At 42.2% G+C, this 127,874-nt stretch overlaps 1 protein-coding gene across 1 annotated transcript; it reads right to left on the bottom strand.

The window, feature by feature from the left end:
• Window positions 1-6,987: 6,987 nt before the first annotated feature.
• On the bottom strand, window positions 6,988-104,189 carry LOC136867122 (nose resistant to fluoxetine protein 6). Its single transcript, XM_068226814.1, has 12 exons — window positions 104,048-104,189; window positions 94,558-94,784; window positions 86,374-86,567; window positions 77,345-77,412; window positions 73,520-73,713; window positions 70,597-70,757; window positions 64,765-64,933; window positions 62,168-62,361; window positions 56,578-56,716; window positions 46,996-47,185; window positions 45,153-45,295; window positions 6,988-7,624 (listed from the first exon to the last, which is right to left on the bottom strand). Exons 1-12 carry the CDS (start codon window positions 104,187-104,189, stop codon window positions 7,508-7,510), a joined length of 1,938 nt encoding a protein of 645 aa, XP_068082915.1. The 3' UTR covers window positions 6,988-7,507.
• Between the last annotated feature and the right edge of the window lie 23,685 nt (window positions 104,190-127,874).

A 127,874-nucleotide genomic window follows, 5' to 3' on the forward strand; every position in this document is an offset into this window, starting at 1 on the left:
CATGCAGGAGTACATTATTCTCCTAGGTAATCTATCCTCGATTCCCATGACCCACTACCGATGCTGATTTATAAACACAGCTTTTTTCACCGAATTCGTTCCTAACTTGGCGTCTATCTTGTCATTCCGAGTACCCTCCTGCCATTATTTCCACCTGTTTGTACCACAATCAATCTCGCTACTTTTCTATCTACGACTTCCAACTTATAAATATCCTGAGTCCACCTAGCCTTCACTCCCGTACATCAAAGTCGATTTTCAGACTACCTAACAAAAAAGAAAATATCGGCTGGAAACTCTCAGAGTACAAGCACGACAGAAAGGAAGGAGTATATTATCGGTAGTAACATACACGAGAGCTCCAGACTTTATCTAGAGAGAATCTGGAGCTCGAGTTGTATTTATTTTGACTACTTAGCGAATAACAACAACAACAACAACATTTTTTACAGATCTTATGACGGCGATGGGATAGGGAAGGAGTGGGAAGGAAGCGGCCGTAGCCTTAATTAAGGTACAGCCCCAGCATTCGCCTGGTGTGGAAATGGAAAACTACGGAAAACCATCTTCAGGGCTGCCGACAGTGGGGTTCGAACTCACTATCTCCCGAATACTGTATACTGGCCGCACTCATGCGACTGCAGCTATCGAGCTCGGTAACAACAAAATTAAAGAAGTGATGATAACAAAAGTGCATAAATATAAGACATATCACATTCATAATATTCAAAATTTATACAGAGAACAAAGCTGTTAGCACAGAAATACAGTGTTTTATTTTCACATTTAAACATTTTGGGCTCCATTCTCTCAATAATGTAGGCCGTGAGCCTTATCAAAATAACACATCCTGTTAACTGTGCCTTCTGTGGTCAGAAGATGTTTCCGAGTGCGGTATTGTGATGTACGCTGTAGGTGCGATAATACGACAACGATAATACTTTGGCAATAGAAGGCTATTGATTGGTTGAAGTTACTGATATTTTTACACCGGGTTGGCCATTGGAGCCATGAGCTAAATTTATATTTGTATGGCGTATGGCCTCCGGAGAGGCCTGGTGCAGGTCTTTTTCTGGTAGACGGCCTATTAGGCGACCTGCATGTCTGTGAAGATGAGGGCCCTACCTAGGATGATTTCTAATGTTGGATACGCCACACACACACAGCCCCCCCCCCGAGCCACTGAAATTAACCAATTGAGGTTAAAATCCCCGGCCCGGCCGGGAATCGAATCCGGGACCCTCTGACCCGAAGGTCAATGCGCTGACCATTCAGCCAACGAGTAGTACATGAGCTAAATAATCATAATAAAGTATCAAAGCCATTATGTTCACAACAACAGCATTTCTTAGACTTCGCTAGTGAACAACGCTTGAGTTTATCAAATCACAGTCTCAAAATGTATGACTTTTCATTCCAGGGATTCAGTGCTTTCTAAAGTATAACATTTCTTTTAAAAATAATTAAAACCTAACCTATATATAGGCGGTTATAAATTCTTTTGTTTCTGGAAGTGGAGTTTGCAGATATTAGCAATGCACAAGGCCCTGTATAATATTATATTTTGCAGATCAAGATGCTATATAAAACTAAAACACGTTGAAGAAACAATAGTTGTGGCGAAAGTGCTTTAATAATTGACATGCTACTGCAGTACGTGTTGATAAATATAATAATCCTTTCTTTACATTTGCGGTGTTAATAATAATGATAATAACAACGAAATAAATAGTCAAAGGGATTTCTTGGCTTATCAATATACCGAGGTTTACCTACACTTTGTCAATAGAGAGTGCCCCTACGCCTTTACAATGAGTTTAAATGACAATTTAGCTCATGTACTGCAGTAAGTACATCGATCGTACCTCCGCGAGACTTGTATCATAACCCGTTAAGATGTATATAGACTATAACTGTTATTCAGCATTAGTTATTTCATAAGTTAGAAAAAAAATTTCCAGTAGTATGAACAAAGTATGTCGGGAACAATGGGTGCTGAATCAGTATTTTCCTACTCTGAATCAGCATTTCTTTTCCAAGTAGTAGGACAATACCCGTTCGTTACCAATGGGTCTAGTAGTAATAAAAATGTGGGTTCTCAATGGGTTCAGTTACCTTTAGGTGAGGTTAAGAGTTAAATAACGTCATAACCTTACGTACGAGAGCAATCCTAACATCACAGACTCCCTTGGAGGAGCCCAATCGGTCACGACAATAGGTGCAATGACCTGGTTTTTTACACCCCTTAGTAAAGTTAAGACGTCATAACCTTACGTACGTGAGCAATCCTAACGTCACGGGCTCCTCTTGGAGGAGACGAACCGGTCAGGTGACCTGTAGGTGAAGTTAAGACGAATGAGTGGTGTATTATGAGGCCTTCAGCCGCATCCCCACTCCTCACGTTGAGGAACAGGCCTGCTCCTTAGGGAGCTGTGACGCCACAGTGCGGGTGATTTGAAATGCGGAGTGCTTTGTTCGTATGGGACCAGGGAGGTGTTGTAAGGGCTAATGCGTATGCATGACTTATATAGGAATAACTTTGGAGAGTGGTCTCAGGACCTCGAAGATGAGTTTGGAATTCTGAACCAAATGGCAACTGCGCATTGTTCTTATGGGACTAGGGAGGTAATGTAAGGCTTAATTATATGCATCGCTTATATAGTAATAGTTTCCGAGGGCTACCTCGGGGTCTAGGATCGGAGCGACCGTGGAGTGAAATACGCTAGCGTCTGAGCTGATGCGTAAAGCTCTGCTTTTTGAGTCTGGAACACGCAGTTTTTGATTTTAACTTTAGAGCTTATCTATTTGAGATTTATAGTAGCCTACAATATTGTTTACATAACTCAGAGACCAAACCCTTGCGTTCAGAACACACTCGAAACTTTAATTTACTAGGACAGTTATGTCTAACGTGTGGGACAAATTAGTGGGGTCGAGCATGTGTCATCCCAAGGTCATGCTGTTTTGACATGGAGTGATCACGTGGACATGGTTATGCATGTTTAGACTTGTCCGCTATTAAGCTCGCTCTCTCTCGTTAACTCACGTCTTTATATATGGTATGGGTATGATATTTTAGGTCGGTAGATGCAGAGTGGGTCCCGGCCCTCAAGTGGTCACGGCTGGTCCGTGGTCCAACAGCTCTGCACTCTGACCGGTCAACCGAGCAGAGGAGAGGAGGCCACGGCTCTACCGTGGCTCTACGCCTCTGCATTCGGGAGACGGGATGGGGCTGGACCTCACGGCTGGCCCCAACCGTCGGCTGTCCTGAGAATGGTTTCCCATTCTCCTGCACTATGGCGAATGCCGGGGCAGTTCCTAGTATAGGCCACGACTGCCAACCCCCTCACCTTCTCCGAGCAGCTCTTTCATTGTCACCAATCTCCCGGCCTGAGAGACGGCGTCACCATCTAAGAGACCCCCTTGTGAAGAGGGATGAAAACATTTTTGTACTAGTAGACTATTTTACTTAGTCGATAAGATACTGTGATGGAGATGACAAGAACACTGATAGTTGATGTTGAAGGCTTTAAAGTGAATGGGAACAAACTTTTGTTCAAATAGGTAGCTGTATTGGATTGCACTGTGTTGTGGGCATCAAAATTCGTCAGTGTTGGGGCAATAAAGGGCTAGATGTAGGTTATTACAATCATACTCATTCAGAACAAATATTTCAGGTTCCCTATGGGAATCAATATCTTTATCATCTGATGGCCAGGCAGGCATCAATTTTTGAAAAATGAAACAGTCCCTCATAGTGCTCTGGCACTGCCGGTGGCTCAAGTAGCCTACGCAGTGGCCTCCACGGTATGCACTAGCCATGCGTCTTGGTAGGTGTGCTAGGTACCAACTGATGAGCCCAAATTAGCACACTGGGGCGATACGCTGGTAACCAGGAATGAATTAGCTGAAAAATTTATAATGTTCGGTATTACAGGCAGTCAAATAGATTTCTGTTCACAATCATGCCGCAGCGAGAATTGATAGTAGAATGAGTTCTTGGTTCAAAGTAAGTTTACATGGATCATTTACTAAAAGGTATAAAATGGCAATTGGGTTGAAATGTAACAAGCAATTTGACCTCTGACTATGACTTAATGGTTGGCTGTGTTGAAAACTTGCAATCTAATATCTTGGAGCTTGAAAACAGGTGCAGAGAGTTTGAAAATTAGTACAGTATTTTAAAGACCAAAGTGATGTCAGTAGAGAAGAATGTCAGGTCGGGAATTCAAGATTGGAACAGGCTATTTATTTCAGGTATTTAGATATAATTATTTTCCCCGAGAAGGTAATATACTAAATTAAAATGAATCGAAGTGTAGCAAAGGTAATGCTGTGAGCTAGCAATTGCGATCAACTGTATTTTATAAGAAAGAAGTGTGTTCGTGGACGAAACTCTCTTTACAGTACACCGGTCTGTTTCCAGATCGACTTTGCTGTAACGTAGTAAAAGTCTTGGGATGTGTTATTCATAAATTCGAGGTGACATGAAAGTAGTGCGCATGATCGCTGGTGTGAATAGTGATACTCGGAATACAGGGTTAGTTGGGAATACATTCGATGGATGAAGCTGTACACATATAGCAGCTTCGGTGGTGGGTTATGTGAGGCGAGTGAGGGAGGAAAGGTTAGCTAAGAGAATAATCGACTCGAATATGGAGGGTAAGATAGTAAAGGGAGACCAAGGCGACGATGTTTAGGCTCAGTTTTAATGATTTAATTATATGTAAAATGTGTGGAGCTAAACCAGCCACAGAGCTACAGTGGTTGCAAATACGCGATTGTAGAGATGCTTAGGTAATTCATGAAGGACCGGGCGAATTGGCCGTGCGGTTGGGGGCGCGCAGCTGTGGGCTTGCATCCGGGAGTTCGTGGGTTCGAACCCCACTGTTGGCAGCCCTGAAGATGGTTTTCCGTGGTTTCCCCCTCTTCACACGAGGTAAATGCTGGGTTTGTACCTTAATTAAGGCCACGGGCGCTTCCTTCCCACTGCTAGGCATTTCCTATCCCATCGTCACAATAAGACCAATCTGTGTCGGTGTGACGTCAAGCAAATTCTAAAAAAAAAAAAAAAAAAAAAAAAAAAAAAAAAAAAAAAAAAGTATCACGGAGGCTTTCAGACTGAGCGCTAAAAGGCATAACAGTCTGTAATAAAGATGTATGAAGAATATCCCGAACGACTTGGCTACGTGGTACATGTCACTTAGCTGTAAGCATGCATTCGGAAGATGCGGGTTCGAACTCCCACCATTAGTAGCCCTGAACATTGCCAGAACGTTTTAATTGTATCCATCAGGAGGCTTAAAGTGCCGGGGTGAGTGGCTTAGACGGTTGAGGTGCTGGCCTTCTGACCCCAACTTGGCTGGTTCGGTCCTGGCTCAGTCCGGTGGTATTTAAAGGTGCTCAAATACGTCAGCTTCGTGTCCGTAGATTTAATGGAACGTGAAAGAACTCCTGCGGGACTAACTTCCGGCACCTCGGCGCATCCGAGTAGTTGGTGGGGCGTAAAAACACTTATATTATTATTAGTCTTAACGTACTATTGGCGCAGAGTAGTCGCATTTAAACACCCGATAATATCATCAACATCAGTCAGAATCGAACATGGTATTTTGGAAGGATGTAAGACAATTACCTGTGTCAGGAAATAGTTCAGACACTCATTTTTAAAATCTTACTCTGAATATCATCGAATAAAATACAATCCTTCAGCGGGACTGAATAACAATCCTACATCTTATCAGGAAATTACTTCAGTGTATAAATATAGAGCCGGCCGCGTGGTGTAGGGGTAGCGTGCGTGCCTCTTACTCGGAGGCCCCGGGTTCGATTGCCGGGCAGGTCAGGGATTTTTACCTGCACCTGAGGGCTGGTTCGAGGTCCACTCAGTCTACGTGATTAGAATTGAGGAGCTATCTGACGGTGAGATAGCGCCCCTGGTCTCGAAAGCCAAGTTTAACGGCTGATTTTTTTTTGCTAGGGACTTTACGTCGCACCGACACAGATAGGTCTTATGGCGACGATGGGATAGGAAAGGCCTAGGAGTTGGAAGGAAGCGGCCGTGGCCTTAATTAAGGTACAGCCCCAGCATTTGCCTGGTGTGAAAATGGGAAACCACGGAAAACCATCTTCAGGGCTGCCGATAGTGGGATTCGAACCTACTATCTCCCGGATGCAAGCTCACAGCCGCGCGCCTCTACGCGCACGGCCAACTCGCCCGGTTTTAACGGCTGAGAGGACTCGTCGCGCTGACCACACGACACCTCGTAATCTGCAGGCCTTCGGGGTGAGCAGCGGTCGCTTGGTAGGCCAAGGCCCTTCAAGGGCTGTAGTGCCATGGGGTTTGGTTTAGTTTGGTATACATATAGACCGAATGCTACAAAGGAAGTGTTTAGGAATTCGGATATACTTTGATACGTTTAGCTGAGAACGTCAGCATTGTAACAAGATCTTTCAAGCAATTTGAAAACTGAAAAGGAAAAAGAATAAAAAAGAACGTATTATTAAACATCAAAGTTTGGTGGACCTTACGTCATTGGGGGTTACCTGTGTCTTACTAAAATAACAGAGGTGAATGTTTGAATGAAGCAGCGCTGCACTAATACGGTTACCAAAAGCACGGCAGATTCCACATAAAGCAGAAGTGCTTAGCCCTCTGAGGCTAGTCAAGTGCAGTCGGGCTGGCCTGACGTAAATCCGGGCAGCTTACGTAGCAAGCATACGTCACAATGAAGCGAGAGAGCGAACACACTTCGCACAAAAGTGGAGCGGCGACGTTCGATTGTGACTACGAAGCTCTCCCCCACTACTCAGCGATATGATGATTGGTGTACAATATTTTTTGTAAAGACACTCTAATCACAAGGAAAAGGATCTTTTCAAGATGTCACTGGTTGATTTATACTGCGCTCGATAAAAACAATCAGTTTTATTTTCTTATATTTATACATTCAAAAAATACTGATACGTTACAATGTTTGTGTTACAGTTTACAAAGATACGGAGTTCAAGCGTACAAGCTACGGTTTACAATTCCTTGGGTGGGAGTGACAGTATTTCCATTAAGAAAAGTACAATTCATGTTATTCATTCAGCATAACGTAATATGTTAACAAGTTTCAACGATTTTACTGCTTGAATTTGAACAATGTTGTAGTGTTATATGATTTTCCCGTTCACTGAAGAGTCTGCCTACAGGTGCCTCCTCCACTTGTGGAATCGATGACACGACGAGTTTCTGCACTTGGCCGAACTAGAGGAGGGCCTACACGATACTAGACTTTTGGCGTGTCAGTGTTCAGTAACTTAATGCATAGGCCTTGTTATGCTTCATTTTACAAAGCACACAGTTTCTCATAACTACCATAGAATTCACTATGTTGCAAGGAAGAACACATCTTATTTTAAATCAGTAACTGGCATTCCGTTCTGCTGCACAATTCTGTCTTTCATTCACTGGACAACTTCGCCATAGGACATATTCCCTCATTTGAAAAAGGAAATCTATTCATTTGCGGCGCCGACAAAGCACCTTTTCAATTATAATAAAGGGAGATTCGAAGGCTAGTGTCAAAACAAATCCAACGATTGTAGCGATGACGAAATCCCCAAAGAACTCAGATACCTGAAAAATAAAGAAAAGTGAATTTCAAATACCCACGTACATTTTCATTTGTAATTGTACGTTGTTTATGAAGGCGGATAAGAAGTGAAGAAGGGAACAGGAACAGAAACAGAAACAGTACTGTGGACTGTATGTATATCGAACTTGTAAAAGTTATTTCAAATACATTCGACAATCTAAAGAACATTTCCCAAGAAATCTTGACAGCTACTACAATGACAGTTAACCATATTTTCAGTGGAGAAAACTGCCACTGGAAATATATTTTTCCTGGAATGAATGTGAAATATTTGTTCCGCACGTTCCCCAATAAATGCAGCTAAAATATAATTTTTATATAATTACATCTTATAAAAAATAATACTATTACAATGAAACATTTTTACAACAATTTATAAGTCATTACTGACTATTAATGCTATCTTTGTACATGATGAGCAATTGCCTACATTACTACATCTAACTTGGAACAGGCATGAAAATGTGTGCTATAAAATCCCGGAAAAGTACCTTTCCAAGTGACCGCGTGTTAACCGCGTATTAAGTTAAAGACAACGAACTGTGTGTACAGTATTGTAGATACATAAAAGTAATTTAATATAATGGAATCCACCTTTTCATTCACACACAGATTTCTCCTTAGATTCTCGGTTCAATAGGGAACGGCCATGAAGTTTATAACTTTAAGAGTATTGCAGATATACAAAATGTTTAGTTCCGGCCCTCATGAAGCCATCTCATTAAATCCTTTCCGAATCCTTGTGTTTCCCTCATTGTTACTTTACACTGCTCACATCCTCCCCAAGTTGCATTTGCAATGATTGCATCACGGTTCTTTATTATAGTTCTCAATGTTGACGATGGGATGTTTAATTAACCAGGGAGCCGTTTCAGATTAAGAACACAGTTTTCATCAAGCTTCTTTAAGATTTCCAATTTATCCGACTAAGGGATTTTCGTTTAACTCCCATTTTAATCACAGTGACAGTTGAAAACACCAAATGGAAACATGGAACTGTTAATTAAACATATTTGTTCAGAACTATGGAAGGTGAGAGAAGGGTAAAAAAACCTACAAAAATGGGGGGTACAAGGGCGTAAGTATAGAATAGAATACTCCCATCCTCTAGTTTCGGATCGCCTGGAACTGAGGAGAGAGTAATAATTTATTGCAATTCATATTATTTTGTTACATGAATGATTTTCTTGTTACATTTAAATTTATCTACTGCTACCTTCAAAATTACACTTACTGTGCATCTAATTACACATAGGTCTAATCTCTAAATTTCAGTTTTTAAAAATGTATATTTTTTCCTGCACATTAACAGTGTTTTATAGTCTAGGACAACATGTATCTTACCCTTATCAATTAGTGCAAGTATTTGTTTGGTTACGAGTCGATAGAGATTTCTCCTTAGATTACAATAGATATTGTGAATTAACTTAGTAACTGTACGAATGGATGGATTAGTGCATGTCTGGATGAGTTGCTGTGCATGCATGAATGAATAAACACTCCTCTCTCCCAGTCACGGACAGCCACCAACCGGGGAGGGAGCACTTAGAATTAAATGAGTGTTTGGATGGTTGGATTAATTAAATGCTCTCAGCCTACGTCTTGTAACGGTTCAAATCCCGTTACAAGGTGATATTTGTATTATTATTATTATTATTATTATTATTATTATTATTATTATTATTATTATTATTATTTCATCTGTGATATTATTATTATTATTATTAATTATTATTATTATTTTATCATTATTATTATGTCCGTATTATTATTTTATTTATGAGATTACTATTATTGTATTATAATTATCATTCAATTCCATTCTGCAATGCTTGTCGCTTGCGTGATTATAGTTAAATGTATGCATATATACGTGTGTGTGTATTAACACTAGAAACATGTACAGTGAGAGTTGCTATATGTCAGATGTGGATATGGCATTGCTACATTGTGCAATACTGTTGGCGTTACTGGCAAGTCATCGCTATGTCATGGCTACGTCATCGTGCTTATTTAGCGATGCACTCACGGTCTTGGAGTTACCTAGGGAGCCCCGGGCGATTTCGCGAGGTAATATTTGTCGCGAGGTGGGAGTAGATCATAGTTATTTCTGGAGATTACGCAGGTGCGTCAACCAACGTCTATAAAAGGTGGCTGCATATTGTAGCGTCAGTCATTATTCAATTGGAAGCAGAGACCACAGTTGGTCGGAGTGTGAACGAGCTGGAGAAAACTCAGTGAGCCATTAGTCATTGGTCATTGAGAGAGAGAGGCTACAGTTGGTCTGTCACTTAGTTGAAGATACGGACGTGAAGGCTTACCATGAAGTCATAGAAGGATAGACTTGCAATGAAGTCATACAGTGCAGACTTACCAACAAGTCATATAATATGGAGAAGAAGCAGTCACAAGGATGCATCACCAAGTTAGGCGTGACACATCTACAGTAAACATCAGATCAAAAGGAATACGTCGTAATTACACTCAAAGTGTTGAAGATACAGTCAAGTGAACCAGTGAGGGATATATTTCGCATAAAATTGTTAAATGTCCGGTCAAGAAGAATTCAATTTCATGCCTAGTTTCTTTCAGTTGCAATGTCATAATTTCATATTCACATCTGTTTTATCGCAACAAGACTTACTATTTTTATATACAATTTCAAGAATATGTTTTGTTCTATCAAATTAATCTTTCGTTTCATTTAAACAGTAAAATTTCTTAACCTCTAATTAAATGGGGAAACCGAACGCCAATCTCCTTTCCCCAGAAATTATATGGTACGTTGTCAAAAGTAAGCTTACTACCCCACACCCTTTTAGTATTAAATAAACATATTACAGTCTGCAGAGCCCCAGCAGATAAGGTGAGAATACTCCAATGTGGATGGATGAATGATGAATGAGAGCATGAGTGAATAAATGACTGAGCTGTATTTAAAAGTCTCTCTCCCCGTCACAGATAACCACCAACTGAGGAGAGAGTCCTTATTACTGGATGAATGACTGGGTAAATGGCTGCACCAATTAATGAAAGAATGAATGCCCTAAGCCTACATCTACGGAACTCCAGGAGATAAGGTGAGTTCATTCCAATGTGAATGAGTAAGTGTATGTATGAATGAACTGAATTCATGCATGCATGATGAAACAAAAAATAAGTCCCTCTCCCAGTCACGGATAACCACCAACTGGGGAGAGAACCACAAGGTCATAAGTAACGGGACCAATAGTTAGGAAATTCAGCAAGTACCTAAAGGGTAGAATAGTTTAAACATTGATGATCCTAGCTGCAACAAGAAGCAAACATTTAACTTTCTTCGTAAGTATCGATGAAAAATGAGTTGTAACATATTCCACGAATGAAGCATAAAGGCGGAATTCGACTGCAATATACGGAGTAAACTTCAAAGGCTTTATACAGGGCGAATCACGCAAGACTTACCGTCCTTCCTGTATGTCACGTGTCGGTAAATGAGAGCTCGGTCACCGTCACACCGTTCCCGTACGCCCTTAGAACTCCTATCAACTTCGATGAATGGATAATAGACTGCAAAAACATTAAAAATTATCCCATTACAGTACGTTGTGGAAATGTTCTCCCTGAGCTCGTAGACAGCCGTTGTAGCGTGTGATGATATTCCGGTTCACTCTCTGCAATTCAGCCTTCATGAATCCTCAACATTTCGGTGCGAAGTGCACTTGAAAATCTACAGCACACGAAAATATGCTATTCAACACAAGCACTAAACCGATCAATTACTGCTGTATAGGAAGCAATCAAGTTGTACGCTGTAAAGAAGTTCAGCGCAGATTAGCTTAGGCCAGGGGTGCTCAACTTAATTTATGGGTGGGCTGAATGGCAGATTCCTAAACGAACAGCGTGCCACATTATTCTCTAACACCCCCGCCCCAGCCCGTCCTTTACTAACACACAAATACATCCACGCACCCAGGTGCCCCCAACCAACCAACCAACCAACCAACCAACCGACCGACCGACCGACCGACCGACCGACCGACCGACCGACCGACCGACCGACCGACCGACCGACCGACCGACCGACCGACCGACCGACCGACCGACCGACCGACCGACCGACCGACCGACCGACCGACCGACCGACCGACCGACCGACCGACCGACCGACCGACCGACCGACCAACCAACCAACCAACCAACCAGCCAGCCAGCCAGCCTACCTACCTACCTACCTACCTACCTATCTACCTACCTACCTACCTACCTACCTACCTCTCATATGGCTATTCAACAATACAAACAATAACCCGACATGCAATACAAAATATATTGAGAAAAGTAAACAATACTCTGTAACTTGGAATAGAATTACCGATTAATGAGAGGTCTGCGTCTCACGGCACGGCACACTGTCCACCTTTTCTACGTTTGAAAAGGAACATTTTCGTTCACAAATAAATGATTAAAACGACTTCAAATATCAGTAGTTCGTAAGAAAGTTCTTACGAAAGTAGTAAGCCACAATGAACCTCGCAAAGCACTGTCCGGCTGTAAACTGGAAATTTCCTGTGGATGCCCCAAGATACAGTAACTGTACCTATACAATCCCCCGTGGAATGCAGCAGGTCTTTCACTCTCTGGGGAGGTCTGCAGCTGTAATTCCAAGAAACGACTGGATAAAGCTAATCCTTACCTAATTTTAAGGTGTGAATAATTATTCACCTGAGCACTTTCGTACAGCCCAGTGAAGAAAACATCACGTCAGGAAGAAAACTGCGAATAATTCAGAGATTTTTCTTATGCTTTACCTCTTTTCTCCGTAAATTACAAAATAGTTCTTACTATTGTTTACGGTATCGACGAGAAACATAAACTGAAACTTAAGCACATGATAAAAACTCGGCCAGGGAGCGACATAAAATGCCTTCGTGGGCAGAATCCAGCCCGCAGGCCGTATCTTGGGCCCCGCTGGCTTAGACCATAACATCACTGGACTAGCCTATACAGGTCAGGTGGCTATTGCATCATCCACTACTACTACTACTACTACTAAACGTTTTCATTCCTCCCCTGAAGGGGGAGGCGGGCCTCTTAGACGGTCACGCCGTCTCTCAGACTGGGAGATTTGTTACGGTGAAGGAGATGTGCGGAGAAGGTGAGGGGGTAGGCGGCCGTGGCCTATACTACGAACTGTCCCGGCATTCGCCTTAGTGCAGGAGAATGGAAAACCACGGAAAACCATTCTCAGGACAGCCAACGAGTGGGACCAGGCGTGAAGTCCGGCACTGTGCCCCAGGCCCGTCTCCAGAATGCAGGGGCGTAGAGCCACGGTAGAGCCGTCCATCCACCCTCTCACACACGGCACAGGTAATAACCGGTAACTCAACTGAGGCTCGTTCTGTGTAAAGATTGTTGAGGATATTAGACCCCCAGCAAAACACCCAAATAATACCCAGTGAGCCCTGGTCGAACTCTTCCCCTCAATCAGATGTCAATTTAAAAGCAAAAGCTTTTGTATTATAACGTATCTCATTTATGTTTCAGAAGCAGTGTATAGCATCCAAACTAGCAAATGACCCATAAGAAAAATCTGTTTCCAGCAAAATTTCGATGTTCAACCTTTACAACCATGTAAATATTCTACAACCGACTGTAAATAATGTAAATAATTTTGTAACCAACTGTAAACAATGTAAATAATTTTGTAACCAACTGTAAACACTGTAAATATTGTAAATATCTTCGTAACCAACTGTAAACACTGAAAATATTGCAAACAACATGTAACTAACTGCATTGTAAATATCCTAATAACCCCCCAATAAAGCTAAAAAACGGGGGTATATTTTAAAACACAAACTGTAAAAATCTTATATTGTAACAAGTAATATCACATGTATGAGATCACCCAGCAAGAATATGAAGAACGTGAAACAGTTATTGTAACACTGCAAAATCACATTATAAAGCACAAAATAGGTAAATTGTAACAAACTGTACAAACTGAAAAGATCAATAAAACACTTAGCCAAGCGGTCGAGACCCCCTCCCCACTCCTTCATTGTATCAAAGCCCTATCCCCCCTCACAAAAAACCCCAACAATCCTCCAAACCCGCCGAATCTCCTGGCCAGAGAGAAGGCGTTACCTTCTAGGTGGCCCGCCCCTCCCCTTCGGGGAGGGGAATGAAAACCTTCCCTAGGTCCCAGATATTAGTCTGTGCGGGCAGAGTTGGGAAGTAATTGAGTAAAAGTAATCGAATTCTTAGCAGACAAAGTACGGGTCCCCATACTGCGAAAAACGCGCAATTAGGCATTTTCCTCGATTGTGCCGAAAGCTGAACGGCTAAGGAGCACAGAAAGTTTTCAAATTGTGAGTCTTAGATAGCTCTATCACATAATAATAATAATAATAATAATAATAATAATAATAATAATAATAATAATAATAATAATAATAAATCGAAAATCACTTCTGGCCTAAATGCCGTTCCAGAAAAAAGCCTAAATCGTTTTCTTTACTAGCTTTTTTTATTCAAATCCTAGCCAAATTAACTTATTTACATAATTACACAGTTCAAAAAAATTAGGGGAATATGTTTTGTAACGTCTGGTATGTGAACGTTAATTTGGTAGGTGGGGTTCCAATGGTCGTACAGCATACCTTGAGACCTTAGCTACTCAGGGTATGTCAAATCGAAGTTATACTCCATCTGTAGGCGAAGCCATGCATTAAACTGTCAGGTGACCCCTCAAAACAAAGTGAATAGCGGTGCGTCCGTGTGTCGTGAGGTACACAGACTACTGCGGTCATTTGAGCACGTCGTACGTAAACCAGCACATCCCATGAGACATCTTAACGAGGTTTAAGTCGCAAGGGCCGTCACGTTGATCCAGGAAGGATGAACTTTTGGTCGTGTTGCTGTGGATCTCAATGTCTCTCCGTCAGTTATTCAGTGGAATCGCTACAATGAGACAGGCCAGTTCTCAAGGAGGGTTGGACAAGGTCGTGAACGCATGACAACCCCACAGGATGACCGATATCTGGCCATCTGTGCTTTGGGGGCATCGTTCAGCAACTGCCAAAGAACGGCAACAAGACCTCAGAAGGGTCACTGAAGTCACGGTGTCTGACCAGACAGTAAGGAACAGGTTGAGAGAAGTGTCCTTACGATCCATACGTCCTGTTTGAGTGCCCCGTTTAACGCCGCAGCATCGTGTAGCTCGTCTTCTGTTTGCCCGTATCCACGTCAAATGACAACTTCGCCAATGGAAACCTGTGTTGTTCACAGACGAGTCCAGATTTCCCCTGACACAGCGTGATGGACGTCAACGTGTATAGAGACGCCGTGGTGAGCGGTAGATGCCAAATGTTGTCCGATTCGGACAAGGTTCTGTGATGGTGTGGGGTGGCATCAATATTGATGGCCGTACGGATCTTGCCGTCGTCCGTGGTAATCTTACCGCTGCTGGGTACATCGAGCAGATACTGCTACAGCATGTGTTAGTTGCTGCATACGGTGTTGGCCCTGAATTCGTACTCATGCACGACAATGCCAGGGCTCATTATCAGAGTTGTCTTGCGAGAACTGGTCATTCAAGAGATGGAATGGCCAGCAGTGAGTCCCGACCTTAGTCCCATTGAACATGTGTGGGATAGGCTAGGCATAAGTATTCATGAGCGTCCTGTTCCACCACAGACTCTCCAATACCTCGATCAGGCTCTCATTGAAGAATGGGAACTGATACCGCAACGTGACCTCCGTCGACTTATACGGAGCATGCCACGTAGGTGCCAAGCTGAGATAAATGCTCGTGAAGGACATACACCATGCTGAAGCTCTCTAACTGTGATAAAAATCCACCCTGGAGGACTGTTATAAATTTGTATTACCCCTATTTGGACATTTCCGTTTGTGTTCTGAAAATAAACGCGAATCCATCGATGTTCTTTTGTATACTTCAACGGTAAAGAATAAATGGTTAGTTGGTAATATACCTGGGTGTGAGGTATTGTTTTGTGGAGGATGGCATAAGTTCAAAATCATGTTCCCCTATTTTTTTTGAAGTGTGTATTTCTGTAATGTATTTCCTGGTTCTATACCCGCAAGCGTTTATTGATTTTTGAAAAATGTCTACACCGAGTGTAGTTATAGGGGCTTAAGTGAAACTCTGCATTGACGCACATTAACGCTCGTAGTGGTAGAAGAAGGCAGAATTGTATTGTTTAAGAATAAATAATATATTCTCATAATTTATTATATTTTATATGTCTAAAATTCGTTGCTCATATCCCTAGGATGTTTTCAACATTCATTTGCTTGCCTGAACTGCGGATTTTTACTTTTTACAACATGTAATTTTTACTTGTAATTGTGATCGTTACATTATAGTAATTGGCGTGCATGGCGCGGGAGCAGAAACTGTAGTTTTACCAGTTCTGAATGAGGTACTTTCTTATTTCTCCAGTACTTTCAAAGACATTCCAAAGATGTTCTTAAAATTATACTGAGGTATTCCTTCAAGTGCTTCTGTAGGACGTCTTTTCTGTTCTTTAAAGGGACCTAATATCTAAGTCATCGGCGGACGTCTTTTCAGTAAATGCAAAAATGTACTTTCTCCCTTAATAGACCAAGATTAGCGATGAGAATTTTAAGAAACAATTTATTTATTTGCAAATTAAGTGGAGAAAGATTTCAAACGATAAACGTCATGATGTAAAGTAAAAACTATGGGATATGATAATTTCGAAAATTCTAAGGCATCATGCTTAGTCTCGCCTAGTGATGACAGCCACGTAATGCCTCAATGCTAAAAGAAACACATACAAAATGAAGTAATATATTCCTTTTTGTTGTGTGTCCTTCGCGCTCCTAGCTCTGCGCCTGCCAGCACCGCGCACGCCGCAGCTTGGATTATGCGAAACTCTACGAGACGACTCCAGTGCGCTTGCTTGTGACGTCAGTCTGCACTATAAAAGGAGCACCTTGCAGCCACTTAGTAGGACTCCCCAGTGTCCAGCACCAGATTACACTGAACGTCGAACACGGAGGTTATCCCCCTTAAACATGTGTCTCGGCCAGGTGGACTGAATTCTGGTTGTATGAGGTTTCACCTCGGGCCACTGCCTCAGTTCCCGTTCCTGCAGCCACGTCGAGCCCCGATGCCTGTATTCTACACATCCTCAGTCCTCACTCAGGCTCCGACACCTACATTACATTCTCTAATTGTGAATATTCATGTCATTTCATGACAAGCCAATGGAAATAACTGCATTATGTTAGTAAGAACTTTCAGGGCAAGTTACGCTTATAAAACAGATAGTTTTCGACTATCATGAACTCTACCTTTTTTACAAACTATCTCATCAAGATAGCTTCGACTGTACATAAAGTTAATGTGTATAAAGTGTACATTTCTACAGACACTCAGTCTACTATCAAGATTAATTACTTGCGGATTCACTCAGCTTCAAGAAAAGTTTAAGTTAAATTCATGTATGTATTATATAAAGTCATATTGAAGCAATAAATTTATGTCGTGTTCCAGTATACCTTATCTTGTATACAACACAACAAATTGGCTACGAGGTAAAGTTCTTCGTGTGTCGCCAACAAATTGGCGAAGAGGTAAAAACACAGTGCTCCGTGCAACCGCCAAAATTTCAACAAATTTGGCCACGAAGAAAATTCAACGGGTCTACCGCCACATTTCAACACCATGTGGCAACACGGCACAATACTCCGTACCTATAACCACTACACATTGGAACCAGTACAAACTCTGCCAGCAGTTCGCCTTTTCTACAGCGCAACTATCCGCCTCATTCGAACTACGGACAGTCAGCTGACATTTCAAAGGCCATCTCTCTCTCTCGCAGCACCTGTTCTGCACGCGCCAGCTCGCTTGCTCTCTCTCACTATCAGTCTCTCGAGTGAAGGTCTAGTTAACAGCCGGCTCCATACACGCTGCTTCGCAAGTTATTTTCTCTCTCACACATCCCAACATGGCAACGACTGAACAATTAGCTGCCGTCTTACAAGCTTTACAACAGCAACAACAGCAATTCATGCAGCAACAGCAAGCAACATTGCTTACAGCTATTCAAGCTCTTTCTGCTTCTGCACAGCCCACAGCCGTTCCTCCATTTTCTGCCTTTGACCCGGCCAAAGAAGAATGGTCTGTCTATTTCGCCCGCCTCCAGCAACACTTCATATGCCATTCAATCACTGATGAAAAGCGCCAACGTGCTCTCTTTCTCAGTTCGGTTGGAAATTCTACGTGCGAATTACTGCAAAAATTAAGCCCGAAGGAGCACATCTCTGAAGTGCCTTTCGCGCAGCTCTTAGCTCGTATCAATGAACACTATGCTAAAGACCCACATATAGTAGCCGCTCGCTACAATTTTTTTCAAAGCAGGAAGCAACCGCACCAGACTCATGCCGAGTGGATAGCAGAATTACGGGGTCTAGCCAAGCCCTGCCAGTTTATATGTTCCAAAGACGGTTGTAGCACGCCTTATACAGATTCGCTCATTCGAGATATGGTCATTCTTCATACTCCCCAGGTCAAAGTTCGTTTCGACGCTGTCAAGAAGAGTAACCCTTCTTTGGAAGACGTCCAGCGTATTGCCACAGTATACGAACTAACTACCAAGACTGCTGCGGAAATAACTACTAAACATGAGGTCGCTCAAGTCTCTGAACCAGCCCGCCAGTCGTCTGCTCCTTTGAAGCGCGCAACCAAGTCGCTCTCTGCCAAGCGTTCTCGCTAGGTTCCCTCTCGTTCTTCTACAAGAAAGCCCACTTCTCAGAACACGTCTCAACTCCTGCCTTCCTGCAGAGGATGTTTCAAACATCACGAACGCCGTGACTGCCGTTTCTTCAAAGCCACTTGTGATCGCTGTCATAAAGTTGGGCACATCAAGACAGTATATAAGAGTTCGCTTCGCCCCGCCAAGACTCCTTCGGCACACCCGCATCGTACACAGACCCGACAGGACATGGAAATAGATCAGATCAATCTTATTCTTCCTACCATGAATTCTAGCAAGATAATCGTTCCACTTTCTTTCTCTTATCGCTCTATTGATTTTCAGTTAGATACTGGATCACCTGTCTCTATCATTAACCTTGCTACGTATCACGACTTAGGTTCACCTTCGTACTCTCCGGCTGACATGCAGCTTGTTACATTTAACAAGAGGAAGATTGACATTAAGGGCCAAATCACTCTTCCAGCCAGTTATAAAGGTATTCAGAAGGTCATTCCCTTACTCGTATCAACAACTACACCGCATCTAATATTCTTGGCATGGATCTCTTCAATTTATTCGGCTTCTAAATTCATGACAACGTCAATGTAGTCTCTACTTTGCAACCTACCTCGGATGTTACGGATCTCCTAGAGCAATTTCCAGAAGTCTTCGACTCTACGCTAGGCACCGCCACAGACTACACAGCTCACATACAGCTGAAATCAGGAGCTAAGCCTCGCTTTTTCAAAGCCCGTCCAGTACCACTTGCACTTCAAGACCAAGTTACAAAGGAGGTAGAAAGATGGGTGGAAGCTGGTATAGTAGTGCCTGTCACTTCCGGTCAATGGGGTACTCCACTCGTCGTAATTAAGAAACCTGATGGCAATATACGACTTTGTGGTGATTTTCGATCTACGATCAACTCACAGATTGAAACCGACGTCTTTCCAATTCCCCGTCCTGAGGACTTATTTCGCCGTTTAGCCGGTGGTCAATTCTTCTCTAAAGTGGATCTTAAAGAAGCCTATCTACAGCTACTTTTAAATGAAGAATCCAAGCAATTTCTCACGCTCAATACTCCTATTGGACTGCTCCAGCTCCAGCGTCTCCCTTTCGGCGTCTCTTCCTCCGCTGCTATTTTCCAGCGCTATTTAGCACAGCTCACCGCCTCCATTCCCGGTTGTGCTAACTACCTTGATGACATTCTTGTGACTGGCAAAGATCATCAAGAACATCTACATAATCGGCGCCTCCTTCTCACTAAGTTGAAAGAAAACGGCCTCCGAGCGAACCTCGCAAAATGCACCTTCTTTCAACCTCAAGTTCACTACGTAGGACATATCCTCGATAAAAACGGCGTTCGACCTAGTGAACGGAATGTCTCGGCGATTGTCAACATGCCTGCACCGCAGAACATCAAGCAGCTCCAATCCTTCATAGGCAAAGCGAACTACTATAACAAGTTAATTCCACGCTTCGCTTCAGTTGCAGCTCCACTGAACGCCTTACACAAGAAAGGTGTTAAATTTCATTGGTCACAGCAATGCCAACATGCCTGGCAAACGATCAACAAGGCCCTTGTTCAAGCTGTCAAACTCACTCATTTTCAGCCCGGCAAGCTCCTCACGCTCGCTACAGGCGCCTCCGATTACGGAATCGGCGCCGTTCTCTCCCAGAAGGATCGTTACGGACAGGAACGTCCTATAGCTTTCGCTTCAAAGACACTCAATGAGCATCAACGTCGTTACTCCCAGATAGAAAAAGAAGCTTTAGCTATCATCTTCGGTATTCGCCGTTTCAATGAATATCTCTATGGCAACCATTTCCTGATCATTACTGATCACAAGCCTCTAGTGCACTTATTCCATCCTGGTAATAAGATCCCTGAGCATTCTCTCAGAAAACTTCAAAGATGGTCCATGTTCCTTTCTGATTATTCCTATCAGATCGCCTATCGTGCCACATCCCAGCATGGTAATGTTGATGCCCTCTCTCGCTTACCAGTAGGTCCTGATACTGCCTTCGATTCTCAAGAATCAGAATGTTTTCAGTTGGACATCGACCTCGAAGACACCGTATACAGCTTTCTCATTGACGCTACCTGCATCGCTAAGGCAACGGATAAGGACAGTACACTTGCTACAGTACGTACTTACATCCGCAACGGTTGGCCTCTTCAAAACAAACTTCCTGCCAACCTTGCGCCTTATCATCGTCTTCAGCATCGTCTCACGACTCGTGCCGAAGTTATACTCTTGGAAACCGGCACCCTCTTCCGAGTGGTTATCCCACTTAGTCTACGACAACAAGTTCTCGCCTTGTTACATCAAAGTCATTGGGGAATATCACGCACCAAGAAACTCGCCCGTCAACACTGCTTTTGGCCCGGTATTGATGCCGCCATCGAGAAGCTCATCCGCCATTGTGAACAATGTCAAATTCATCAGAACGCCCCGTCCTCTGACCTCGCTTCATCACCCCCTGTGGGTGGGGGCAGTAGAATAACACCCACGGTATCCCCTGCCTGTCGTAAGAGGCGACTGAAAGGGGCCTCAGGGGCTCTAAACTTTGGAGCATGGGTTGGCGACCACGGGGCTCTCAGCTGAGTCTTGGCATTGCTTCCACTTACTTGTGCCGGGCTCCTCACTTTCAGCTATCCTATCCGACCTCCCTTGGTCAACTCTTGTTCTTTTCCGACCCCGACGCTATTAGGTTTGCGAGGGCTAGGGAGTCTTTCATTTTCACGCCCTTCGTGGCCCTTGTCTTTCTTTGGCCGATGCCTTCATTTTTCGAAGTGTCGGACCCCTTCCATTTTTTCTCTCTGATTAGTGTTATATAGAGGATGGTTGCCTAGTTGTACTTCCTCTTAAAACAATAATCACCACCACCACCACCTCGCTTCATGGCCTCCTGCTACTTCTCCATGGTAACGAGTACACATCGATTTCGCCGGACCTTTTCTCAACTCCATGTGGCTCATAGTAATAGATTCTCTATCTAACTTCCCTATGTAGTGGACATGCATTCTACTACTACTACTACAGAAGCTACCATTCGTGTACTTCAGAAAATATTCACAACTGAAGGATTACCTCAAGTGCTAACTTCTATACATATAATGGCATTCGGCATATCCTAGCACCGCCTTTTCACCCTCAATCTAATGGTGAAGCTGAACGTTTTGTGCTAACTTTTAAGAAAAGTATGAAGAAAGCCGTATCTTAGGAAATTATAGAACTCTGCCCGGCGCTGACAATGTCACTCCCGCTCAAAAGCTCCATGGACGCCCTCACTGAACTTTACTTTCTTTGTTGCAGCCTCTTCCGGCCCAGCCGAAGCGCTCGCAAACGAAGTTCAGCGTCAACGACAAGGTCTACATAAGAACATTCAAATCCAATCCGCTCTGGTTACCTGGTGTCATCTGCCGCTCCTTGGGCCATCGTCTCTACGAGATTCAGACTGCTGAGAAACGCATCTGCCGCCACCAGGACCAGATACGCCTGCGCTACCGTCCATACCCTTCTATTGATTCTCTTGTCAAACCTGATAAGTCTATTGCTGAACGAGCTCTAGATCACTTAATTAACATGGGTTCCTTTCAGGACGATTCAGCGCCCCTCCGCCCAGTCCCGGCTCCGGACGACACAACAGAGACAGCCGACTCTCCTGCCCAACATCGCTGCCGCCGCCGCTTCGCGCCGTATCGGCGTAATTAGGAGGGGAGGGTGTTGTGAGTCCTTCGCGCTCCTAGCTCTGCGCCTGCCAGCACCGCGCACGCCGCAGCTTGGATTATGCGAAACTCTACGAGACGACTCCAGTGCGCTTGCTTGTGACGTCAGTCTGCACTATAAAAGGAGCACCTTGCAGCCACTTAGTAGGACTCCCCAGTGTCCAGCACCAGATTACACTGAACGTCGAACACGGAGGTTATCCCTCTTAAACATGTGTCTCGGCCAGGAGGACTGAATTCTGGTTGTATGAGGTTTCACCTCGGGCCACTGCCTCAGTTCCCGTTCCTGCAGCCACATCGAGCCCCGGTGCCTGTATTCTACACATCCTCAGTCCTCACTCAGGCTTCGACACCTACTTTAGATTCTCTAATTGTGAATATTCATGTCATTTCATGACAAGCCAATAGAAATAACTGCATTATGTTAGTAGGAACTTTCAGGGCAAGTTACGCTTATAAAACCGATAGTTTTCGACTATCATGAACTTTACCTTTTTTTACAAACTATCTCATCAAGATAGCTTCGAGTGTACATAAAGTTAATGTGTATAAAGTGTACATTTCTACAGACTCTCAGTCTACCATCAAGATTAATTACTTGCGAATTTATCAGCTTCAAGAAAAGTTTAAGTTAAATTCATGTATGTATTGCACCCGTCCGCCTCCCGAGTCCCAGACTAGCATTTATCTCAGGGGTGTCGGTTCATTATTTAAGTCCACGAATATATAAATATAGAGGCATAATAGAACACGGGAATGAACGGAGCAATTTAACATTAGAATGGGGAAAGCTCGATTGTAAACTTGAATTTAAGGACTCCATGATAGGACTAGGAAGTGACTGTTAACTTTAAAAAGGGTCTCATCTAACTACAATAAAAAGATTATGAGAATGGTTTCCTTTGAAATAATTGCCAGAAGGAGCAGTTTATTACGCCACCCGACGTACGAAACTTTGATACATTTGGCAATGATATTTAAATTTCCACACATGTTACATAAACAAATCACTTGCTATACCGCAAGTGGTATCAATATTTTGCTGGGTTGCTTCTGAAAGAAATTACAATTGGAGTATAACTTATGGGTCGATTCCATTTGAATCGAACCGTTGTTCAAGGATATAGCTTCCTTCTATCGGGAGCCCGAGCATAACCCATGTTACGGTCGGCTTCTCGATTTAACTAAGATGATGTACCCCGGCTATATACATTTTTCCGAGACCGGTACTCGGACTGGGTAATGTTTCTCGTGAAATACGAAAAATGGATTACACGGACAGTTCCTATCTTACGATGTCCAGCTGACGCCATACCACTGAATTATCATTTACATTTTATTTACACATGATGTGAGATATTACAAAGTAGCCTCAGTAGACTACTGCCACAGATGAGATAACGAGAAGCGATGGGAAATACCGTGCCGATGACCTCCCCTCGCATCGCGGGCGAAGTAAACAAACACACAAGGTATTACTGTAACTCGTCCTGTGCGGAAACCGTACGATAACGAGGTAACAAACGACTAATATTTATCATTCTTATTATTCAAACATACGAATCGAGGGATGTTGTCACCAATTAATTAATTAATTAATTCACTATCGTCAGAATATTCATTTATCCATGAAATTATCATCCTTGAAATTATTATTATTATTATTATTATTATTATTATGATTATTATTATTATTATTATTATTATTATTATTATTATTATTATTATTATACTCAACGGTTCCTGGCACTGTCACGTTTGATTAATATCGTCATTATTATGCGGGACGCAAACACAGATGGTTATTAATGTTATTATTATTAGTATATCCCTCTTGTGATTATTATTATTATTATTAATGAATAGGTGACCCAAGATATTATTATTATTATTATTAACGTCACTCAAGATGTTATTATTATTATTATTATTATTATCGGTTGCATATTCTCATTTAGATTCCCGTTTAACATCTTTATCAACGCTCATTTAATTAAGGCGGTCCAATCCTTTATCTGCAATATTTATTATTATCATCACGCCACCATGATTGTCATCGCTCGTCATTACAATGATTACAATATCCGATCATTTATGTGGAATCTGAACTCTCATTATCCTTAAATCCGTAGTATCTCGACGAATAGCGGTGCAGTCCATTTATTTCGTACATGCTGTCACGGGCTCGAATTCTACCCGCTACGTAACTCAGTATTTCTCTGTGACACTGCCCGTACATTTTACACTCATTTATATCCTAAGTGTCTCTCGTACGGAATTTATATCCCTTTCTATCTCAATATTCCTTGATTCATTTATTTCTCACAGAATTATCAACTGACTTATTTATTCACTTCTGACATCGTACGACCTTTTATTATCTGACTGCAGATTCTTTACCATGTTGATCATCTCATGTTGATCTACGCCTTAGTTCATTCTCCACAAATAATCGTAACATTTTGAAATTATATTTACCAAAATTTGACAATCATGGTTTCGTAATATCAGTCCTACGTGTTCCGGCTACAGAAGTGCAAATTTAAGACACGACATTTATTCGTAAAGAAAAATATTGGACCGTAATTTAAACTACACGTTCATTAACATGTACGGATTATTAACACCGATCTTAAATTTCAATATTATTAATTTATCAAGTTAAATTACCACACACTTTAATTCCGAATTAAAAACGACATCCCGTCATTAAATGATTTCCGACAAACTCAACACCTGATCACTTAAATTTTATTATTACGCACTGATCACTAAAAATTCCAATATCTCATGAATTATTATTATTATTATCGCTTCTCACAAATTTAACAACTTCACTTTGGTATGACAAGGCTGGACTTCCCTTCAATGTCATTACATAACTCGTCAAAAATGACTAACAGAAAAGCACAGATCGGGTCTATTTGACTCTGATAACAAAATCAAATGTAAAGATAATTATTCTTGAATACAAAGAAAATAAGAATACATGCATGACTTAACGTACTACCCTATATCTACAAAATTTACATCTACAAGAAACTGAATACATAAAAGGACCCGATTATTTACATTGTTATTATTTAATTCTGTCCGTGCTACAAATTTAGGATGGGGTCGTTAAGCGACTCATCTTGTTACAGAAGGTAACCAAATCTAATAAAATTATTCCCATTTTTCCAGTCACGCTAACATTTCCCAAATATTATTTACAGTTTAGTACTCATCTTAGTTATCGGTAATCCATTGCAGCTTGGCAGATGAGAGGCTCCTTTCGGCCCCTATCCGCCGTTCTTACTCCTCCATTCTTGATGGCGTAGTTCCACAAATGATTTCCTGGCACATTACCATTTTACACTAATACCTTAATTATCACAATAATTTACCATTGACAAGGTTAACACTGAACATTTTACTTTTATAAAACAAATTAATACCCTAGACCCAAATTTTTAATATTTTACACTGTTTTAAACTTCGTCCAATTACCGCACAATGGACATGGACACGTACGGCGGTTTGTCAAATTCTACGCCCGTCGCGATTTATGTCGTCCGACGCGATACGCCTGTTTCATACGGCCCTCTTGAGGTGTTCATGTTAGCGGTTCGATATTCCAAAGTACAGGCTATTATTCCCTCAAAGTACTGTTCGTCACACAGTATGTTATTTACGTACTTATTGCGGTGCAATTTATATTACTTACTCTTACAATGCAATTAACTGACTTCACTATGATATTTATAACCGACAAACACTGTCCTAAGTTAACTATTTCCATTTCATGTTGCTTGAGCGCGATCACATTTTATAAGTACTGGCGGATGCTCGCGCCATTAAATGTTGACTTACTATACGCCCGACGGATTTGAAATCGGCTGCGAACGACGGTTCAGCTCCAGAGATTCATTTCAAGTGTGGTGGCGAGTATCCCTTGCGCTCGTATATATGGATGAAGCTTTCCCTCGCGGATTCATTGACGTCATCCCCTTGAGGGAGGGGGTGGATTTTTAATATCGGCACTTGCACTCCGAATTGGACGTTAAAATTTATATCAAATTAATCCACTCCTCTAGCTTATTTGCTGGATTAAATATGAACTCCTGGCGATCACAGATTTAGGAGATACGGGTGGATTTAGCTCCTCACATTTCGCGCCTTTGGAAGCGTCCCTTACAACGTGGTTTTCGTCCAGCCAATGACATTCAAGCTGTCTGGTTTCCAAGAAATCCAGCCTTCAATTTATTTAATTTGCCAATAATTATTGATTATTTTTCCATGCGTGACATCTAGTAAATTCATTACATTGCTCCGTGTACTCACAATAATTTATTACTGATTACTTTTGAAGTTACGAGAATATCTCATCCATCATCTCTTAAGATGGTATCCCTGAGTCTTCCATCAACTTTTAGCGATTGGCCGGCAAGTGGTCACGTGATTTATATTTCCACCTGCCCGAACCTAGGCTAGCGAATGTCCTCGCAACCGCTGTAGTTTTCCATGACGTCACTGAAATCTCCGTCCGCCAAAAATATCCCAGCGCATTACTCACGTTGCGAGCTTCCTTTGTGTCACCTACCCCCTTCTCTTTCTGACCAAGACTTATTTGTGGACTTGAACTAATGAGATCCCCTGCTGTGAAGTAGCTAAATGTTGTTGTGTCGAGCTAAGCCTCACGGCTCCAGTTTGTCGCGTACTCAACCTATTATTTCAACAAAGCTTGTACGGAATAAGTTTTCTGTATTTCAATAAATGTACCATATAATATTTTATCAATCAAATCATGACTGACTATGGACCTATGTCACTCGGGTTCAGTATTATATAAAGTCATATTGAAGCAATAAATGTATGTTGTGTTACAGTATACCTTAACTTGTATACAACAATTTTCCATGCAAACTTTTGTATTATTCCAAGCCCAAGCGAAAAAATCATTGATTTTTTCCATAAGACTAACATTCCGTAAAGTGATTGTAATGTTACTAATTACTTGTTGAAAAAGTAAATAGTAATTTCCACTTAACTTGCAAATAAATGAATTATTTCTTAAAATTCTCATTGCTAATCTTGGTCGTCTTAAGGGAGAAAGTACATGTTTGCATTTACTGAAACGATGGCCTGTAAAATATAAAAGACTGGACTAAAAAGAATTCTCTTAAAGTCAATCCATTCAAATCGCAAGCAAGCATAATAGGATCCAAAAATAATCAACCGAGCTCGATAGCTGCAGTCGCTTAAATGCGGCCAGTATCCAGTAATCGGGAGATAGTGGGTTCGAGCCTCACTGTCGGCAGCCCTGAATATGGTTTTCCGTGGTTTCCCATTTTCACACCAAGCAAATGCCGGGGCTGAACCTTAATTAAGGCTACGGCCGCTTCCTTCCACTTCCTAGGCCTTTCCTATCCCATCGTCGCCATAAGACCTATCTGTGTCGGTGCGACGTAAAGCAAATAGCAAAAAAAAAAAAAAAAAAAAAAATTAAAAAATCATACCAAACTGAAAAGTGTTAAAATTCCTCCAATCTTATTCCACGCAACACCAATACAAATAAACGAAACTATTAAAAACCTTGGCCTCATTTTCGATAAGTACTTAAACTGGACGGAGCACACGACGAAAATTTGCCAACGAGTATTCTTATCTTTGCACTCCCTTAAACGTTTACGGGATCTCCTTCCACTAAATACGAGAAAGTTACTTGTTCAAAGCTTAATTCTACCCATCTTCGATTATGGTTACGTAATATACAACAACCTAAACACCACACTTAACGCTAAACTTCAGCGGGCTTATAATACTTGTGTCCGTTTTGTATTAAATATGCCCAGGTGTTGTCGTATATCACCCTGTCTTGAATAGCTGTCGTGGTTATGTTTGGCGGAGAAAAGAAACCTTCACTCTGTTTCGCTTGTTCACAACATTCTCTGTACAGACACACCAAGTTATCTGAGAATGGATCTTAAATACTTGTCATCCCCAAACAGTATACCTACAAGGTCAGAAACCTCTTCCCTGCTGAGCTTCCCAATTTACCGCACGACCGGTTACGGCAACTCATTCATACCTGCAACCACACACTCCTGGAATTCCCTTCCGGCTGTAATTACTAACTATAGAGCATCCAGCGTTAAGAAAAGACTACAGGCCTTATGGGCTTTTACTTCTGTTGGTGTTACCCACTTTAGTTCTACATGTATATAAACATTATAATGAATTCCTATCAAAATGTATACTTTTTCTTATGAAACAAGGATTGGTTGTGCCCTACAATACTAAATAAGACGTAAAATCATTTTGATATCTTTGAGTTTATCCTTTTAAATATCGTATATGCGGTTCAGTACACGGAACAGCCGGCCATGCTTGTCGCATTGCGCGCCACATTTCAGCGTGTAGTGCGGAAGTGTGTACAGTAGACAACACGTGTAATAACTCAGCTTAACCACTGCGAATCATCATTGGTGAGGTCAGTGCGGCATGTTTCCCTTTTTGTGTGTGTCACTCATTACAATGATTGGGAGATATTCGGCAGAGTGAAGTGATCGTCTTCCTGGGGCGCATAGTGTTTTGTTATAAATACAGTATAATTTATTGTGTTTCATTTTTCGTGTATTGCATTGCTTTTGGTTGTGTGTATCGTGTATAGTTTTTGTCTGTTTAGTTTTTTTTTATATAATCAGTCAGCGAGTAATACATTTAAATTATAGCTGAACATGTGAAAAGGATAAGTAGTGAAGTTGTCAGGAGAAAGGAACGGCAAATGGTGCTTAATTCATTTTCATATTTGAAAACAAAGCATCCAGGACGAAGTGTAAATGGGGTAGTAGATAAAGCCGCAAAGTTTTTAGGAATTTCGAAGGCTTCCGTCTTCAAAATAAGGAAGGAAGCCAGCGAAGGGCACTCCAGAGTCCCAGCAAGAAGCGGGAAAGGAAACAGTTAATTCGCAGTAATTCCAGACTCATTAAATACCATGATTTTGTCAGAAGTGGAATACGGCGCACTGTTCATGAATTCTATTTTAGAGATGAACCGCCAACTCTGAACACAATCCTCACTTCCGAAAAACAGCAACTCCGAACTACCTGATTTTAAGAAATCATACGAATAGGTCATTCAGCATTCCGTATTTTATGTTGCGGAAGAATATTTAAGTTATCGTATTTTGTGATAAACATGAAGCCCTTGCATCTGTTGTCACTTACGAGTAAATTTATCTGAAATGAGCTGAAGGATACATCACCGAGACAGAGATATCTCGCCGTCAGCTTCCTGTGTTGTAATCACACAGTATATGCCTTAATAATGAAATGTTTCTGGGGGCTAATAGACTCAGCACTGCGCTCCCTTAAAGCAACAACGATCATGAAACTTTCTCAGATATAAGAAACAAGACAATCATTTCGGTTTCTGGATATGCATATTATTATTATTATTATTATTGTTATTATTATTATTATTAATATTATTATTATTATTATTATTATTATTATTATTATTATTATTTAGTTCGCATCCCTGCATGTTCAAACTCTTCCTCTATTTCGAATGATACAGTCAGTGGGCTATTATCCTTAGAAACGTTATGGCAAAACGAAATTTCATTAATGACTGGAGATAATCTGGCATTTATATTATTATTAGTCTTGCAACAGCTGTACCAAGCGTTGTATAATTTTATGTCATGACTGTATTTCGCAAGCAGTGTCCGAGCCGCGCTGAGTGAGCGAGTATGGCAACAGTGGAAGGCAGCAGGCCCATAAGGCCTGTAGTCTTTTCTTAACTCTGGATGCTCTATAGAGACATACATACTAGAAGTCCGCCTCTGTGGTGTAGTGGTTAGTGTGATTAGCTGCCACACCCCGGAGGCTGGGGTTCGATTCCCGGCTCTGCCACGAAATTTGAAAAGTGGTACGAGGGCTGGAACAGGATCCACTCAGCCTCGGGAGGTCAGCTGAGTAGAGGTGGGTTCGATTCTCACCTCAGCCATCCTGGAAGTGGTTTTCCGTAACTTAAGGCCACGGCCGCTTCCTTCCCTCTTCCTTGTCTATCCCTTCCAATCATCCCATCCCCCAACAAGGCCCCTGTTCAGCATGGCAGGTGAGGCCGCCTGGGCGAGGTACTGGTCATCCTCCCCAATTGTATACCCCCACCCAATGTCTCATGCTCCAGGACACTGCCCTTGAGGCGGTAGAGGTGGGATCCCTAGCCGAGCCCGAGGGAAAAGCCAACCCTGGAGGGTAAGCAGATCAAGAAAGAAAGGCATAGTAGAAATGTATTGAAAAAATATGTTATAATTGGTACACAGACTTAAGGGATTTACCTTTCGTTTATAACTATCATTTAAGTTTAATTTTATAATTAATTATAAGTAATTAGAAATCTTAATACTCTGTAGTTTGTACAATGTAGCACATATAAGATGGTTTGGCTTCATAGCCTGAGACACGCCATATAAAACAAGTAAATAAATAAATAAATAAATAAATAAATAAATAAATAAATAAATAAATAAATAAATAAATAAATAAATAAATAAATAAATAAATAAATCACTGTATTGTGGACAGTGTACCCTCTATTTCTCCCATATACTGTATTAATTTTGCAATAGAGCTCTTTCGGCGCGCATATTACAATATGGTCTTCTAATTTCCATTAATGTTCAACTTTGTGGCATGTTCTGTGTATATCAAACATGCGCTGTAATCAATGTCTATAAAGTAGTAATTTTCCGCAAACATTTCATCAGGATTTTTTTTGGAACACAACACTTCTTGTGAACCTCCCTTCACACACTAAATAACAATTTGTGCAAAGACAAATCCGAAAAGTATATATACTGCACATGTTTTTACAATTTGCTTTACGTCGCACCGACACTGATAGGCCTTATGGCGATGATGGGACAGGAAAGGCCTAGGAGTGGGAAAGAAATGGCCGTGGCCTTAATTAGTTGGCCAACGGCCGTAGCCGTGTTGAAACACCGGATCCCGTGAGATCTCCGAAGTTAAGCAACATTGGGCGTGGTCAGGATTTGGATGGGTTGCCACGCGCTGTTGGTTGGGGGTAAGAGAATGGAGGAGCGGAAAGGTACTGGCCACCCTACCGCACGTAAACTCCGGCTTAGGAACACCTCTTTGGAGGTTCGGACCTGCCTTCGGGCAGAATAACCCTTACCTTAATTAGTTGCCTAGTGTGAAAATGGGAAACCACGGAAAACAATCTTGAGGGCTGCCGACAGTGGGGTTTGAACCCACTATCTCCCGGATGCAAGTTACAGCTGCGCGTCCCTAACCTCACGGCCAACCCGCCAGGTAAAAAGTAAAATAATAATAATAACCCCATGGCGCAACAGCCCCGAAGGATCTTGGCCTACCAAGCGACCGCTGCGCAGTTCGAAGGCCTGAAGATAACGAGGTGTCGTGTGGTCAGTACGACGAATCCTCACGGCCGTTATTCTTGGCTTTCTAGACCGCTGCCGCTATCTGACCGTCAGATAGTTCCTCAGTTGTAATCACGTAGGCTGAGTGGACCTCGAACCAGCCCTCAGATCCAGGTAAAAATTCCTGGCCTGGTCAGGAATCTAACCCGGGGCTTCCGGTAAGAGGCAGGCACACTACCCCCACACCGCGGGGCCGGCATAATAATAATAATAATAATAATAAATAATAATAATTTTTCTGTGAAGCCGAGTTTTCGGAAACTTTATCTCACAGGAATTCTTTTAGGTCAGCAGTACAATTTGTTGGCACTTTTTGATATTCTATCCCCAAATATTTAGTTACGAGCTATTTAAAATATTTTCTTTCTGTCATTGTTTCCTCCCGTGGGTGGGTGCAGTAAAATACATCCACAGTATCCCCTTCCTATCGTAAGATGCGACTAAAAGGGGCCTCAAGGGCTCTTAATTTTGGAGCTGGGGTTGGCGTCCACGAGGCCCGTAACTGAGTCCTGGTATTGTTCCACTTGTACCAAGCTCCTCGCTTTCGTCTGTCCTAGCCGACTCACCTTTGTCAACTTTTGTTCTTTTCTGGCCCCGACGGTATTTGCGAGGCCTAGGGAGTCTCATTTTAATGCCCCTCCTGGCCCTTGCCTTTATTTTGCCGATACCTTCATTCTTTGAAGTATCGAACTTCTTCCATTTTCCTTTTAGTGTTAATAAAGGACTAGTTGTACTTCCTCTTAAAACAGTAATCACCGGGCGAGTTGGCCGTGAGGTTAGGGGCGCGCAGCTGTGAGCTTGCATCCGGGAGATAGTGGGTTCGAATCCCATTATCGGCAGCCCTAAAGATGGTTTTCCGTAGTTTCCCCCCAAAAAAATAAAAACAAAAATTCAACAAATGGTTTTAGATGGGAGAGTGTTAAGGCCCTTTATTACCAAGCCACATGGCCGACAAATATTGGAGTGGCACGTGGTTTTCGTGACAGAGTTCGGTACTTCTCATATCACGAGTTTCTAAGTTGATCTTATTATGCTGAGCCCCACGTTCCAACCCTCAGTGCACGTTCGCTGTGAGACGTGCAAGCGTAAACATCGAACGCGCTGTTCTGTTGTGTGCTGTGAGGTAGTGTTTCGAGTCGTATAAGTACAAAGTGCAAGAAAATGGCAAGTTTAAATATTAGGAAAAATACAGTAAAATGTGCATTTCCTGATAAACTATAATAATAATTTCGTGTGGCTATTTCTAGCCGAGTGCAGCCCTTGTAAGGCAGACCCTCCGATGAGGGTGGACGGCATCTGCCATGTGTAGGTAACTGCGTGTTATTGTGGTGGAGGATAGTGTTATGTTTGGTGTGTGAGTTGCAGGGATGTTGGGGACAGCACAAACACCCAGCCCCCGGGCCACTGGAATTAACCAATGAAGGTTAAAATCCCCGACCCGGCCGGGAATCGAGAACCCGGAACCCTCTGAACCGAAGGCCAGTACGCTGACCATTCAGCCAACGAGTCGGACTCCTGATAAACTAAACAAATCCGGACCGGCAGAAATTCATGAGTGGATTGAAGCAGTTTTAAAATTAACTATTGATCAATACAATTGGACAATTTGGAAACAGCAGTGTACATAAAATTAACCAGCAAACTTCTGATGGAGCGCATTCTGACTTCAACAGCAGGAAAATCTCAGGTAAAGAAATTCAATGGTTTACTTTCGGAAGTAATTATAACATGTGCTGATGTGGACACGAAACTAGTATGGATAATTAATCTTCCTATTGAAATGGCTAATGAACGCGTGGCAACTTATTTCAGTAAATATGGGAAAGTTAGGGAAATACGCAATGAAAAATGGTCTTCTAAATACACATTTAATGTATTTAGTGGAATTAGAGCTATGCGTATCGAATTCATCATCATCATCATCTGTTTACCCTCCAGGTTCGGCTTTTCCCTCGGACTCAGCGAGGGATCCCACCTCTACCGCCTAGAGGGCAGTGTCCTGGAGCTTCAGACTCTTGGTCGGGGGATACAACTGGGGAGAATGACCAGTACCTCGCCCAGGCGGCCTCACCTGCTATGCTGAACAGGGGCCTTGTGGAGGGATGGGAAGATTGGAAGGGATAGGCAAGGAAGAGGGAAGGAAGCGGCCGTGGCCTTAAGTTAGGTACCATCCCGGCATTCGCCTGGAGGAGAAGTGGGAAACCACGGAAAACCACTTCCAGGATGGCTGAGGTAGGAATCGAACCCACCTCTACTCAGTTGACCTCCCGAGGCTGAGTGGACCCCGTTCCAGCCCTCGTACCACTTTTCAAATTTCGTGGCAGAGCCGGGAATCGAACCCGGGCCTCCGGGGGTGGCAGCTAATCACGCTAACCACTACACCACAGAGGCGGACGCGTATCGAATTACGAAGTGTTATCCCGACAATAGTGACAATTGACGGATATAGAGCTCAGGTACTTTATGAAGGTCAACCAAAAAACATGCTATTATTGTAGTGGTAGTGACTATCTCCGACAAGACTGCCCGGTAAGGCGAGGAACAACTTCGACAGGTGAAACAGGACCTAGGCTTATCAGTCAAGTAGTTGCAGGGAACTCCACTGCCCCATCTCTCGCGAGCGATACAGTTGTGAACACAGGCAGGAGCGACAAGCTGGAATCACAACAGGTTATCGGTCTTGAGTCACAAGAACAGACCACCCGGGGTCATAAACAAGATGCACTACACGAAGTTTAAGTTATCACAACGCAAGCAGAGATACATCCCCTTCCGAATAACCTTGTAACACATGGCCAAGGCAACTCAGTCGATGTGAACGGACCAGAAATAGATCCACAACCAGCTCATGTCGGAACTCTAGGCCTGGAACAATCTACGGTTCACATTCAAGTTGAAGAACACTCACCCCACGATAACACAAATGTCACTGAACTTACGAGAGGAAATAAACTTATTAATTCTGACCTCGCAAATACAGACTTTGACGTAATCAGTTTGTTGGCAGACAAGTTTTTTTTTTTTTTTTTTTTTTTGCTAGGGGCTTTACGTCGCACCGACACAGATAGGTCTTATGGCGACGATAGGATGGGAAAGGCCTAGGAGTTGGAAGGAAGCGGCCGTGGCCTTAATTAAGGTACAGCCCCAGCATTTGCCTGGTGTGAAAATGGGAAACCACGGAAAACCATCTTCAGGGCTGCCGATAGTGGGATTCGAACCTACTATCTCCCGGATGCAAGCTCACAGCCGCGCGCCTCTACGCGCACGGCCAACTCGCCCGGTCCAACAAGTTAAATAGTTCTAGTTACCCCAACACTAGGAAGTCCTCCGAAGGAAGATATGGAACTAGATACTGATGATAGTAACACCACCGAAAATTCGACAGGTCATAGTGAGACTCCTAAACAGCTGTGATCAAATGACCTTGAACCCTCGCCTCATACACTGCTTAACGACATTAGCGAAATTCCCTCAAGTCAGATTGTTCCGTCAGAGAAAAACGTTAGAAAGCTAAAAAAAACTACCCAGTCCACCAAAGATGGCGACCATAAGTCAGCACAACCTTATATCAGCCCAAAGGATCCTCGAAGACACGGAGGGTGGATAGGCGAAAGACGGCAGTTTGGCAATGTCTGTCAGATCCAAGGGCTCGACAGTTCAGTTTGGTATCAAGATGAATGTTACATTCCTCATGCTAGTGACGTACACTATAATGACATTAAACATTAACTGTATCCAGATAGCCAGCAAGTAGCAGCTTCTTAGGAAATTAATTCGTGACCGAGATGTTGATATAGCATTGTTACAGGAGGTTGCTACAGATGATTTAATTCATATCTTTGGGTATTAAAGAATAGTAAATATCAACGAGACCAGACGAGGTACAGCTATATATATAAAAGATACAATTCCCCATACAGCTCCCGTATTTCTTTCCAGTTCCCGTGGTATCAGTTTCAACATAAAAGGACTTCTAATTGCAAATATTTATGCATCTTCTGGTTCTCAGGCGAGAGCCGAACGAAATGACTTCCATACCAGTGATATCATACATCTAATTAAAAATCATAGAGATCGCATGGTTATTGGCGGGGATTTTAATGCAGTTGTCAATGCCAGAGATCAGAGCGGGAGTTTTCAGAACTGTATAGCCTTATCAACTCTAGTGAAAGGGCTCAAACTGATAGACACCTGGGAATTACAAGCATCATCCGACCCAGGCTATACATATTTTTGCGCTACAGGAGCATCGAGATTAGACCGAATATATGTCAGTCAAAGTCTGCAAGAGCATGTTGGGAATGCTGATGTGTGCCCCATCGAATTCTCGGACCATGCAGCATATATATGTAAAATAAAGCAATCAGAGCTGGGAGTAGCTCGGGTAAGGGGTGTATGGAAACTCAATACGAATATTCTCAACAGTGAAGAACTGAAGGAACAGTTTCCTGTGCAGTGGCAACTATGGAGGAAACATACTTCACGTTATACAACGAGACTTGACTGGTGGTTATCTTATTCAAGGCCCAATGTAATCAAATTCATGAAACGGTTTAGTGCTCAGTATACTCGACAGATCAATCAAAAATCCGAATTCTTTTACGAGTGTTTACGTCAGCTGTATAGGAAAGATCCCAGGAACCCATCAACATATCTTCGTATCAAAAAAACAAGAGCACTTCTCCTCAAATTATACAGAGAAATGAATGAAGGACTTAAAATACGAGCACGAGATCATCGACGTAATACCGATGAAATGACATCATTGTACCATCTCATTCGTGAGAGTAAACAGAGCAAACAAAAAAAATTCAAAACTGGCATCGTCAAGTGGGGAGTCTTCCGGGGATGTAAATATCATTAGGAACACAACTGAGTATTTCTTTACACAATTGTATGACCAAACGAATGATGTTCTTTTCTTTCTATTTGCTTTATGGCGACGATGGGATAGGACAGGCCTAGGAAGTCTAAGGAAGCGTCCGTGCCTTAATTAAGGTACAGCCCCGGCATTTGCCTGGTGTGAAAATGGGAAACCACAGAAAACCATATTCAGGGCTGCCGACAGTGGGGCTCGAACCTACTATCTCCCGATTACTGGATACTGGCCGCACTTAAGCGACTGCAGCTATCGAGCTCTTCTTCTTGGCAGCAACAACCCCTTTTTTGATTCTGTTCGAGGAAGACTGACACATGTGCAACAAGACTATCTTATAGAAGAATTGCGGGAGGAAGACATTTATGAAGCCATACAGCGCAGTCTGCCTAACAAATCCCCTGGATTAGATGGCCTTGGACGAGAATTCTACCTGACATTTTGGCCAGTTATCAAGGAAGACCTTACGATAGCCTTAAATGATGTGTTATATTCAAGACCAAATATAAGTCGCCTAAAAGAGGGATTGGTTGTACTGGTACCAAAAAAGCCTAATCCTAAAAGTATAGATGATTACAGACCAATTACTCTGCTGAATTTCGATTACAAGTTACTCACCCGATGTTTTAAACAGCGAATGACCTTCCTTATGTCCGGTGCTTTAGGGGCACACCAATCGTGTGGAGCTCCCGGTAGGAGCATTATTCACTCAGTATATGCAATAAGAGGCATTATCAGTGATTGTAGGGTAAGAAGGCAGTGTAAACAACTCATATCTTTAGATTTCGATCATGCGTTTGACAGAGTGAATCATACCTATTTAATTGCTGTTCTACGTGCAATGGGACTAGACTTCCGCTTTATTAATATCCTACAACATGTTCTTCAGGGATGATCTGCGAAAGTCCAATTTAATTGTTTTTTAATAAGGCAATTAACATAAAAGCAGGAGTACAACAAGGATGTCCGTTATCGATGTTATTATTTGTGCTATCTCTTGAACCACTGTCAACGGCCGTAGCCGTGTTGAAACACCGGATCCCGTGAGATCTCCGAAGTTAAGCAACATTGGGCGCGGTCAAGATTTGGATGGGTTGCCACGCGCTGTTGGTGGGGGGCAAGGGAATGGAGGAGCGGAAAGGAACTGGCCACCCTACCGCACGTAAACTCCGGCTCAGGAACACCTCTGCGGAGGTTCGGACCTGCCTTCGGGCAGAATAACCCTTACCTTACCTTGAACCACTATTGAGTATTTTAGCATGTTTACGCGACAGAGATATGAAGGAAATCCTTGCCTTTGCTGATGATGTCACCATCATTGCGGACTAAAGAACAAACGCACAAGATCTTCAAAAAACTATCAGTGACTACTGCAATATATCTGGTGCACAGCTAAACATTAATAAATCGTGTTTGTTAAAACCAGGAGCAAGCCATACACGTAATAAACCTTTGTTAAACTGTACAACGGTTCAAAAAGAGGTAAAAATCTTAGGACTTAGTTGTTTTAACAGTATTCACCAAATTATCCGGCATAACTGGGGCAAAACAGTGAATGTGATACGCGGAGTCACAGCGAGAAAAACACAGGAATCTATCATTAATGCAAAGAATTCAGTATATCAATACATACATAATCAGTAAACTGGGATACATGGGGCAAATCCTACCTCTGCCTCGGGTGTCCGGTATTAAGATAATGTCTGCTGTAGGATGGTACATATGGCAAGGTTCAATCCTAAGGGTGAATCGGTATACTTTAACTCTGTCAATATCTACTGGTGGATTAGGACTCAAGAATATCCAGAATCATGTGACAGCCTTATTCCTCAATCGACACATAAAATTCCTTGTTGGTGAAGGTCATCCGTATTCTCAAAATGTTCTCCAACAGTGGTGCAGTTTACAGCAGATGCCTAAACCTCCCCCTTTCCATGATGTGGATAAATTCGCCCCTCATGCACGATATTTGAAATATGAAATGAGCTATCTACCACAAACTTTTATGAACAATAACGTGACCTCGAAAAGCATCTGCATGTTTCTGCAGCGTAGCCAATATGTAGCTCCCAGGATTCAGCAGTCTATTCTGGTATGCAACTGGAATCGCATCTGGAGGAATATTACGCATCGGGTTCTTCCTCTTGAACTTCAAGCAAAGCGGTATATAGTTGTTCATGACATTGTGCCGACAAATAGTAAACTGTATAATATTCGTATGGCAGAAAGTTCAGTATGTACCGTGTGTCGCAGGGGGAGAAGACACTCTTCTCCACCGTCTGCATGATTGTGCCCGTGTTACGCAAGCTTGGCGATATGTGACGTACATCATCAAACGGGCTGCTCGATCCCGACATTTTGAAGTACCACCGGAATGGATTGTCCGCCCCACCTTTGGGACAACTTCAGCTCATTTTACATCTGTGCTCGTTAGTGATTGCAGTGCACGTGAATACAGTGTTAAAAACTCATGGAACTTTGAACTCTCGACACCATACTTTGTGTCCAGATATTCAAGATGGTCTTGGTCAAGTTTTATCGTCACCAAAAGCTAAATATGTGGGGGGGGGGGGATATAGTCCGTTATTGCACTCAACAATGGAAGACTTCTATACCGGAAACAACATGAATAATTAATTTTAATGTCTTGTGTAATTCTCCGAAACTTATGCCACTGTTCCAGCTCTGTAAAGCCACAAAGGGTGTGCTGCTATTTTTATTTTATTTTTATTTTTACTATTTGTATTTATTTTCATTATTTTCATCCTAACGCTTACATAGTAATGCTTCCTAACAGATTTCAATAGTGCCAAGTTATCAAGGCGAAAAGAGACCTTTTAATTTTTCAATCTGTATATTGTTTGCTAATAATTGTAATGTCATCTATGTAATTATTGGTGTTGTATTCTGTCTGTGGACCAACGGTACCAACTGTGCCAAAGGACTGTTTTTACCCAAGACCAGGTCGTTAATGGTAATCAATTATTGTCATAGCAATGTAAGATTGTTGAATTGAAGAACTAACAAGAACCACCAAGGTAGTGGAAGTGGAAAGGACTTACTGAAGAACAGGATACATGAACTATGTAAACCTACCAACTGTAAAAATTGTAAGCATGTATTTTTATCAATAAAAAAAGTGCTAACGGAAAAAAAATGCGAATCCTGGGCTTTCGAGAGGAAGGCACGCAACCCCTACACCACGGGGCGGGTAGTAAGTATGTAAAACGTATCCTAATTTTTCACCTCTTCCTGAGTCCGGCTCCATGGCTAAATGGTTAGCGTGCTGGCCTTTGGCCACAGCGGTCCCGTGTTCGATTTACGGCAGGGTCGGGAATTTTAAGCTTAATTGGTTAATTTCGGTGGCACTGGGCTGGGTGTATGTGTCGTCTTCATCATCATTTCATCTTCATCACGACGCACGGGAGTCAAATTAAAAGACCTGCACCTGGCGAGCCGAATTTGTCTCGGACACTCCTGGCACTAAAAGCCATAACTTACGCCATTTCATCACCTCTTCCTGTGCGCAACGAAAATAAACTGTGGTTCCATGGTGTTTTAAATCTCTTAGTGGAAATTCCTTAAGAACAGAAAAGGCTTCTTAAGATGTTATAAACTGTTCTCACGAATGACATCTCATTGACTGCTCACTAACAAGGGACACTGATTTTGACGAGATCTAGCATGACCATGGTCATGTTCAACTCAAGGCCGACAGTGAAATGATTTTAATGTCGAAAACATGTCTTAGCAGATAAAGTAGGGGTCTCCATACCACGAAAAACGTAAAATTAAGCAATTTTCTCAGTTGTGCCGAAAGTTGAAGGGCTAAAGGGCCCAGAAAAGGTTTAAAATTGCGAATCTTGGATAGCTTTATCAAATTAAAAAAAAAAAAAACATTTCGAAAATCACTTCGGGCCTAAATACAGTTCCGAAAAAAAAAACAGCCTGAAATCGCTTGTTTCTTTAGTAGTTTCCTTCTTGATTCAATTCCTAGACAAATTAACTTATTTACATGATTCTTTCCGTAATGAGTTCCTTGGTTCAAAACCCTCAGACTTCTTAATTTTTTGAAAAATACCCCACCGAATGTAGTTATAAGGGCTTAAGCGAAACTCTGCATTGACTCACATTAGCCCTCGTAATGGTACAAAGGGGCAAAGTGCTAATCTAATCGACCGGATAACGATGATTAAGAAAAAATTAAGAATATATTCTCACTTTATTATATTTTATTTACCTAAAATTCGTAGCTCATATCCCTAGGATGTTTTCAACATCGAGTTGCTTGCCTGAAGGGCTAGAACTGTTTGTTGTCGACGTCGTTGTTATGCCTTTTGCAGGGTGTTACGATCAGTCACTGTTCGAATCGCTCGGCCGCTGAATGCAAGACTCCTCGCGCGGAGGGAGTACAGCGGGGAACAGCGTGTTGCGATGTCACTGTTCGAATCGCTCGGCCGCTGAATGCAAGACTCCTCGCGCGGAGGGAGTACAGCAGCGAACAGCGTGTTGCGATGTCACTGTTCGAATCTCTCGGCCGCTGAATGCAAGACTCCTCGCGCGGAGGGAGTACAGCGGGGAACAGCGTGTTGCGATGTCACTGTTCGAATCGCTCGGCCGCTGAATGCAAGACTCCTCGCGCGGAGGGAGTACAGCAGGAAACAGCGTGTTGCAATGTCTGTTCGAATCGCTCGGCCGCTGAATGCAAGACTCCTCGCGCGGAGGGAGTACAGCAGGGAACAGCGTGTTGCGATGTCACTGTTCGAATCTCTCGGCCGCTGAATGCAAGACTCCTCGCGCGGAGGGAGTACAGCGGGGAACAGCGTGTTGCGATGTCACTGTTCGAATCGCTCGGCCGCTGAATGCAAGACTCCTCGCGCGGAGGGAGTACAGCAGGAAACAGCGTGTTGCAATGTCTGTTCGAATCGCTCGGCCGCTGAATGCAAGACTCCTCGCGCGGAGGGAGTACAGCAGGGAACAGCGTGTTGCGATGTCACTGTTCGAATCGCTCGGCCGCTGAATGCAAGACTCCTCGCGCGGAGGGAGTACAGCAGGGAACAGCGTGTTGCGATGTCACTGTTCGAATCGCTCGGCCGCTGAATGCAAGACTCCTCGCGCGGAGGGAGTACAGCGGGGAACAGCGTGTTGCGATGTCACTGTTCGAATCGCTCGGCCGCTGAATGCAAGACTCCTCGCGCGGAGGGAGTACAGCGGGGAACAGCGTGTTGCGATGTCACTGTTCGAATCGCTCGGCCGCTGAATGCAAGACTCCTCGCGCGGAGGGAGTACAGCGGGGAACAGCGTGTTGCGATGTCACTGTTCGAATCGCTCGGCCACTGAATGCAAGACTCCTCGCGCGGAGGGAGTACAGCAGGGAACAGCGTGTGAATGAAGGTTTTGTTTATTCCCTTTTACAGTCTAGTGTGCTATCGGTTACTTTCCTTTAAAGTCATCGTAGAAACTCTCATTTGACTTCACTTAGTTATTAGATTGCATTACATAAAAAATCCATAAACTGAATTTTAATGATTTTATTCTGCAAGCCACTGAAAATTACATTTTAAGAAAGAAGTAATTTTAAGAATAAGGAATATTTTTACTTTTACCTAATATAATTAGTAAAAATATGGCCATAGAATTAATTGTGACATACTTATTTATTAAAGCCTAATGTTAAAATATGCTACTGTATGTTGGTAGAATTCCAACCAATTTATTACATGATACAAACGTGAAGTATGTTAGTATGTTGCTTGACGTAGCCTACCACCGGAGTCGTGATCGTATGTCATAGATTCGCCATCCCTGGAGTAGAAAAGGTGCAGGGGAAGTTTTTTTTAAAAATTGGCTTTACGTCGCACCGACACAGATAGGTCTTTCGGCGACGAAGGGATACGAAAGGCCTAGGATTGGGAAGGAAGCGGCCGTGGCCTTAATTAAGGTACAGCCCCAGCATTTGTCTAGTGTGAAAATGGTAAACCACGGAAAACCATCTTCAGGGCTGCCGACAGTGGGGTTCGAATCCCACTATCTTCCGGATGCAAGTTGACAGCTATGTGACCCAAACCACGCAGCCACTCACTCGGTGACGGATTTCTAGAGAGCTCAAAATGTGTAAAAATGGATATGCTACGGTGCAGCTGGTGTTGCAAGGAAATGTGTTTCCAATACTTGTTTTAAAGATGATCACTACTGTGAACAGTAGCATTTAACATGTAACAACCTCAAATTTATCATGTAGAATACAATTGTAAGTCTCTAATCTTCATTTGCGCTGCAATTGTGCTAGGCCGTAGGTACGCCGAAAATCACCTCCTAAAACAACATAAATACATCTCTGTTTATTTAGAATCTTTCCAAATACATATATTTTTCAGTTACTGCTCTTTTTGTTTTGATTTATTTTCTCTTTTCGTTTATATTCGTTCATGCCTTTTCATTTACCTTTCTTAAACACAATAGTTGAGATCCAGTAGCGGTGATTGAGGGGTGGGGTGAGGGGGGGCAGTCACCCCCTCACTTTGTGGATAAAAAAATAAATTTTTATTCCATTTTAGCCACCTGAAACTGATAATTATTAAACAAAGCAATGTGTACAAACCCTGTTGTCTCTTCAGCTTATTATTTTCTTTCATTTGTTTAATTATCAAGAAAAATACTTAGCGGAAATTCGCACAAAATGTCGTTCGTCGCGGCTAACTGAAATGTGCAGCGCCACAGCAAGTAGTGGAGACCGCGGAACAATGTGTAGCAAGTTCTCTGACGAAGGGTAGCAGGGGTATATTTTTGCCGCGCACACTCGTTCATCTGGCATTCTCACTCAGTCAGCGTCTCTGTTCAGTTCTGCCTAGTGTATGTTACTTTGTTAGTGTGTAGTCAAATAATAAATGACTTATTAATCCTATAATCACGCCGTACTTCTATTTAATTGTAATACATGTATAATTACTAATTATTGTAAAGTACTATTGTTACCGTACTTACAGTAAGTTGGTAGACTGCCAACCCTCTATCAAAATTCGCCCAGAGAGCATAAAAGAATTACCACTTTATTGCAATTCCTACACCCTTTCCCCCGCGATATCCCATGGATCCGGGGGCTTCTTGTTGTCTATACATTTTCGGGCCCCCTTCCCTCCCCCATTCACGGCTACTGTTGAGAATAGTTTCAAATCATGAAAGACCATGACACTTACCATGGCTCAAGTCTCAGCAGTATCCCGGACGCACCGGTTCCGTTGAGGATTTTAGCCTTCCGACCGATATGAAGGTCTGGTCAGAATATGACCTGCGCCACTTTTTGGGGGGCGACTAAGTTTAGGGGACCCTGGATCGAATCCAAGTTTTCAATTGCTCCACAAGTAGTGGGTGGCGATAGTCTTTCAGTGGCTCAAGGTGATAGTGAGCAAGCAGGTGCAGTCGTAGGTCACCCATCCAAATGGTGACCACGTCCGTAGTTGCTTAACTATCGGTGACGCCTTATCAATTACTTCAGTGCTAAGAAGAAGAAAGTTCGGAGAGAAAGTCATCAAGGCGATTTATTGTGGGCGGAGGAGGGGGTGCTGGTTAGGGCTTACGTTGGCAGGGGATAACTGTTTGTTGCTTGGTGGGGTTGATTGGTGGGGTGGGTTAATACATGATAAGTTGTCTGCTTGGCATAGTGGGAAGTATGGGAGAGATTTGTGGGGGGGGGGGGAGAGTATATTTAGAAGTAGATGGAGGAGGGTGGAGGTTTCTTGGCTGGGCTGGTAGAGAGAGGGGATAGTGGTATGGCTGGTGCTCGGGGGAGGGACTTTTAGGTTTAATAGTGGGGGAGGTTTGTATTTACAAATCTACTACTTTATCTAGCCTATGACAGTAAGGAGTTGCTAGCGATCCAATAACATCCCAGCAATAAGGAAGTACCGTACTGAATGTTTGTAAGCTACCCACTTTTCCATTCCCCTTCCACTACACTCCTCTGCGCGAGGAGTTTTGCCCACTGATAGGCGAGAGAGTCAAACACCTACATTTTAACAGCCTGCAAAGGCTGTACACGAACGATACAAAAGAAAATCACAACCGGCCTTCTGCTGAACATAACCACGGCCATACTAAGTCTCGTCAAAATCAGAGTATCACACTTCCGATCCTTCTCTTGTAAGGTGACCACTGTTTGAATTCCAACTAATTCATGTCAGGTTTGTGAACTACGTCTCAACAACTCAGAATTCGCGTATTTAGAGTGTATTTTTTCCGATTCAATCTAGCTAATTCTGTGGCATATTGTGTGGCCTAGTCCCATAAATATACAGTAACATATATCTCTAGTTGAAAAATGAAAATGATGAAAACCTACAACCTGTTTTCCAGTCTTTGACCGGGTCAGGGATGTAATGAATGAGCCACATATAGGCTATTAGTACAATGGGGTCGCCACTCCCAAGGTGATCTTTTAATGACTGATAGATGTTATGAAATGATAATGGAGAGTGTTGCTGGAATGAAAGATGACAGGGAAAACCGGAGTACCCGGAGAAAAACCTGCCCCACATCCGCTTTGTCCAGCACGAATCTCACATAGAGTAACCGGGATTTGAACCACGGTATCCAGCGATGAGAGGCCGACGCGCTGCCGTCTGAGCCACGGAGGCTCTAACATATATCTCTAGTTATTTCTTCAAAAATCGAAAGTATAATCGCAGAAGGTTAGACGTAAATGACTTTGCAGTTGACTTACCAAAACGGATTCGTTGAAATATCTGCTGGTTCTTGCTCCTGAGATTAGTATGAGTTGTATCGGAAAATGAATCAGATAAATGGCGTAGGACACTCGACTCAAAGGTTGAAATACTTTCCAGGATAGCAGAGTATTGACAGGACCTGCACATACAAGTGATATAACAACATTACTAAATATATCAGATTACTCAATAGATCTATTAGTATTGTTAAATTTGCTTTACACTCAGAAGTCTGCTTCAGTCTTATGTTACGCAGCTTTATGTACACGCACTGGAAGTAAGAATGATCATGTTCTGTAAAAATTCCAGGGATCCATTTTGATGAATTCTGGCGCCCAAATTCCGAACATTACCTATTACAACAGTAACAGCTCAAATCCAAGTTGTACTTGTGATGGCATCTGTATCACACCTCCATATTGTATTTATTACAAGTTATTATTGGGCGCCATTGGGAATATTAATAAATATAAGCCAATAAGATCAATTATATAATTAGCTGAAATGTCCGGAAATTGGGCGCCAGAGTTCATCAAAATGTATTCCTCGAATTTTGACAGAGCATGATAATTCTTACTTCCAGTGCGTGTACATAAAGCTGTGTACTGGTACATCTGCTTCCCCTCTGAAAACGATTAAACAGGTAGGAACTGCACCTAGATTATGCAATAACTTCTCCACTCATTCTAAACTATATTCTGACAATATCGGTGCATGAGCACTTGATCAATACACACAAAAAGATCACAAAATATACAGTTCACATTTAAAATATTCACGACTGTTGGAAGACTGCCTATGTACATTCAATAGCTCTAGATCAAAATCAGTGGGAAACGACAGTGAGGACGGCACTACAAAATGTAGTGAGCCCGGTGACCAACAGTGACAGTGCATATATTTATATAGATTACCCTTCACTGCTTTTATGTCATCAACATCATCATCATCATTATCTAAAGGCTTTTCCTTGTCGCTACAACCATTGATCTCTCCTCTCGCGATCCTTTGTATCTCTCCATAACCTTGGCATCCCATCATCTCAACTACCTCTTCAATGATCTTCTTCCGTGGTTTCCCTCTGCCTTTCTTTCCCATCACCTTGCCTTCGAACAAGTTCTTTATGAAGTCATTATGCCGGAGAATGTGACCAAAAACTGACTCTTTTCTCCTTTTTATCGTTGTTTCAGGTTTCAGGGAGATGGTTCGTGGCAATACTCTGCCTGTAACCAACTGTTGCTCGGGTTTCAATTGTTGCCATTCGCCTATTTGCCAAAGCCATTTGCACAATCCGTCGATCGTATTTTGCTGTGGTCTGTCTGGTAGGTCCCGTGCATGTTCTTACTACAGCATTAGCTTGAGTCCATCTCTTCGCCACTTGTTCTGCAGTCATTGAACTACAGACAACTCTCAGGGCTATCAGTCTGTATGATGCTCCTATATCCCTCACGCCAACATCAAAATCAGAGAGAGGTAGCCATAATTTGGTTGTACACGTCGTGCGGGCATCCTATAATCTTTAGTCCATCTGGAATATGACAGTAATTTTCTTACAATCATCGTCAAGTGCAGTAGCATCACTTATTCACAGTATCTTCAGCTTGATGAACGGCTGTAGTGTTACTGTAAATATGCTTGACTAACAGTGAACTTATAATCAGATTACCTACTTGGTATAGGAATTACACACAATGAATTTCGTTACATTGTGTTAAAGTCTTCATGGTGTTACACCTTCATTTTCTACTAGCGTATTACAGAACACGCTGTTCACACCATTTACAAGTAAATCATTAAATCTATGGCTACAGGTTCAATGTTAGAGAATCGTCTACATACCTCCATATCCTGAGGCACAGGCGAACACAATCCAGGCCACTCCGAGAGCCCACACTGGCCGATGCAGACTACAGTAAAAGGCGGCTTCTAGAACACTGTATTTCCAGTTCATCTTCATGAAGGGTGCTGCTAGGAAAAGAGCGAGGAGCATGAAGGCCACTGAGAGACTCCACCCCACCACCAAGTGTATCTGGAAACAAAACAATGCAAAATGTGAAGTCTTGACGCTATCCTTAACTATACAGACACGATAATAATAATAATAATAATAATAATAATAATAATAATAATAATAATTTTTCCACGGGCACAACTTCCCGTCCTGTTTGTTTTGTGCACCTTTTCTACTATGGCCATCTCTGATAACAACTCAGAGTTCAACTATTGTCAAAGTATTTCCGTCGATCGTCAGATGGCACTAACGTATATTTTGGAAAGAACTCTGGAAGGCCAAGCCCAAACTAATTTGCGAGAAAGTTTCAGTGTTGAAGTTGGTAAACCTATCGTTATGCTGATGTTATATTTTGTTTCCAAAGTTGTGTAGCACATCTCTGACGCCTCCTCTAATTCTATAAGCCCATCACAAGCGAGAAAGTTAAAATTTTCGTCAACCATGGACCTGTTTGGTAACTTGTGGCCGCCCAATAATATCCTTGGATTGTAAAGATCTAGATGTTTTTCCATTTCTCCGTTTATAAAGGGAGCAAATTTTGGGCTCCGCGTCTTCTCTAGCTAGTGTGGTATTGTGTGAATCTTGAAGGAGGACTGAGAGCTGCTCCCTTCGGGGTTAAAGAGGCCGGGGTCATCACCTGAAGGAGGTCCAAACTAAAAGGTATGGTAGAATAAATTTAAATATGTGACTGTTCCGGAGTGTGAAATGCGGGGAAAACTTCAGCGGTTTAGTAATGGATGACCTTGTGCACAGTCTTCGGACTTAGAAGAATTGTATTCCCTACTGAGAAATTAATAAAATATAAGGGAGCACGAGTAGTTACCCTCGCGATCCTCTCCTTTCTGTTCGTATCGTATGATTAAAATTTCTTAGCTTATAAATTTTGAAACTCATTCTCGGCCTTAAATGTTTTTTCCCTTTTAGTCACCCTGTAACACGGGATGAGTCTCCGTTTCCTTTGGCCTTAAGCTCGCTTAGCTTTTTCTTTCTGGTATTTGTCGGAGTGCTTGTTTTCCGCCTCTAATAGTTTTTTGAGACCGGCCTTTATTTAACATTTCCTTTCGCGGTCTTCTTGACTGCGTAGCATGGGTCGATGGGTCATTTGCTTCTGCACGTCCTTGTCTGTTAAGTCTGTTGAGGGTAACCTTGACTTTAATAATTTGTGATTATACCCAGGTAAAATTTATATTGCCCATACTTGGTGTTATATGGCACCGGGTAGTGACTGTTCAATTAACAGTACCGAGCGAGTTGGCCGTGCGGTTATGGGTGCGCAGTTGTGAGCTTGCATCCGGGAGATAGTGGGTTCACACCCCAATGTCGGCAGCCCTAAAGAGGGTTTTCCGTGGTTTACCATTTTCACACCAGGCAAATGCTGGAGCTGAACCTTAATTAAGGCCACGGCCGCTTCCTTCCCGCTCCTATCCCTTTCCTATCCCATCGTCGCCAAAAGACCTATCTGTGTCGGTGCGACGTAAAACAAATTGTAAAAAAAAGAAGAAACAGTTAATAATATATCACGACACTGTCATTTTTCCACTAAGAATTTCATTTCGTTGTTGGTTAGCCTACTTTGTAAATATGAATTTGTACTCTGCTGATTGCACCGGTAAAACTCTAATATGCTTGTCTAGTATATAGAGAAGAGGTGGGAATTTCTTCCCTGATTGTTGTACCTATTTGAAGCTGTACGCTCATTACTGTATCTGTTCGTAGGTTACGAGCCCTTTTCCATTTATTCAGAGCCAACGAGCTCCAGTTATATTGTTAACTGTCATCTTGTTGAGCACCTATGCTCGTTATTGACTGTTGTTTATTGTTAATTATTTTAATTAATCAGAAAGGAAGGAAATAACATTTCTCGAATCTTATTAGGGTAACTTGTAACATACTCTAATTTTTTCACTGTCCAGATATTTTCCCCACACGCTTCCTTATGTGTGCTGACCACGAATATCCCCATAATAATAATAATAATAATAATAATAATAATAATAATAATAATAATAATAATAATAATAATATGTATAATGTTCGTTCTACAGTGACTGTTGTTGTTGCTTTGAGTCATCAGTCCATAGACTGATTTGATGCAGCTTTCCATGCCACCCTATCTTATGCTAACCTTTTCATTTCTACCTAACTGCTGCATCCTACATCTACTCTAATCTGTTTGTCATATATTCATACTTTGGTCTACCCCAGCCGTTTTTACCACCTACACTTCCCTCAAACATTAACTGAACAAGACCTGCGTGTCTTGAGATGCGTTCTATCATTCTGTCTCTTCTTCTGGCCAAATTTCGCCAAAGCATTCTCCTCTCACCAATTCGATTCAGAATCTCTTCATTTGTGATTCGATCTACCCACCTCACCTTCAGCATTCTTCTGTAATTGTTTTGATAGGTGCTAAAGTTACAAAAGTAGCTCATTTTAAACACCCTCAAATACCATCGACTTAGTTTGGGATGGCATCTGTTATTTTGAGAATGAAAGGGCACCTGATAATGATTCTTGTTTAAAGGGGTCTAATAACATCTAGGTCATCGGGCCTGAAGGGCGACAAATCCCGAGACTAGTAGAGAACAGGTTGCCTCGTTCCCGTAAGGCCTGTGCTGCAGTGTGACAGTGCCAGACCAGGGCTGTGGCAGTACAAGCAATTACAAGTAATGGGAACCGATTATGTATTTAAGCTACCGCAGTAATTATTGCTATAGCGAGTGGAGTGGCCACTGTCCACTAGGCAAATGCTGGGGCTGTACCTTAATTAAGGCCACGGCCACTTCCTTCCAACTCCTAGCCCTTCCGTGTCTCATCGTCGCCATAAGACCTATCTGTGTCGGTGCAACGTAAAGCAACTAGAAAAAAAAGTTAATGTCGCATTGTAAATTTTGAAATCCTCTCATTTATTCTACATTATTTTCGAACATGTTTCTGAGAAGAAAATACTTTTAATGACTGTATGGGAGGCATAGGATCTGTGCAGCTTACAAAGGGCGGAGGACAGGGGGAGGGGAAGACAGCTGGACACAACAAATTAATATACTATCGTTGGAAACCCCCACCTCAGAGTCAGCATGCTGGTAGAATGTTTCATGAAGGAAGCGGAACACACTAATTGGATGTACGTAAGTTTAGAAATACATCTTGAAGGGAAGAAAAGAAAGAGGAAATACTTGAAACTGGACGACAGGATTGAGAAAACCATAAAAGTATATGAAGAGACAAGAGATATTATGTCCTGCTTAAAAGCAGACATTGAACTAAATTACTGTAAGCCACATATAAATATATACGTATATAAAAATGACGAAGCCTATAAAAGACGCTTTTAAACGACAAATGTATAAAGAAGTGACAAAACCTATGAAGTCTGATTTTAATAATAAATAATAATGTTATTTGCTTTGCGTCCCACTAACTACTTTTACGGTCTTCGGAGATGCCGAGGTGCCGGAATTTCGTCCCGCAGGAGTTCTTTTACGTGCCAGTAAATCTACCGACACAAGGCTGTCGTATTTGAGCACCTTCGGACTGAGCCAGGATCGAACCTGCCAAGTTGGGGTTAGAAGGCCAGCGCCTTAACCGTCTGAGCCACTCAGCCCGGCCGTCTGATTATAAACACGCCAAAATGGTAAGATAATAATTATCACTTTGACAGTCCGAACCCTGTGTAAAATGTGATTGAAATCAGTTTCAGTAAGTTGTACGGATTAAAGATTGTTTTATTTAAAAGGGTCGCTTACATTACATGTCTTGTTTCTATTTTTTAATTCGAAGATAGTGTTCGCAAATTTCCGGCAACGAAATATTTACCAAGACCTGGGAAACCCTAGTCAGGTAGTTATACTAATCCCTAGTGTGCGCGAATTTCCGCTTTAATGATGTATTCGCAAATTTCCGTGTTCGCAGTTTTACGCACACCGTGGCGTGGAGGAAGGTCAACGGACTGGCTAGCCAACTGTACTCATACCAATGACAGAGCAACAATTTTTCAACACCTCGCGTTCTATGCTAGAGTGAAATGAAATGGCGTATGGCGTTTAGTGCCGGGAGTGTCCGAGGACAAGTTCGGCTCGCCAAGTGCAGGCCTTTTGATTTGACACACGTAGGTGACCTGCGCGTCGGGAGGAAGATGAAATGATGATGAAGACGACACATACACCCAGCCCCCGTGCCAGCGAAATTAACCAATTAAGGTTAAAATTCCCGACCCTGCCGGGAATCGAACCCGGGACCTCTGTGACCAAAGGCCAGCACGCTAACCACTTAGCCATGGAGCCGGACTATGCTAGAGTGGAGAGAAAAGATTACTTCATTAACGTAACTTCCAGATTTCAAGTCTTAAGTATTTAAACAGAAACAAACATAAATGTTTATACATTTCTAAAAATTCGTGTGTGATTTGATAAAATTTGATGATGTTCATTCAAGAACGAAACACGCCATTCTGTTTTAACTTGCATCCTGGACAGAGTATTTGTGTGATGAACGTGGATGATATCTTCTTCTAAACTAATGCCTGTTGCTCACGGTCAAATTTTCTGTCAAATTTATTGTACAATAATTTAATTTTATAAAATTTCTGTTGCTCACGGTCAAATTCAAGTTTTATAAAATATTTGATAAAACTTTTCATAAAATAGGACATGTTCTATTCCGTAAAATTAATTTTACGAAACGAACCAAACAGCGAAGCTGACATCATGATGATGTTGGCGCTACATCGTGAGAAGATTGTGAAGCTCGATTGTAAACAGCACATACACATCATAGTTCAGAAGTGATGATATAGATGGCCATCCTGATGCTTCCACGGATTTTATAAAATAATTTTACCGTGAGCAACATAACTTCTTTTCACCAAATTTTTATAAAATTCTTTCTAAAATGGCAAGATCCGGGTGGACTAAGGAAGCTGTTAGCGTTTTACTGGACGAATACCAGAAATGTCCGTGTTTGCACGAAGTTAAAACGCCACTTTACCACAAGAGAAATGCAAGAAGAGAGGCAGAAAACACAATCGCCGAATTCCTATATGAATGCTGGTTTTCTAACCTTAACTAATTTTCGACCAAGGACAACAATCCTCTACCTTCTTCTCTTCTTTTTATCTAATCCCGAGTCTAGCATTTCCTGGCATTTCTTTTCTTCCTTTTTACCACTGTACAATATATAATTTCAGCTAAAGCTGCAAGTTTTGATTTTCTTTTTTTTGTTTTTGTTTTTTGTTGGAGCCATACTCTCAAACACACTGTAAGTTGAACAGCTGATTCTTGGTTTAAAAGTTTATCGATAGATGGCAGCACATACACATCATAGTTCAGAAGTGATGATATAGATGGCCATCCTGATGCTTCCACGGAATTTATAAAATAATTTTACCGTGAGCAACACAACTTGTTTTCACCAAATTTTTATAAAATTAATTGTACAACAAATTTTACGAAGCATTTTACCGTGAACAATAGGCATAAGATTTCACGTGTCACACGGATAGGATTTCGTAAATATGTGTTCTTAGTGTGAACAGAGCGCCTTGATTCTGAAAAAATGGTCGCTAATATACTACTCAGTGCGAGTGAATGCACGTGTGTGCGTATCCATCTATTTCTTAGGTTTTCAATACATTTGTATAGGAATATAGACCTAAAACACAAATGTATAAGTTTTTTGTGCTCAGTTTTCCGTCATCCTGTTCCATTCCCATTAAAGTTGCAGGTTCGTTATGAAATAATTATTTCCAGTCGTAGTTTTTATTAACAACGCGTTACGGAGCTTATACTCTATCGTCAGGTAGTGAAATTGTGACACTTGTTGCACTATTTAATACACAGCTGTTTACTAAGAATATCATACTATTTTATTGAATACTAGGGGCTATGTGCATTATGAATTTGTTACATCTATGTTGAGCCAACTATAGGCTGAGATGACACACGCCTATAGTTGCTGGTAAAGCTTAATTTTTAAATATTCATTTTCAATTTCATCATTGAGTATGTATTCAGGATCTATTAATTGATGTCTATAAATTTCTAGACTTGCAAAATGTTCACTTTTACCTCTTTCGGACGTATCTGTGAAACAGTGAGATAATTTTGTATCTTATTCTTCTTTTTCTACCGCTTTTCCCACACCCGTGGGCTCGCGGGTGTGAATTGTGTCGCACAGGTGGATTTATTCCTGTTTTACAACAGGATGCCCTTCCTGACGCCTAACCTACATGGAGGGATGTAATCAATCATAAGAGATTAAAATCCTCAACCCAGCCGGGAATCGAACCCGGGACACTCTGAACCGAAGACCTCAACGCTGACCTTTCAGCCAATGAGTCGGACTAGTGAGAGTGTATATTTGATGCTAAATGACCTGTGTCATGTAGATGTGCAACACGACCTCACCACCGAAGCCGGTTTATGCGTTCGGCTTTATCTATCGAATCATTTATCAAGTAATTCTGAGAAGTCTCTTGCCATTGCTCCGCCTGTATCGGAAATTATTCTTGCTACTTTAATATCTTTCTTTCTTTCTTAATCTGCTTACCCGCCATGGTTGGTTTTTCCCTCGGACTCAGCGAGGGATCCCACCTCTACCGCCTCAAACGCAGTGTTCTGGAGCGTGAGACAATGGGTTGGGGGATATAACTGTGGAGGAGGACCAGTACCTCATCCATGTGGCCTCACCTGCTATGCTGAACAGGGGCCTTGGTGGGGTATGGGAAGATTGGAAGATTGGAAGGGAGAGACCAGGAAGAAGGGAGGAAGCAGCCGTGGCCCCTAAGTTAAGTACCATCCCGGCATTTGTCTGGAGGAGAAGTGGGAAACCACGGAAAACCACTTACAGGATGGCTGAGATGGGAATCGAACCCATCTCTACTCAGTTGACCTCCCGAGGCCGAGTGGACCCCGTTCCAGGACTCGTACCGCTTTTCAAATTTCGTGGCAGAGCCGAGAATCGAACCCGGGTCTCTGGGGGTGGCAGCTAATCACACTAACCACTACACCACAGAGGCGGACACTTTAATATCTGTTATTTCTAATTTATGAATAAGATACCTTGAGTCCACCGAGCTTTTACCCCCGCACAGCATAGTCGGTGTTAAACCGATGCGAAGACTGTTTCGTCCGATAGCTGACTTTCTTCTTACAAAATACTATTGAGGATAACAGCGATCTCACTGCGTTAGCTCTGTTTTATATTTAGTTTCACGTTCTTTAATATACAGTACTACCGTCCTTGGGGAACACCCAGTTTTGTATTCCCGACCTGGCATTCAGTTCTACTGGCAGCATTTTAATCTAGAAAATGCTAATTTTCATACTGAGGGGAGTACAAAAGGTCTCTTTGAGAGTGGATGGGCGGGTATGGGTAAGGGCACTCTATTGTCCTGGGGACAAGAAATTGTTCCGAAAGGCGGAGGAACCAGTTTGTTCAACGGCATTAGGATCCAGAAGGCAACGGGAAACCACTGCATTAAAGATCCTGAGAGATATTCCAATACATTCACATGGCATGGCTGCAATGCCAAGATCAGAGCTGGCCGTATGGATCGTCTACGTCCGTTTGGAGACGACGTATTAAGAAGAAGAAAAGGTGGTATTGATAAAATATGTGTATTTTTAGTTTTTTACGGAAAATTATTATTTGAAGTTTTATTTTTAATTCGATATATTTTCCACTGAGTTTTGGATGACTAAAAGTATTTATAGCCCGCGCCGTGGTGTAGGAGTACCGTGCCTACCACTTACCAGAAAGCTCCGGGTTCGATTCCCGGCCAGGTCAGGGATTTTTACCTGTTCTGAGGGCTGGTTCGAGGTTCACTCAGCCTACGTAATCAGAATTGAGGAGCTATCTGACGGTGAGATAGCGGCTCCGGTCTAGAAAGCCAAGAATAATGGCCGAAAGGATTCGTCGCACTGACTGCACGACACCTCGTAATCTGTAGGCCTTCAGCCTGAGCAGCGGTCGCTTGGTAGGCCAAGGCCCTTCAGGACTGTAGTGCCTAGGGGGAGAGGGGCGCTAAAAAGTATTTATAAATTTAAAAAATATGTTACTGCACAAGCCATTTCTCCAGATTTCGTGAGCACTTATTCAGTTAAGACAAGATATCTCTGGAACTATTTGCTCTAGAAGCTGCTGCATATGTTGGCTACATTGGTTGCTATGATATTATTAATGTTTGGTATTTATGTGGTAAGAAACATGCTAGCATCCACGTCTTATAAGTGGCATTACACCTTTCAAGTGTGATTTTTGAGAAACTACATTTTGTTTGCGTATGTTTCCCACTTTCTCAGAAACATTTAAAGTAGAGCTCTGAAATGTTCACCTGTTATTAATAGAATTGTTGTTTTTATATGGATATACAATGGTACAGGTACCACACATAGTTTGATGATAAATACTTCTAAAAATAAATACATTTACACATTTAAGAACTTGATTTATCTTGACTTCTAATAACGGTGGAAGTAAGGAATTAGATCAGTAAATGTATTAGATATGACTATATAGCCTATGCCAACTGCCGTAGCCGTGTTGAAACACCGGATCCCGTGAGATCTCCGAAGTTAAGCAACATTGAGCGTGGTCAGAAGTTGGATGGGTTGCCACGCGCTGCTGGTGTGGGATAAGGGAATGGAGGAGCGGAAAGGAACTGGCCACCCTACCGCACGTAAACTCCGGCTCAGGAACACCTCTGCAGAGGTTCGGACCTGCCTTCGGGAAGAATAACCCTTACCTTACCTATATCCTATTAACATTTCGTTTTATCACATTTGACGGTGTCAGTGAAACTGGAATGTAAACCTGTTTAACATGATCAGGATAGGCCTTTGATACTTCCCTTAAACTTGCTACACCCCTTTTTAAATGGATGTACTAATATAAATGATACATATCAGCTCATAAAACAGTACAATGTCTCTCCTCGAGAATCGCAGAGCGTATATCTGTTCGTCCTTTCTTCTCTCAACTTTAAACAGGTTCCCAGATACGTCTATCGTGCTATATACCAGCTGAACAAAATTCGACACTTAGCGAGAACTAACTACATCATCATCATCATCATCATCATCATCATCATCATCATCATCATCATCATCATCATCATCATCATCATCATCATCATCATCATTTCCCTTTATCCATCTGTACAACTAACTACAGTAAAACATAAAATAAAATCGCCTTACGACGCATTCTTTGAAAATTACTAATACTTCAGTGGGAACTCTCAAAGCTGTGAGGGGCGGGGGTTATTGCCTAAAGAGAGATTTTTAGGGGCAATTATAGCCTACTAGAATTATCGTGATCGAATCATGACTTTCCGTAGTAAGATCACTGGAAGAATTATAGTATTTTAGACATAATATTTACTAAAAAAGTTCAAATGTTAAAAAACTTACTTTGGTCAACTTGGGCTTGGTGTCTGTATTCTTGACACTATGAAGTATGAAGCCAAGACCGACGCCTATGAGCCAAGGCATGAAACGGCCATGTGTCGGGATATAATACCCTTCGGTAGCCCGTAACATAACGGCAGAGCTGTGAACCAATCATAATAATAATAATAATAATAATAATAATAATAATAATAATAATAATAATAATAATAATAATAATATCACCACCAGTAATGATAAACCAGATTACATTCTTTTTGATAAGAATAGGAAGAGTATTGCATACTTGCAAATACAGTACTTGCAGTCTATAGACAATTCAATGTCAACAAAAATCAACACAGAACTGGGAATAGGAAAAGAACACTTCTAATAAGTTAGATTTTTTTCATGAGCAAATGTCATTAGCCACATTCAATCAACATGCATGCAGAGCTCAAAAGCTGTTCTCTTGAATAGGCTTACCTGCCACACTGTGAGGAAGTTCCTATACACAAGTTCTCCCCTATTTTTACAATTTGCTTTGCATTGCACCGACACAGATACGTGTTATGGTGGCGATGGGATAGGAATAGGCTAGAAGAGGGAAGGAAGCGACCGTGGCCTTAATCAAGATACAGCCCCAGCATTTGCCTGGTGTGAAAACGGGAAAGCACGGAAAACCATTTTCAGGGCTGCCGACAGTGGGGTTTGAACACACTATCTCCCGAATGCAAGTTGACAGCTACTCAAACCGCGGAGCCACTTTCTTGTTACGAGTTCTTCTCTTTATCAGACGTCTTAGCATGAGTTAGCGAGAGACAACAGTCTATTAAGAGTAAATCAGGCTCTAGCCTAAGTGTATAAATATATTTTACCTGTGCAATTATCTGTAAATTAATGAATGTAAGGGGACTCAATGCTACGGCCGAATCAGTCCAGAAATTGTATCGGTTTAATGCGTGAAAAAATGAAATTAACAATTTGTATACTTGTAATTTTCGTATCTGTTATGTATGGTATTAAAACATTAATGAGACTTTTCACAAGATAGGGGCTGCAAATATAAGTGTAAGGTATGTGCAATAAGCATCATCAATTAACACATAAGTAAACGAAAGTCTATTTAAAAACGGATCCTATTTCTGAATTTGTGTTATACACATCAACTTCAACACCTTAACGGAAATGCATATATAAGCCACTCGTCGTCAGCGTTTGTTCGTCCAATTTATTAGTTTCTTAATGGGATTTTCTGTGAGTTTTAGCTTATCATGGTCTGACACAGCGTTCAAAACTAATTTGCTTAATCATTTTTTGTTTAATATTTTAACCTGCGCTAACATTCACAACTTTTTGGCGATGCTAGGATAGGAACGAACTAGGGCTGGGGAGGAATAATCTGTGGGCTTAATTCGGGCTCAGCCTGCTTGATTCAGCAGTTGTCTGGTGCGAAAAATGGGAAACCATGGAAAACCATCTTTAGGACTGCTAGCAGTGGAGTTCGAACCCCCCCGTCTTCCGAATGCATAGTTTAATCTCTTAAAAGTGAACAATAATGTTTGTAACAGCAGAAGCAAGGATTCACTTTAGTCAAACGATGTTAGTTCTGCAGAGAAGTGATGTTGATAACACTTGTACGATGGACACACGATTTGTCGACATTGAAGGATAAACTTTCTCCGAAATATGGGGATATGGCCCCAGAAGAGATTGGAGGACGTTGGCCCGGTATGGCTGAACCTTGAAGTTGACCGAGAGAGGTGTAAGGTAGCCCTTTATAACGCTATCCCAGCATTGTTGAACCTCGACCTCACTGTTCTTATTGTACTGTTACATGCCAGGCCTATGGTAGTCCCTTTCCGTATTTCTTGGTAGGGACATGTGAGTCGGCCGACTGGGGAGCTCCCAGCTGGCCTGCAGGGCATGGCTGGCATTTTCGTGCATTGTTCTCGTTGGCTGGCTTACCTATGAGTTTCTTGGAGATTCAGTGGGAATGTTCCGCCTCTAGCCACCTCGCGAATGTTCTGGCTCACCTTACCCGAGCTGTAAAATGCGTGGCTAGCCGCGGACAGTCAGTCAGTGTTGGGCTACGTGGTGGAGACAGTGTGAGACTCAGTGTGTTAGCATCGGTGGCGGGCTGAGGGCAACAGAGGTCTTGGCTTTCGCTGGTGTCCCAACGAGGTCTGAACGAGGAGCTGTAGGTATGTGTGTGCCGGAGTGTCAAACGACTAACTGGACTGCAGATGACCTGCGAAACAGAAGACTGTACGTGTTTGTGTACTTCTGTGGACTGAGGGCCGCCATGAGTCAGCGAGGGAAGTCGCTATCGTGAGTGTCAGGGTAAATGGACCTGTGTTAATATTCGCTGTTGTGAGTATCGTCCTTCTGCTGAATACTGTTGAGCTGTTGCTGTTTAGTTGTTCACTGCATGTGACTGTGTGAATTAATGGACTTTCTCTGGACTCGAATCAAGCAATAGTCATCGTGTGTTGTGTAGTTCGTAGCCCTGTGTTCAAATCTAGCGGTCTACACACAACTGCTGTATGAGGTGACTGGACTTGGGGAAGTGAAAGTAAGGATTAGTAGTCCCCAGGTAATAGCACAGGGGACGGACCGCCCACTGTACCATAAGAACGAGATACATGTAAACAGACACCAGTTAGTGAGTCTGGCCATTCATGGTTAATTGCAATTGTGCGTGCATTTATTGGTTCATTCTGAAATACATTAGAGTAGTAAAATATATGCTGTTTTATTCGTAACAGTACGCTGTGTCTAAGCATATATTATTTCCAAGCATGTTACCGACGAATGTCAAAAACGGATGGATATGACATTAACAGGTGAACTACATCTTAAACCCGTACTCTATACCGTACCCATCGATATGTGTGTCCCAAGATGCTCCTGACCGGCCCCGCCGTGTGGGAGTAGCGTACCTGCCTCTTGCCCGCCCCGGGTTCGATTCCCGGCCAGCAGAGGGATTTTTACTTGGATCTGAGGGCTGGTTTGAGGTCCATTCAGCCTATGTGATTACAGTTGAGGAGCTATCTGACGGTGAGATAGCGGTCCCGGTCTAGAAGGCCAAGAGGATTTGTTGTGTTGGCCAAACGACACCTCGTAATCCGCAGGCCTTCGGGCTGAGCAGCAATCGCTTGGTAGGCCATGGCCCTTAGGAGCTGCTGTGCCATGGGGTTTGTTTTGTTTTGGTATGCTGCTCATGACTGTAGAGCTGTACGAAGTAGGCTACATGACGTCTTGTGGCCGCTAAGAAATCTGTTCATGCAACATTCTACGTCTGACTCTGTCGTATGTACGGCACCCTACAAATACCCTAACTCTTGTAAAACCTTCAATTATTTGTTATATATATTTTAATTATCTTTTATTAAATGATAAGTGCATTGTAAATTGTTATAACCTCAAATACGTATTGTGAATACGTCTAACCTCAACAATTGTGTAGTCGAAAACTGTAGAAAGTTATGTAATATTCGTATATTGGGTATAATCCACTAACATTCTGATACATATGAAAGGTTCTGGAAACTTACCGTAATGATTTATTATCCAGATACATGTAGAATCACTAAGAATTTATTTTGTAAACTTCTGCATATATGTTTGTAAACTGTAATTGAACATTCGAGTTAGATCCACTCCAATCGAAAGGCCGATCGATCGATTGTTCCCTGTATGTTCGGATGTGTTCCATTTAGAGTGTTGCAAGATCGTTTCCAGAAGTCGATATTTCTAGACTGTTTGTCGAACAGTACAGTATATACATCGAGCTGACAGGCCGAGAGGCCTGAGAGGGAGTTAGTGGGTGTTGCAGGGAGTCGAAGACTTAGTTCTTATCTGTATTTGTCAGAATCGACTTGAGTAAGTTACAGGGGATGGTATAGTGAATAATTCATGTATCGACGTGTTGATATCTGTACTTTTAAATATCGACTGTGTGATGGTGAACTGAATGATCAGTGTGAGGACATGATGATATCTGTACTTGACAGAAGCGGCCATGTCCTTAATTAAGGTAGAGCCCCAGCATTTGCCTGGTGTGAAAATGGGACATCACGGGGTAGCATCTTGAGGGCTGCCGACGGTGGGATTCGAACCCACCATCTCCCAAATGCAAGCTTACAGCTACGACCTTCAGAAATGGTCGATGACTTCCATAAATCAGAGAAAGAATTTTCAACTGATGATCCCAGGTTCGTGGATAAATCGATTTTCGAGAAGCACACGAAGGTCTTTGCAGTCAATGTCGTAATGTTAGACATTTGGAAACGCTCTCTGTATCCACTCAACAAAATTAAGTTTTAGGAAAGCGCCCGACAGCTTTCACCTCTATCTGACACCCATTTTACGGTTTTCGGGGGTGCTGAGGAGCCGGTTTTGTCCCAGAGGAGTTCCTTTACATGCTGTTAAATCTGCGGAAATGACGCTGGCACATTTGAGTACTTGAAACACCACTGGAAGGAGCTGGGATCGAACTCCGACAGCAAGCGCTCTAGTATCTGAGCCACTCAGACCGGCAACAATCTAGTAAAGCAGCGCAATAGGAGCGGCAAGATGGTATAGAGGCCTTCCAAATGACATCAGTTCAGAAGGCCTGTAATCCGACAGCTGAGATATTATTATTAGGCCCTATTGTAATTCTTCTTCTTCTTGTTTCGTTATGCCTAACTAAGGAGCGCGTTTCAATTTATTAGCATTTTCTTAGTTTTTCCTTCTCTTCCCACTGCCTCTTCATCCTCTCGCTGTGTTCCTTTTTATGTTGTTCAGTCCATTCTGTCGGGTGGGCTTTACAGTGAATTTGTGTTTGTGAATTAAGATTCTGAATTTTATTCTTGAATGGTTTCTCCATTAATGTCAATTTCATTCAGGCTTCACTGATTTCTTTTAGCCAATTATTGTAATTTTTCATTGATAAGCCTAAGTTTAAAATGTTCTTTGTGAGCCTGTTATTATCCGTTCTATATAAGCGACCATAAGATTGTAATCTTGATAGACTTAATTTGACTTCTTTCTCATCCACATTCCATTTTCGCATTTTCGTCCTATAATTTTCCTGAGGATTCTTCTTTCTTGTTTTCGATCATCTTTATTCGATATTTGCCACCAATTATAATAGTTTCAGATGCGTAGAGTGCTTCTGTTTTAACTACTGCGTTATAACGTCATAATTTTGCCTTTTTCTGGTATAGTTATTTTATTTTGTCACTTTGAAGTTTTGCAATTAATTTATTTTTTAGCTTGTTAATTTAACTCTGCCGGTTCAATAATTTCACCTAGATACTTAAATGTGTCTACTTGAGAGATATTTCCATATTTGGTGATTGACGGTTGACTGTTTAAACATGATCTAGTCCCTTCCATACATTTTATCTTTTCATAAGAAATGTGGAGTTCTGTTCTGGCTGCTATTTCATGGAGGTTATTATTATTATCTTTTTATTATTGTGCTAAACAATAAACTACGTAAAACTTGCACACAAAATAACACACTTCATTACAATGTTACATCAGAATTTGTGGTCCATTGAACAGCGACCTTTAAAAATTCGTCCAATAGATAAGAAAATGCAGAAAGGAGATTTCAACTTACTCTAGCATCGGGTAGATGACGGGATACAGTTCCTTGATGTATACAACCGAGAAGACTATAGCCCAGCCAATTAGAATTAAGAGACATATAAGACCACATCCCAACTTAGGTCTCTTCCACAGAGGGATCAGGATGAGCGGAGAGAGAATATAGAGGTGCATATCCACAGCGAGATACCAGGAGTGGCCCACACACTGAAAGAGATCAAACATCGTTCGGGACTACAGCTAGATAGAGAATTAATACTATACTATTAATGTGAAATCTATAAATAGGGGAGACTCGACTACAACCACAATATTAAAGCAAAATGAAGAATTTTGAGAATGATTATTATTAAAATGGTATTTATACACCGGAACAAATGTCACGTATACCGTATTTATTTAGTACTTCAAAACAAGATTATAACTTACTTTTTAAATTAATTCACTTAATTGTACAGTGAGATCCTCTGTCGAGTTACCGATTATTCCCTATGCTGTGTCTGGGCGAGTAGATAGTGACCTATACAGCTCGCCCAGTGATGTCATGGTGGTAGCTACTCTGCGATAAGCTTCCGTAAAGCGTACGGCGTGATTGTTTCTTATACAGAAATAATAAGTTTAGTGCGTTTCTTGCCTTCTGAATTAAATGTTCGACGGCGTATTTTCATGCGCTGTAGATACTGAAAAGCAATTTGCACTGACATTTTGAAGACTCATGGGACTGAATGTCAGAGAGTGAACCGGAAAATCATCACGGGTACAACGCTTGTCTACAGGCTGAGGGAGAATATTTTCAACACTTCCTGTAATGGGGGAAGATTTATTGTTTTTCTGTCTTTTTGCTACTTGTTTAACGTCGCAGTAACACACCGTCGACAGCTCTGAAGATGGTTTTATTTGGTTTCCCATTTTGAAAACAGGAATATCCTGAGGCTGTACCTTAATGAAGTCCACGGCCGCTATCATCCCCGTCCTAGCCCTTTCCCATCCTTCCGCCGCCATAAGACCGATCTGTGTCGGTGCGACGTTAAGGAAATTGTAAGGAAAAATGTATTTTAAACCCATACAAGTTGTAAGCAAAGCAAAAGCGAAGTTATCTCCGTACAGGCCATGAAGGCCCTTGGAGGGGTGGAAGGTAAAGGCTTCCACTATCCGCAACCTTGGCACTTGATGGGGGTAGAGTGGTTAGCTCTATGCCCGGCCGCCTTTGCCCCCAGGAATTAACCTGGTACTCATTTTTGGTGTAGGCTGAGTCCATAAAAGTTGTGTTTTCGCAAAAATTAAATTTTTATGACTTTTTAATGAATTTCTTAACATTCAATAACTTTTGTTACTTCATGAGTTGGTACATGTATCTCAGAAACCAGCAACTTCACTGGAATTAAATATTTCATAGATGCTCACTATAATCTGGTCTTCAAAGTAGAGCATTCTTGCATTTCTAGTGTGTGAGGATTCTACAGTGTGAATTTTTATATTTACAAACAAAAAAATATTGAAAATGTTTTGTGGTTAGTCCTAAATATTGAAAATGTTTTGTGGTTAGTCCTAACAAAATTTGGGAAGTATTTCGCCTAGAACCCTAAACATGGGCAATAAGTTATTAATCTAATATCTGCCTAAGAGTTCTGTACAAAATGTCAATTCCCTATCTTCAATAGTTTCTGAAATATAGGGAGGGGGGGAGGGGAGGGGACAGACAAACTACTCAGAAAAAAAAAAGAAACGTGTGACTAAAGAAATATAGAAAAGTAACAGACGATGTGATCTGTTCCGAACTCAGTTCATTTTTCCAACGGACGTCCAATGGGTCTTTTTCCCAATGAGCACACATTACGCAGTTTATTTAGTATCCTCCTCCTGTCCATTCTCCAAACGTACTCTTACTGTTTGTCTCCGAGTGTCCGAATTGAACTGACCTGTCATAAAGGCAAATTATTTTGTTAATCGGATAAATTAGTACGAGTGGAATCATCTTCCTTTATTTTTTACAACTTGCTTTACGTCGCACCGACACAGATATGATTTATGACGACGATGGGACAGGAATGGGCTGGGGGTGGGTAGGAATCGACCGTGGTCTGGATTAAGGTACAGCTCCAGCATGTGCCTGGTGTGAAAATGAGAAACCAAGGGAAACCATCTTCAGGGCTGCCGACAGTGGAATAATTAATTAACTGCATGTTTATTAAACTTCTCTTGAAACAAGCACTTTGGATTTGAAGATGCAATTTGATACTGACACCTTGTTGATGCATAGTTATTTTTATGTATTTCAATGTAGATTCTTGTTTCAGACACACACCCTAGTTAGTCGAACATGTTTCTGAGAAGGAAATACTTTTAATGACTGTATGGAAGGCATAGGGTCTGTGCAGCTTACAAAGGGCGGTGGACAGGGAAGAGGAGGAGACAGCTGGAAAACTTGGGAACCACTGTTTTAAGAAGAAGAAAATAAATAAAATTATGGAAGTGTAAGATGAAAAACTCGAAAGATGTGAACACAGCAAGTTGATATGTAAACTTGCAGACGGTTAATTACATAAATCGAAACATATCCTTGCAACTCAGCCGCACTCCGCTAATATAGGGAAGAGGGCCGTAACTTACCATTTCTCTGTTATTGACGTAGTTCTGGACGTAGAGTAGATCAGGCCACCAATTGGATTCACAGGAATCGCGCTGGAACTTGATTAGTCTTTCCCACAAGGGACCAGAACCCATATATTGCAGCAGTGTGGCATGAAACAGAATAACAGCTGCAAGCAGAGGTGTCAGTCTATGGGAGAAAAAGGAAAACAATGAGCGTTACTTATAATTTTTCGTGCACAACAGTGAAGCTAAACTAACTAAATCCATTTCTTTACAGACCATAGAGACCCCTTGAAAAGTGGGAGCTAAAAGCCTCCACTATTCGTAATTTCGGCAGTAACTTCTGTTGGACCAGACTTTTTTCAAGGAAACTTGGGGGGATGATTAATTAAAATGTCCTAAATTCAATAGTAATAATCAAGGGCACTGTTATAATTAACTGCCAAATAATAGCTGGGCGACTCGGAGCGGTTGGCTGATGATGATTTACACACTGTAGAAATATACTGATAGATTTACTTTAAAAAAACGTAACACCTTATACCGAAAATTATATGTTGACAACATTAACAGAATTTTACTTTCTGCAAATACCCCTTGTGGGTGGGGGCGCAGACGAAGAATACACCCATGGTATCCCCTGCCTGTCGTGAGAGGCGACTAAAAGGGCGACCAAGGGATGCTGGAATTAGCACTACACTGTTGTGCAAAACTTAAGGACGAAAGTAACTGTCAAGTAACATAGCTCGATGAAACTTGAACCATACATAGGAAGCACTGCTACAGTATGGTATGGTAGGCAACTGAAAGGAATATGCGATGAGACGAACAGAAATGACTTTTATACAGAGTCAATAAATTACACTTAAGTCACTGCGACTCATGATGGTCCCCTGGACATCACAAAAGAAGGGACATGGTTCTTAAAAGGGTGTGTGATCATTACGAACAGCGATGCATGCTCTGCAACTTGTTCCCATACTGACTACTAGATTGGTAAGGCGCTCTTGAGGAAGGGCGATCCATTCCTTCACCAGCGCGATTGACAACTGCTGGATGGTTGTTGGTGCATGTGGACATGCTAAAATACGTCTGCTCAACATGTCCCACGTGTGCTCGATGGGATTTAAGTCGGAGGAACGGGCAGGCCAGTCCATTCGCCGAATATCCTCTCGTTCCAAGAGCTATTCCACCTGCGCTGTTCGATGCGGTCTGGCATTGTCATCCATAAAACTGAAGCCAGGGCCGAATGCACCCCTGAAAAGATTCACATGGGGAAGGAGTACACTGTCACAGTAACGTTGACCGGTGAGTGTACCCCATTCAAATATTTCGCCCATGCAACATTATGGCTCCCCACTTGAGCCACCAAAATGATAATGTTCGACAATGTTCCTGGGTGCATTACGTGTTCGCACCTCTCGCCAGATGAGCGTAAGTCTAGAATCACTACACAGACTGAATCCTCTCTCATCTGAGAAGAGCACACGACCCTACTCCTCGTCGGTCCAGACCTGATGCCCTTGGCACCATCACAAACGGTGCCGCCGATGTGCGGGTGTCAACGGAACACGATGTAATGGACGTCGAGAAAACCAACCACACCAATGCAGTTACCGTGCCACTGTGGAACGTGAGATTAGGTGCCTTGCAGTCCTGTTAAATGTGGTTGAAATTGCACCCGCTGTTTGACGTGAGTCTCTTCTTGCCTGTTGCACAATATAGTGGTCATCTGCTGCTGTAGTTAACCATGGTCGACCCCCTCCTCTCCTTCGGGCAGCAGTGCCTGTGTTTCGGAATGCTCTCCATGCACGTGAAACAATGCTGTGAGCCATACCAAACTCCTGGGCTACACTCGTCACACTTCGTCCTTCTTCCAGTTTCTCGACGATTCTTCCCCGTGTGAAGTCATCTAATGTTGTCTCCGGGCCACGTTGTAATGAATAACACCACCACAGTACACCGTACCAGCTCGCTGATTGACTCACAGTGTCTTGTTCCGTTCCTTCAACTGCCTCGTTTGGTGGAGCCAGATCCATTTGGCGCTAAAGTCGCGCTGGCGCTACGCCAGGTTTCTATGCACGTGTAGGAAACCTCTTGTAACATGTTACGGCGCTTTCATTCATTTATGTTGCTTTATCTATCTTGTCCTTAAGTGTTGCACAGCAGTGCAATACCATTACGTGAGGAACACCACGGGTCTGGGCGTTGCCTGTGATCAGTACCATTGTGTGCATCCCACCGAGGCGGGGGAGTGGGCGCTCGGCTGCACAGACCAGCGTCTAGCGTCTAGCGTGAGAAGGTACCCGAGTGCTGCGCTAGAATGTGTTGGTTCCACTGTGTTCAGAATGGGTCTACTTTACGTATGAGTAGTGATTAGTACCACTATGCGTTACATAATTCCTTCGAAGATACCAAAAGCAAAAGCAAAGCCATCTCCGTACACGCCCTTGGAGGGGTGGAAGGTAAAGGCTTCCATTATCCGGCCATCTTTGCCCCCAGGAATTAACCTGGTACTCATTTTTGGTGTAGGCTGCGTGAACCTCAGAGCCAGTTGAACCCTCGTTTCTTAAATTTTACGACTTCCTGACGGGGATTCGAACCCACGTCCTTCCGGGCGAACCGAGCACGCCTTTTACCGCCTCGGCCAGGCAGCCCCTTTTCGAAGATGCGAGGTGTGCGTAAACGAAAATGGGAATCATTTTCACTAGCTGCTACGACTTTAAGGTAAAAGAAAGGGAAATTAATTACCTGCTTTTCATTTCTTTTCTGATTTTTATGGTAATGAGACTGTTGTCTAATTCCTTCTTGTTGGAGAGAGCAGCGGCTGTCTTCAGCGGGATGAACCGGTAGGATTACGTGGGAGTACATCTTGTTGTTCCCGTCAGAACGATATGCGCACCTCGGTTGAGTTTGCCGTACACTTTTGTGTGTTGATCACACACACCTTGGTCATCTATATAGGGTGTATCAGAACTAAACCGACAACAAATCAGGGATGCTCTTCGGTGTTACGTTAAGAACGATGGTGCAATTGGATTGGCGGAGAAAATTTTTCTCTTTCTTTCTTTCTTAATCTGTTTACCCTCCAGGGTTGGTTTTCCCCTCGGAATCAGCGAGCGATCCCACTTCTACCGCCTCAAGGGCAGTGTCCTGCAGAGCGAGACTTTGGGTCGGGGGATACAACTGGGGAGGATGACCAGTACCTCGCCCAGGCGGCCTCACCTGCTAAGTTGAACAGGGGCCTTGGTGGGGTATGGGAAGATTGGAAGGGATAGACAAGGAAGAGGGAAGGAAGCGGCCGTGGCCTTAAGTTAGGTACCATCCCGGCATTTGCCTGGAGGAGAAGTGGGAAACCACTTCGAGAATGGCTGAGGAGGGAATCGAACCCACCTCTATTCAGTTGACTTCCCGAGGCTGAGTGGACCCCGTTCCAGCCCTCGTACCACTTTTCAAATTTCGTGGCAGAGCCGGAAATCGAACCAGGGCCTTCGGGGGTGGCAGCTAATCACACTAACCACTACACCACAGAGGCGGACTATTTTTTTTTTTTCTTTTCGAGAATATGAGGTCACATTGTTACTTCCGGGCGCGCGATTCAAATGGACGAACTCGCTGAATTTGGTATGCCAGAGCGTAAGTCGCTGCCGTGCTTCAGGGAGGAGAAGGGGAAGGAGGGAAAGTGGTGTGTATGATGGGGACAGAGATAATGCTCCACGCATGTGCACAAGTCCCCTCGTTTGACTCGCACAGGAGTACCCTTGTCTGTTACAGGCAATATCCAAAGTTCGTTTATTAAACGCACAGCAACAGGCAGCGGCTGGCTCTCTGGTGTAGCAAATGAGAATGACTCATTTTGTCACACTTTGGACACTCTGTATATACAGTCATGGAGCAATGTATTAATTGATCTTCATATTAAGTTTAATTGGAAAGCCTCCGTGGCTCAGGCGGCAGCGCGTCGGTCTCTGAAATCCCGGTCACTCCATGTGAGATTTGTGCTGGACAAAGCGGAGGCGGGACAGGTTTTTCTCTGGGTATTCCGGTTTTCCCTGTCATCTTTCATTCCAGCAACTCTCTCCACTATCATTTCATTTCATCTGTCAGTCATTAATCATTGTCCCAGAGGAGTGCGACAGGCCTCGGCAGCCGGCACAGTTCCTATCCTCGCCATCCCTGACCCGGTCACTGACTGGAAAACAGGTTGTGGGCTCTCATTAAGTTTCATTGCAATCAATGCCTTCGTTACACCACATTCCTTTTAAAACCGCGGCGACTAATTACTGTTCTTTAAGTATGTAAGTATTATTTTACGGAAGAATGACTGTTATCATTCAGTTTATGACGTCTTAGTCGTGTGAAACCATAAGAAAGCTGAAAATAGACTACAGGACAGAAGAATACTCTTTCAACTTTACAAGAACGAGACAGCATTGATTGACAGGGAAAGAGTAGAAGCATGAATTGGGAAGGGAGTAAGACAGGTATGTGGAATATCGCCACTTTTATTTAACATCTACATCAAAGAAGCCATTAAAGATTTTTAGCTATGAACAGTCATGGTACTAAGGTTAACGGCAAACTGTTCAGTACCATACGTTTTGCAGATGATATAGCCCTGATAGCTGAGAATGAGAGAAGAATGAAAAAAGGGACTGAATCTCATAAACGAATTACTACAAGACAGGTGCGGTATGAGAAAATTCAAAAAGAAAACCGAGGTAATGGTATGCACTAGGCAGGGTGACCAAACTGTCGATGTGCTAATGGATGGGAAGAAATTAGTCCAAGTAAAGGAATTTAAATATCTGGGGAGCTTGATCATATCTAATGGAAAATGTACGAGTGAAGTAAATGCTCGAATTGCACAGGCGAAAGAAGCCTTCTCAAAAATGAAGTCTCTACTAACATCCAAGAATGTTAACTTAGAGTTGCGGAAGTGTTATATGGAGTATTGTAAGCTATGGCTCTGAGACATGAACCCTGCGAAAAGCAGATGTTTTGAAACTCAGGACATTTGAGATGTGGTGTTGGAGACGAATACTAAAGACAGCTTGGACTGATACAGTCACAAACGAGAATGTTCTCAAAAGAGTGAGAAACACACCTTGGTTGAATCCTTCAACAAAAGGAAGAATAGCTTTGTTGGCCTTCTGATTGGTGCACCACCCTTATTGAAGGGAAGGTGGAAGGAAGGAGGAGTAATGGAAGACCAAGAACTCAATTTATAGACGGCATTAAAGGCAAATACACCTATTGCCACTTGAAGCTATTGGTTAAAGAAAGAAGACGCTTGGAAGACATGTATGTCACCCACCAACCGAACGGATGAGGAGAAGAAGAGAGAGAGGGAGTTGACCATCGTATCAAGTTTCGTCGCAATCAGCCTGGTCTAAGCCAAGCGATTCCCTTGTAACTGATCTGTGGACTGATCACCTTTTTATAGTGTAATTAATTATTTGGATTTAGGACTGGGGTAGATAACGCGATAATAATTTAAATAGGTATCTAATACAGCGAGTGTCAAAGACACTGGATTCGACCCTCTGCCTCCAGGAATTAACTTTGTATTCATAATCTGAACGAACGTCAGGGCGAAGTGCAAGTTAAGAACTGGTATTCTCGATTCTAAATTTTTCGACGTCCTGACGGGGAATCGAACCCATAACATTTCGAGTGGATCGAGAATACCTTTACCGCTTTGGCTTGGCAGCCACCATCTATTAATCTAAAGTATATTTTTAAGCATAGTATGTTTCGATGCGATCGGTTATTCTGTTTCGGGATATCCGTAAGTACATCACCGAGGGCTGTAGTAGACTTTGTGCTAGGTGCTTAAATTCTACTCACCTGATATAGCGATGTATATAGAACATGGGCACGTTGAAGGCTCCTGTTTTATTCACTTCTTTGAGAAAGACGTAAGCCAGCAGCATTCCACTTAGCATGAGGAAGGTGTCCACGGACAAGGTGCCGTTTGTAAGATAAAGTCTCTTCCAGTCTTCTAGAAACTGATGAAAGTTAACATACATTAAAATAAAATTATTGTGTAGAGAAGAATTGTTTTTAATTCATGTTAAGGTTTTGGGGCATTATAGGTATCGATTCCTTATGCTTTTGAGAGTATAGCCTTTCTGTAAACTGGCCTCGTAATGGCAATATAATTAATTATTTAGGTTTGGGACTGGGTTTAGTATAACCATATAGGGAGTTGCACAAGGGATTCAAGATGTGTTCCAGTTTTCTTTATGTTTCCGATTGGGCAACATGAATCCCGACTTTGTGGCGAAATTCGAATCGCCCCGTCCACTAGAAATGGCCGAAATAGAGTGAGTGCCAACTTGCTAACTTCATTTGAGATAGGATATTTCTGGATTACTGAAATAATTACTACGTAAAAGATCGGAAAGTCATACATGAGTATTTTAGACATCTGATAAAATTATAAAGGATTATTAAAATTCAGTATGACTCAAAGTGATTTACCTACTGACATCAATTTAGTCTATACTTGTTAATGGTTTGAGTAATTGCAGGTTTACATGGGCCTGGCTGCATTATATAGCAGATTTACTCTCAGATATTGGATTACCGATGTCTGCAGTCAAGTGGTTTTGTCCGCTTAGCAATAAGACTGACAAAATATATCGTTGGGAAATCGGAAGTCTGTGCGAAAAGTTTCAGTTCCTAACCTTGTTTCTTTGACATTAATGGTATTAGATATTTATTTCAAGTCTCATTGTATCTACTGGCACCTTATTGGCCAGGGTTCCATCCCACCACATCCCACGGCTCAGAATGCCTGAATGGATGTATGGACAACGCCCCCCTTTGAGAGGCCGTGCGCGAGTCGTACGCACTTTCCTCTGCCGTATCTTCCGGCTCCGTCCTCGGCTAAAAAGAACTTAATCTACCTTAAAGGTCTATAATGCGGAGGAAAATTATAAAGGATGCGATAATACGGCAATTGAAACACAAGGAAAAATTTCATGGTGCGCTTTACTGATCCATTGTTAAGGCAAAATAATAAAATACACAAACACGAGGTACAAATTACAAAATTAAATCACTATACACAACTGTCACATGGACCTGCAAATAAATCTAGCGACAATCTTCCCGCTTTTTCTTAAAAGAGCACAGTCTCTTCGCCGAGATTTTTTCTTTTTTCTGTTATCACTCTAAAGGTTGAGTACACCTCATTAAACGTCTACCCTGATGTTGTAGCTAGCAATGAATGCGATTCTGACTAATACCGTTTTTGACATACTCTCCATCACGACATTATGGAGAAGACATAGTACAGATAAGCTCGGACTAACATCAAAACGTACCTGGAGTGGTGAACTATACAATCTTAAACACGGATACACATAAAAATTGTGAGCACACACACGCACAACAAGTATACAACGGATGACAACGGATTTTTGGTCCGCGACACGAACCAGGATCCATAAACAACAAATCAAAGAAAAAGTTTGGAAGGACGGAATTTTCTCAAAATAAACAGAACACAGAAATACAGTAGAATTAATTTACACATCATTTCCTTGGTACGGAAAAACAAACAAAACGGTAATTTTCTAGTTTGTCATAAAACCTTGAATCAATTGAAGAAATTCAATCTAAAACAACATTATATCGTTTATCATCGTAAGGATTATGATAAATTTAAAGATGAAGATCGTCTAGCACTAATATAATATAATTTCGTGTGGTTATTTCTAGCCGAGTACAGCCCTTGTAAGGCAGACCCTCCGATGAGGGTGGGCGGCATCTGCCGTGTGTAGGTAACTGTGTGTTATTGTGGTGGAGGATAGTGTTACGTGTGGTGTGTGAGTAGCAGGGATGTTGGGGACAGCACAAACACCCAGCCCCCGGGCCATTCGAATTAACCAATGAAGGTTAAAATCCCCGACCCGGCCGAGAATTGAACCTGGGATCCTCTGAACCGAAGGCCAGTACGCTGACCATTCAGCCAACGAGTCGGACGTCTAGCACTAATAAAGTGACTAAAGGAGGAAATGATCAACCAAGAGGTAGGTATCGTATTCACATATTTCAGAGTTTATGATTAATTTATGCCTAATCATATTATTCTATTAAATATGGTTCAAAACTGAATACGCACTAACTACGACAATGCCATTCTGTTACGCATGATTAGCACATTATTAGATGGTTCGTAAATATGATTGTTAAAAAGAAGGAAAACCTGAAATTTCCATATGTAAGAATTATTTGAAGCAAGGGTAACTTTACATTATTCTGTTTACTTTCAGGAGAATAAAATTGTAAATATAAACAATGAGTCAGCCGTCCGCCTCTCCTACAATTTTTATCTTCAATTGGCAAAACGATTACGAAGTTCATCAGATGGATATTTGATCAAAGGTTGTTTACACTAGGGGCGCGGAAGAATTTAGTCCGAATCTGATAAAACAAAGTGAATCAGTAAACCTATCAAGATGGACTGTGAATCAACGAATTCAAGATCTTAGTGAGGAAGTTGTTACTGCCAGCCCGCACGTCACCGCTGGTGCACTGCAAGCGGCTGCTCGCGGGCTGTTCTGGTGACCGCAGCCTGCACATGCCTGGTCTAGTGCGATGTTCGGTGGAACATTTGACATTTTCATTAATGTGAACTATACTACATAATACAAAATACAACATTAAGTAACGAATATATTCACTGTAAATAACGTCTAGCCAGTTGTTAGTTTCTAACAGTGCAGCACTTGTTATAAGGATAGGGTAGGTAGGTACTTACATCTATTCCGTCAACGAGGTTCAAGTAGGGAACGGTCACACTGTTGCTGTGTCTGTGCGCAAGTACCACCCACGCTAAACTGATGACACGCACTCCGTTCACAACACCCATGGTGTCGGAGGAACTTGAGGTGGCTAGGATGCGACGTCCGTTAGATATAGCCGAGAAAGCAAGCAAGAGCTCGCTACGTCGTCCTGAAGAAAACAACGCATGTATGAAAAGTCTGGTTACTCTGTCTAATATTGTTGTTCCAATGTAGCTAGTAAAACTTAAAATAACTAACACAAAATCATTTAGAACATACTCTTCAATGCACAGGATGGTGATCATTTTCACCAATGGAATTGACAGAGAATGATCAACATACTAACAGAATCCTTAGGCAAATGGAACCTCAAAATTAATGCAGCGAAAACAAAAACCATGATAATATGTAAGTCCAAGAAAACGCTTAACACACATCAAAATTGGCCCTGATAAAATTGAACAAGTGAAACAGTTTTGTTACCTAGGAACCCTAATCACGAGTGATAATTGGATCATATCAGAAGTCACAAAAACCATAGCAATGGCAAAGAGAGGCTTCCACGATAAAAAGCATCTGCTGGTCAATAAACATACAGATATTCAAACTCGCAAGGCCTTTGCAAAAATCTTTGTACGAAGCGTACTTCTGTACAGTTGCGAAAGCTGGACGTTAGGAGAGCAGGAAAAGAAAAGACTAGAGGCAATTGAAGTGGGATCTGGAATAGAATGCAGAGGATAATTTGGACTGAAATGAAGAGCAATACCGAAGTCCTTAGAGAGATAGGAGAAAAACGGAATGTGGTAACTGAAACTGAAAAACAGACAATAAAATTTGTTGGTCACATTCTGCGGCATGAAGAGTTCTTTTGTAACATAATTGAAGGACGAGTTGCAGGAAAAAGAGAAAGAGGACGACCCAGGGTGTCTTATTTTAAGAAACTGCTTTAGAAAATGAACTGTAAAGCCTACGACCAGTTGAAAAGACTGCCTCAAGATAGACATCTATGGCTGCGGCGACAAGTTTTAGCCTTTAGAATATGATGATGAGGAATTGAATTGAATTTGTGTTAGCAATGGATCTGATGATGAAAATCTGTTAAATAACGTCTACTTTATTCAGGTAATTACATCAGAAACTGAGAAGATACATGTAAACCCCAATGTTTTCTTTATATTGATTCAGTGTTCTTCCTCTCTTAATCTGTTTACCCTCCAGGGTTGGTATTTCCCTCGGACTCAGAGAGGGAACCCACCTCTACCGCCTCAACGGCAGTGTCCTGAAACGTCAGACATTGGGTCGGGAGATACAACTGGGGAGAATGACCAGTACCTCGCCCAGGCAGCCTCACCTGCTATACTAAACAGGCCCGGGTTCGATTCCCGGCTCTGCCACGAAATTTGAAAAGTGGTACGAAGGCTGGAACGGGGTCCACTCAGCCTCGGAAGGTCAACTGAGTAGAGGTTGGGTTCGATTCCCACCTCAGCCATCCTCGAAGTGGTTTTCCGTGGTTTCCCACTTCTCCTCCAGGCAAATGCCAGGATGGTACCTAACTTAAGGCCACGGCCGCTTCCTTCCCTCTTCCTTGTCTATCCCTTCCAATCTTCCCTTCCCTCAGCAAGGTCCCTGTTCAGCATAGCAGGTGAGGCCGCCTGGGCGAGGTACTGGTCATCCTCCCCACTTGTATCCCCCGACCCAGAGTCTGAAGCTCCAGGACACTGCCCTTGAGGCGGTAGAGATGGGATCCCTCGCTGAGTCCGAGGGAAAAAGCGACCCTGGAGGGTAAACAGATAAAGAAGAAGAAGTAGAAATCGAATTTCGTTGCCTATAGAACGTCACATACGAAGCAGAAAACTGGACCCGATCCTAAAGAAGATCAGCGTCAGAATCGACATTTATCAGCCAGCAAAACTCTGGTACTTCGGTCACATTGTCAGAAGATCGAAGGGGCAGGGGAAGACGATTAATGAAGGCCCAGAGGACACAATTGAGATGAGTGAATCAACTAAAGAGCGTAACTGGAGAGAACCACAAGTAATTCACCAAGTCTATGGTAAAGGGCCCCGTCGTGTAGGGGTAGCGTGCCTGCCTCTTATCCGATTCGATTCAGGGGCAGGTCAGGGATTTTTATCTGCATCTGAGGGATGGTTCGAGGTCCACTCAGCCTACATAATTAGAATTGAGGAGCTATCTGATGGTGAGATAGCGGCCCCGGTCTAGAAAGTCAAGAATAACGGCCGAGAGGATTCGTCGTGCTGACCACACGATAGCTCATAATCTGCAGGCCTTCGGGCTGAACAGCGGTCGTTTGGTAGGACAAGGCCCTTCAAGGGCTGTAGTACCATGGGGTCGGGGGGTCTATTGTAGAGACCCATGGAGATGGGTCGTTAAGGTGCTTGCTGTAGTACATGATGCTACTACACCCTTACGGAAGGAGAGAAAAAGATCATTTATTAACAGAATTCTCAAAACTTCATATTTTGTAATTGGCACCTCATAATGTCAAAGCTGTGAATCTTTAAACTGTAACTGAAGTTTATTTCCATGTTACTGGATAGATAGGCTACTAAAGCAGTTCTGGTAGGCAATTTGAGAGATTTCACGCATCGCTATTGATTAATCAATTTTAGATGAATGTGAAGACAACTGTGCTTCTCCATCCTCCCTACTCACCAGACCTAACCCTGGCAGATATTTTTCCATTCCCTAAACTAAAGGATACTAAAGAAAAAATATGAATAATCTGCTCCCTGTAATGGGCCTTCTATACGTCAATCCTATCAGAAGAGATGTTCCCACCTGTTGTTTCTGTGGTAGTTGGTATAGTTTTTTCTTTTTCTTTTTTTACTATTTGCTTTACGTCGTACCGACACAGTTAGGTCTTATGGTGACGATCGGATGGGAAAGGGCTAATGTGAGAAGGAAGTGGCCGTGGCCTAATTTAAGGTACAGCCTGGTGTGAAAATGAGAAACCACGGAAAACCATGTTCAGGACTGCCCACTATCTCTCGAACGAAAGCTCACAGCTGTGCGCCGCTAACCGCACGGCCAACTAGCTTGGTAGTTGGTAGAGACAACGAGCTAGAGGAATTAACCAGACGCGGATAAAATTGCTGAACCAAAGGCCACAACGCCAAGGAACCACAATTTGAAATGAGTTCATATGTTTCACAAATAAAATAGTGTTTCATATTTATATGTTTCTAGAACTCATCTCAGTTTAGATTTTTCCGGAAGGTCAAGGGAAGAAATTAGGTTCCTCCATTTACACTCTTGTTAGAATAAATATTCTAACCGAGAGGCCATATTTTGAATTAAAGCAGTGTCATGAAATCTGTTATAACATGCACTGTCAACTTCTTGAGCACCTATGGGCAGAATGAATACTCATTGCCAATAATAATAATAATAATAATAATAATAATAATAATAATAATAATAATAATAATAATAATAATAATAATAATAATAATAATAATAATAATTCTTTCTTATAATTGGCTTTACGTCGCACCGACACAGAGAGGTCTTATGGCGACGATGGGATAGGAAAGGGTTGGGAATTGGAAGGAGGCGGTCGTGGCCTTAATTAAGGTACAACCCTAGCATTTGCCTGATGTGAAAATGGGAAATCACGGAAAACCATATTCAGGGCTGCCGACTGTGAGGTTCGAACCCACCATCTCCCGGATGCAAGCTCACAGCTGCGCGGCCCTAACCGCACGGCCAACTCTCCCGGTAATAATAATAATAATAATAATAATAATAATAATAATAATAATAATAATAATAATCATTACCTTGTGGAGTTATTGCGTCATATGTGGTACTCAGGATGATCAGCAACAGAAATATCACAATCACCGCTCTGCAACAAGAAAAGAACAGTTATTAGTAATGACCAACTATAATCCTACTGATATACGTACTGTATTTTAAATATTTGAACCACTTGTGTTTAGCTACCAAGGTACATAACACTCAGAGGTTTTCGATTATAAAATAAAGTAAACTTGTGTCCTTGTCCCGAGGTGGTGCAGCTCTTTTCAGCCCCCCGCCCATGCAGGTGAGCTACAAGGACCATTTTAACCACATACCAGCTTTCCTGCCATTCTTAAATTTCTCCGTAATACCGGGAATCGAACACGGGCCTCCGACGACGGCAGCTAATAATTATTATAATAACCGCTACGCTACGGAGGCGGATAAAATTGGGAAGTGAAGTAGCGGTAACGGTCCCCTAGCCGAGTCTGGCAGTCCTGCTCATTTGTTACGCTAAATCACTAGCAGAATATTTTTTCTTGTGTGTATACGAGACCTCTTCACAGGATAATCGAACGTTTAAAATAACACGTTTAAGGCCCGATTTCATCAACACATGTTAAATATATACTAACAAGTAGTTAGTTAATACGGAGTTAGAAATTTAACATCTTGTTAAGTTTCTTGCGTTTCATCAAACTTTTCTTATGAAATGTTAACTAATCGACTGTTAACTCTCCCAATATTGCGAACTGGTACGAATCAAGGAGGCAGTGGTACGAACATGCTGTTTTACAGCGCGCTCCGATGCGCTTTTGTTTGAGCACAGCTGTAAAATATGGCGCGTGAAGTGAAACGGAATCGTAGTTCTAATTTTTCCTCCTTCGAAAAAGAGTTGTTAATTGAATTAGTTAGTAAATATATATTTACTGAGTGCACGCGCTCGGATGGCTTGACGATAAAAGAAAAGGACGAGGCGCGGGAAAAGTCCGCGAGGGTTTCAATGGGGTAAACAGATACTTTTTTTAGCGGGTATCCGCTGTCACCTAACAAAATCACTTCGTTAATTGTCCCACTTCAAACTGTGCTCCGATATGGGAGTTATTAAATATTGTATCAGTGGCGGTTTCTGGTACAGCGCAATGGAGCAATGAACCTCTAGTTTATATCAAATTGTACTCAACTACGTAATTTTTACAACTCCCTTGTCAATCTCGAAGCTCTTGCTAAATCCCTCTATCCGTAATTTACTCGTACTGGCTTTCAATTCATGTGAGCTGCGCAAGGTCTGTGGCTGGATACTTGTCTGGAATGAACCCCCTTACAAAGGCGATCTCTCCGTCCGTACAAAGGCGACGGGAGTGGCGAGGTGCGAGGGGACGAAAGCCAGCACTAAGGCAAGACCAGGATATCGCAGAAACGGATCTCTGTTCTTTACGCATGCGCAATAGGCCACTGTCTCAAGACTAGCTAGTCGTGTTGTTGGGGTTGGGGTATGTGCCTGCCATCTGTTGGCCTTACGGGAATTTGACTAGGCAACAGAGAATAGTGCACGTAACTAGCGCTAGTGTTGAAAAGCATCGTTACTACCAAAAGTCACATTAAACTGTCAAATTCCAATTAATATCTTGTCCTAAATATATCATTACTTACTAAACACCTATTAATTTGCCTTCTTTGGAATAATTACCTTTTGGAGAGAAACTTAACTCAAAAATCATTGAGGCAAAGAATAGCGGCAAGGCAATACCAATGAAAACTTTTAAATATAGTTGTTACTATTCCCATGACATCGGAAGCAAAAAGGTGTTTCTCTACCCTGAAGAGAATAAAGACTTTCTAGCGCAGCACAATGACCGAGGATAGACTTATTGCTCTTGCTATGTTGTCAATTGAAAGGAACTTTGTTCGAGACTCTGCGAACTTCAATGAAGCAGTTATTTCTTATTTTGCATGTGGTAAAACTCGGCATGTAGGCCTACCGTATTTTCTGCTCCTCTCGTATTTGATCACATTTCTAGAACGTATGTCATCTTAGTTTAGGAGGTTACGGCCCACGACGGAAGAGAAGCTGGCGGAGATGGGGAGAGGAGAGGTTGGGGGGGGGGGGAGGCAATTTTTTCTTCTTTTGAACCCCCAGTGATGAAAGTCACGCGCCGCCACTGTATTGTATTGTCGTGTGCAGAACCAGACCACCTAGCAAGTATATCCCTGATTTAGAGGTTAGACTCACTAATCACCTGAACATTAACAGAGAAATATCCCTTCCGATTACGATATATTTCGGCCCAATTGCCTCCAGGTGATTGGCTTCTTACATGTGTGCAATCTATTGCACGTAGAACAAACACCAGGAAAACGGCTTATTTCATAGAAGTCGCGGATAATTTGCTGACGCTCTTCTACTGAAGGGAATGTTATATAAATCCTTCTCATGGATGCTATTGCTGCAGACACTCGACAAACAACTCTATTAACAGTGGCTTTAAAAATTCCAGCATTGTCTCCGGCCATTATGTGAAAATAACCAGTAGCAAAAACTCGTAATATTATCAGTACCTGCAACATTGGAGAAAGAGGTAAGTTTCTCTTCGTAGGATATTCTAACCTCACTTGAATTTCGTCAACAACCTTAGCAACAACTGTTTTCGATAACCTGTATCTATGAAGAAAGTTCGGATCCGTCAAATTTTCAAAGTCGCTGAACTCTTCTTCGATCAGGATTGTTTTGTAAAAGATCTAAATAGAGCAATTCCGCCTCGAAAGCGAGATTCACAGCAGCCATTTTGGAACGTTGCTAAATGCTAATGTTAGCCATTTAACATTGGAAATGGCTGATGTTAACTTTAATACGCAGTTTAACATTTGTTGATGAAACGCAAATTTTCTTAAATCGTATGTTAAAATGATTTAACACCTTGTTAAGTACTAACATGTGTTGATGAAACCGGACCTAAGGGGCTTACCTGCAGCCAAGTTGGCTTTGTACTCCTTACCCCTATTAACACAATTCTTTCAAAGCTCTTCCACTTAAGGAAGCAGTGCTGTTGTAGGCAATTTGAGGGATCTCACGCGTCGTTATTGATTCGTCAATTCTGGACAAATATGACAACAACTGTGCTTCTCCATCCTCCCTACTCACCAGACCTAGCCCAGGTAGACATTTTCCATTCCTTAAACTGAAATTCATCTTGGAACGACAACGATTTCAGTCTATTGAAAAGATCAAACTGAAATCACAGGTGGAACTGCTGTGTGATTATAAATATCAGAGAAGCAATGCGAGTCATTACGTTAAAGAAAATTTGCAACTAGGAACCAGAAAGGTATTACTACAGACGAACAACGAGTCAGAGCTCATGGCCGACATCTTCACCAGGTAGTGAAACCCCCTAGCTAGTAGGCAGTCGTGCATCGAAGTTTTAGAACTCTGATGTACAAGCCTGCTCTGACGTGAAGCATACGATCCCCGTAGTCTCCGACTGCTAGTTAATTGACACAGTTTGTATGAACTGTAAGGAAAAATCGGTAAGAGTGGTGTATGAAGAATATTTTACATTGTATCGAAGAAGAACGGGGAGAACCCACCCTATGCTCGGGCAAGGATTTTGAAAGATTAATAACATACCCATCATACGTCATAAGTGAACAATAAATGATATAAATGTAAGCAAAGAGGTGAAAGACGATATTATGATGGCGTCTGAGAAGCTATATGCTCTCTACATAACGGCATTTCGTAAAACTCAGAGGGAAGAGGCTTCTGAAAGTGACACAGAAACTGTTTAACTGAGGTACAAAGTCTGGTTTGATTTGAACATTAAACGTACGTAATTCCGAGGTACTAGCGGTAACAAAAAGGCCGTGGAACTAAGCGATCGGCTGTGATGCACAATAATTTTTAAGATGTGCAGCTCTATAATGTGCGGCAACCTTAATATAAACTCTTCTCCGTTTATACTGCACTACTCTTCTCTCTGGAGTTAGTCCTATATTACTCGCACGTAACCCACTATGCAACACACCCCACCGTGCAAGTTGGACGTGCTGTAAGGGCCGAGCACCTGTGAGCTTGCATTCCAGAGATAGTGTGTTCGAACACAGCTGTCGGCAGCCCTGAAGATAGTTTTCAGTGGTTTCCCATCTTCATACGAGATACGTGCGGCCACGGCCGCTTCCTTCCCACTCCCAGCCCTTGTCTACCCCATCGTTACCATAAGACCTGTCTGTGTCGGTGCGACGTAAAGCAAACTGTAAAAACATTGGTGGTATGCTGTCACTATTGTAGCGGCCGCAGGGTTTTGTACAATTACTTATAAGAAATAAAACCAAACTCTATCGCAAACATCACACGCAAAACCAAATTCATTGTCCAGAAAAAGACTGTTTAAAATACTTGCTGCAAGATACATCAATGCAATTTCAACGTTATTCACGAGTAGTTTCTTCACTCACATCCAATTGTGGAATGTTCAAATCCACTGGTTCACTTTTCGTGTCGTACTTGATGTAGGTGCATATTCATTTACTTCAAAGTGGTTATTGAAAATTGTTTTCGCTGTTTGAATTTCTCAAAGTAACGCCTATTAAGCTCTTTCCGTTCAATTCATTTTATTCCTTCATCATTCACTTTTCTCGTTTCAACTTTTTCTTTTGCACGTTTTTGCCGAATCCTAAGCAAATTTTCCTCTTCCAATATCAAACTTGTTATTCTAGATAACTGAGCACGATATACACTGACTGACAGTGACAATGCAACACCAAGGAGGAGTGGTTCGAAAGGGATGAAAGTTGGGGAAAAAACAGAGACGGCACGGATGAATAATTGATGTTTATTTCAAACCGATATGCAGGTTACACAATGCGCACGGCATCGACTCAGTAGGATGTAGGACCACCGCGAGCGGCGATGCACGCAGAAAGACGTCGAGGTACAGAGTCAATAAGAGTGCGGATGGTGTCCTGAGGGATGGTTCTCCATTCTCTGTCAACCATTTGCCACAGTTGGTCCTCCGTACGAGGCTGGGGCAGAGTTTGCAAACGGCGTCCAATGAGATCCTACACGTGTTCGATTGGTGAGAGATCCGGAGAGTACGCTGGCCACGGAAGCATCTGTACACCTCGTAGAGCCTGTTGGGAGATGCGAGCAGTGTGTGAGCGGGCATTATCCTGCTGAAACAGAGCATTGGGCAGCCCCTGAAGGTACGGGAGTGCCACCGGCCGCAGCACATGCTGCACGTAGCGGTGGGCATTTAACGTGCCTTGAATACGCACTAGAGGTGACGTGGAATCATACGCAATAGCGCCCCAAATCATGATGCCGCGTTGTCTAGCGGTAGGGCGCTCCACAGTTACTGCCGGATTTGACCTTTCTCCACGCCGACGCCACACTCGTCTGCGGTGACTATCACTGACAGAACAGAAGCGTGACTCATCGGAGAGCACGACGTTCCGCCATTCCCTCATCCAAGTCGCTCTAGCCCGGCACCATGCCAGGCGTGCACGTCTATGCTGTGGAGTCAATGGTAGTCTTCTGAGCGGACGCCGGGAGTGCAGGCCTCCTTCAACCAATCGACGGGAAATTGTTCTGGTCGATATTGGAACAGCCAGGGTGTCTTGCACATGCTGAAGAATGGCGGTTGACGTGGCGTGCGGGGCTGCCACCGCTTGGCGGCGGATGCGCCGATCCTCGCGTGCTGACGTCACTCGGGCTGCGCCTGGACCCCTCGCACGTGCCACATGTCCCTGCGCCAACCATCTTCGCCACAGGCGCTGCACCGTGGACACATCCCTATGGGTATCGGCTGCGATTTGACGAAGCGACCAACCTGCCCTTCTCAGCCCGATCACCATACCCCTCGTAAAGTCGTCTGTCTGCTGGAAATGCCTCCGTTGACGGCGGCCTGGCATTCTTAGCTATACACGTGTCCTGTGGCACACGACAACACGTTCTACAATGACTGTCGGCTGAGAAATCACGGTACGAAGTGGGCCATTCGCCAACGCCGTGTCCCATTTATCGTTCGCTACGTGCGCAGCACAGCGGCGCATTTCACATCAGGAGCATACCTCAGTGACGTCAGTCTACCCTGCAATTGGCATAAAGTTCTGACTACTCCTTCTTGGTGTTGCATTTGCTCTGTCAGTCAGTGTATTCACAATAACATCTAACCTCCAGCTGAGCGCGTGAGTCAACATAGCGCCATCTTGTAACAGAGTATGCGTGTGATGTCACATCTTTAGTACAAATTATGTCTTACTTTGAAGCGCTATTTCATGAAAACTACGTCTCAGATCTTTATTATTATTATTATTATTATTATTATTATTATTATTATTATTATTATTATTATTATTATTATTATTATTATTATTATTATTATTATTATTATTATTATTATTATTATTTACAACAGGTAGCCTCTTCTTTTACCCGTCAATTGAGGCATTAAACATAATTGTAAGTTAAATATTCTCGGTGCTATACGCGTTCTACCCAAACACTAAAATAATGTACGAGGTTTGGAACTTAAATAGTGGCAACACTGCTGTGGAGACGCTATACAAGGGAATCTAATATTGTCGCTGATAGCACACGTTGGTTACATACCTACCTTACCTCAGAGCAAATGGACTCGCCCTTCCCACATCACCTGCGTGCGCACAAGAGAGAGAAACACAGTCACGTGTGAGCTAGCGGTCTAACGTAACGTTGTCACTATGTTTTCGAAACAGGAACAACGGAGTTGGATCCAGATTGAATGTGCCAGAGGTCGTACAGCACGACAGTGTCATCAAGGTCTTCAAGAGGCTTGCGGGGAATCTGCATTGCCTTACAGAACAGTGGTGCATTGGGTAAAAGCCTTCAACGATGGCCGGCAAACTGTGGCGGACATTCATCGGGTAGGTCGTCCTACGAGTGAAGAAGAAGAAGACGATTCGTGAGCATTCGCTTCAGAACTGTTCCAGAGATTCGACAGACAGTAGACCGCTCCATTCGCACCATCAAGAGAACAGGCTCTGGTAAAGGTATACTACGACTTCCACATCGCTGGCAACGGGACTACATTGAAGGACAGTAAAGGTTGCTAACATGTAACTCTTTTGTATCTGTTGTAAATAATTAGTTGCCACTATTTAAGTTCCAACCTTCGTATGTTGGGTATTGAGCCCGAAGGCTGGCTTGATCCTCCATAGCTCCACCAATAGCTCTCATAGATGGTCTAAGCGTCACTGAAGAGGCATACTAGGGAAGTGAGTGAGATAGTTTCCCGTTGCTTTCCTCACCGAGTGGCCGTAGCCTTAATTAGTGTACAGCCCTAGCATTTGCCTGGTGTGAAAATGGGAAACCACGGAAAACCATCTTCAGGGTTGCCGACAGTGGGGTTCGAACCCACTATCTACCGAATACTGGATACTGCCCGCACTTAAGCGACTGCAGCTATCGAGCTCGGTAAATTTATTCTAGTCCATACCAGAAGACAGAGTGCACTATAAACACATCTCGCCAGCAAAGGCTTGCAAACACTAAAAGCGTCTTAACATTTTTTTCTTTCCACGTCCCCGTTGTAGAGGAATGTAAGTCTGCGTTAAAAAGAACATACCTCTCATCCCCTCGCCAAGTTCAGTGCGAGTGGGAATAGGTGATTTTGTTCAGCTCTAGATATTAGCTTTATTATAGTTTAGTAAGTCACTCCATGTGCAGAAGTCCCCAAATAGAGACTCCAGAGAATGACTAAATAACTGTCAAACTTATTCGGCAACTGTGATTACAGAAGGTCGTTCTGGATCTCTGGTGACGAGTTTTAAGACCGCTGGGGGCGCTGTTATCAACATGAGCACGTCAAAACGGGGAGTGACGATTTCTGTCAGTACTGCGAACCTGTGTGTAGAGTTTCGTGACATTAGCTGCAACGATGCCGAAGAGGATTGACCCTTCCTAGGAGGGCTACATAACAGCCCTTTCCGATGATAAATATAGTTATTCTGCAATCCAAGGAATGTGCAAGAAGCGTGATTTCTTGATTTCAAAGAACGGAATCTGTGCTGTATTGAATTAAAAACGCAAAGGCCGACAGCTTAATTCCAGAGGTTAAAACAACAGGCAAACCCACGACGAGCCACTAGCCGTACACCAGAAGTGGTGAGTAAACTTAAGGTCCTTGACTCAGGTGGTAACCCTGCCATCCAAAGAACTATCACACGTAAGTTGGGGATGTCTGTTTCAACAGTTAACACCAAGGACCTGCAATTAGAAGAGCAGCATAAGCGCCGAGCTTACAAGCCTTGTCACATTTCGGAACGTCGCACTAACGCAAACAGCTGTATGAGGGCTATCTGGCAGGCGAGAGATGGAAAAATGTGGTGACACTGAACGAAGCATGTACCTTAATGATTGTAACAAACCTATCTCTATTTACTACCGCCATAGAGACAATTTTTTAGAAATCAACATTGTATTAGTTTTCCAAGGGGTTTCATGATCATCGCTGGACACTGCTACTCGTACAATAGCAAGTTAACCATTCGCCTTCTTGCTAGTAATGTGAAGGCGAACTCTACATGCTATCAACAAGAGGTTTCAACACTCATTTCCAACACAGATATCCCAGCACTGTAGGGGAGGGCGAAAAATCAGGTATGGGTATATCAAGGTAAAGAATGGAGATGGAAACTGCAATGCATGCAGTTCTTTTTACTGATATTCCGGTGAAGGCATCCATGGACTTTTGTGCATTTAGACTCCTAACAAGGGCCTTAGGAAATAGACGTCCATGCACTACCAATGGCCTCTGGAAAGCCTGTCAGAAAGAGTGGGATAAGTCAGACATGCTAGCTGTGCGAAAAAGTCTGCTGCAATGGAAATTACGTTGTCGGGCTATAGCTAGGAATGCTGGCTTTCCAACTGAGCATGATAGTTGATGGAGGCATGGCTTTTCATATAAGCTAATTACCCTTCAAACATCATCCGCGGAGATCCTCAGCGACCTTTTGTAGTTGCTCACCTCAAAGCACATGACGTGTAAAAAGCTGTATGGTGAACGACGTTGAAGTCTTGAGAACTTACATTGTTATCCAGTCGACAAGTCTCAGCTCTTTGCTAAGGTTGGTCTGACAGTCTTCCTCTGACACTGTAGCTTGGAAGCCTACTTCCTCGAGGATGGCGTTCAGGAAAATCTCGATATCTTGAGCAGCACAGGAAGATGGCACACAGACTGCGATCTCCATAGTTAACTTGTCTAAGACGGTAAGTGACTCATCCTGGAACACAACATTCGTATCGAGTAGCGGTACATCAGTCGGTTTGATAAAGAATACTGTAATGTAACGCATTTTAAACGTCAGCAAAATGTACGTTAAGTACATACATCAACAACACGGTTAAACTCGGAAGAACTAAATACTTCATAAGAAAAATCCATTCGTTGATGGTCAAGGAATTTCCTAAGATTTAATATTATCTCATTACATTAACAAAATATTTTCCTGCTTCACTCACTTTGTATGGGAATTCTGATGATGAATGTGAAAATATTTCGTCCAGTGGCTTTGTACAGGACGGATTGTAACTTTTCAAACTGAAAAGTTTTGGTGGAACATCCCTTTGAGCAAATTCTCCTCTCCGCGAGATATGCATCATTTATAACAGTGCAGTTCGTAAAGATTACTTCCTGGACTTCAGTTCACCAGTTAAGACCTTCATGATATATTTCGTACCATCAAACCAAACCAAACCCAACCCCGTGACGAAACAGCCCCGAAGAGCCTTGGCCCACCAAGCGACCACTGTTCAACCCTAAGGCCTGCAGATTACGAGGTGTTGTGTGGTCGGCATGACGAACACTCTCGGCCGTTATTCTTGGCTTTCTAGACCGGTTTCATAACATCAACAAGTTTAAAAACTCTCGATTACATTGTACATTCCATATTTCTCTAATAATGTATATAGAATGTAAATTATTTCCTGTTGCATTATACCATTAATTATAAAGAGAGAAAGTTCGTTTTTTGTTTGTTTATTTATCAATGGAGGGTATCTCGGGAAACACTCAACAACCGATTTCAGTAATTCCTACACAGTTAGAAAGCTTATTTCTTCAACATTATTGTGGCTAGATTATCAGGAGAGCAGGCAGATTAAGAAAGTTGAGCAAGTTCGAAATAATTGTGCGGCTGAGACCCTTAAAATTAAATATGCTGTCTCAAATTATGTGGATAGCATTTGTATCTGTTAATGAACCCCCCCCCCCAAAAGTTCGCGATAGCGCATGTCTGTCTTCAATAGATAACTCACAATGAGCACTTTAATGATTATTAGTATTCATGGTTCATCAAACGGTAAGTGTATGGACCAATATCGTAAAATCCTTCAAGATATCACGAAAATAAACCACACAGTAAGCGAGAAAATTTAATAACAATCTATAATATATCCCGCAAAATGTATTTGCGGTCGGTAGTAGTAGTTAATACGGGGTCGGGGATGAGATGAATTTATATGGTATGTTTTAACGGCCGGATGCCCTTGATAACGTTAACCTCAGTTGAGGAGTTAATGATGAAATGAATGAAGTTGGGTAAGGAGATGGGAGGAACCAGCTGTGACTGATGATTAGGAAGCAGTGCTTAAGAACACGCACTCCGCCATCTACTTTCATACATGCAAACTACATATATTTCCATGGAGCGATGATGTGCTACATTGCTTTATAGCAACGCGAGCTACTCTTGGTTGAAATTCATATCCTCCAGGATTGCGCCTTTCTAGCCTAAGATCGCCCCACTATTTCACGTCTATCCACGCTACCATACGTTTCACATCAAGATCGGGAAGCTCCTTTCTTAATCCTATGCTTAAACCTTTCCTTAAGTCTGTAACCGTACGTATGTACGATCCCCGAGTTTTTAGGTTAGGAAATTTTCGTATATAGTTTGTAAGGTTAAAATCATGTAATTTTGTTTATTTACCATGTAAAAACGTAATATTATAAGAAGAATGTATAGTTAGGGAATATTGCATATGTTCATCATTATATTTTGTATAAATTTCCGTTTGGGTAAGAGTCTGTAAATATGGCCTAGCCGTTAGGATTGTGCAACCGGGAAAACTGCGACTATATCGGGAAGGACGGTTGAAGTCAGTTGGATGTGTTGCAACAGGTGGCTTGAAAACACGGGGTACGGCAGGTTGTATCGGTTGAAGAATTGGAGTGAATCAATGTGGACATACATGAGTGGACGGTCTATGTCACATCATATACTCGATAGCCAATGCGAGGGCTTTGTTTTGAGCGAGGTTTGTGTTGACAAAGTGACGCGGGAAGAAGTGCCGGTGTGAGCGTTGCTACCAGTGAACTTTTCAGGACGCGATAACCACGTGTAGCAAGGATATATAAGTGGGTACGCGTGTGCGGCGAGTCATTCTGATTCTGATTCTGATTCTGATTCTCATTGTGTTTCCGACTCTGATGCTGATACTGAGTGTTTCTCATTTGTACTGGTCTGCGGGAGCGACGTATTTGCGCAGTTTGCTATACGATCTGCTATTGTACGTGAGTATCTGTTCCGGAGCGATCAAGGTATAATCTCAACAACTTACCGGCTTTGCAGTGGACTTTCTGTAAAAAGAAAGTGTTTGTTTGGAACTTGTCACCCGAGTATGCAGCTTCAGTTGATGAAGAATTTTGCTATTTGCTTGCCTCTGGAGATGTAACACTTTCTGTCCAGCCAGCAATTGGAAAGAATTCAAGACGTCGACGAAGAAGTGTAAATAAGGTTAGGGATGCTCGTCTTAAGAAGGTTGCATCCATATGTAGAGAAATAGTCGTCGTACTTTTCTCTACCAGATTAGAATTCACGGTAACAGTGAAGTGCGAAGGGGCTCTTACCTGGAGGTATGTTAAAAGTATAATGATGTTCTATGTTTATTGAAGATTTTAATGATGTGTAATTTGCCTTTGTAAGACGGCAAACGAGTAAATCTCGTGAAGAGATGATTTTGTTGGGTGGTATTGTGTATATTAGCTCTATGTAAACGGCCAGCACTAAGTGGGTTGCATTAGTGTTGATTTTGTTTGTGTTTGTCACATATTAGTTATTATTCGATGTTCTATGTTTATTGAAGATTTTAATGATGTGTAATTTGCCTTTGTAAGACGGCAAACGAGTAAATATCGTGAAGAGATGATTTTGTTGGGTGGTATTGTGTATATTAGCTCTATGTAAACAGCAAGCACTAAGTGGGTGGCATAAGTGTTGGTGTTTGTCACATATTAGTTCTTATTCTGGGAGTAAAGTCATAGAATCAAACTTTAAGTGAGTCTTTTGTCAGTGGAGTAAGGCTGAACCTGGCATGTTACCCAAATTTAATTTCAGGGGTTATATAGCAAACAGGTAAGGTTACAAAGCAAGTCTGGAGCCTCGTCAGCCTGATGACCGTCGCCTTGGGAGAGGGAGTGGCTCGTTGCTCTACATAATTAAATATTCCTGCAAGTGTTTTGCAGGTGGCGCCCATTATCCTTGTTATTTTCACTTAGTTGAGTCAACGTTTATCTGTTCAGTACATCAATAAATTGCAAAAGTTACAAGTCTGTGTCACACTAGGCTAGTTTACTAGCAGCTACTATGGGCGGCTAGTGCTTGTGGCTCGACTAGCGTCAAGTAGATCTGTAACACAAGGCTAGTACTGGTAGATAATTACTCGTGGCTAATAACACAGTTGTTAAAGAAACTCTCTGGGTATGCAAGGCTGCGTCTATTGTATCCTTCTTCATATGCAAATCACACGTGGGATTCCACAAACATTCATGCTTTCTGGAAATGTTCAAGAAATCTATAATTTGTTTTCGGTTCCACTTTAATGCTCCTACAAAGAACCGAAATACTTGACCTGCTGTGCACGTGTTTGTTCCTTAACTAACAAAAATACAAGCTGCCACTGTTCCATGAGTAATGTGGTGTGGGCAACTATAGCCCAGATGGCTTTCAGTCAGTCTATTGGCAATCGCCTAAGTGAGTGGACGAGAAGTCCCTCAGATTGCCTTCACAATTATTGTCGTTTTTTGAGCGACAGAGTTTACCAAACCCCAGCTCACCAGCAATGTGGCACTTTTATGCCCGAGTACTTTTCTCAAGTGTATCTATTTCTTTTCTAAAAATTAATGTATAATTTGTCTCTGCATGAGAGGAAGTATTTAAATAAATATTAAAAAATGGTAATTGACGTCTATTCACTATTATACTGGGAGATGAATATCACTGCTTTATATGAAGACAAGTTTAGAGGACACAATCAGGGTAAAATTTTACTGAACATATACTGCAGACTGGTGTTTTACAATCTGAGCATCCATGGGCGCCCGCAAGGGGGGGCCAGGGGGGGCACTTGCCCCCCCTGGAATTCTAAAATGTTGATGTTCAATTGTTTAATATCATGCCAGATTATTTCATAAACTGCAATTACTGACAGTCACCTAGCATCTGTTATAACCGGAAATTTCTGTAAACAATTTAATGTTGCTGACGTTATATTGGTTTTTATATTCAAGAAAATTGTTAATGTGCCCCTCCCTGGAAAAGATCCTGTGGGCGCCCATGTGAGCATCTGATAATTCCTCCCCTGATTCATCCTCCCTATCAGAGATATCTTGTCCAGTTTTGATGTCATGATCGCTTTGAAACCTAGGTGCAACCTGGTGCATCGCTACTATAATAGATCTCTTCAGCGTAGATAATATTATTTACCCAGTCTCCAAATTCAGAACCATTCACATTCAAAGCTGTTTTAGAGGAAATCACTAATTTAAAAAAAAATGAAATTGCGTATGGCTTTTAGTGCCGGGATGTGTCCGAGGACTTCGGCTTGCCAGTGCAGGTCTTTTGATTTGACTCCCGTAGGTGACCTGCGCGTCGTGATGAGGATTAAGTGATGATGAAGACGACCCATAGACCCAGTCCCCGTGCCAGGGGAATTAACCAATTATGGTGAAAATTTCCGACCCTGCCGGGAATAGAACCCGGGACCCCTCTGACCATAGACCAGCACGCTAACCATTTAGCCATGGAGCTGCACATTAATAAAGAAACGTTGAACGAAAATAAAAGCTAGTAAACTAAAATGCATGTCTTCCCCAAGTTGAGTGAGTCCGGATTTTACAATATATATATATATATAAGCTTATGATAGTGTTCACAACAAATACTGTTTGTAGCCCTCGTATCTATTTACATTTGTGGTTAACAAGCGCGTGATCATATATATGAATGCAGTTCACGAGATGAAATAGCAACAACCCATTCTTCGGAACTCTAGGTGACGCGGAACTGTTTACCTTGATACGATCAATCAATCAATAAATCAATACTGATCTGCATTTAGGGCAGTCGCCCAGGTGGCAGACTTCCTATCTGTTGCTTTCCTAGCCTTTTCCGAAATGATTTCAAAGAAATTGGAAATTTATTGAACATCTCCCTTGGTAAGTTATTCTAATCCCTAACTCCCCTTCCTATAAATGAATATTTGCCACAGTTTGTTCCCTTGAGTTCTAACTTTATCTTCATATTGTGATCTTTCCTACTTTTAAAAACGCCACTCAAACTTATTCGTCTACTAATGTCATTCCACGCCATCTCTCCGCTGACAGCTCGGATCATACCACTTAGTCGAGCAGCTCTTCTTCTTTCTCTCAATTCTTCCCAACCCAAACATTGCAACATTTTTGTAACGCTACTCTTTTGTCGGAAATCACCCAGAACAAATCGAGCTGCTTTTCTTTGGATTTTTTTCCAGTTCTTGAATCAGGTAATCCTGGTGAGGGTCCCATACACTGGAACCATACTCTAGTTGGGGTCTTACCAGAGACTTATATATGCACTCTCCTTTACTTCCTTACTACAACCCCTAAACACCCTCATAACCATGTGCAGAGATCTGTACCCTTTATTTACAATCCCATTTATGTGATTACCCCAAGATATCTTTCCTTATATTAACACTTAGGTAGTTACAATGATCCCCATAAGGAACTTTCACCTCATCAACGCAGTAATTAAAACTCAGAGGACTTTTCCTATTTGTGAAACTCACAACCTGACTTTTAACCCCGTTTGTCAACATACCATTGCCTGCTGTCCATCTCACAACATTTTCGAGGTCACGTTGCAGTTGCTCACAATCTTGTAACTTATTTATCACTCTATAGAGAATAACATCATCCGCAAAAAGCCTTACCTCCGATTCCAGTCCTTTACTCATATCATTTATATATATAAGAAAACATAAAGGTCCGATAATACTGCCTTGAAGAATTCCCCTCTTAATTATTACAGGGTCAGATAAAGCTTCACCTACTCCAATTCTCTGAGATCTATTTTCTAGAAATATAGCAACGCATTCAGTCACTCTTTTGTGGAGTCCAATTGCACTCATTTTTGCCAGTAGTCTCCCTTGATCCACCCTATCAAATGCTTTAGACAGGTCAATCGCGATACAGTCCATTTGACCTCCAGAATCCAAGATATCTGCTATATCTTGCTGGAATCCTACAAGTTGAGCTTCAGTGGAATAACCTTTCCTAAAACCGAACTGCCTTCTATCAAGCCAGTTATTAATTTCACAAACATGTCTAATATAATCAGAAAGAATGCCTTCCCGAAGCTTAGATACAATACATGTCAAACTTACTGGCCTGTAATTTTCAGCTTTATGTCTATCACCCTTTCCTTTATACACAGGGGCTACTATAGCAACTCTCCATTCATCTGGTATAGCTCCTCGGACCAAACAATAATCAAATAAGTACTTCAGATATGGTACTATATCCCAACCCATTGTCTTTAGTATATCCCCAGAAATCTGATCAATTCCAGCCGCTTTTCTAGTTTTCAACTTTTGTATCTTATTGTAAATGTCATTATTATCATATGTAAATTTTATTATTTCTTTGGCCTTAGTCTCCTCCTCTATCTCGACATTATCCTTGTAACCAACAATCTTTACATACTGCTGACTGAATACTTCTGCCTTTTGAAGATCCTCACATACGCACTCCCCTTGTTCATTAATTATTCCTGGAATGTCCTTCTTGGAACCTGTTCCTGTCTTAAAATACCTATACATACCCTTCCATTTTTCACTAAAATTTGTATGACTGCCAATTATGCTTGCCATCATTTTATCCTTAGCTGCCTTCTTTGCTAGATTCAATTTTCTAGTAAGTTCCTTCAATTTCTCCTTACTTCCACAGCCATTTCTAACTCTATTTCTTTCCAGTCTGCACCTCCTTCTTAGTCTCTTTATTTCTCTATTATAATAAGGTGGGTCTTTACCATTCCTTACCACCCTTAATGGTACAAACCTGTTTTCGCATTCCTCAACCATTTCTTTAAACCCATCCCAGAGTCTGTTTACATTTTTATTTACCGTTTTCCACTGATCATAGTTACTTTTTAGAAACTGCCTCATGCCTGCTTTATCAGCCATATGGTACTGCCTAACAGTCCTACTTTTAAGACCTTCCTTTCTATCACATTTATTTTTAACTACCACAAAAACAGCTTCATGATCACTAATACCATCTATTACTTCAGTTTCCCTATAGAGCTCATCTGGTTTTATCAGCACCACAGCCAGGATATTTTTCCCTCTGGTTGGTTCCATCACTTTCTGAATCAGCTGTCCTTCCCATATTAACTTATTTGCCATTTGTTGGTCATGGTACCTGTCGTTCGCATTTCCTTCCCAATTGACATCTGGCAAATTCAGATCTCCCGCTACAATCACATTTCTTTCCATGTCGTTTCCCACATAGCTGACTATCCTATCAAATAATTCCGAATCCGCGTCAGTGCTACCCTTTCCCGATCTGTACACTCCAAATATATCAATCCAAATATTATCTTTAGAAATGAACCTTACACCTAGAATTACATGTGTCTCATCTTTAACTTTTTCGTAGCTTACAAATTATTCTTTCACCAGAATGAACACTCTCCCTCCCACCCTTCCTATCCTATCTCTACGATACACACTCCAGTGCCGTGAGAAAATTTCTGCATCCATGATTACAATATCTGGTAATATCTGGTAAATATACATCTATTAAATTACTTAATTCTATTCCTTTCCTTACAATACTTCTACAGTTCAACACTAACAATTTTATGTCGATGACAGTGCACGCGTAAGGAATCGTCTTGTTCAACTAACATTAATTAGTAAACACTAGGAGATTAATTAAACAGAGGAACTTACCATTTTGCTCGATGTCTTTTTCCCTCTGAAGTCCAGTGGCAGTCCCCTCATTCGGCTGCTCACATGGTACTGGAGGGATGGTCTTGTCTTGTCGACGCCAACGGAAGCCAAGCAATATTTCCCAGTAAAAACTGGCAGGTCAATTCCAATGCAGTTATCGAAGTTCCCAAGATGGATAGTTTGTCCCGTTGTAATACCTTCCGGGATTTTGGTTGAAGAATCAAACACTGGAATAAAGGGCACAAATACAGAAGCAGCTCGGTGTATGGTTGTTAGAGAGAGTACTTCATCTTGACCTTTTTGTTCAACATTAGTAAAAAATACCCAGTATCTGCGTGTCTCATACCCACAGGTACTAAGTGCGACAGACTGAATTTTACAATCCGATTCACTCAGTCTCATGAGATTAACTGAGGAACCGTCTCATTTGAATGGCAACAAATCCACTCTGGAAACCCAAACACTGTGACTGAGGCTTCGTCACGCTTACTACGTGCAACTCCAATATCTGAACACATCTGGGTGGACAGCAGTCGTTGTGACAGACGCGAAGTTTTAGATGCATCATGGGTCTCTTATTTCTGAACATACATTAAGACTGCCTTGCTAGAGCAATCGCCAGTCCTTTTTTTTTTTGCTATGGGCTTTACGTCGCACAGACACAGATAGGACTTATGGCGACGATGGGATAGGATAGGCCTAGGAGTTGGAAGGAAGCGGCCGTGGCCTTAATTAAGGTACAGCCCCAGCATTTTCCTGGTTTGAAATTGGGAAACCACAGAAAACCATCTTCAGGGCTGCCGACAGTGGGATTCGAACCCACTATCTCCCGGATGCAAGCTCACAGCCGCGCGCCTCTACGCGCACGGCCAACTCGTCCGGTATTGCCAGTCCTTGATGAGACTCAAGATATGCGAAGCGTAAGCAAATAATGGTTCGCCTCTGTGGTGTAGTGGTCAATGTAATTAACTGCCATCCCCTGGGGCCCGGGTTCGATTCCCAGCTCTACCACGAAATTTGAAAAATGATGCGAGCTGGAACGGGGTCCACTCAGCCTCGGGAGGTCAACTGAGTAGAGGAGGGTTTCGATTCCCTCCTCAGCTATGCTCCAAGTGATTTCCGTGGTTTCCCACTTCTCCAGGGAATGCCTGGATGGTACCTAACTTAAGGCCACGGCCGCTTCCTTCCCTCTTCTTGTCTATCCCTTCCGAACTTCCCATCCCCCACAAGCCCCTGTTCAGCACAGTAGGTGAGGCCGCCTGGGCGAGGTACTGGTCTTCCTCAGCAGTTGTATCCCACGACCCAAAGTCTCACACTCCAGGACACTGCTCTTGAGGCGGTAGAGGTGGGATCCGTCGCTGAGTCCGAGGGAAAAACCAACCCTGGAGGATAAACAGATTAAGAAGGAAGGAAATGAACTAAATAATGGATGAGTACGAGACGTTTTGGTATTGCATTCTCCGGACAGATTGTTGATGTGTATGTTGGGCGGGGCGAGGAACAACGCCAGCAAGTTAGAGGCAACACAGTAGGATGCGCGTTTTCCTTCCACTTTGATAAACTTTCAGTTCATGGCTTACTTCACATCGTCCCAGTTATCTCCCGGTATTTTACCATAGAAAGGAGACTCACGATGTATAGTTGCATTTGTCTTTATTAATACAAAATAACAATTTTTAAATCTAAAATTTTAATTTCTTTAGATGAATCGATAGAACGATTGATAATGATGTGAAGCATCGCTTCAAATTTGAATGGACCAAATGGCGTTTGCTGACCGGCGTCTTATGTGAGAGGCGGATGCCTATAACTATGGTTAGACCTGCCCTCACTTACGACGACTCCGAGTGTTGGACAAGGCAAAAGAAGCATGATCAGCAAATGCATGTAACGGAAATGCGAATGCTGCGATGGTCAGCGGGTGTTACCCTCTTGGACCGAGAGCGCATTGAGCATATACGAGGATCATTTAAAATACGGCCCCTATCAGTGAGAAATTGGATAGCGGCAGTTGCGCTGGTACGGACACGAACAACGTGGAGATGAAGATCATCCCGTTGCAGTCGAGGAACAATGGAGAGGACGAGGGCATCCGAGAGCAACACGATGGCGTACAGTCGAAAAGGCCTTGAATAGAAACGGCATTCCAGAGGCGGAGACATTCAACCGCAGGGAGTACTCTCTAATGATCAGAAGAGCCGACCCTGCGTGATACTTGGGAGCGTCCATTGAGGGCACACATACGGCCAGGAAGTAAGAAGAAGAAGAAGAAGAAGAAGAAGAAGAAGAAGAAGAAGAAGAAAGCCAATAAATGAACTATAAAGATGAATGATAATGGTCTAATCTCGCTCCTGTTACTCCAGGCGATATTATAACACTCATCACTTCTACAAGAAGATCTGTGAGTAAAGAAGTGGAATCAGAGATAAGGTTTCTTGGAGGTTATGTTTTTCTCTACAGAGTAATTAAGTTACAAGATTGTGAGCAACTGCAAAATGACCTCGATAATGTGTGATGGACTGTAGGCAATGGTACGTTGATAAACAGGGTTAAAAGTCAGGTTGTGAGTTTCACAAATAGGAAAAGTCCTCTCAGTTTTAATTACTGCGTTGATGGGGTGAAAGTTCCTTATGGGGATCATTGTAACTACCTAGATGTTAATATAAGGAAAGATATCTTGGGGTAATCACATAAATGGGATTGTAAATAAAGGATACAGATCTCTGCACATGGTTATGAGGGTATTTAGGGGTTGAAGTAAGGATGTAAAGGAGAGGGCATATAAGTCTCTGGTAAGACCCCAACTAAAGTATGGTTCCAGTGTATGGGACCCTCAGCAGGATTACTTGATTCAAGAACTGGAAAAAATCCAAAGGAAAGTAGCTCTATTTGTTCTGGGTGATTTACAACAAAAGAGTAGCGTTATAAAAATGTTGCAAAGTAAGGGCTGGGAAGACTTGGAAGAAAGGAGACGAGCTGCTCGACTAAGTGGTATGTTCCGAGCTGTCAGTGGAGAGTTGGCGTGGAATGACATTAGTAGATGAACAAGTTTGAGTGGCGTCTTCAAAAATAGAAAATATCGCAATATAAAGATAAAGTTGGAATTCAAGAGGTCAAATTGGGGCAAATATTCATTTATAGGAAGGGGAGTTAGGGATTGGAATAACTTACCAAGGGAGATGTTCAATAAATTTCCAATTTCTTTGAAATCATTTAAGAAAAGGCTAGAAAAACAACAAATAGAGAATCTGCCACCTGGACGACTGCCCTAAATGCAGATCAGTATTGGTTGATTGATTGATTGATTGATTGATTGATTGATTGATTGATTGATTGATTGATTGATTGATTGATTGATTGATTGATCTATTACTCACTGCGCATGGCCCATTGCTTCCCTGGGATGGACTTGAGGTAGAGGTCTATGTGGCTCTTGCAGGTAACATCCTGGACGTTGTCCGACAGTGCCGATAGAGACAGTGCGGGCAGAGTAACAAGCAGAACTACGAGGATCATCCTGCAGTGATGTGCAAGGCTGCCGAATGAAGCTCGTTTTATATTTGCGATAATCACTGATTACACCTTAAGAGCACGTTATCAGTCAATGACATTGTCATAGTAACCTACATTTAAGTAGGTTGAGATTCTGTATTTATATCGGTGGTCTTTAATTGATAATAAGTAGACAGAGATACTGTACGTTATCATGCTCAGGTACATGACGAAGGACAACTGGTTATCGGACGTCGACCTTATTTGTATACTGGTCTCCTCCGAGAACGAACTAAGCATTTTCATGATTCTCTGATTGAATTTAGAGTTTTTTCTTTTTCCAGTTACTTGGAGTCGGCACTACACGTGCGTTACCTCGAGTATTATGGCCGAAAGTCCTTCTTAACTCCTACCCTAGGAGGATGGATTTATTCGCTAATAATAATAATAATATTTTTGCTTTACGTTCCACTAACCACTTTTACGGTTTTCGGAGACGCCGAGGTGCCGGAATTTAGTCCCGCAGGAGTTCTTTTACGTGCCAGTAAATATACCGACACGAGGCTGACGTATTTGAGCACCTTCAAATACGACCGGACTGAGCCAGGGTCGAGCCAGCCAGGTTGAGGTCAGAAGGTCAGCGCCTCAACCCTCTGAGTCCCCAGCCCAGCTTTTTCGCTATTAAGTGGTGATTTGTAATATGATATGTTGTTGTATATTCGAACACAAACCCTGAATACAGGGTCTCTCATATAAACTCAGACCGAATGCACGATGTTTGTACTCTGGACGGCGGCAGCTGCACTATGGGAGGCGTGCATAGTTCTTGGCCTTGCAAGGAGCCTGCACACGTTCGACCTGGCAGGCATGAGTCAGCAGTTTGGATCTCAGCTGTTAATATGATGAGACAGTTATCATCGCTACACCGTATTTTCGTATGTAAAAGTTCTGGTTTCATCTTAAAGCTCGTGTGAACTGTCATAACTCTCACTCTTGGTGTGCAGAAAGTCCCAATGGTGTTTATGACGTCCCTCATTATGACAGGAAGATTGGTGTTTGCTGTCCTGTTAGCGCAAGACGAGTAATTGGGCCTAATTTTTCGAAACGACCATAAATGCAGAGAGGTACCAAGATGACATTTTGACGCCATTCTTCTATCGGTTAACAGGAGAAATATCGCGTGGGTGGTTTCTACAAGATTCAGCCCCTGCTCATACAGAAGAAGATTTCCTTCTTACAACCCCGGAAGTGTTTGCAGACAGAGTGATCAGTGCTGGTCTTTTTCCCCCTCGTTCTGCAGATCTAACAGTGTGTGATTTTTACTAGCGGGGTAAACTGAAAGGAAACATTTCGAAAGAAATCAGAAAGACTACAGTGGCAGATCTGACTCGCGTCAGCCAGAATGTGGTTACCAGTTATAACCGAGGAAGGATGACACTTCCAGCATCTTTTATAAGGTAAGATTTCATATAAGATTGTATACACACTTAAAGCAGGGCGGCCGCGGCGGCTGAGACACCTGCCGTTAGCGGAGTGTACAAACACTGTGCGTTCAGTTTGTTTTTATAAGAGAGGCCCTGAATAGGAATTAACCAGACACGTCTAAAATACGCCATGCGGCCGGTAATGGAATCCGGCGCCCTGTTAACCGAAGGCCATAATGTTGACGATTCAGCTAACGAACCGGACAGGTTAGAGCAACTTCTCATTTTTGTTTGTTAGTAGTTTAACGTCACATTCTGTTCTTCGGCGCTACCGGTATGGTCGTATGGCTTTTAGTGCCAGGACGGGTTCGGCTCGCCAGGTGCAGGTCTTTCTATTTGACTCCCGTAGGCGACCTGCACGTCATGTTGAGGATGAAATGATGATGAAGACAACACATACACCCAGCCCCCGTGCCAGTGGAATTAACCAATTAAAGTTAAAATCCCCGACCCGGCCGGGAATCGAACCCGGGACCCTCTGAACCGAAGGCCAGTACGCTGACCGTTCAGCCAACGAGTCGGACACCGGTATGGTAATGGGCCAGGACTGGGCCGTAGCTTTCCTTAAAGTACAGCCTCACCATTTACCTGGCGTGGCAGCAAAAAGGGGGTACGGTTTAAATTTATTATGTCCCGAATACAAGTTTCCAGCTTCATTACACGAACTATGTAGCTAAATCGCTCGGTGTTTCCGGATCCATCCAGGTCGACTGTGCAACACAATACTCTCACAAGAAATCCATCGGTCATGGTCGGACAGACATATACAGTGGCCTGGTGTTATAATAGAGCAAATAGTGTGTTCATTAACGTTTTATTTGTGCTGTTGTCATATTTGTATAATTCGCCGAGAATTTACTCTTAGAATCGATATGGTATTTAAAAGTATTTCTTTAGGTCAGGGTTTCCCAAACCTTTTGTGTCTAAGGCCCCCTCAGCATGTCGCACTCATGTCCAAGGACACCTCGCCACAGAATGTCATACGGAATTCTGTGAACGAAAAAACAGAATTTTGTAATGTAGCCATGTTTGATTGTATTCGTAGTCTATAATTTAGCACTAATATTTATTTTCCTTTAAATCTGAGTTTAACTTTATTACATAAAGATACTTTATATATCCATACAAATTACAAAACATTGCGACACTCGGCTAATAATTACAACAGTCTGGGTATGGAAACTTATCTGAGAAAATTCACTTGGTGCGGTTGTTGGATCAGTGGGACGGATGGCGCTATGTTCCAAACACCAAGTGTTTTGCAAGCTTAGTCACCCGAACCGAAGATCAGCCTTAACATTAGTTCCGTTTCTGTATTTTGCTTTCATTTGTGTGAGAGCACAAAAGGTACACTCACACAGGCATATTGTCATGAAAGACATTAAACGCAGTATTTCCTTTCTTGAAATTGTAGGTTATAGGGGATGTTATGGATCCAAAAGTCGATCAGAGACGTGGAGTTGTGATGCAAGGTTTCCAAGGATACCGCCAACTTGTAGGTACCATTTATCGGCCAAGAATTGCATGCACTGTATGGAGGTTATACAACAGTGAAGACACAGTGTTCTATGAATTTTGTGTGTACAATAACATTTCTCTCTTTAAATAATTTCAACTTACATTATTATTGCGGACCCCTTGGATTATCGTCGCAGCCCCGGAGGGGTCCGCGGACCACAGTTTGGAAACGGATGATTTAGGTGGAAAACAAGTAACCTGTGAATTTGCTAGCTTGATAAGACCAAACGATTTACTCTGATACAGTGATTTATTATCGAACAGAAGTAATGAATAGGAATACGCAAGTGACGAATGAGATAATATACAGAAAGATAGGAACATGGAGGGAAACACATAGGATAACCGAATAAACAAAGGCACGTTAGTGTGAGAAAATAGAGGAACAGATGGAGGGGATAAGCACAAACTAGGGCGGGGGAGGAAGACAACCTCGAAATCTTCATACTCTGCCGTCTGCAAATAGATAGCCTCTTTGATCATTAATTCCAATTTTTCTTCATCTTTCTCAGACTTTGAAGAGGTCGTTACTACTTCCTAACTTCAGGAGGAGAGCGGCATTGCTCACTGAGGGATCACTTTTGACACATCTTCAACCATGTTGTAGGAACTGTAGAATAAGAAAGCTGGATAAACACGGAAAAGGTAGGGGAGAAAATGTCAAAGATGGTACAGTTGAAAAAGGACTAGGGATATAGGAAAAACACAAAACGAAAAGATCACAACCGATCAGTGTAAGATTTCGGAAAGGAACAAGTCCGTCTCGTCAAATCTGTATGTTGAATTCAGGAGTTTAGCCTAGAAGTTTTCTCTCATATGTTCATTATTTCTTCAGTGTTTGCGTCCATTAGGAAGTGATGATCAACATTGTAAGGAAGAGAACGTTCCCTGCAACATATTGCATTTACCGTTAAAACAGTTGTGAGGTTGGGACGATTTATTTATCTATACTAATATTATAAAAAGGAAAAATTTGTATATTTGTTTGTAACGGATAGACTCAAAAACTACTGAACCGATTTTAAAAGTTACTTCACCTATAGAAAGCTAAATTACCACTGAGTAACATGGGCTGTATTTTATTTTCAATACAATTCGTGGTGGGGGGGGGGCGTCGGGGGAGATATAAAAATAATTGGCTAATATAGCCGAAATCGAATTTGTCGTACAAGGACGAGACAAAGCTCATTTTAAGCCCCTTGACGCAAAGAACAAAACTCGGTAAGCCCTACGGGCTCGGAAACCATGTTTTAAGGTCCTAAAACCCACCGTTATGGAGATATTGGCACCACACTATCCCTGCTCTAGGAAGCGGATATAGAGACGAACTGCCATAACCATGGCAACGTCAGCTCCAGGATTCTACAGCAGCGAGATTATCTACAATATATTACAAAACCTAACATGTTACAGACATGAAAATTGGTATTTGGAATCTCCTTTAAAAATAAAACAACACACATTTTTGTTTTCATAAAATCTACGTAAGCGGTTGGTGGCGTGGGGGCAGGGGGAGGGGGGTTACAAAGAAGGGAGGAAGGGGTTGAATTCTTTATATGAGGATACATATATCTCAAAAACTGAAGACGTTACAGACGTTAAAACTGGTACTTGAAATCTGCTTTAAAAATAAATGAACACACTTTTTTGGGAAAATCCACTTAAGGGGGTGAAATAAAAAAAAGCGGGTGAATGTTTGAAATGATTATCTTATTCTTCTACAGCTTTTTCCACACCTGTGGGGTCGCTGGTGCAAACTGTGTCAGACATGTGGATTTGACCATGTTTTATGGCTGGATGCCCTTCCTGACGCCAACCCCGTGTGTAGGGATGTACACATAATTACTATTTCGTATTCCTGTTGTGGTTGGTAATGTGGTGTGTTGAGTGAATATGAAGAGGAGTGTGTTGGGACAAACAAACAACCTGTTCCCGAGCCAGATGAATTAATCACACGCGATTGAAATCCCCGACCCAGCCCGGAATCGAACCCGAAACCCTGTGAACCGAAGGCCTCAACGCTGACCACTCAGCCAAGGAGTGAGGAAGTTTTCAAATGATTATATCTACAGTATATCTCATAAACTTAACATGTTGCAGACGTGAAAATTCGTATTTGTAATCCCCTTTAAAAATAAAGAAACACGTACTTTTTGTTTTCGGAAAATCAACTTAAGCTGGAGATCGAAAATAAGTAAAGAAGGAGTTGAATTCTCTTTATGAGGATACTTATATCTCAAAAAATAAGACGTTTACAGCCGTGAAAATCGGTATTTGGAATCTCCTTTAGAAATAAAGAAACCTTTATTTTTCGACTTAAAAGAGGACTCTTTCTCACATGTAGAGTTCCATGTCGCATGTTCCACATTTAGCTCTGTCAGTAGCCTGGTCATCTTAGCCCCAAAAACCAATGCCACAAACGCGATTTACAAAGAAGCTCTGGGGTAAATGAAATGCAATTTTTCAGATAATATCTCAGTGCAGTACCGAGGAACAACTATTTTTTATCAACTTACCAAATCCTTACGAGAGAAGCCGTGGGTAACAGCTAGTATTTATATATATTTATTAACTAGAGGTAGCACCCGCTGTTGACAGGACAATCACATAGCATATGCATGTCCACCCCTCGTATTGTTCCCCAGATTCTAAGGCACATACGTCCTCTCCCTGTCAGTGGCTTGTCGTGACCTACTCGCTTCCTTGCTCTATGTGGACTTTTGCACTTTCATATTTCTTTTCATTGTTGCTGATTTTGATTTGATCTCTTCCTTCCGCTATAAAGGAAAGACAAGTATCGGGTTAATATTGAAAAAATACTGACAGATGAACAGAGCCTTTAAAACGTTGCCGTAACGATCTCTATAGCGACTCTCTTTGCAGTCTATGTTTGTTTGTTGTTTAAGGGGGCCTAACATCGAGGGCATCGGCCCTTTTGCAGTCTATAGAACTAGTTACCGTTTCACGCATTTCACACGACTGCCAATGATACTAACCATATATTTCACTGTATCTGAAAAAGTCATCAACGTCATCATCATCATCGTCAGCATCATCATCGTCAGCATCATCATCATCATCATCATCATCCTTTAACCGCCTCCAGTCGCCCACATGCGATACAAGAGCACTCACCATCTTTGTCTATCCTTCCTCCTCAACTTGGTGCCATTCTACTCCTCTTCCTTCCAGGTCCTACTTTACTTGACTGATCCACCGTTTCTTTGGTCTGCCTCTAGGTCTTTTGCCTTCCAGTTGCTTTTCTAGCCATTTTCTTTCTGTTCTCATTTGATCCATCGTTTTTACATGGCCATACCATTTGAGTCTTGATGTTCTTACATTTTCGCTTAGCAACTGCTTTACTTGTGTACTGTATTATGACGGATCTCTTCGGCGTGAACAATTTTCGTGAAAAGAGAGATATATCGAGTTTTTTCTTTAGCCCCTTATGAAGCACATTTTCCTGGTGAAACGTTTGAACAACTTATAGCTAAGATCCTACTCGACCTTTCTTGAATGTATAATACCAAATTTCATTAAAACCCACCAATCCATTTTCCCCTGATGCTGTAACAGACACAGACAAATATTAAACTGAACTCAACAAAAACGTTCATTACAAATGACGTCATTATTTCTTGTCAGAATACAGTATGAATCGACTGAAATGTCGCGATTAAAAGCAATGCTAACATATGAAATGCTCGATGAAATGAAAAACAGCAAATTTTCTAGCTTTTAACGCCGCAGTTCTTACAGTCCCAAGTTCCGCAGGTGGAATGACCAGGCCGCAGTCAGCCGTCAACACTCCTCTGCCGTTAAGTGTGCACACTGCTCATTCCATTCAGGGCCTCAGAGTAGGGATCAAATAGCCGCAATACTATGATGAGCCAGTGTATAACGTACCAGTTGTTATAAAAAAATTATGAACTGGAGCAATGGCATGCTAAATAGCTTCCCAGCTACTTCCCGCCTATATTAAGGCACGGTGTTTTACTCGGAGATGAGTAGCAGCAGAAGAGACAAAGCACATCATAGCAAACAATGGTCAATGCAATGTTATTGTTGAACAGGGGCCGATGACCTTCGATGTTAAGCCCCTTAAAACAACAAGCATCATCATCATATTGTTGAACAATTTTAAGAGATTTCGATATTTGCAGATCTTCACATTTAGTATTCTTCCGACTCTGTGATATTAGGACATCTAATGTAAAGGGAGTCCTCCTTTCTTTCATGACTCCCTTTCGTCTTATTCTTAAATAAATCGTTCCTTTACGTTTTTATCTCATTTTAAAAATCATCTTGACAATTTTCCTTGTCGATATGGACTGATTGACCGTACATTTTACACATGAAGACAATCATGACAGAAACCATCGCCATTTAGCTCGATTGAACAATATTTCCATAGCAATGATCGACGTTGGTATGGACTAAGCAACAAACGTCTCTAGGCATGGGCGCCCATATGACAGTTTGTAGGGTGGGGCCTAGACCTGGGGTATGTAGTATTTTTAAAATTTTAGAAGATGAATGGCGACTTGTATTCTGCAGTAGAATAACGCCCATGGTATCCCCTGCCTGCAGGTGGGGGGGGGGGTACTACAACTTCTACGTAATACCGACTTTTAAATTATTTTCTTCTTCTTCTTAATCTGCTTACCCTCCAGGGTTGGCTTTTCCCTCGGACTCAGCGAGGGATCCCACCTCTACTGCCTCAAGGGCAGTGTCCTGGAGCTTCAGACTCTGGGTCGAGGATACAGCTGGGGAGGATGACCTGTAGCTCGCCCAGGCGGCCTCACCTGCTATGCTGAACAGGGGCCTTGCGGGGAGATGGGAAGATTGGAAGGGATAGACAAGGAAGAGGCCGTGGCCTTAAGTTAGGTACCATCCCGGCATTTGCCTGGAGGAGAAACGGGAAACCACGGAAAACCACGTCCAGGATGGCTGAGGTGGGAATCGAACCCACCTCTACTCAGTTGATCTCCCGAGGCTGAGTGGACCCCGTTCCAGCCCTCGTACTACTTTTCAAATTTCGTGGCAGAGCCGGGAATCGAACCCGGACCTCCGGGGGTGGCAGCTAATCACACTAACCACTACACCACAGAAGGGACTAAATCATTTTCTGGAAAGAAAATCACCTGACTACATTAGATTTTTACCTTTCCCTGATAGTTAGAGGGGGGCCGCGTCCCCCCTTGCCCCCGGGTATGGGCGCCCTTGTACTCCAGGTGGGCCGGCGAAAGATTGCACATGACAGCTGCGCACAATGTTGGTCACACTGCAGTGGCGCACGAAGCGATGTTGCCGCCGCAACAACAGCTGATCGCACGACGCGTGAGTTTTTAAAAACATGGGAGAAATGCTTTTAATGTCATCGCGATAATACACAATACAAATAAATCGGCCGACAAAAATCGAACTTTCAACACACCGGTTAAGTTTACAATAAAATACTCGTATTTCATCACACAAAATGACACGAGATACACATACTACGAAGGTCTTACCGCGATGTTAGAAAATACGGAAAAATTTCGCCGACAAGAATATCATTTTAAATAGATACACCAATAAATGTTAGAATAATACACACCGGTGCTAGCACAAAACGTTTCAAGTCAAATCTATAAAATTTTCGAAAATTCAGAAACCTTATTTTCATACCTAATTCATACAGATAGAGGCTCGATACCCTCCAGATCACTGCCATCAATACCATCGCCTTCGTTGTCATTGTCGTCGTCTAGGCAGATCATCAACTCCTGATAGTCATTGATGATGCCATGTAAGCCTATTGCCATTGCCAATTTAATTAATGTTTCGACATGGCTAAATATCTTCCTCTACGAAGCCGCATCCATTCGAGCAATACTCCCTTGGAACAGTCATTCCACTTCAGTAATTGTGAAGGACTTGTTAGTGCGTACGTAATGTTTCACTTCACCCCATACCGTACCAACTCCATGAGGTTGAAGTGATAGTGGTACGGCGGCAACCTAATAATCTTGTGCCCTTGTTCCTTCGCTACCTCGTCGACTAATTTAGTCATGCACATATGCACTGGGATATTTCTTTCTTGCAACTATTCCACTAACAGTTCTTTACAGGCGCTCGAAGTAGGGGCCTTGTCCATTATTACGGAGTGGTAAGGTGCACTGTGTAATAGTCGTACACGTATTTTCGTATTTCATCAGCCTGGAAAGAATTAATTGCTATTACAGGAAATAACTTAATTCGTTTCTTTCCCGGAGTGCTGTGAAACAAGTCCCTTCTATCAGCCTCGTTTCCGCTACTGCTATGTTCTGCAGTCTCTTTTTTCCTTCTGTTCTTGGAGGCGAACACCTCTCTGAATAACAGTACGCTTTGAAAGCCCTAATGTTTGACATATGCGAGGCTGAGACTGCGGAAGATCTCGAGAAGTTGCTGAAGGGTATGGATGAAGTCTTGGGTAAGGAGTACAAGATGAAAATAAATAAGTCCAAAACAAAAGTAATGGAGTGCAGTCGAACGAAGGCAGGTGATGTAGGAAATATTAGATTAGGAAATGAAGTCTTAAAGGAAGTAGATGAATATTGTTACTTGGGTAGTAAAATAACTAACGATGGCAGCAGTAAGGAGGACATAAAATGCGGACTAGCACAAGCAAGGAAGAGCTTTCTTAAGAAAAGAAATTTGCTCACTTCAAACATTGATATCGGAATTAGAGAGATGTTTTTGAAGACTTTTGTGTGGAGCGTGGCATTGTATGGAAGTGAAACATGGACGATAACTAGCTCAGAAAGAAAGAGAATAGAAGCTTTTGAAATGTGGTGTTACAGAAGAATGCTGAAGGTGAGATGGATAGATCGAATCACGAATGAAGAGATACTGAATCGAATTGGTAAGAGGAGATCGATTTGGCTAAATTTGACGAGAAGAAGAGATAGAATGATAGGACACATCTTAAGACACCCAGGACTTGTTCAGTTGGTTTTTGAAGGAAGTGTAGGTGGTAGACCAAGGTATGAATATGACAAGCAGATTAGAGCAGATGTAGGATGTAATAGTTACGTAGAAATGAAAAGGTTAGCACAGGATAGGGTCGCATGGAGAGCTGCATCAAACCAGTCCATGGACTGATGACTCAAACACAACACATGCGTTCCGCAACTTGATCTGCAGGAACAGAGAGACGGCTATACAAGCGTACGAATTTCCTCTCCCTCTCGTAAAACTCACGAGTTCTCCGCACTAATTCTAATGCCTGACCATTAAGGGCCACTTCACAGTGCAAAGGATTATCACTTCGCGGTTCATAACCATGTTGTCGTTTCCGTGACATCGCACTGCATTCGTTAAAATAAAATTTCACAATTATCTTAAAAGAAAACAAAACTTTCATAAACGCGCGAAGCGTTACAAACCTTCTAACGTAACAATAAGCTAGGCAAACTCTGCTCCAACAGGGTGAGCCACATCGTTCACTAAAATAGCTGTGCTAGCCATGATCACCGAATGTGGATTTTTCCTTAGGCACCTAACACACAAAAACACTACTCGCACAAACAGTTAAGCAACATCGGGAGTGGTCACCCACTGGATGGGTATCCGCAACATATGCGCGCGCACACACACACACACACACACACACACACACACACACACACACACACACACACACATTCAACAACAATACGTTACTATCATATACTATTAATATTATCAATATACTGAGAATTAACACACAACAAACAAATCAAATATACTAACAATACACACAACTGCATAACTAACACTAAAGGCCGACAAAGGAGTCTCGAAGAGACACCGGTATCGGCATAACACAAACACCTATCTCTCGAGATAGGTGTACCATACTGAAACTTGGGCGAATCACACCTGACCACGTGCTAGCAGCGACAAACGAAACGGCAACACTTCAGTACGGTAGTCAAGCTACTTATAGATGGCACCACTATACTACCCATATTGCCAACAACAATCAACTGAAAATAGTTCGTATTTATTTTGTGGCTCACTTAAACCTTATAATATTTTTTAAAATGTTCATATTTGTGTAAGTAAATAAAAGATTATAAGCACTATACGGAATACAATACGAATTAATATGAATAAAATGCGTAACTGTATCTGACATAAAAAGTAGTTGATTGGTGATTCTGATTGACGGGTGACGTTCTTCGTTTCATTTTTGTAGTGGTGCCAACATGAATTACAACTGTCAAGTGCAACCTTGTGCCAGCCCACCTTTAAATTCATGAATTCTCTTATCATAGTCGTTAGTTAAAACTGAATAAGACATAAATGATGGGAAATTGTATTCTCTGTAAGTTTTGTTACGAGGTATAGGACCGATAACATAGGTATTTAAAAGTTAAATTTTAGGTGCTTTCCCCTAAACTACCATTTCATCCAGGTTGAATATCATTATTTATAGTCTTGTAATCTAAATTATTATATATGAATAAATAACTGAAATAAATTAATAAAATCATTAAAGTAAAATAACTTAATAATAATAATTAATCGAAATGTCCGTAGTATGAGCGCCAGAGTTAACCAGAATGGATTGCTCAAATTTTAATAAAGTAAGATAATTCTCTCTCCCAGGGCGTGTGCATAAAGATGCGTACTGGTACACCTGGTTCAGGCCTTACCTGACCTTGTAAGAACGACTAAATAGGCAGGAACTGCACCTAGGTTCATCTATAACTTCACTGATTCTAAAATAACTAACTATATTCTAAACATACATGATACTGTATAGGCTTTTGGGCTTATGCCGTGTCAAGAAAATAAGGTGAAATTCTTTACGTTTCACAGAGAACTGTGCTCTGCGTCATCAGAAGAAAATCTCGACTGTCCACGAGAAGGGCTTCTTAAACAATGACTTTTGAAATTTAGACGTTATAATAGTAGTGGAAATGGTACGTTCATTCGTCACCAGATGGCTCCTCGGACGTGGCACAGCGCTAGCGTTCGAAGCGGAAGCTAACCGAGCCATCAGAATCAGTCAAAAGGGTCACATCATGTGACCAGAATGAATTGCTCAAATTTTAATCAGGTAAGATGATACTCTCTCTCAGGGCCTGCGTACTGGTACACCTGGTTCAGGCCTTACCTAACCTTCTAAAAACGTACCGTACGCATCATGTAGTAGTGATAAAAAGGGGACTCTGGTCAGATAACTCGTCTTGTTATGCCTGTCGTAGTCATATTGTTTTGCCTGCCCTTTGCAATGGTTTTATGAACATTTAATAAGAAGCGCGTTATGGTATGCCACAGTTCGTAGTCAGAATTCATCCATTCTGACGTCATAATGCCCTCTGTTTGGTAAAAATGTAAACTTATATTCGCTTTTTTATTCTGCAGTTCTTGATGTAAAGCTTGGTATTATGTCGTAGAAAGCAATAGTACTTTTAATCGCAGTTCTTCTATATAGAACGGTTGTCTCGTGAACTCATAGGTTAGTCTCGAAGGAGCGTTATTTTGCCAGGCAGAAAACTTTTTAATATAGATGGCCTGCACTCTTTGTAGTGTAGCTAGGTTATCCTTCGATAGGTGTTCCCAGATAATGTCTAAGGCGTATGTTATGATGGAGTCTGTTTGTACGTAGACTTTTTCTTTTAGTAGCATGTACGTTGTTAAGGAACGCTCTGCCATCTATTGAATATAAGGAAGCTGGGAAAAGTTAGAGAATCAAAGAGTATCTGGCAGGGAATAGTATCCTTCCGTGATCAGAGGAAGTGTATACTCTCTGTCTTGACAGGTAGTAATCAAACATGGCTGCATGCAATGTCATTACTAACAAGATGAAAATCACGTATATCAGAATATTAACGAATGTGTTAACCGCTTATCAACCTGCTAAGTACATAATGTATTGCAGGTTAGGGTAACCCTTCGCCTGCAATTATTGGAGTGATCATTTAACTTTTTTTAATAATTACTCAAAGTTGACTGAACTTAAAGACCTGCCAATGTCTCATGATTTATCGACAGGTAATTCTAGTGATATTAAAACAGAAATGAAGCAAATTGGTCCAGTAGAACGGACGGACGGATTTGCCAAAACTATTTTTAGTATTCTCCTTTAATATATAGATAATAATAATAATAATAATAATAATAATAATAATAATAATAATAATAATAATAATAATAATAATAATAATAATAATAATAATTGTTACGGGGATACCCGTGGATCAGCAGAAGTGAAAGAAGGTGCGGGCTGGAATGGGTCTAACTACAAGGCCGAAAGTTTAATTAAAATTTAAATAAAGGTTATATTTTCAATAGACAACAAGATTTAACAAATTTTCACTAGGTGAAATAACAATGAAAATTCAGGTACAATAATAATTTCACAAGAGAAAACACAAGTTTTAGGGGTTCATTACAAGATCTGGGCTACGAGCCCCAAGATTTATAATTCCTGAGCTCTCAGCTCACAACCACAATTAACCACAAGGCAGAAAGCCCCTAATTACATGGAGCACTTGCTCCCACCTAGTAATGTCAAGCCTCCTAGAGGCACCTTTCAAAATACCAGAAAGAGCTGACCCGCTCTCAATCTTTCAAGCCTAATAAAGGCAATCCCAGACTTTTACACATAATTGCCATCGAGGCACAACTTACATCAAATGAAACGGGGGTATCTCGTACCCAACCTACTGTGCCTCAGTGGAAAAGAACAGATTAATTAAATGGCCCAAAATACCAAGGTCAATGGAGGCGTTGCTTGCACTCCTACCTGAAACCTCACAAAACCTAAGGGGCACTAGGCCGATGATACAGGGGCTATTCCCAAACTGGGGAGGTGACTATATAAAAAAAATTTAATACATTAAGAGAAGAAAATCGGTTATGAAAACGTAGTCACCTCAACTCAAAATGAAGGGGAGCTCGAGAGGGTAAAGCACTCTCTATCCCCGATTTAAGTTAAAGTAATAAGAAATTTTTACATAAGCCGGTACTAAGTTATATTTTTCGAAAGGTAGGTTACAATGAAAAGTTTCGGACCTTCCCCGAGGGCTAAACTACTGAGCTAGCAAGAATTAAAGATGTTAAAAGGCCATTACCTTGTAGAAGAGCTGCTGGCGGAGGAAAGAGGCGCTTCCCGCCTCCTGCTATACTTCCATACACTAAGCTAGATGTTGTACGAGTGGCCGAGAGCCAGGAAAATCAGCAGTTTTTATACTCTCGGGGAAGATTCGAGACCTTTCATGAATAATTAAGACACACCCACATGCGTTTATTGGCTAACTAAAATTTACACATCAAAAATTGGGGAAGAAAGATACAATTGGCTGAAAATTAATGACAGAAATTATTGATTGGCTAACTTCAAAACTGGCGGAAAGAAAAGATTCATATTGCCAACCCACAAATGAAAGAACGAAATTTAGTTATAGGAAAACTTATGGGTATAACATATCTTCAAGGAAAGTTCCATCACTTCGCACAAGGGTGCATGATCATAGTTTTTTGGTAGAGACATCTGTGAGAGAATGTCCACACTTCTTGATAATAGTAAACAAAAACAATTCGAAATTAACACAGTGACATCTTCTGATAAACGGTTGAATTAATTCAGTTTTAAAGTTCAGAGTTTCAGCACTAGAGGAGTACTTTAAGGCGGAAAATTCAAATGTGCGGCGTATAGGTGTACCAACCGGTATAATAATAATAATAATAATAATAATAATAATAATAATAATAATAATAATAATAATAATAATAATAATAATAATAATAATAATAATAATAATAATAATAATAATAATAATAATAATAATAATCAAGCACACTTTAAATGTATATAAAGGTCTACCTGTAGGAAAAGACATTCGAACTCGTCGTACACTTTACAGATGGCCTATCATTGGAGGACGAAATTATACTGCAGCATTTAAGTGAGATAAATTATGGAGTGAAAATACGGTAACATAGACATCCGAAACGTGTTTCACAACTGAGTTAAGTTTTACCGATAATGTATATTGGTGAATTCATTTGGTGACAAACTACAACAATATAGCGTAACCCAAGTGCACAATTCTATCCCTTTCAACAGTAATAAAATAATAAAATCCAGATATTCAATCACTTAACATGAGTTACAATCACTTAACATGAGTTATAAATATACAAAGCACAACATTTTTTTTTGAAAGCGTAAGAAGTCACAAAATCAACTCGATTCGTCTTCTTTTCTGGGCAAGTCTATCACTTCGGCAGCTGACAACAGACAACATGGCAGGGCCATTTAGTCTTGTGCCTGAGAGGATGAATTTCGCAGAGGTCTTTATCCGTTTCAGCGATGAAAAGGATATTTCTGCTGTAAATATTGAAACTGGCAATGTGCACAATATTTGCAATAGTTTCGAAATGTTACGGTCAATTTCAGGAATACGCTACTGAAAGGCCTCAATTGCAGTTCTGGGAATTAACTTCTTCATGCCAGTCTAGATTTCCATAAGCGCAATTCTGCTAAAGAATGTTTACTATCTCTGGGTGAGAGTGAGTAAAACTATGAAAACTTCTGAACACTTTCTCTATGATCTTCACTATTAGTCCTAAATAGGCACACAAATCCACGAGAAAGAATTTTATGACTTAGAAATCGTTCCTCCAGTTGGTTAATGACATGCTCAGTCTATAAACATCTTCGCTAGAATCCGTAGGTACACTTGTACTGTATTTCTGGCTATTTGATATCCTCTTCATAGACCTCTCAATGCCTACTGTAGTGTCTCTGCTGTGACTACAGATTTTCTATAGATTACCAGAAATTCACCACGCGATCGCGTTATTACATTCTGCAGCTCAGATGTAGTATCTTCAGTAATAAATACTGCTTCCATTAGATCTACATTTTCTTTCTGGAAGATCCTACGAAGGGGCAAGTTGTAACTAAAATGGTCTCTGCGGTAAACAAATCAACAATGAATTTTAAAAATACTATGCAATTCAGCAGCAGTTTCACATTTGTTCCTGCGGAGTTGCCCCACGTCTGTATTTCTTCAAGAGCATCATGAACGCATTCCGATACCTTAATAAAATCGAGCAATGATTTGCAACCCACTTCGCAGTACACAGTATCTTCAGTGATTTGGCGATGGGTGTCGCGAAAATAAAGCGAAAACAAGTTATTTCATTCCTCTCCTCAGGCGAGGAGGGGCGGGCCATCAGCTCAACGAAGGAGCTCTTCGGCCGTGTGAAGGGAAAAGTAGTTTAGAAAAAAGAGAAAATGTAGGGGGTGTGTGTTGTACACACCAGAAGGGGAAAAGAAAGAATGAATCTGGCGTTAGGGCACCGGCACAACCCGCAAAGCACCCCGCACAGGCAAACCCCTACGAACAGCAGGGAAAAGGGGGACTAGTGACTTTATTGAAAACTGATGTATCTCGGGCGCGCGTTATAGAGAATGACATTAAGTGACAGACAAGTACATAATCGTATTACATAGACGGTGTGGGGAGAAATTGGGTGTAAGGGGGGGGGGTGTATTATTGAGAGAGAAGGTAGGAAAGGGAGGTGGTAATGTTGGTAAGGGAGGTGGCAAGAAGGCGGAGGAGGTCCAGGGTCGGGAGGGGTGGGAGGAAGAAGTTAGGTTGCGGAGCGGGTAAGGGGACCTCTTGCGGTGGCGGCGGGGGTGGCGGGGCGGACGATGGGCTAGGAGAAGTGGTAAGAGGAGGGCAACGAGCGGGGCGGGGTGGGGAGCGAGAAGGCTCCACTCTATATGTTCATCCGCGAAATCGGACGCCGGTGTTGATGAGGCGGTCGACGTCGGCTGGTGAGGAGACTTGGAGACGAACCATGAAGGTCGGGCCGCTGGAGTTATAGATGCGGAGCGCTCGACGGGCTGGAACGCCGGCGGAGGTCAGTTCAGCCAGGATGTCACGCTCGGTGAGTGCTGGGTCCAGGCCACGGATGACACAACTCGATGACGAAGGCCGGTCTGGAGCTGGTACGGAGGAGTCTGCAGTGTTGAGGGAGAATGGCGGAGCTGCGACAGTGGCATCAGTGAAATGAACAGGAGGCGGCAGGGAGTGAGCAGGGAGGGAGGGAACGGGGGCAGACATGATAGAAGAGGGGTGACAGGACGAAACAGTGCAGGTGGAAGTAGACGGAGCAGAATGGACAGAAGTGGTGATGGTGGTGGTGGTGGTGGTGGTGGTAGTAGTAGTGAAGGGGGGGGTGGAGTGGGTAACGATGGGAGGTATGGTAGGAGAGATGGGGAAGTCAGGAATGGAAAGCATTTGCTGGAGGAGATGATCCGGAGTAGCGATTGCGGTGTAGTCTGCATCATATAGTCGTATGCCATGTTCAATGATGCCGAGCGGTGGTCCTGGAAAGCGGAAGAAGGCGACGACATCTGAAGAAGGTTGTCCGGAGAGGCCATCCTGGAGGCGAAGAACCGCGTCCACATACGTTCCAGTGCGGCGGATTTCATCACGGATGGAAGTCGGAGAATAAGATGCGTCCACGCCCTTGATGAGGCAAGAGTACATGGTGGAGAGGGGAGGCGTCTGCCCGTTTGATTGTTCTTGGGCCGACTGAGCAGAGACGAGCGCCACCCAGCCGAAAAAAGAGCGTGGAGAAGTGAAAAAGAGTTGTCACCGAAGCCCTATTCGTAGTGTGACAGTGTCCTGGGGTGTCGCTTGCACATTTTCAATAGCACTTACTAAAGTTGCCTTCCGTTTGGGAGTGTTAAAAATATCATACAATATTTATACAATTCCCAGATATTTTCTCATAGGCTGAATTCCGCTAGCTTTGGGAATTATAAGATTTAAGGAATGTGCCTCACAGTGTAAGTGCAATGTTGCAGGATAGGTTCGACACCATTGAATTTACTTGACAATTCCGGCACCATCGAACCCTTGACCAGAAAGGTTTAGACCTGTCAGAATAATCGCGGATAGATCTAGTCCTGTCAACGATTTGACCTCAAATAATCGTTAAAAAGTCTTCATGTACCCTTTGATCACTATCAACATACTTTTAACGTGTATTCTGAAGTTTTGGAGAATAATATGATGTTTAGAGGTCATATATAAACTTAAGAAGCCGCTTTCCTCCCAAGTGCTAGGCACTCAATTTTATTGCATCGGCTAGCTATAAAACCTTTTACATTTTGCGGTACTGGAGCAGAACTTATTGATGGATTATCAAGGTGTGACACAATATTTTTTGCTAAAGAACATTTTCCTTCAGTTTCTCTTTCACATTTGACAAGTTAAGATTCATCTAAGCCCAGAAGACGCTGCAAGAGCCTTACCCCTCCAGCACAGAGCAGCTCGATTACAGTTTGCGCGTCAACACCGGAATTGGAATGCGGAGCAGTGGTCAGCGTTACTATTCACAGATGAGTCACGCTTTTGTGTCCGGTCACCTGATGGTACATACAGAGTGTGGAGAAGGCGTGATGAGGGAAATATCTCTTCTTATCGGTCAATGGCCTAACATCACGATCAGGAATGATGAATGCAAGTTTGTCCAAGCCAAGTTGGACTTTTACGGTATTGTAGAAGAGTTTACGTAGGAAAGTACTCAGAGATTTGAGGAAGTGACTATTCTGTCATTCTGATGCAGTCTGTCTGTTTGCCCAGAGGCTGGTTGGATCCTCAAAGGCAATGTGGTTACAGAGAAATAAGAAAAAAATAGTAGCGCCAAAATGAGTCGTACTAGGAAAAATGAAGAGTGAGGTAGCGTTTCTTTGCTTTCCTCACTGAGTCAGAAAGTGCTATTGCAGGACAATTGACCCTATGAGCAACACCTTTCATAACAGTCAGACGCACTACGGTGTTGTCGAATTGGTCCGATGGTCATAGGAATTTGGAGATCAACCAATTAGTGAGGTCGAACTGGTCCGACGGTTAGCACGGGCGGTGAGATCGAACTGGTCCGACGCTAAAATATCAAAACCAAGGATCGAAGAAGCTTTATCGTCCGCTCATATATTATACCAACTGTCCCAATAACATTACCCAGGACGATTAAAGTAAATATATACGCAGTGGCCCTTCGGTTAGGTTAGGATTGCCACTTTTGACCCGAATGTGTCTTGTCACATTTTGAATATTTAAGTCCCTCAAAAACGATTAACTTAAAGTCTCTCTCACTTAACATGGAAACTATTGTACACTTCTACTAGTACTAAACTGCACTGAGAACTGAGACTGATACTAGAGAAATGAGGTCGTTGTTGAAGGGTGGGGGTTAGGTTAGTAACCTTTTCGGGAATTCTGCCTCTTTCTGACAACCACCGCGACCTTTCGTTATGGAACAAAAATATCTTTGGAATGTTTTGACCGTCGGACCAGTTCGGTACAATCCGACGCATGGTCGAGCTCCGACTGTCATTACTCAGCTTCCATATTCTGACAGCCATGGATGAAACTGGGACTTCGGTGGAAGCTACACTTTGCTCTAGAGTGTGCCAGGAGAGGGCTGTAGACGCACTACATCCATCAAGAAATGGCAACTGCGGACGCAATAACGTTTTATAATTCGATCTGCCGATAGGGGCGCAGGATAGAAATCTGGTGTAACGAAATTAGGTAGAGGACAGGCCTTCGTACGAGAGAAAGATATTGATGGATTTAATTCCTTTAGTGAGGCATATCTGCAAAAAATTCAAGGGAAGAGAGATATGATGTTAATGATACAGATAAGAAGATCTTAATTCACTGGGCACATCTTGCGACGTACAGTAATACCTTTCTTACCAATCTTCTGGAAGTGAAAATCACGGGGAAGAAAGGCCGAGGGCGACCGAGGAAAAATATTCCTTGAAGACTTGACGCAGACTCTTTATGATTGTTCCTATTATGAAATGAAGTGAGGAGCTCAGGCCAGAGAGCGTTGGTTGCATAGACAAGGCATCGCCTTTAGACACTGATGATGACTGACGAGTGAGACATATCCTCCACCACGCGATTAGGTTGCCGGGTGGGAGGAGTGTCGCGCATGGAATGGATATCTAGAGTTCAATTTTGGGTGCACAGTCAGTTTCGAGAAGGCACATTGATTACACGGTTTGTCCGATTTACATGCATTCTTTTGCTAAATAAACGTATTTTATCATACAAAGAGCGATATTTATTGAGAACTTTCGGTGTCAGTGTTAAGAACGTGTAAAAAAGTTTTAGTGGAAATTAGTGCAACGTCGCGACACAAGTCGAAATTGAGAAAACGTGCTCAGACCAATAGAATGGCCATGCGTGAGGCTGAATCGACTTACTGCTGGCCCTTCTACTGCTCATATGTCCAACTACAGTGTTCTATGTCTAAATGGCGTGATCGACAGAGAGGATATCAAGGTAGTAGTCACTGAATATGTGAGGCAAAGGGGAGGCAGTGAACGCCAGAGAAGCAAGTGCTATCGACTACCTTCGTTACAGTCGATCGATCCGGATCGCCTATGAATGTCGACGTTAAGGATAGCTTATAATTTGTCTTTAATACTAATAGCCGTGTAATAGAGGTGTATTTTGAGAAGCTAACTGTTGTATCACGTTATGACGCCAAAAATCCCGCGGCCGTCTCAGACTACGATTTTCTTTGTGGGACTGGGTGTGGATAAGCGTCAATATCGCTGTGACTTGGGAGCAGACCCCTACTCTACACGAATATAGGCTATGCTGATAATATCTTCAAGTTCAGTGATTGTGTTATATGAAGGTAAATGAACACTGATTGTTGTAGTCTTATCGGTCATCATTGCACAGTACACGTTCACCTTCAGACTGGTGAACCTGATCGTACAGCTGATATCCAGCTTAATTGTTTAGTTGTTGATCGACTGCACAGTTTGCATCATGGCAGATAGTGGATTCGAACTCCACTGTCGGCAGCCCTCAAGATGGTATTCTGTAGTTCCCCCACTTTCACACCAAGCAAATGCTGGGGCCGTACCTTAATTAAAGCCTTTATCGCTTCATCTCCACTCCTAAGCCTTTTCGATCACATCGTTGCCGCAAGATGGACCTGTGTCGGTGCGACGTAAAACAAATTGTTGAGTTGTTGCTCCTGCCACTGCATTTCAGCTCGCAAGGGAACAGTCCCAACTGGACCACGGCTATTCCATTACTTAAAGGAAAATATACCAGCAGCGCGATCATAGTCATTTATGTCGCTTTTTTGACTTAGGGGCACGATTTTACCTCTGTTTAAAAAAAAAGGGGATTTCAGGCGTAAAATTAATCAAAGTGAAAAAAGGAGACTTGATTTCATCTTGTGAATGATACTAACTGTGCCGGGGTTACACTTTCCCGGCCAGTTAAACTGCGCGCCTTCTACAAGGCCATCAATATAAACAAACTTGAACTGGAGTACTACAAGATACTTTGGTATTCGACTGTACAAAGAGCGATATTTGTTGAGAACTTTCGGTGTCAGTGTTAAGAACATTTAAACAAATTTTAGTGGAAAATTAGTGCAACATCGTGACACAAGTCGAAATTGGTTCTCTATCATCGTTTTAATCGCTCCCTCTAGCGGGACGAACTCTAATTATTGTATAAAGGAATGCTTATTTTTTTGCAGTTGATAAACCTTAAATGTTGAGGATTGTTTTGTTTATGTATCAAATTTGTCAACACTTCAGCTGGTTCCTTCTTAAAAATCAACACATCAGAAACTTGTAAATGTTTTCTCTAGCCAATTAAAATTAGGTGTGTGTACAGGAATACAGCCTATCAGTAAAGAGTTCTGGAAGTTTCTCCTCAAAGATAGTATAAAAGTTGGGCGCTTTAGGGCCGTATTGTCTGAATTGCTCCAATGTGAGGAGGGTGTATTGACGTGAACCAGGAGGCAGGGGCGCGGGCTGCGTTAGGAAGGCCCAGAAAATCAATGTAATGGCAGAATTTTCATAGCTCCTGCGGATACTTTGAGGGTAGGGTTTCAACCTCTTTTATTTAATGTAAATTTCTAAATTTGGTGATTTAAGTGTAGAATTTTGGGGAGGTTTTCGGATTCTATCCTATTATTTACGGGAAATATGTAATATAAGTGAACAAAGAGTGATTACCCTCTGTCGGTCCCCATTCAACTTGGCATAGCGTGACTACAGTTTTCGAAACCTCTAAATTTATGTATCATATTTGGCTCTAATACTTCTTATTTAGTCACCCCGGTGTAGAATAGGTTTAGCCTCTGTATCATTGGGCCATGAGCCTACTTAGTGTTTTAACTATTTCTATAAGGAGAGCAAGTATTTCACCTCATAGCCTATTGTTTATGACCAGTTATATTCAACCTTTTCTTTTTCAATTAACGCCATTTAGTATGGGCAATCATACCCCTGTTTATTCGGTAATTGTTTCTAGGAACAGTGAGTTATAAACTGTTGAGTAATAGATAAGCCCACATCGGGGCTGCTTGGTGTAAATACTTTAATTGAGGACAACCGATAGGTTGTCAGGTGTAACTTAAGTGGGCCATAAGAAATAGATGCCCCTGCTAGGCTAGACGATGGTAACTTTTGGAGCGCAGATTCCTACGTCGTATAAATGCTCGGAGCAAAACATGCTCTTTGTAAATTAATATTGTTCCTGTCAAGAGCAATAACGCTCTTTTCTATGCAAATCAACCAAACTGTAAACCTGATTTTCGGATTTTTAAGTCCTTGTTATTGCTAGAGCTGACGAGTTGTTATTCATTCAGATTTTCTATTTATCAATTTTTAAATTGTGTTAAGTTCTGCTCTAGTTAATTCCTTGTCCACCAATTGAACCCAGGCACTTCTTTTCCCTTGGTGATCGACGGAATCCCCAGAACACTAACAATTCTGTAAAGCATATGGAGAGATTGATGATGTATATGCTCATTCCTGCCGGGCTGAGTGGCTCAGACGCTTGAGGCAATGGCCTTATGACCCCAAATTGGCAGGTCCCATCCTAGCTCAGTGTGATGGTATTTCAAGGTGCTGAAATGCATCAACCTCGTGTCGGTAGATTTACTGAAACGTAAAAGAACTCCTGTGGGACACGTTAGTATACACGTGGCGAAAGTCTGGATAACAAACAAATTTGACAGTGGTTTCCGACATGTTCTTGAAATTCTACTTCAAATTTACAATAGCGAATATGAAGTGGAAGATTGTGAGCGAGCAGCGTTTGTTAAATCCGTGTACTACTCGATGGACCTTTATCCGAACCACTTCGTTTTGAACTCGCACTGCCATTGATAAGGTAAGAGCAGTATGCAATTTTAATGTACGGTAGCACGCCAAAGGAATTCTTTCATTCATTATAATTTATTGACCATAAACCTTTACGGTATCTATGGAAGGCCAGGGGAAAAGGACAAACCCCCTACACCTACTGCCCCGTGTATTTAATTTTACACATTCTCGTAATGCGAGTGTATTCATAAACTGTGGATAGCCAGTGGCCGAAGAGATGATACTTGGAATCCTACCAACTGCACAATATATTTATTCTATATTAAACAAGGGGATTTTGAAAGAACCAATTTTTGTGCGGTTGAGTGTACGTTATCATATTCTAATGTTCAACGTATTATTGGTAGAGTTTTTAGTTTTTTGTTGATGTGAGCTACATATTGTGATGCTTATAAAGTGCATTGCGCAAACGTCCAAACAAAGCTCGGAATAAAATCATGTACAAAAATAGCTTTGAAAAAAAAACTTTTGAGAGTTACTGTATTTAGGGGCTGCCTAGCCGAGGCGGTAAAGGCGTGCTCGGTTCGCCCGGAAGGACGTGGGTTCGAATCCCCGTCAGGAAGTCGTAAAATTTAAGAAACGAGATTTTCACTTCCGGAGTTGCATATGGCCCTGAGGTTCACTCAGCCTACACCAAAAATGAGTACCAGGTTAATTCCTGGGGGCAAAGGCGGCCGGGCGTAGAGCTAACCTCTCTGCCCTATCACGTGCCGAGGTCATCAATGGTGGAAGCCTTTACCTTCCACTCCTCCAAGGGCCTTCATGGCCTGTACGGAGGTGACTTTGCTTTTGCTTTTTGTTAGTGTATTTACAACGTAATACAGAGCTGCTAACTCACGATTACGGTCAAAGGACAAATTATTACGGAAAAGCTGACATTATCACGAGAAAAGTAATTTTCTTCAGAGAAAAAGAAAGAAGGAAATCCTTTCGAGCATTTCTGTTAAAGCCTCCTCGTTTCAATTCTTGTGACTTGGATACGATGCTTATACGATCGTCACTTCTTTTGCTACCTGTTTGCGTTGTGAAAGTCATCGTGAACTAAGGAGCTCTACTCTGCTCTGCCGCACTAGAAATCCTTAAGTAATGTTGTATTTGCAATATTAAGTGTACCTTACAGTTGATAGAAAGAATGAGACAGAATTGAGGCCTACATTAAGTACAACTTCACTGGAATCGCTTATGGTTCAGAAGACGAAAATGTCATCATAGGGGAAGAATGCTTCAAGAAAACCTACACTGAAGAGCATCTGATGGGTGCGAAACATGCTACAAGGAATGTTTTATCACCGAATTAACGGGATTCTGTCGGGAAGGGCACAAATAGTGTTGTGGGGGGTGGGGGGTGGCTGCCATTATCGAGCAGGGAGGAGCATGCTTTGGACTTGACTGTAAATTTTTCTAGGGCGCGCAGGGTGACTACTTATAATTCACTTCAAAGGTTGGCAGCGCACCCCCTGTTTATGTGTTAAATTCGTATTCCCGCTTACAGTGTTGTTTTCACTCAGCGCGTAAGTGGCATATCTACGTCCTTCTTGCATCATTTTATATATCGGAAAAAACAAATATGCGACATAAACGACTTGTTAGCACGCTCTTAACCATCATCGTCATCAGTCGTATTACTCATTGCTGTGAGTATCCGCACACATGAAGGAGTGGTTAGGAATAACATTGACAACTTAAGGGGTCTGTGAGGTATCGGTTTCTGAGCCTCACGAGACATGTCTGGTCGTAACATCCCAGGGAAGGGTGGTTGCAGTTCCTCACCAGGGGGGTGTCGTGGCCAGACAGATTTAGGATAGATTTAATGTAGTAAGTAGTTGGTTAATAATAACGCTATTTGCTTTACGTCCCACTAACTACGCTTTTAAGGTTTTCGGAGACGCCGAGGTGCCGGAATTTAGTCCCGCAGGAGTTCTTTTAATTGCCAGTAAATCTACCAACACGAGGCTGACGTATTTGAACACCTTCAAATACCACCGGACTGAGCCAGGATCGAACCTGCCAAGTTGGGGTCAGAAGGCCAGCGCCTCAACCGTCTGAGCCACTCAGCCCGGCAAATAGTTAGTTATAGGGTAATTTAGATGTAGGGGGTGCCCCAGCATGTGAGCTAGTCATCCGCCCATGTTAGAGGCAGCTTAATAGATTTAGTTAGGGGTGGCGCCTTGCATGGTGTCTGGTATCCCGGCCGTGTGGGGGGCCACCAAGTTAGTTGTAAGATTAGAGGGTTGTAGGGTTGGCCCTTACATGAGGACTGTCATCCGCCCGTGTAAGGGGCCGCTTAGTAATTTAATTGGTGTGTTTTTAGTTATGTCTATAATTGTTCGGTTTCACTGGGTTTAAGGGTTATTTGTTTTATGTAATGGAATTGTGAACTTGTATCTGGGCTAAATGCCTCCAATGTTCAATAAATTACTTACTTACTTACATTACTGTGAGCATCGTGACCTCATTGTTTTGTCTCTAGAGAGTTACATGCTTCACAAAGTGTCGCCATCCAACTCGATCTTCAGCTTTTCTTGCGACGTTCTGATGAGGAAGGCCAGTTATCTTCCTAGCCTGATCTAGCCACCTGCTTGCTGTCCTTCGACGTGGTCTTCTGCCTTCTGTTTTACCTTCTACGAGAGACTTCTCCAGGTTGTCTCGATTCCTCCTTAAGATATGTCTATGGAACTGAAGTATTCTCTCACCGACACGTGCAGAGAGACATTTCACTATCTTCAGCTCTTTAATTATGGACTCATTTGTTCTCCTTTCGGTCCAAGCTTCACGTAGCATTCTACGCCAACACCACATCTCAAATGCATCGATGTGGTCTTTGTCCTTAGCCTTGACGGTCCATGTCCCACAACCGTAAAGGAACACGGAAAATACTAGTGCTTCAACCAATCGAATCTTCGTGATTTTGGATATTGCCCTGTTCTGCCAGATTTTAGTTTACTCCTGGCTGCACGTTCTAATACAATGCGCCTCTTTATCTTTCTCGCAATTTCCTGTGTCACTTATACATGACCCAAGGTATACAAGGTCATTAACCAACTCCAGTCCAGGTGTACTTGATTTCCACGATTAATGATCATGAGTTTGGTCTTCTTCAAATTGATTTCTGATCCGTAAATGAGACTTGCATCCTTTACTTTTGCAAGTAAATCTGCAAACTCATCTTCACCACCGGCAACAAGTGCGGTGTCGTTAGCAAAACGCAAGTTGTTGAATTTTCGTCCAGCAATTGAGGTACCACCAGATCAAGCATGAAGCGCTCTCCTGATGATGTGCTCGGCATAGATATTGTATAGCTGGGGAGACAATGCATAGCCTTGTCTTACGCCTTTGGATACGCTGAAAACGTCTGAGGTATCCCCATCCACACTTACGGTCGCCAAGTTACTGTCATAAAGGCCTTTCAGCAGTGATATGAGATGTGCTGGAACACCGAACTCATCTAATACTTTCCATAGTTTGTATTCTACAAAGCAGATAAAAACAGGAACACAAAACTTACAGCATTTTTCAATTATTTGCCTCATGTTCAGAATTTGCTCTCGTGTACCTTTACCTTCCACAAAACCTGCTTGTTCCAGGGATATTTGAGGTTTTAAGAAAGGCGTCAAGCGTTGATTCAGTATGTGTAGTCGGACTTTGCTTGCATGGGATACAAGTGATATGGTTCGGTAGTTAGAGCAATCCCTAACGTACCCTTTCTTGTGCAGCAGAATTAATCTTTCGGCCACTCCCCTGTTCTCCAATCCTTGTTGGATAATGAATGCAATGCCTTCCTCTCCGATCTCTTTAAGCATTTCTCGATACCTGGGGATTTGTTAATCTTCAAATGTTTAATTGCATTCTCTAATTCACTGAACAAAATATCAGGTTCCAATTTAGGTTGTTTCATCATTTCCTGATTTAAAATGTTATTTTCTTTATAACATAGTTTTTTTGCAGTATTGTTTCCACCTTTCTACAGCTTCCTTTTTTTAATCTCCGATGATGCCATTTTGATCATTTATTACCCATGTGCGTGGTTTAAACTCTCTGGTAATGCTGTGCAGTTTTTTGTAGAGGTCATATACCTGGTTCTGGTTTTGATGTTCTTCTATTTCCTCGCATACACGGTTGAGAATGTGTGTCCTGTCAGATCTGCAATTACGCTGTATTTCACAACAAAGTGTCTTGTATTTATCGTTGTCCTCCATGGTATGTAAGTATATCACGTTTCTTCAGATTACTTCTCTCTTTAATTAGCGATAATGTAGTGTGTACAATCCAGAGTTTTTTCGCATTTGAAGGTCAGGTATCTGGTTCAGGAAAAGATGAGGAAATGATCTCTTTCATTTTATCCCATGTTTGCGAGACTGATTCATTCTCATCTTTATTAAATTCATGTAGCTTTGGTCTTATGTTGTCTCCAAATTCTTGGAGGGTTTTCTGATCAGTAATACGAATCCTTCCAACTGTTAACTTCTTGGTCAGTTGGAGTTTGATTCTCATTTTCATGGCGAGCATAATATGATCACTGCCACAGGGAAGGTCTTACAGTCTAGAATGGAAGTCCTCCAACGTTATCGTACCAAGATGAAATCAATCTGATTTCTGGTCCTATCACCTGCAGAAGCTCATGTATACATACGTCTTGGATGATGCTGGAAGAGTGTATTGATTGATTGATTGATTGATTGATTGATTGATTGATTGATTGATTGATAAACCGAAACCAAATTGATTTTAAAAGGAGAAGTGTTAAACTTAATGCAGATGATCCTATCAGAAATGGGTTCATATCCCAAGACGGTACTGGAGAGTCCCCTTAAAACAACTACAGCGACACCAATCCGCCTTTTATTCTCATACCCTGAAAAGTACACTGTATTCTCTCCGTTGGTATTGAAATGACCACATCCTTTCCAATGTGTCTCGCTGAGTCCTAGTATGCCCAAATCATGTAAGTACATTTCTATTTCAATAATTGCAAGCTTTCCTGCCTGTAATAGTTCACGAACATTCCATGTTGCAAGCTTCGTAATCCTGCGCCAGGGCAATTTGCATTGATGATCTCTTCGCGAGGCTTCTCTCAATCCTGCTAACCCCGGAGATCTGATTTGGGAACTTACTCCGGAAGTAAATTTAAGATTAAACAAAGACATAGGGTTGTCATGGGAAAATAACAGTGGTGGTTTGGCGTTGCCTTCCACTGACCTCCAAAACCTGTCTGCTCACCGACTCAGTTTCCCGCTGGGGTTGGTCGGCTTAAGAGGAGCACCACGTGTAGGTAGGAAGTTGGAGAATTGAGGTGACAGAGGCTGAGAAAACTCTCTTGCCGAGTTCTTATAATCGCATATCACCCCTCATTTTTTTGCCAGAGTCTCAAGGTACTCACAGCGACTCCCCCAGGTCATCTCCTGGGCCCGCTCTTAATCATAGCCTATATTTTTATTACAATATCAGTGGTCCAGTTAGAGCCCGGCTTCTTGCCTGAATGGTCAGTCCAGAGGGCCCCAAGTTCGATCCTCTGCTGGGCTGGATGTTTGTGATCGTCATAATACGTATATTATTCTATACACAACACATTGCACTACACACCATCGCAGAAGAAGGCTGTTTAGAATACCTCCCTCCCCATCGATCAGACGTCAGGAAGTGCACCCAGCCGCGAAACTGGACTTAATATGTCTGCACAAGATAATTTTTTTACAATCTGCTTTACTTCGCACCGACACAGGTAGGACTTAGTGCGACGATGGGAGAGGAAACGTCTAGGAGTGGGAAGGAAGCGGCTGCGAACTTAATTAAAGTACAGCCCCAGCATTTGTCTGGTGTGAATATGGGAAACCACAGAAAACCATCTTCAGGGCTGCCGACAGTGGAATTTGAACCCACTATCTCCCGACTGCAAGCTCAAAGCTGCGTGACTCAAACCGGGTGGCGAGTTGCTCGGTATAATTCAGAAAGGCCAGGAGAGAAGACTGAGATGATGACGCCACGGTCTGGGTCTTGCCTGTCCAGATCCACTAGTACCGATCAGATCCGGTCAATAACAGAGGTAGCAGTCAAAGGTCTTGTCTTACGATGTCTAACACTCGAGTAGTGACCTTCATATTTTCGACGTAGAATAGTTCTAAACCGTGCTTGGATCAGTGAGCGTTACAAAAATATGAAAGATTTGAAATCAGTATAATTACTATACAACACGTCCGATACCTCATTGTGAAGAGGAAGGACCACTGTATCTAGCAAAAACGAGCCTGACTTTCCTATCACCTAATATAATAGCGTTGCCATCTTGAGATACCAAAGTCGTGGTCCCGGGCGGGTGGCTAGTAAATTAGTGCAGCTCTGGACTCCAGCATGTAGCACGTCGCGGGAGGTGTCGTTTGATTCGTCTCACTCTCTTCAACAAGATGAAGATGAAAACATTAATCAAAATGTGGACAGTATTTTGAAGATATTGTATTGCGAAGAAGTACAAAAACCGGGCGAGTTGGCCGTGCGGTTAGGAGCGCGCAGCTGTGAGCTTGGATCCGGGAGATAGTGGTTTCGAATCCCACTGTCGGCAGCCCTGAAGATGGTTTTCCGTGGTTTCCCATTTTCACACCAGGCAAATTCTGGGGCTGTACCTTAAT

The sequence above is a fragment of the Anabrus simplex genome, chromosome 3 (assembly GCF_040414725.1).
Source record: "Anabrus simplex isolate iqAnaSimp1 chromosome 3, ASM4041472v1, whole genome shotgun sequence".
Classification (NCBI taxonomy): domain Eukaryota; kingdom Metazoa; phylum Arthropoda; class Insecta; order Orthoptera; family Tettigoniidae; genus Anabrus; species Anabrus simplex.

Excerpts from the sequence above, each read along its gene's own strand:
- LOC136867122 (XM_068226814.1), bottom strand. The coding sequence starts at position 104,189 with ATGGTGAGTGCTCTTGTATCGCATGTGGGCGACTGGAGGCGGTTAAAG. Across the intron at positions 77,413-86,373 it reads CTTGTCGACTGGATAACAAT|AGCGGTGATTGTGATATTTC; the intron begins GTAAGTTCTCAA and ends TTCTTGTTGCAG. Across the intron at positions 73,714-77,344 it reads TGACGCAATAACTCCACAAG|GACGACGTAGCGAGCTCTTG; the intron begins GTAATGATTATT and ends TGTTTTCTTCAG.